Source organism: Haliotis rubra, unplaced genomic scaffold, assembly GCF_003918875.1.
Source record: "Haliotis rubra isolate DU_JTF1 unplaced genomic scaffold, ASM391887v1 Scf60, whole genome shotgun sequence".
NCBI lineage: Eukaryota > Metazoa > Mollusca > Gastropoda > Lepetellida > Haliotidae > Haliotis > Haliotis rubra.
The window spans coordinates 903,097-1,032,797 of NW_025767302.1; the positions used below are offsets into that span (position 1 = coordinate 903,097).

At 39.9% G+C, this 129,701-nt stretch overlaps 2 protein-coding genes across 5 annotated transcripts; one reads left to right on the top strand and one right to left on the bottom strand.

Moving 5' to 3' along the window:
- Window positions 1-3,916: 3,916 nt before the first annotated feature.
- On the bottom strand, window positions 3,917-18,036 carry LOC124255403 (BTB/POZ domain-containing protein 1-like). 4 transcript variants are annotated; one of them, XM_046689314.1, is made up of 5 exons: window positions 17,940-18,036; window positions 7,429-8,760; window positions 6,991-7,078; window positions 6,319-6,465; window positions 3,917-5,677 (listed from the first exon to the last, which is right to left on the bottom strand). In XM_046689314.1, the coding sequence occupies exons 1-5, from the start codon at window positions 18,002-18,004 to the stop codon at window positions 5,519-5,521; spliced, it is 1,791 nt and encodes a 596-aa protein (XP_046545270.1). In that variant the 5' UTR covers window positions 18,005-18,036; the 3' UTR covers window positions 3,917-5,518. The 4 variants fall into 4 exon arrangements, with proteins under 4 accessions (XP_046545270.1, XP_046545272.1, XP_046545271.1 ...); XM_046689316.1 differs by lacking the exon at window positions 17,940-18,036 and adding an exon at window positions 14,382-14,433; XM_046689315.1 differs by lacking the exon at window positions 17,940-18,036 and adding an exon at window positions 14,345-14,430.
- A 1,709-nt stretch (window positions 18,037-19,745) lies between these two features.
- LOC124255436 (protein mono-ADP-ribosyltransferase PARP6-like) lies at window positions 19,746-87,135 on the top strand. Its single transcript, XM_046689353.1, is given in 21 exon segments — window positions 19,746-19,835; window positions 22,465-22,676; window positions 23,902-23,996; window positions 24,210-24,270; window positions 24,686-24,776; window positions 26,623-26,692; window positions 27,335-27,463; window positions 28,474-28,629; window positions 29,132-29,423; window positions 29,870-29,965; window positions 31,485-31,610; window positions 50,253-50,378; window positions 53,948-54,081; window positions 54,571-54,619; window positions 55,605-55,717; window positions 57,521-57,593; window positions 58,606-58,728; window positions 69,836-69,890; window positions 72,635-72,719; window positions 85,054-85,159; window positions 85,685-87,135. Coding segments are annotated over 19 exon segments (2,157 nt in total). The 5' UTR covers window positions 19,746-19,835; window positions 22,465-22,490; the 3' UTR covers window positions 85,151-85,159; window positions 85,685-87,135.
- The last annotated feature ends 42,566 nt before the right edge of the window (window positions 87,136-129,701 follow it).

The following is a 129,701-nucleotide window of genomic DNA, read 5'->3' on the forward strand; positions in this document are numbered from 1 at the left end:
TTCTATAACGCTTGGATTTGCACGTAGATACATTATACTGACGGCGAGAGGGGAAAAATTCACAACATTCATGTAAAACAGGAGGGATCTGTCATAATTTTTGTAGCTAAATTTAGAGTCTTTCCTCCATGAAGTTCATGTATTCTCTTAAAGATGTGATTACTAATTTTCTGTCCTTGTTTTATAATCTTGTTTAGTTTGTTTTTATTACCGAGTGAAAGGGAGCTGCACCAACACTGAATAGAGAACAGGAGGATGGATTGTACACAAGGTTTATAGAAAAGTTCCCAAAAAGTTGAGTCAATGTGAAAAGATCGAAGTTTCCCCTAGGAAATGAAAGCGAGACTGACAGTTATTGTAAATGCGATCGGTATTTTGAGAGAAATATATTTTATTGTCAGTTAAAGTTCCAAGATACTTATAACTACCAACCAATCCATGCTAGGCGTCTAGGAACGTATATCCTCAGATGTGAGAATGAGTCAGTCACGGACGGAAGTCCAATTATTGCACCGAGCCGTGTTTGCAGTGCAGGAAGTGGCTGATATTTGTTTACAACAAACCCATAAACTCATGACCACTCACACCTCCAAACACTCATTATCACTTGAATAACGCGCGACTAGCCTACACCAGTGGAGCCATGGGTGTCCTCCTCAGGAATCTGTGTAATGTGAAATGGAAAAACGTTTTAAACTTTCTTAATTTGATCAGTTGTCTACGAGATATAGAAGTATACACAACATATTAGTGAGTGAGTGAGTGAGTGAGTTTAGTTTATTCCGCACTCAGCAATATTCCAGCTATATGGCGGCGGTCTGTAAATAATCGATTCTGGACCAGACAATCCAGTGATCAACAGCATAAGCATCGATCTGCGCAATTGGGAACCGATGACATGTGTCAACCAAGTCAGCGAGCCTGACCACCCGATACCGTTTGTCGCCTCTTACGACAAGCACGGGTTACTGAGGGCTCATTCTAACCCGGACCTTCACGGGTCACAACATATTATATATGACGGGTCCCACTTTGATGTTGCTGGAATATTGATAAAACCAAGCTCACTCACAATGGGATATTACATGATTATGATCTTGGGATGTATCGCAGCTGTGAACAGCATTTCTGTTATGTCAAGGTTGTCAGCTGTATGTTGGAGGAAAGCCAATTTTAAGAGTAAGTGAGTGAGTGAGTTTAGTTTTACGCTGCTTTTAACAATATTCCAGCAATATGACGTCGGGGGCCACCCGAAATGGGCTTCACACGTTGTACCCATGTGGGGAATCGAACCCAGATCTTCGGCGTGACGAGCGGACGCTTTAACTATCAGGTGTAAAAGAGGTTTGCCATATTGGTGATACACGAACACTAATTAAGTGCTGACAATTTAAGAATCGTAATCAGTCCGAATCTGGGATTGGACCCCACGATCATATCGACTTGTGGGGTCATAGATGACAGTGCCACCCTGACCTTAACTATACATAAGCTTCCTTATATTTCTCACATCTATGCTAAATAATATTGTGAAATTTAATTTGCAAATAACATATTTTTCTTTGTGTTTTGCTTTTCCATGAAAATATCTATAAAAGCTATGCACATGGATTAAATTTGACTGGAAAGGAGCAAAACTCCATTTATGTGTATATCAGAGAAAGTGACAGGAACTACACACAGTGAGTGAATGAGTGAGTATTGTTTTACGTTGCCTTTAGCAATAATCCAGCAATATCTCAGATATGGGCTTCACCCATTGTACCCATGTGAGGAATCGAACCCGGGTCTTCGGCTTTAACCACATAGCTACCCCACCGCCCCTCTCCACTCAGAACAGCCAGCCAATGACCACCAGTCTCACAAAGCAGCAATCATTGTGTCAGGAGTGGGTGACATAATGGGGACCCTTAAAACTTGATAAAACATCACACTGCTATGCAACTGTACATGACATGAGGTCACCTGACAATGACATAAAGTCACATGGCACCACATGGGAGTGGCTGCTTGTACTCAGTCAGACTCATAGTTGTCCTAGGGGCTGGTCAAGGAGATGCTATTGCACTGTTTTAACCCACTCAGTACACTGACTCGAGCTTGACCATTCCTTGTTGTATCCCCTAAATAACAAATGCCAGGATGGGTAACCACCTTTTAACATCTTGCTGTATGAGGCAACTGGGAATAGTGAGTGAGTGAGTTTAGTGTTGCTCCGCACTCAGCAATATTCCAGCTATATGGCGGCGGTCTGTAGATAATTGTGTCTGGACCACACAATCCAGTGATCAACAGCATGAGCATTGATCTGCGCAATTGGGAACCGATGACATGTGTCAACCAAGTCAGCGAGCCTGACCACCCGATCCCGTTAGTCGCCTCTTATGACAAGCAGGGGTTACTGAAGATCAATATTCTAACCCGGAACTTCACGGGTCCAGCTGGGAATAGAGTGAGTGAGTGCTTTTAGCAATATTCCAGCAATATCAGGGTGGGGGAGACCAGAAATGGGCTTCACACATTGTACCAATGTGGGGAATCGAACCCGGGTCTTCAGCGTGATGAGCGAACGCTTTAACCACAAGGCTACCCCACTGACCCAGCTGGGATTAGAACCCCTGACCATACTCTCTATGGGCAGACGCTCTTTCCACTGGGCCATGGTCTCTATGATATGAGATCATGTAGCTCAGTGAGCTCCTCCTGGAACTTGGTCGTGTCACATTGTAATGAAACATACCAGATCTCTGAAATAGGTGACATAAACACAAACTGGGAAATTTCCATTTTATCCTTTTTATTTATGCAAGTGGTAGCGCAACACATTAATAAATATTTGTTTCAAATATACACGTAAATTCTGTAGACAATCTGTAAAAGCATTTTTTCATTCCACTTAAAAAACTGACAGAAAAAATAGTATTGAGTCCCAATAGCTCTGTAATGTAACTACCAGTCCTTATTTTGGCATCAACTTAAAGATGGAAGCTAGAGACAGGACATACAAAAAATCCAAATTTCAGTATTTTCAATGGAACACAGGGTGCGACAATCCCGCATCACAGGAGAATCATTGTCCTCATCCCTCCTTCAACAGGATCAAAGATTTCTGCTTCTGAATTTTCTTGAGATTTTGAAGCAGCGACAATTTTCCATCGAATTTAACATTTTGGAAAATTCTTATTTGTCCTTCATACCAAACTGTTTACTGCTGCAGGTGAAATAGCCATTGAGCTGATGAGACAGCTGATCCTAGGTATGCCTTTCTTAATATTGACATACAGCACTATGTCGAAAATGAAATGGCGCCAGCACCATAATGACATGAGAGAATCGGTATTTGAACCAGAAATCCACTCATTTTTCATTGTTTTCTTTACAGATAACATGCACGGATAACTATTAACATACCACTGCCATCAGACAAAAAGGAGGAAAACAATGTTATAATCACCTACAAAATTACTGCAGCTACAGCAATACAAACCCAAAATATACTAAATATCAAAATGTAAAGTTATATCTATTGTTCAAAATTAATGTGTCATCTGTACAACTTGCACTAGCAGGACAAAAATACATACATACATGAAACAAGTTTAGTCTATGTTTAGACTGAACAAAACATTTTTCAAATGAAATAACTTGTGACTATTTGAACTGTGTGGACTTAAACCTTGACTTTGTGTTTCAGCCAGATATGGACAGGGTTCAGTGTTCATAACTCTTTGTAGGATGACTGTGCAGTCAAACTGGCATTAATAACAGTAGTCAGACTTTGTACTCGGCAAAGAATGGGGTCCAGCGATTGGATGAATCATATCATACTAGGCATAACTGTCAATCCCATCATGTAACTTGTACTACACAAAGCACCTGCAACCATCAATAAACATGCAATATACAACCTTTTTTGTTCGTTTATCTTTAATATACAGCAAAACCCAGTTCATCCCAGGAAATTATTTTATAAATGAATACAAAGAGACATCAGGGGCACTTTTTGTTAATTACAGGAAAACAAAACTGTTTGTTTTCACGGTCTTTCACTGCACCAGCCACTATACAGTCTTTTTGTATTAAGTTAAGCTCTTTTGTATCATCTCTCATAGCTATTGCTGTATATTTACCCAGCCAGGTTATATGTGAAGCTGGCTATGCCAGACAATGACTGCAACAAACTCAGGAACGTTCACCACAGTAATACTGGTACAGCAGGATTTGATGGTTTGCTTTTCCTGTTACCATAGTTACCACACTGAACAGGATGTGTTAAATGCGTAGTCGATCAAGGATGATATTGCAGAAGCTTTACCGTTGGCAAACCTTAGTATCATTGATAGCTACCACCATGACAAATGCTGTATGGGTTGACTAGAAACAGAAACAGAATATAAATGGCAGTGATAAACTAGATGCTGTGTACATAAGCTTCCATGTTGTCCAGTACCAGTTGTCTGACAGTGGGCACGCATGTCAGTCATGATCAGAACTACTTGTATGTAAGGAAGAGACCAGGGCACCGTTTCACAAAGCTCTCATAAGCCTAAGATCTCGTAACTTTTCTCATAGCATTCGTACTTCCTATACTGTACAATAGGAAGTATGAATGCTACAAGAAAAGTTATGGGATCTTAGGCTTACGAGATCTTTGTCAAATGGGGCCCTGATACTTGTATATAGTCGGACAGACACCGCACAAGCTATACAAAGGAATGAAAGTTTCAGAAAAGTGTTCAAATCTGATCAGTGTAACACAGTGTACATTCAATACATTTGCCTATGAAATGCTGTGTATCACATTAAAGCCTACAGCTTCGTAACACTGAGGAGTATTTGTACAGAAGTGATTGCAAAACTAAACAAAATCAGTGAACTTAAAAGACATTTGTACATTCTCAACATTAGGCAGCAGAGCTAAATTCTACCGAGTGTCAAATATAGAATGTTTGTGAACAGACACAGAGATCATTATTGATCCAGTGAGGACATGATTATGTGCAATCATCGCAGTGCACGATAAATATTTTGGCTTCCATCGGGAGACAGTGAAACACTGGGGCTGTAACCATCACCTCTGTGGCAATACAACAAGCACCTGGATTACGCCAGCAGTCGCCACACACACAAAAATGCAGGGCACTGATCCACAAAACGTTTGTAATGTTACAAAATATCGTAACTCTATACTTAATCACAGGCTTATGAATGTCATATTGCTACGAACGTTTTGTGGATGGGGTCCCAGGTCTGTTTTTCAAAATTAATGAAAATATTTCAAAACTTCACTAAAACATTTTTCTTAAACTGTTCTCAATTACACTAACAATGACATGGGCATGTTGAGAATGCTTTTCACAAATCACCATAAAATTGTATTTTACAAATCAATTGCATACCATGTAATATATGATCTATATATCAGGTATCAGTAGGTATTGTCCTTTCAATGAGGCCCTATAATTTGTGGCACTGAGTCTTGTGAATGGTTGCAGCCCTAGGATACATGTATGTGTGTCTATGTGTAGAAGATAATCTCGGGGATCTGTCCATCTTCAACAGACGTGCCATTGTTGTTGCCAGCCGCATACGTGAACTGGAAGGTAACTTTCCCACTGGATACAGATTCATGGGTCACCTTGCGTAATCCTTTGGACCCATAGTATGAGTCTGGACCCTAGAAAGTAGAATATTAGATTAAATTTATAACATAAAAAAATGTATTAAAAGAAAAAGAACTTAAAACAAAAAAATGTATAATGTTTACTGAAATCCTGAAAGAGAGAGAGAGAGAGAGAGAGAGAGAGAGATTTTAGATGAAAAGAACTTAAAACAAAAAAATGTAGGGATTTATATGAAATCCACAGAGAGAGAGAGAGAGAGAGAGAGAGAGAGAGAGAGTTTACTGAAAGAGAGAGAGAGAGAGAGAGAGAGAGAGAGAGAGAGAGAGAGAGAGAGAGAGAGACAGAGAGAGAGAGAGAGACAGAGAGAGATGCTTGTTGTTGAAGATGTCTTGGAGGGAGGTGACAACCTAATGCCATTCGCCAGAACCATTGTCATGGAACAACAGTGTTGTTTGTTTTTGGGTTTACACAACAATATTCCAGTTACTTGACAGTGGACTATTAATAATCTAATTTAGTCCAGACTATCCAGTTACTGACACCGATCTATGTAACTTACATAGCGTAACATCTATCAGGACAAACTGAGAGGGCATGACAACCCTATCCTGTTAATCGCCTGTTAGGACAAGCATGGATTACTGAAAACCAATTCTAATCTGAATCTTCACATGGGCCTTGAAGCACTTCCTACCTTGAGTGTAGCACAGGCTATGTAGCTTGAGTTGGGCAGGATCTCAACCGGCTCTTTGAACATCACCCTGAATGTGGATGTGGAGCCATCACACTGGAAGCTGGTGTCATTGGACCCCATCACCTTGCTCGTGTCGGTGTGGATAATCTACCACAAAAACAGTGGGGTTAAAGGAAATAACAGAAACAACATCAGCCTATCAGTCAATAAGCCTGTAGGCTGTGCTATTGTTAAAAGGAAATGGCATACATGAATAATTAAATAACAACCAAACCTTCAAAGCCTCAGGTATTTTTCTAAAACCAGCCTCCTAAAGTGCATATAATCCCACATAACCCCTTAGTACGAATATAAAACCCCAAAACCCACATAAACTAAAACACCCAACCACACTACTGCCTACTTTCGCTCCACCTACTTATGCCGACAAATTCCAAATCTATACAAAAATCAAATATGCAACTCTAATGCCAACCCCCATCAAAACTGCCCTCTCTTTCAGTCATATTCACCCCTCTTTCGATCTATTCGATCTAACAGTAATAGGTCTGGTAGGGCTGTGTGCGAAACAAGCAATCTTTTTGGAAAGCACACATCAAATTTCCAAATTATCATCATCATCATCATCATGAATAATTGCTGCTTCAACCACAAGACAAATAAGGGCATTACCTGAATGTTGACATTGTATTCTGTTGGTCCATGAATACTGCCATACAACCCGAACCCAACAACAAATATACGCCTGTTCACCATGAATCTGAAATATATCAGTGCATTTTTATGGTCAAGTAGGTCTATCTACAATCGGCTGAATAAAATGAGTGATGTTCATTCCCATAGGAGGAGCAAATATTCAGCAAGGGCCAATAATTACTTTTGAGTAGTATAAGAACAAATTATTTGCCGAAATACTGTATTAATATTAGAATGTTTGCAACATGGAGATACATGGAGTATTGATACAAACCTGTCTGATAATCATATATGATAAATGTCTTATTGACCAAGTATATTGTACAAACACATTGAATGAAGAAGGCTCATCTTGATTTCATCTAACCCACTAAGTCAAATAAGCTTTAAGATTTATGAAAAATAATCTATTACCGTATCCGGTCACTTGTTCCACTGTAGCCCCATCTTGATTCAATCTGACAGAAGCGAGACACGACTTGTTCCTTGCCAGTCAAGCAGCAGCGTGGCACATCCAGGAAGCTGATGGATGGCTTGGGATTGACTGTGAAGTAGAGGAACAGCTCCACCACTTCTCGATCTTCAAGGATCCCGCTCTGCGCAGCTCCCATTGCAAACTCCTCTACAGTCATCAGTGGGAAGCGGATCAGCCTCAAAGACCTGCTGAGGACTCTTCTCTGGTTCTGTGGACTTGGAGGCTGATTCAGTCTGGCACATTCAGCTTCTGCCCAGCGGCATACTGACGAAAACAGTTTGCATTCCCTTATCCCCAGGGTGTCTCTCTCCAGCACCACACACAGCGTGTCATGATCAATGTCGGTAAACCCATCAGCGGACAGAGCTTCTGTCGTGTTCTTGTCAATTGTTTCGAGACACAGAGCTGCAAGCTGTGGCTCATCGAAAAGCCGAGCCTGGGTGAGCAACATAAATGCATTGTCACTACTCAAGTTTCTTTTAAGAAAGTCAACACAAGCTCTTTCCAAAGCAGGTACAGCATACTTTTTGGCTGTATACAATGTTGTCATGACAGTTTCAGGGTCAATCTGAACCTCATCGGAGTACAAGAATTTCAGCAAAGCCAGGAAAGCAGCAGGTTCAACATCTGGGATTTCGATTACGCTGTCTGAAGTTGCCATTCCACCATTGAAGAGGGCATCAAATACAGCACTTCCAACTGACAAAACAAACTTATGAGCTGGAATAGTCTGGACATTTGGCGGCTTTCCCACTAGGAAGCGAATATCAGACATTACGTCCTTGTTGAATAAGAAAGCCAGCCTTTCTTTCACTGAAGGCTTGGTAGCCTGCCAGTTGTAAGGGACTGAAGATTGATTCTGAGGCTGAGGAGAAGCAATTGTTGAAGAGACAGGAAGCGGCAGAGGTGGAGGCGAAGAGTCCTGTAACACAGACTTCAAAGCATTGGCACTACGTACATTGGAAGAATCACCTATGGTGCTGGTGGTGGACAGGCTGACACCGCTATCCCTGTTTGCTATAGATGCAGAGTGGGGAGGTATCACTGCTGGCGTTGTGTTTGAGGCAGCAGAAGCAGCTGATGTCCCCGATGCCGACGGCGATGCTGGAGGTCCTCCAGGTGTGGTTTCCTGAGGCTGATGGGCAGGAGATGAGTGTGGGGCTGCAGGTGTCTGGTTGGCTGTTGCCTGGCTGCTGGATGCTCCCTGGCTCAGAGAGGGCTGGTTCTTCGCAGCCGCCTTCACCCTCTCAGCATCCATACTGTTTGAACCCCTGAAATGAAAGGAGTCCCGTCAGAAACTCTATCAGGAATTACATCAGGACACTTTGCTCCTTGGCCAAATGTAAAGACAGCATCAAAATCAGGTAAAATGATACACCCGGCCTTATCACTCATACTGCATATCTTGACCATGTTGAACACCACTGCTTGTCACCGTCCATTAGAGCAAGCAAATTTGTATATCACACTGTACCGGTGTCCAGTTGACTTTCCAATGTTATTTATGTTGTTTATTTTAAAAAAATCAACAAGAAAACGGCCAGTATAGTGGAAAAATTATCAGGGCAAGTGATTTTACATGTGCCACTGTTCCGGAGTACACTAGCAATTTTAAAGTTATTTCCCCCCCTGTATTGTTCTTTTATAACTACGATTACAATGATTTAGTTCAGTTTTCATAAAATCCTAAATGTAATAATTCTACCTCAAATACAACATAATAAGATAATTAGGTAGTTGAAAGCAGTAAAAAATGAAAATACATACAAAGCGTTTACAATTTTACATTGGAATGAAAATAGAGGGGCAGGTGGGAGATGGACAACCTTACCAAATGTTTGGTGATGAAACAGATGCCTAACTAGTTCATAAAATACCTAGATGTCCTACATCATGTTCACTGCAATTTCTCAATGAACACAAAACTTATAATAAAAGATGAGCAGATATCAACAATATTGTCGGCATATAAATATTCAATAACAGGACTGAGTAAGTTGTTTGGTTTATTTGTTGTTTAACACAGCACTCAGCAATATTCCAGCTATATGATGGCGGTCTGTAAATAATCCAGTCTGGACCAGACAACCCAGTGATCAACATCATCATCAATCCACACATTGTGATATGATGACGTGTCAACCAAGTCAGTGATCGTGACCACCCGATCCAGTTAGTCACCTCTTACAACAAGCATTGGTTCCTGAAGACCTATTCTTACATGGATCTTCACGGATCACTGATTCAGTCAGTTGCATGACACCTTAACAATATCCAGAAATATCACAGCAGGGAGAGACCAGAAATGTGCCCATGTGGAGAATCGAACCCGTGTCTTTGGCGTGACAAGCAGACGCTTTAACCACTGGGCTACCTCACGCCCCAATAATAGGACTGAAGAAATGATTTGAGTAAGTTATCTTTTTTTTGGATCATCTTGTAGTGTTCTCACCATTACTATAACACCCCCACATGAACATAAGTTTTTTGTAACCATGATTACCAACAAAAACTGACCCATCACTCAAAGCTGAACAAAGTTTGGTGGTTCAGGTTATGTATGGAAAACACGATTTTGATACTAGTGTTAAGGTTTAAGATAGGACCTTGGCTTATCTATGAAATCGGCTTATCTACATTCATATATGGTAATACAGCAAATGCTTCCATGGAATGAGATCTACAAGTAATACAGGAGAAGTGAACATAACAACTAATTGCATGCTTCATTAATTATGTCACTAAGATCCATACAATCAAAGGCAAAAACTAGTACATATGTTTCAAGTTCCTTTTACTGTGCATGAAGCTACCAAAGTAGACATGATAAAATCAGATGAGTGGAACAATCAACATTTGTTGCATTGGCAAAGGTGCTCAAATTTACATATGTCATCCTTTCTAACAATGCAACACTTCAGTAACACACATATACATTAAGAAGACTGAAGAGAGACACAGTTGCCTTTGAATAAACTTACATTAACCTCTCACTTCAACTCCAACATAGAATGTGTTTTTTAATGCCTTGCAGTTTTGTGGGCAAGAGTCATTGCAATAAGCTGGTCAATAGCCATGAACCCTATAAAACAATATATCTGTGTGTTCTTACAAGAATATTTGTAACCATCATCAATATCCTCTTGCTTATGACACTGAACACTTATCAGTCAAAAGTCTTAGTAGGAAGTTATATAAGCTGCCAAAATGTCAAAGGGTGACAATAGTCCAACTCATATACGTCTGGTAGTTACTGCTTTAATTAGTCCGTATGATTCACCAAGTGAGAATTAGTACTATGGGCCATACAAAGCACTATAAACAAATTTTGAACTTAGATTCTTGTTGCCCTCTAAATACATCAACTGACTACACCAGTGTTTGAATTTAAGGGGCTCTGAGTTCCTTGAGGTTATCTGTAATAGCATGATACTCTCAGGATCCTCCAATACTTGTCTGTCCTGGTTGGTTTGTAGCCCAGTTGTTCAAAACGCCATTATTTTTATTATTAAGTGCTCATACAATCCACCAGTACCAGTTCTAAAAGCAGTCTTTTCTATAACTTCCTCTGCAACAGCTATTTGGTTGAATCTGTGTGCGAGATCCAGACTACACAAGTACTTGGCACCTTTCAGGACAGTAAGGGCTTCATCTATACGTGGGAGGGGGTAGGCATCCTTCCTCGTCTTAGAATTCAACGCGTGATAATCACAACAAATCCTAAGTTTATTACCTTGCCTTACTAGCAAGGAGATGCGTAGGGGCTTGAGGACTCTCGGATTACTCCCTTCTCTAAGGACTTACTGATGTAGGCATGGACTTCTTGCCTTTCGCCTGGAGGGATTCTTCTGTGAGGAATTCGCACTGGTGCATCGTCGGTAGTGATAATACGATGTTTGATGGCATCACAGAACCAGATGTCATCGTCATCTTTACTGAATGTGGTGGAGTGCTTGTAAAGAAGCTCTTGAACCTTGTGTCTGCAGTCTGATGGTAAGTTGCTGTTTACATCCATTCTCTGTAAAAGGCTGTCAACAAGCTGGTAATTCAGTTTGGATGGACTTGCTTCAGTGACTAGTACTTCTTCACAGCTGACCTCCACCAAGTCAATGTTTGGTTCAATGTTGGCCTCTGGAATTTTAAGATTTTCATTCTTGACTTTCAGTTTCATTTCTTTCAGAGCATTAGATCCAAGAACTCCAGGGACTTCTGTCTCCCGTTCTCTCATGGCATCATCCACTGGATCCTTGACAACGAGAAAGCCAACTGATCCGAAATTTTGATTGTAGACTGAAACATCCAATGAGATGAGGCCCAAGTAGGGTATACTGTGGCCGCTGGATGCAGTCAACCGGATAAACTGTCCCATGTCCAGAAGACCTGCTGATTCCAAGTATTCCCTGTAGAATGATTCTGTGATAGTGGAGACTTGGGCACCAGTATCAATGAGGCTCTTTATCCTGACTCCGCCAACTACCAATCCAGCCACTGGGCATGTCCCTACTATCCTAGACAAGGGTGGACCTTCATCGACATGAATATGTTCCACTCCTACTGTGTGGTCCTCCACAGCAGGATCGACTAGTTTGACGGCTTACTTCTAGCTGGGCAGTTACGCTCTTCCTCTCCCAACTTCAACGTGGTCTGTGCCTCATCAACTCATTTATTTGTTGCTGTTGCTTCTCAATCAGCTTGATGTTTCACGATGTCATCCATGTTGATGTGATGCTCCTCTACGGAGACCTTGTCCCTGGCAGCTGTGACATTTGACCCTCTCCACTCGATCAAACGGTCATGCAGGTCGAGGAACTCGAGATCTGGTTGTTCCTTGGTGAGACGCCTTATCTCCCGTTTGATGGTGTCGTTGGTTACAGCCTCTGCGAACTGGCTCTTCAGGGCACTCTTCCTCTGACTCAAGAAGGCTGGCTCAATCTCTGTAATGTGATCGTACAGATCAATCAAGTCCAGCGAAAGGGTAATAAGATCTTGTCGCTGCTTCTGACGATGAGAAGAAAAGCGATGCTGAGCTGTGGGTAAGTTACTGCCTCCTCTAAACACTTTCTGAAGTACTTTTATGATCTCTGTTGGTGATTCCTTGACACTCGACCCTCTCGCCAAAATCTCCTGTCGTGCTCTGCCTCCAAGGTGTTGGCAGAGGAGAAGAGCATGTTCCTCATCACTCAGCTTTCTTGCCTACTACTGTGCACCTGACGTCAAGTAACCATTCTTCCAGAGGAGTGATGTCTCCTGCCTTCATTGGCTTGCCCTTGAAGATGGTCAGCTGACGTCCAGTGGCTACCACGAGTGATTTGGGTGGACGATTTGCAAACAACTGCTGTTGCTCTTTTAACTGGATCTTCATCCTGGCAAGCTCCTCCTCCATACGAGACAGATCCTGGGGGTTGATGCTGGGGACATCATCGCTGCTGTGTGGTGACTTTGGCTGGCTCATGAAACAAGGCTTTAGAAAACTACTTCAAAGAAAGTGCATATATATGATATTCGAAACATCACACAATACAACAGTGCTGTTCACTGTAGGATACAATCATACAATCTTAGCCTAGCCACATTATCAATTGTTCTTTGATGCTCAGTGAGCATACTATTATGCCACGGGAACAGTCTGTCTTGGCACTGTCATTCAGCAGAAGCAATGACATCTCAAACGTGGTAGTCCTCTCTTGGGCTGCCATCCAGCGACGCCATCCTTCACTCACTCTGGGGGGTTCCAGCATTGCCTGTGTCATCCCACTTCTGACACCAAAAAGTTGTGGGGCGGAAAATATGACACAAGGAGGTTGAGTGGTCAATGCATCTTTTAATCCTCTCAACTTGAGACAATGAAGACGAAAAAATCCAAGGTGACCTGCTCCACAGCGAGGACGAGCTCGGAGTTACATCAGTCACCACTGGCGTTCAAGTTACATTGAATTAATAGGTTGAAAGACGGATACACGTGAGCCATAGTTCTGCGACCTGCCTCGACAAAAGCGTGCTTACTTCTGCCGCATGTCATGACGATTGTCGCAAAATAGATCACAATTTAAAATATTTTAGTGAAAGAGGAATCGATTTGTAGCTGAATATTAGTAACTATAAATGATATGAGGAAAATTATGAAAACAATACTGGAATTAATTATTTGTAAGTTGCAAGCTCACGGAATTTGCCGAAGATGGGCGAAGTTAACGAGCTATTTTTGATACTTGAAACTCTCTTCACATTCAGTTAGTTCATTTATAGGATAAATAAGTATCCTTGGCAGTTTTAGGATGAAAAGTGTGGTTCTAAATGGTTCTACACCACTTTGAGCTACGTTGGGGGAGACAGGAAATCCCAAGACCTTTACACAAATTCCAGGGTCCAGCAATACTTAATTGTAAAACTGCATCTGACTTAAGATGTCTTAGCTACCGTTATACTCAACAAAACGAGTACAGGAACATTTGAGACACATACAGGTAGACGAATAAGACAGGGTCCAGCTATCCCAGTAGCTTAGAACTGAGTCAGTAGCTTCCAAGTACCCAAACCTCAACTATTGTATGCACGATATATATCTGGCACAGATTAGATATACTGCTCTTCACGACACACATTCACATATGAAATGATTTACCTTCTGTGTATCTACGAGTCTAGATTCTGTGTTTTACCCTGTCCGTCAGGAACAAACTTTATCGAGCTTGTTCAGGAAATGTTTGTTTTCGTCAAGACTCGAGACAGTGACGAACATGTGAAACGAGGAAATGTTTTTCAGGCTAATATGTAATGTACCACGTGTGCTGTCTCTCTAGTGGGTTTTAAAATATATAAGGTAGGAATATGCACACAAACAAATGCAATTATTACCACAATTTCCCCAAATTTGAACAGCTTTGTTGCTCACCCAGGATCCCTGAAGAAAGGTTCTGTCAATTTGAAAGGTCAAGGTCAATGTGTCTAACGATTTATAAATAGAATAATATATTAATTTGTCAAATTGACTACTTTATAATGTACGCAATTAAAAAATGTACTCACTATTTCATTATTTTGAAATAAATATTCAAAAAGTAGTCACTGTATCTTTTTGTATTAATAGTGCTTGTGCTAGAACTACGTTGATTTACAACTAATATCACCATTTTTACATCGCGCCGTTTATTTTAATAACTCATATTGTTTACAATGCCATAGAAGTACATATTTTATTTTCTTGATTATAATTTGTCGTCAGATCTTATAAATTGTAAAGCTTTGATACGTCCAGATCAGTTCACTGATTAATAAATGTCATTTGTTATTGGCAGCTACTATGCCTTACCCGGAAGTATTATGGACGCATGTGCAACCGAATGCGGAAGTAAACATGATCGTGTTGCTCAACAAATAGAAAGTAGTGTATGTGAAGGATTTGGACATCAGGGATCACTATGTCTACCAAAAATAGACTGGAAAAATTTAAGCAAGACTGTGTTGAAGTTATTTCTATGTGCGAAAATTATAAGTGGTCATTTTCAGGTAGGTTGTATGTAATAATTGAAGCCTATTTAGCCAAACCAGTGGCATGCAAGTGTAACGCCCATGCTGGTCCGGCTGTCATACTGACAAAGCGCATACTGTAGCACTGATATCTCTTATCAGCTAACAAACTAGCGTTTACACTGACCATATAGTTAAAACCTACTTCGTTTTATAGTCAAACAAATACAAGTAAACCCTGATAAGATCATTAATGACGTATTGGGAAAACCATATATACGACAGTAGATATTGTCTTGATATTGATAATCACATTAATGATTATTATCACGTTTTCCGGATAATCTAATTTCATTTCTGAGAAAAGCTCCGAAACGACGGCAACAGCATTGGGCTGTTTATTCTTATCACACAATTTATGAAATACTGATTGTATGCTTTTCATTATGAAACCATTAACAGACCTGCCTAGACATAATTCACTCTGGTTTCTGTGAAAAACCTGGGTAAAGCATTGAATAATGACATGAGCACAATGCACACAGAACATGATGACTAAGTCAAATTCTATGATCTAGTTCTAAGAGTCGGCCCACCCAAAGGCTATTAATACATCCAAGAATTAACAGTAAAAAACTGTTTCTGTTTCAGAGGATCATGATTTTTTTACAAAAACAGGAACTGAAGATATTATCCTGTTTTGAAATAAATTGTCATCTATCACACATTGTTTTAAAAGGTTGCTTGGACATAGCAAGGCAAATAATAAGACCCAAAATTTACACAATGTAGTGATTCTTTTAATTTACCTCCCAAGGCACCAAGGCTGGAGTTTAAGATAAATCTCTGCTTACAACGTTGCAGCTTTTTACCCCATGGTTATATTCTCTATCTGTATGCAGGACATTTTTTTGTTTCGATCGTTCAGCATTTTGTTTAAATCTAATTTAAATCTTGTAGCAATTTATATTTATCTTCATCATTTAAGAAAACTGAAAATGCATTTGGTTTAAAAAGAAAGATACATACAGTGAGTATTTATCAAATCACCAGCTGAACATTCTGAAGTTTAGTTTTTTTACAGTTATTGCAGTCCTGTCATTATGGTATTGTATCTTATGCTGTAGAAATAGTGGCTAGCTGGAGACAAAATTGAAACTTGGGGGTGGGGAAAATGTTTTTTTTATGGATTTCTTTATATATGTACTACTTTACACTGCTGAACATATATGTTTTGATATTCCCTGACAACATGTCTGATGTCTATGTTTGAAGTCCTGGACTAAGTATCAAATTATCAAGCCTAAATATGTTCATAACAAACAAGTGTTTTTTGTTTCAGTTTGGTAACTTTGCATATCATCCTACCACATCTTTATCATGTAGCAAAAGACATACATTGAAAGTGATTCTGTGGCATTTCATTGGCTGTCTTAGCAATTTCTTTTTAAACCAAATCTTTTTAGGCCATGCCACAAGCAAACTGTCCTTTTCTGATTGATGGTCTGATAATACGATGATGTTAATGACTAAATTAAGCAGCCTGACTGTGAAGTTTTCTTTGACATGTTTCTTTATTTGTTTCCAAGAACTGACTTTGCATAAATCTGCCATGTGGATTTATATAGTATGCACAACATGTTTATGTGCATACCTAAAAAAAAAATGTTGATGTAAATTCTTAAGTATTGATTGATTACACAGAAATTTGTCAAACATTTTGCTACTCCACCTTGTACAGTATAATGCAGTTATCACATATACAATAGCTTCTGGTATATACATGTAGTTGCCTTTTCTCAGAGTGAGGGTCAAACCTACAAACAAGCACCTCATAGCATCATCATTGGAATCAATAAAACATCAGCATGACCATTGCAAAATGTAAATTTAGGGAAATACCTGAATATACAACTGTAATCCTATGTTTACAAAATAGCAACAGAAATGTATGTAGATAATTGTTAAACATTTTAAAAGTCAGATAAAATGGCCAGCTTATATTTGACATCAAATGTTCAATGAATGCCATTTCTCCTCCAAACAGTAAGCATGGTATGATTAAACATAGTTAAATGCATTTATTCATTTACCTTGTACATTTACCTACCTAGCAGATACATAGTCAGTTGTAATTCTGTGATTAACATCTTCTTGACATCTGACACCTGTTGAAGTATGATGATGATGATGGTCATCATCATCATCATCATCATCATCATTACAACTGCTTACAGCTGATTTCTTTGCATATGTAATATGTTTTCAAGCCCACTATATATCAAATCGTCATATAGGGAGTTTTGCTATTATAACAACACTTTTTCACATGTTGAAGAATAATGTCGTCCATGTCCACCAATATGAAACCTAAATTAATAGTTTTAAAGTTAAGTGCTGTTATTAGTGTTAATATCTAATGACACCCTTCCATGTGAGTTACGCTGATTAAAACCTGTCATGCAGATTATGCTTCTTTATCAAGGTAATTGCATACATTCCTGTATGTGATTCATTGACTACATTGAACATGCAGTAAAGGCTGTGGGTAGTTGGAGCCAGGTTTATATAATAATAATAATAAGTCATCTTCTATAGCACACTTTTCCAAACACCAAGTGATTGCTCGCGGGGCTTAATCAGAATCTGATTCTTATTACCCCGGATAACCCAAGCTGCCTGTTAGGTGCGCTAGAAGGTTATAGTCACATGACTTTATCCCACCGGGTACCCATTTTCTGCTGGGTGAACAGAGGCAATTTGAACAAACTCACTTGCCTAAGGTGAGACCACATGTATCACATGTGCTTCGTTTTGGGGCAGGACTGAAGTCCTAGAAACTCTCAGGAGTCAAGCTGCCACACACGGTCACTGAGCATTTACTCAGTACATAGTAACATTTCTATCAGCTGATTTCAGTAAGTCATGAGATGACATTCAAAACCATTAACTAATGCGTAGACGGAGAAAGATAGCAATATACCTGAACATATTGATTGGCCCGTATATGATCTTCATGAACCTTTTAGTGCTTGCTCCTGTTGGCATAGTTAGTACTCAGCTGTTGACAGCGCGCTGACCCCAAGTTTAGGTGTATGCAAGGAAAATGAAACCGTTATTGGCTGCCAAGTTCATCCTATTTTGAAAACATTTCCTGTTCATATTTCCTCAAAGTGAAAGTTGAATGTGTGACTGTGGTTACATTGGTATTCACCATGTCATTAAAACCTGGCCCTGCATCTTGTTAGAAATGGGGTTTCTCTAAAGTGGTAAAAGTGGTAATTGTCTGAGACCTGCATCAGTTTTGGCTTTCTTCCCAAGTCCAGATGATATGTTGTGATCTATCTCACTCACTCACTCACTCACTCACTCACTCACTCACTCACTCACTCACTCACTCACTCACTCACTCACTCACTCACTCACTCACTCACTCACTCACTCACTCACTCACTCACTCACTCACTCACTCACTCACTCACTCACTCACTCACTCACTCACTCACTCACTGGTACACAAAATTGTAGTACCTTGGAAGGTATTTTAAAAATATATTTGTGTTGATAGGGACTGTAAATGAGATTTTTCAGTTATTTCTGGTTGACTAAATTTAAGAACATTTAGTATTAATTATTTTTCACATTCTACTTTTTTGAGTTGTTGAATTATTATACCAAAATTTAAAATGTCTGGGCAGAATTTATTGCATATGTCATCATGGGGACATTAGAGTTGGAGTGGTTGCCTGGTATTTGCTTCTCATACTAAGGGCCTAATGTGTCATGCCCAATTCTGGTGATCCTGATGTGAATTTGTAGAAATATACCTGAAAGCAGTTTAACATTAGACTCACTAACATGTTTTTTGTGATTAGCAAACAGATTTTTTCTGATCCTAACATGAATTGTTCATGTATTCTTTTACATGTTTGACCCGTGAAGGTCCGAGGTTAGAATATTGATCTTCAGTAACCCATGCTTGTCGTAAGACACCACTAACAGGATCGGGTGGTCAGGCTCGCCGACTTGGTTGACACATGTCATCAGTTCCCAATTGCGCAGATCAATGCTCATGCTGTTGATCACTGGATTGTCTGATCCCGACTCGATTATTTACAGATTGCTGCCATATAGCTGGAATATTGCTGAGTGCGGCGTAAAACTAAACTCACTCACCTTACATGTTCATGTTGTAGGCTACCTATATTGCTGCCTGTAACACAAGGTTTTGCTACCCAGAATGATGGAAGTATTAAGGGGGCTATATCATATTTGGGTTTTGATGATCTCATGTCTGTTGTTCCTCATTCAGGTGATGTAATGTAGCATTGATTTCTCTTCCATTTGATTAGATGTCTTTATGAACAAGACTGTCTTTGGAATTATACTACTCAAACCAAAAACAACTCTGATGGCAGTGTAGGAAAGATAGCCCGTCCCAACGTCCGAGACGGGTGAATTTTGTGGAGGACGGGTTAAAAAAATATCTAGTCCGTCCTCATGTCGGGTCAATTTTAGCAAACCAATGACATATATATAATGATTATAACCTTTTTGAATATTTACTGTCGAAGGTGTTTTATTTATATTTGGAGGACAGGCTAGATTTTCTACATCTTTCCTACACTGCTGATGGTTTTTAATTTCACAAAATTGTTCAATATTGTTATTGTTATTCAAATGGTTTGGTTGAAAAAAGCCCCAAACAATTGCACAAATTCAATTAATGAGACTGTGAGGTGCACATCCAACTGGGATTGACCGTGTATAATATTTGTGTTTTCAGAGAACACTTTACTGACACAAGTTATTGAAGGAGAAGAATCAACTAGTCTGCACAACAAGCCAATCCAGTGTATTTTAGTGAAACTCAGGGATGGTAAGTAGTTAATGGTGTGATTTATTCATAAATATCTACAAGGTTCATTAATGCTCAACAATATAGAAAATATATATTTCTTTGTAAATGTTGTATATGAATGGCAGTGTTTTTGTGTGAATTTTTCATATTTTACCTTAGCTTATACTTCATTTCATGTATTTAGCATGAGCATTAATAATATGATGAGACTTGGAAATTAGGGGAGTAACTTGTCTCAGTAGGGTGTATTGGTGGTCCAGGGGAGTAATGTGTTTCAGTAGGTGTATTGATGGTCCAGGGGAGTAATGTGTTTCAGTAGGTGTATTGATGGTCCAGGGGAGTAGTGTGTCTCAGTAGGTGTATTGGTGGTCCAGGGGAGTAATGTGTCTCTGGTGTATTGATGGTCCAGGGGAGTAATGTGTCTTAGTAGGGTGTATCGGTGGTCCAGGATATAATGTGTCTAAGGTGTATTGGTGGTCCAGGGGAGTAATGTGTCTCAGGTGTATTGGTGGTCCAGGGGAGTAATGTGTCTCAGGTGTATTAGTGGTCCAGGGGAGTAATGTGTCTCAGGTGTATTGGCTGACTGACTGAGTTGGGTTTTACGACGCTTTTAGCAATATTCCAGCAATATCACGGCGGGGGACACCAGAAATGGGCTTCACTCATTGTGCCCATGTGGGGATTCGAACCTGGGTCTTCGGCGTGATGAGCCAACGCTTTAACCACTAGACTACCCCACCGCCCCTCAGGTGTATTGGTGTCCAGGTGTATTGGTGTCCAGGGGAGTAATGTGTCTCAGGTGTATTGGTGGTCCAGGGGTGTAATGTGTCTCAGGTGTATTGGTGGTCCAGGGGTGTAATGTGTCTCAGGTGTATTGGTGGTCCAGGGGTGTAATGTGTCTCAGGTGTATTGGTGGTCAAGGTGTGTAATGTGTCTCAGGTGTATTAGTGGTCCAGGGGTGTAATGTGTCTCAGGTGTATTGATGGTCCAGGGGTGTAATGTATCTCAGGTGTATTGGTGGTCCAGGGGTGTAATGTGTCTCAGGTGTATTGGTGGTCCAGGGGTGTAATGTGTCTCAGGTGTATTGGTGTCCAGGGGTGTAATGTGTCTCAGGTGTATTGGTGGTCCAGGGGTGTAATGTGTCTCAGGTGTATTGGTGGTCCAGGGGTGTAATGTGTCTCAGGTGTATTGGTGGTCCAGGGGTGTAATGTGTCTCAGGTGTATTGGTGGTCCAGGGGTGTAATGTGTCTCAGGTGTATTGGTGTCCAGGGGTGTAATGTGTCTCAGGTGTATTGGTGGTCCAGGGGTGTAATGTGTCTCAGGTGTATTGGTGTCCAGGGGTGTAATGTGTCTCAGGTGTATTGGTGGTCCAGGGGTGTAATGTGTCTCAGGTGTATTGGTGTCCAGGGGATTAACTTGTCTCAGGTGTATTGGTGGTCCAGGGATGTAATGTGTCTCAGGTGTATTGGTGGTCCAGGCGAGTAATGTGTCTCAGGTGTATTGTATCACCACGGGAGTAATGTGTCTTAGGTGTATTGGATCACCAGGGGAGTTATGTGTCTCAGGATGTATTGGTGGTCCAGGGGAGTAATGTGTCTCACTAGGGTGTATTGGTGGTCCAGGGAAGTAATGTGTCTCAGTTGGGTGTATTGGTGGTCCAGGGGAGTAACTTGTCTCAGTAGGGTGTATTGGTGGTCCAGGCTAGTAATGTGTTTCAGGTGTGTTGGTGGTCCAGGCGAGTAATGTGTCTCAGGTGTATTGGTGTCCAGGGGTGTAATGTGTCTCAGGTGTGTTGGTGGTCAAGGTGTGTAATGTGTCTCAGGTGTATTGGTGTCCAGGGGTGTAATGTATCTCAGGTGTGTTGGTGGTCAAGGATTGTAATGTGTCTCAGGTGTATTGGTGGTCCAGGGGTGTAATGTGTCTTAGGTGTATTGGTGTCCAGGTGTGTAATGTGTCTTAGGTGTATTGGTGTCCAGGGGTGTAATGTGTCTCAGGTGTATTGGTGTCCAGGGGTGTAATGTGTCTCAGGTGTATTGGTGTCCAGGTGTGTAATGTGTCTCAGGTGTATTGGTGTCCAGGGGTGTAATGTATCTCAGGTGTGTTGGTGGTCAAGGAGTGTAATGTGTCTCAGGTGTATTGGTGGTCCAGGGGTGTAATGTGTCTCAGGTGTATTGGTGGTCCAGGGGTGTAATGTGTCTCGGGTGTATTGGTGGTCCAGGGGTTTAATGTGTCTCAGGTGTATTGGTGTCCAGGGGTGTAATGTGTCTCAGGTGTATTGGTGTCCAGGGGTGTAATGTAGTAAAGATAGAAATACATATTGAAATGCTATATATTGTGTTACTGATTGTAAACCTTTAAAAACAGTCGGCAAATGAACCAGCCAATGAAAAGCTTTGTGACAAATAAAGTTCACACCCACCCGCTCTGACTGGGTTCGGTATCCTGGGTGCTTAGTTCGAGGGAAGTAACCCAAGTACAAAATATTGCACTTTGATATGCGATTGTACGCTTATAATTTTGTTTATTTGTTTATTCATAATCAGCAATGTATATTATATGTCATGAATAAATGATAATTGTGATTTGATTATGTTTAGTTTGTTGATTGCATCTAATCTTTAATGATTGTCTTCATACACACTGGCAGACTTAGTCCGACAATTCAAGTCTACTATGGATGACATCAAGAAGGCCAAGCTTGACTCCCAGCCAGGTGAGGGCACCTCTTACAATAGACTGGAGAGTGTTGAGTCAACAGGAAGTTCGGTGTACGGCGACTGTATGTCTGGGGGCTCGGAAGAGGATGATGACATGGAAGGGTATTACAACGACTATTACCACCAGCAGCAGCAGGAGGAGGTAGGCACATTCAGGAAAGCGTTTGTAGCTCTATGCCATTGATTAAGTATAGAGTTATAATAGGTCGCAAAGTTACGAATGCTTTGTGGATCGGGACCCAGATTTGTATTTAGAATTTACTGTTTCTATAATGAAGCAAATCCTTTGACATATGTGCAGATAAATTGTCTGTCAAAGGAATGAATTAGAAGATAAAGCTACTCTGTTTTCTATTTTGAGGTCCTTTATCTCGTTGATTTAAGACCACTATATGTAATTTAAAAACCGAAAGCGTTAACGTGAGGTTTTAAATTAAACATTAAGCGGTCTTAAATCAATGATGAAGGAGTTGAATATACTCCAAAACATCGTGTTCATCAAAATAAAGGAGTTGGCATCCATATATTCAGATCTACATGTACTTGATGTGGGTTTTGTCCCTTTATAAGTCCGGCTAATAACCAACTGGAATTAGCAGACAGCGTTTGAAGGAATAAATTAGCGAGGATGTACAGCACCATCATCATGATCACTGGGCTCAGCTTTGTAGCATTATATTAGAAAATAGTTGATTTTTAGTAAAAATTTAAATCCTGCAGAAATTTGAAACATAAAAAGAATGAAAAAGCCTTTTTTCGACAAAGCATCCATCCTCGATAATCTCCAGGGTATACTTTCCGATAAATCTCTACTATACCCTGGATGCATCTACAGCTCGGCATGATGATTTTATTACCTCCCGCGGCGGGCTTTTTATCCAATCAGGTGTCTACGCTGGGAAGTTGAGCGGACCAATCACAACTCACTTTCACTTCCTAAATCATCTAACTGATTAAACTTGGTAACACAATTGATGCAGAGGTTCTCTGAAAGAGGAAGAAGGAGTTCTTGCATATATTTTTTAAGGTTTCAGACCTGCCAATTTGCCTGTGTGATTTCCGCTAAAATCTGAGTCGCACTGCGAACAAACCTTAGTGGCTGCGACTGCTATCTTTGTTGACACTGGCAAGGTCGGTTGTAACGGCGGCTTATCTGATTGGCTACTGTGAGAATGCAGAGCCAGCAAAGGGAGGTAATAAAATTATTGGGCCGGCCATATTTGCATCCAGGGCATAGTGGAGATTTATCGTAACGTATACCTTGGAGATTATCGAGGATGCAAATCATCATGTTCAAGCTGAATTTGGAAATATCAGGGGGATCATGTCCTGTATGTTTTAGATAAAGTGTCATGTTTTTGTTACAGATGGAGAATGAAAACTCAGAAAAGATGAATGACTTGCTGGTAAATGATATGGAACATGTTAAATTACTGTACGGAGAGAAGTCACTATCATATAGGTGAGTTATACTTATTCCTTACCCATAAAAAGTTTACAAATTGGAAAGTAAAATTTGTATTAACTGTGAAATCAATGATTTTGAATGAAAAAACTCAATGTTTCCATGATCGCTTCAATTCTGAAACTGGTTAGCCTAAGCTACTGTATTATTATTGTTGAATATTGTGGAAGATTCCTGTAGGAACCCTGATTGGAGATTTCTTTGTTTCAGGTTATTAGGAAGCATCTATGAAGTTGATGTTGAACTAAGCATTCCATTGTCATTTCTAAATGTAAGTTTCTGTACATTTATGTGAAGTCAGTTCACATAATCATGATACGTGATCCCCTCTTCATCATATCTGTTGAGTTTCTGTTATTCCAAATTATTTCTTCAGTTGTCTTTTCTTACATTTTGATTGTAAACTGGTTTGTTAAGTCTAGTCCAGTCACCACAATCATTTAACTCAGTAGTTATGAAACACAACAGTGGACATATTATGTATTATGTACATTCTAATAGCTTTGAAAATTGAATTGAAATATGAAATGTTAACAAAGAAGTCTGCTTCTTGTTAATGGGTAGCCTTTTGTTCTGAAAACATTTAATACTTTTTAAAGGATTGCCTGTTGTCATCCTTATGATTGGAAATTTCAGTTATATCCTACTTCATGATTGAAACTTTGATATTTGTTTGACATTTCCAGGAAGAAGTAGCTGAAGCTTGGAAGCTCAATAGGAAGGAGCCTCTTATTGTCCGTATTCACCTGTCGTCTCTCCATTATCTTGATGTTAAAGGTAGGCTAGCTCATTAGTAGACCCCTCATGATTTGTATTCACCTGTCGTCTCTCCATTATCTCGATGTTAAAGGTAGGCTAGCTCATTAGTAGACCCCTCATGATTTGTATTCACCTGTCGTCTCTCCATTATCTCGATGTTAAAGGTAGGCTAGCTCATTAGTAGACCCCTCATGATTTGTATTCACCTGTCGTCTCTCCATTATCTCGATGTTAAAGGTAGGCTAGCTCATTAGTAGACCCCTCATGATTTGTATTCACCTGTCGCTCTCTCCATTATCTCATGATTTGTTAAAGGTAAAGGTAGGCTAGCTCATTAGTATTTGACTCCCTCATGATTTGTATTCACCTGTCGTATTCACCTCTCCATTATCTCGATGTTAAAGGTAGGCTAGCCTCGTTAGTAGACCCCTCATGATTTGTATTCACCTGTCGTCGCCTCTCCATTATCTCGATGTTAAAGGTAGGCTAGCTCTCATTAGTAGACCCCTCATGATTTGTATTCACCTGTCGTCTCTCCATTATCTCGATGTTAAAGGTAGGCTAGCTCATTAGTAGACCCTCATGATTTGTATTCACCTGTCGTCTCTCCATTATCTCGATGTTAAAGGTAGGCTAGCTCATTAGTAGACCCCTCATGATTTGTATTCACCTGTCGCTCTCCATTATCTCGATGTTAAAGGTAGGCTAGCTCATTAGTAGACCCCTCATGATTTGTATTCACCTTGTCGCTCTCCATTATCTCGATGTTAAAGGTAGGCTAGCTCATTAGTAGACCCTCATGATTTGTATTCACCTGTCATCTCTCCATTATCTCGATGTTAAAGGTAGGCTAGCTCATTAGTAGACCCCTCATGATTTGTATTCACCTGTCGCCTCTCCATTATCTCGATGTTAAAGGTAGGCTAGCTCATTAGTAGACCCCTCATGATTTGTATTCACCTGTCGCTCTCCATTATCTCGATGTTAAAGGTAGGCTAGCTCATTAGTAGACCCCTCATGATTTGTATTCACCTGTCGTCTCTCTCTCCATTAGTAGACCCCTCATGATTTGTCTCGATGTTAAAGGTAGGCTAGCTCATTAGTAGACCCCTCATGATTTGTATTCACCTGTCGTCTCTCCATTATCTCGATGTTAAAGGTAGGCTAGCTCATTAGTAGACCCCTCATGATTTGTATTCACCTGTCGTCTCTCCATTATCTCGATGTTAAAGGTAGGCTAGCTCATTAGTAGACCCCTCATGATTTGTATTCACCTGTCGTCTCTCCATTATCTCGATGTTAAAGGTAGGCTAGCTCGTTAGTAGACCCCTCATGATTTGTATTCACCTATTCTCTTTCAATTTTCTTTTGTTTGGCTACTTTAGTTGTCATAGTTGTGATGGTTTTCAATGGATTGTCTGATCCATATGGCTGGAATATCACTGAGTGCAGCCTTAAACAGCAAACAAAAGGAAATTCTCCAAGATACTTACATCCCTTGTGGCATTCTCTTCACATCAAGTTGACACACCATGATAAACCTGAAATATTGTGTAACGTACGGTTAAAATAAATATCACTGTCTATTGTTGGTTGTCATAATGCATATATTACTTACAGAGACTTATGCAAAACTTTTTTTTATTCTGGCATACCAATTCTGTTGAGATGATTGATTGCTTACATAGTGCTGTGTATATTGGCACCTATTCAAGCTTGGTCCCGCCCCCAAGTTTCTAACAATAGGGACAAATTGTCTGTCTCACGTTGTAGGCCACTCGTTATCTTGTTATGGACCATCAGCTAAACCCTGGTGCCATTTTTATTCATTTTTTATTAAATCTCTTTTTAATTTCTTTCACAGATCCACCCAAAGTTGAAGTATTCCAGCCTTCCAAGAAGGACAAGTTTGGTGTTGGTAGTCAGTTGAGAAAGTAAGTTTTCAGAGATTGATCGTGTTAGCTTCACACTGTATATGATTATTGATAAAGAATAATTTGGTTGTGTTACTGATTAGGAACAGTGCTTAGTTAGAGGCTGTTGTTTTACAGGTCAGACTTATCCAATCCCTAGTTACATTAATTATCACTCTTTTGGATCCTGGTTTCAGTTTTATCCACAATATCTTATACTTGTAAGGAATGAGTAAAATTAGTGACTACTGACTGCCTGGGCCTTTTATTTTTTCACCTGTTGTTCAGGTTAGTTTAGTTGTTATTGTTGTGATGGTTTTCACTGGATTGTCTGGTCCAGACTCGATTATTTACAGACCAGGCCATATGGCTGGACTAGTGCTGAGTAACATTAGTAGATCGAGCTCTATGACATGACTGTCTTCATTGTCAAATTGTTATATATTTTTCCTTATTACAGTTGTTTTTTGTCAATTGGTCTTGTTGACCAGCTAAAAATATTTAACGTCCCTGTGTATGTTTATGCCCAAATGGCAAGGGGTGTTTGTGATGCTATCAACCACTTGCTTGTCGTTTTAAGTGCTTGACTTTTTTGTGACTTGGCTTGATAGGGCTGAGTGGTTAAAACAAAAAACAAAACTGACATTAATTTTCTGTTTGTAGAATATTGGAGGTATTCCTATCGGACCAATGGAAGATTCTTAGCAATGCCTCCCTGAAGACGGCAACAGCCCCAAAGTCATTCAGTGTTCCATCATCTTTATCATCCATGACATTACTGGCAGAATCAAGGTAGGATAATCAAACACTCATGTTGCAAATATACAATGTATGGTGTCTTTTCCAGTTAAGGTGACTTAAGTGATTTGGGACATAATGTCCTTGTAAATACGAAAAGCTATGCCTGAATTTGGCCGACCCATGAAGATCTGGGTTAGAATATATCTTCAGGAACCCCTGTCATTAGAGGCGACTAACGGGATTGGGTGGTCAGGCTCGTGACTTGGTTTATGCCATCCTATCCCAATTGTGCAGTTCGATGCTGTTGATCACTGGATTGTTTGGTCCAGACTCGATTATTTACAGACCACCAGCAAAGAGCTGGAATATTGCTGAGTGCAGTGTAAAACTAAACTCACTCACTCATTCACCTGAATTTGCCACTTTAGCATGTTTAGTGAATGGCTAAGGTCTTCACTCATCAAAGATTATATAGATTTGAATCTGTGACTCAAACTAGTCATCAGTGAATCCTGATATGACAAAGTGAAGTAACTGCAGTGGTTTCTACAACTATTTAGAGTGTGTTAGATATGCAGAAAATTGGAACAAAATGGCATTGTTCTCATAGTCTTGCCCAAAGACCAGTGAGAGATTCTCCATGTGTGTGCCATGTGTGAAGCCTGTGTTGGTTTCCCTTACTGTGATATTGCTTGTATTGTACTGAAAGTAACGTAAAACCATACAAACTCATTTGAGGAATGGATGGAACTATTGCCTCTATCAATAACTTGTCAACATCACATCAATAACTTGTCATTGTCACATTAGTCTTATCAATATCAAATCAATAACTTATCAATATTACATCAATAACTTGTCAACATCACATCAATAACTTGTCAACATCACATCAATAACTTGTCATTGTCACATCAGTCTTATCAATATCAAATCAATAACTTGTCAATATCACATCAATAACTTGAGGAATAGATGGAGCTATTGCTTCTATCAGCTGAGATCAGCATGGTCCAGCCTGTTTTTTAATCTTTAATAAGCAATTTATTTGAATGTTCCAGAGATGACAAGGACCCTGACCCTTTCAAGGTGGAGGACAATGCTGTAGCACAGGTAGTAGAGATGGGCTTCTCCCCTGAGGTTGCCAGGAACGCCTTGATCATCACACGAGGCAATGTGCAAGAGGCCCTCAACTTACTACTTACGAACCCAGAGAGGTTAGTTGTCATTTTCACTGATATCAATAACTAAATAATGTCTCATCAGTTCCTCAGTATTATTCACATCAGTGACGTGTCATTGTCACATCAGTCTTATCAATATCAAATCAGTAACTTGTCAATAACACATCAATAACTTGTCAATAGCACATCAATAACTTGTCCCTATCACATCATTCTTATGAACATCATGTTGATAAGTTGTCAATATCACATAAATGTTTAGAAATTTGGTACATATTTTCCTGACTAAGATGATGACAGACACAAGTGCGGAACATTGTTTCTTACACACCGTAAAATTGTGTCAAGTTAGCATCAGACCAGTGCATATTTTGTCTATACACAGTCTGATCACAGTGGTTTCAGACAGCTTTGTCACAAACAGATGTGTAAGAAATCATCTAACCATGTTAGCAGCTACGTTTTTCAGCCGAAAACTTCACCACATGTTATTCAAATTTCGTGTTGGTTATCCTGTTTTGTTTGATTTGCACAGTTGTACAGATTTTGATATCTTGTCTCAAAACCTGGAGAAGAAGGTGAACAAGCCTCTCATACCTAAAGTACATCCGAACCGACAGTATTCTCACCCACCCGTGCCTTGTTATATGAAGAAACATGCGAAACGAAAATCAGGTTGCAGTCGACAGAGAAGCATTGCATCATCGTCTACATCACCAAATCTGTGTATGCCACCCATGGAGGATCTGTCTCTCCTGCCGTCCTCAACACTAAGTGGGAAAAATGCTAAACAAGTGCCATGTCTACAAGATGGCTTCCTTGTTCAGGTTGGTTTTGGTCGAGGATTAAGACAATATCTGCATCAGTACAATGTTGTCATTGCTGATTGGTTGGTTATTATTTTCATGGGCTAGTGGTTTGCTTCAACCAACTCAGAAACAATATGTATTGGTTTATACTTGTTTGTTTGTTGTTTAATGCCACACTCAGCAATATTCTAGCTATATGGTGGTGGTCTGTAAATAATCGAGGCTAGACCAAACATTACTGTGATCAAGAGCATGAGCATTGATAATGTGATTGGGATTGGGATATGACCAAGTCAGCGAGCCTGACCACCCGATCCCGTTAGTCACCCACGACTATCATGGGTTGCTTAAGACCGATTTTAACCCATATCTTCACAGGTGTGTACTGGTTTATAAATCGCACAGAATCCCTTCATTGAATGATATGTAAATCTGCATCAGATGTGATGATGTTCTTGTTGCAGGTGTTCCGGTATGTCCGACAGAGAATCCCAACCCTCAATGAGTACTGTGTAGTCTGTGATGAACCTCATGTCTTTCAAAATGGAGCCATGCTTAAGGTGATTGATTCTCTGTGTTTCAATGCTATAGACTTCTGTGACTCATGATGAATCATTGTCAGTATATTCATGAATCTTTCAGTATGACATGAGAGACATAAAGGATAACAGAACTTGTGTGCAAAATTCTATTGGACGTACTGAAGTTTGTTATATACAGAGAATGTTTTACTATTTGATTATGGAGGAAATAATTAATGCTGATTGGACTCTTTGTAAGTATGATAATTACTGTCTATTACCAATTTTACATTTACTGTAAACGTATTATGTATCGCGCAGGTTTTATTTTCACGCTTTTTGAGCAGAATATTTTACCGTGAAAATTTATACACAGCGAATAAACCCACGCTCGCCTCTGAGTTGTTACCATATCACATCAAGTTTGAAGACAGAAATGTACGGGAATCTTAACATGCAGACTGATAGTAGCATAAAGAATCATACTTAACTGTCGCTGTAATGGATTTCCCAAATCATGTCCCGACACGTTCTATTTTGACCAATCATAGTGACAGATGGTTTGATACAAACGAATTACCATGAAACGACTCGGAAAGAAATAATAGAGCAGTATTTTATTTATTCATTAAGATTTTATTTATATTTATTCCTGCATATCACGAAATGAAATCACAAGAAGCTTCATATACGGTAGAAGTTCATTTCCTTGATAGTCAATTTTGCAATGCCATCGTCAGATCGTCAGAATTCGGAACATAAGACCGATGTGTTTTTCATCTCTTTATATTTGCATCGCAATATCTCACTTCTCCTAAGTACTTAATACTTCCGTGAGTAAACGTATTACTGTATATATCGCGCAGGTAGGGATTTCCTGCTAGTAAGCAATACACGCCGCCTAACAGGTGGAGCCACTCTCGTTGATTTCATTGCTATTAGTGGTGGCCTAAGAGACAGCTGGCAGTTCCGGCAATTACTGATTGCGCGAATAATTGACCGCGACGATGTAGTCTAAACGGTCAAATCCGCGAAATTTGCACCAAGCGAAAAAAAGTATGTTTACAGTACTTGTGGAACTTGATACCTTAAAGCTTCAAATAGCATACTGTACACATTGCATGAGAGTGTATTCATGCAATACTGTGTAGAATATGAACCATTATATAATTTATAGTGCAAACTGCTCACTTTCCGCTCAAATGTGAATATTGTCACTTTAAGGTTGGGGTGGTGGGGTAGCCTAATGGTTCAAGCATCCGCTCATCATGCTGAAGACATGGCTTAGATTCCCCACAAGGGTACAATGTGTGAAGTCTATTCCTGGTGGGCCCCGCTGGGATATTGCTGGAATATTGCTAAAACGCGCGTAAAAACCATACTCACTCACTCACTCACTCTTTAAGCAGCATTTTAGAAGTTTTAGTATGAATTCTTTCATTGCAATATTCTGTACAGATGCCAGTACTTGATTGTTATAGTTACTTCTGAAGTGAAGAAGCTAAAGTCTGTAAGTCATAAGTTGCCCCATGACTGAGTATGAGGTGTTTATTTCCAGCCTGCTGTTTGTTCAACAGGAGGAGGTAAGTGTGTATTTGCCTTGAAATGTTCTCAAGCACTGGGTGTCATGAGGTAAGGGGAGATAACTGATGATGCTGCTGATGACATAGCAACAGGAGCTGAGGTAAAGGGAGATAACCTATAATTCCACCTTGAAATGTTCTCAAGCAATGCCCCCATCATAGGAGTGACAGGAGCTGAGGTAAAAATTCCAGATAACTACAATACCCCAATCATAAATGACAGGAGTTAAGGTAAGGGAGAAATGTTCCACCTTGAAATGTTACTTACAATACCCCAATCATAAATGACAGCAGTTAAGGTAAGGGAGATAACTGACAATTCCACCTTGAAATGTTCCCTGAAAATTACAATGTTCTTATCATAAATGACAGCAGTTAAGGTAAGGGAGATAACTGACAATTCCACCTTGAAATGTTCCCTTACAATACCCCAATCATAAATGACAGCAGTTAAGGTAAGGGAGATAACTGACAATTCCACCTTGAAATGTTCTCTTACAATACCCCTATCATAAATGACAGGAGTTAAGGTAAGGGAGATAACTGAAAATTCCACCTTGAAATGTTCTCTTACAATACCCCAATCATAAATGACAGCAGTTAAGGTAAGGGAGATAACTGACAATTCCACCTTGAAATGTAAGGGAGATAACCCTTACAATACCCCAATCATAAATGACAGCAGTTAAGGTAAGGGAGATAACTGAAAATTCCACCTTGAAATGCTCTTCCACCAATGTTCTCTTACCTTACAATACCCCAATAATAAATGACAGCAGTTAAGGTAAGGGAGATAACTGACAATTCCACCTTGAAATGTTCTCTTACAATACCCCAATCATAAATGACAGGAGTTAAGGTAAGGGAGATAACTGAAAATTCCACCTTGAAATGTTCTCTTACAATACCCCAATCATAAATGACAGCAGTTAAGGTAAGGGAGATAACTGAAAATTCCACCTTGAAATGTTCTCTTACAATACCCCAATCATAATGACAGGAGTTAAGGTAAGGGAGATAACTGAAAATTCCACCTTGAAAAGTCCCTTACAATACCCCAATCGTAATGACAGCAGTTATTTGATCATCAATAGATCCGTATCCTGCACTATTTAAGGGGATAATATTTCAGGAATAAAAGATAAAATTCTTAGGTTGACAGACTTCACAAAGTATTTGTGCTTTAAATTATGTTTCTTCCTTAGAGGAAATAATATCACTGGGATGCATAGTTGTGGTTGGATACCGCTGAGAACACTTGTGTAGCCAAGGCTATTCCTGTAACACTGTCAGCCAGTATATGTCACAGACTGATGTAGATATTGAGTAAATGATGGGGGTATGTGTATAGGCCCTGGTCAGAGGTGGGCAGTATGTTTCTACATATTAGAGATTGATAGTTTCTTAGCATGTGAACATATATCTGCATTGTGTCGTCAGATTGACAGCACTTTCTACTTCATGAACATTTTGTTTTCAAATTTTAAACCTGAAATATTCAAATGCACTTCTTTACTTTGAAAAATATTAGAGATTTAGTCAGTGTTTTGGTGCCATTCCTCATACTGATCGTAATGCTGCGATTGCCGTAAGTCAATTTTAAAGTGTTGGAGGTAATATCGTCTTTGCGCTAAGAATGCCTTGAGGAATGGGACCCAGGAAAATGTCAAGGTGATTGCTTTGATGCTGATCATTAAGCAAACGTGTAAACTTTCATGGAGAGATTCTGCATATTTGGTTCCTGTGACTGAGTGACCCAGTATATATATATATATATATTGCACTCACTGATGTTCCCATATTGCTGCCTCATACATATTATGAAATCCCCCCATGGCGCATGGTCCTGTGCTCAAAGCTCAGGTCACAAATCGGTGAAGTTAAGCAGCGTTGAGCTCGGAGAGTCTTTGGATGGGTGACCATGTATGGCAGCTTGACTCCTGAGAGTTTCTAGGACTTCAGTCCTGCCCCAAAACGAAGCACATGTGACACATGTGGTCTCACCTTAGGCAAGTGAGTTTGTTCAAAATTGTCTCTGTTCACCCAGCAGGGAAATGGGTACCCGGTGGATAAAGGCATATGACTATAACCTTCTAGTGCCTAACAGGCAGCTTGGGTTATCCGGGGTAATAATGTGCTGTGCCTTGATTGTTAGCGCTATGAACATTCCTAGTGTGGAGTTTGGCGCTATATAAATGGACACATTATTAGGTCTTCAGACGAAAGTCTGGAAGACCTACTGTTTTTACCCGAATTCTTCTTCTTCTTCTTCTTATTATTATTTGTACGTTTTTTGTACCAGCTTTCCTGACCTAACCGCTGGGTCGATTTTCATGAAACTTTCAGGGATGATAGCCTGTATGCTGAAATTGATACAGAGTCGAGAAAATCCTGATTTCCGGCTTCCGGTAAGGGCAGAGAACCCAAAATGTCGAAATCTTTACACCTGAATAACTCAAAAACTATAAGAGATAAATGTACCAAATTTTCACTCAATGTAGACAACATCATTCCCCGTCGATTCAGCACCTACAGAAAATTGGCCGGTAGGTAAAGTTTTCCGCAATTTTGAAAAAACTGAATTTTTTGCCGATTCACACGTTTTGACGGTGCCTGTCTTTCAAAATCTTCTTCTCCAGAACGGCATATAGTACAGTCGTGTTCGATACGCCGTTGGAAAGCCGATACTCTGAACTACTTAGTTTGCTCAAGGCATGTCGATATCTTGAATGGTTTTGGAGTTATCGCCCTTGGAAGTCGGTGAATTTTCTAAGATTCATTTTCATAGGGTTAAAGAAAAGGTCACAACTCTGCAAAAAATCAATGGATTTCATTTTCCAAAGTACCAACCTCTAGGTAATTGAATGGGTCACATTTTTGCTTCACATCATGGTTATGTAAAAATCAATAATTACGTCACCATTACGACACAAATACAACCTTCGCGATTTTGCACATTTCTGCAACTTTTTGATGGTGCCTATGTTTAACAATCTTCTTCTCCTGAACAGCAAATAGTATAATAGTGTTCTATATATCGTTTTAAAGCCCATACTCCGGACTACTTACTTTGTTCAACGCATGTCGATATCTTGAATGGTGTCGGAGTTATTGCCCTTGGAAGTTGGTCAATTTTTGGCAAAATGCATTTTTATAGGGGTTCACGGCTCTTTTGAAGGTACCAAACTGTAGATAATGAAATGTGGAACATTTTAGCTTCACATTATTATTATGTAAAAGTCAATAGTTACGCCACATTTACGACACAAACAGGGAGGGACATTAGGATTTTCACATTTTGTCAGTTTTGAGATAACTAACTGAAGGAAGCGACAGTAAAATCTAGCAACAATCGCCGTTTTGCATTTTGTCAGTGGTGAGAGAACTAACTGAAGGAAGCTCCAGTAAAATATAGCAACATTCACCGCTTCCTGGCTTTCCAATGCCCATAGAAACAGTTCCCTTTTTAACAGGCAGTAGCTCCGTTCTTCTTAGGTCTACAGTCAAAAGAGTTAGTGTTCTGGAATTGGAAGGATCTAATCTCTCCAGCAGCCTGTCCTTTGCTGTGCTTGGCTGTGCGTTCCTGTTTGTTTTTCTGCAGTTTGTGTCAGCTGCATTGAATCAGCGCCAGTAGTATATACAATGATAGTCCGAGACCAAGTCCAACAAAAGCCTCTGTAAAGCTTTGTTTCATAAATAAAGCTTTTGTTAGGTCCTTAGATCTCGCCGCCATTGTATATACTACTTTTGAATCCCCAGTTAACTTCCTGGTCACTATGACCGCGAACCAGCACTTTCCTGATCACGTGGCACTATTGTGCCTGCCCTATGTCGTGTTGACCTCAATGAAACAGTTTAATGTGAATCGCCTATGATCTCTTTGGTGTTCGTAATGAAGGCTTGCTGGGCTTTTCGTACCCCCTGTTCTATGTACTTTTTTTTTCCGTCTTCGCTGATAGCAGACTTACGAGACTTGGACCGGATTTCTTGTTTCATCTTACGGTACTTGTCGAGTTCAGAGAGGATTGAACGAAATTCCTCCTCTGAGATCTTACTGTCAGTGAGTGCCGTGGAAATACGCTCACTTACCGTGTTCAGCTTTGCTTCGGCCAGAACCCTGATCTCGTCGTGTTTCAACGCTTTACGATGCAGTCTGCGGGATGCAAACTTAAACACCAACCCTGCCACCCCTACCACCCCAGCTGTTATTTTAATGCCTAGCACTATAGGTGCGGCCACGATGGTGGCTAACAACCCAACACCTGCCGCCCCTAGTCCCATGCTGGTTGTCGTAAGGACAGTATCAGCCCCGTCTCCAATATTGAAAGCTCTATGGTACTTCTTACATAGTGCTTTCCGCGTGTCACGGTCTTTTTACATCATATAACTGTCTCAAGCGGAATCCGTCTACGGATTCCAGTGTCTTCGCGACTTCCTCTACGACTTGGTACAGTACCATCCTGTGTATAATATCTACTGCAAGATATTTTTTAATTCGTCGATTTTAAAATGAGTATCAATGTATTTGGGGCTTATAAGGGCTAGGTTCTCATTCAGTATAAGTCGGGTAAGTTATGTTCTTTGGGAAACTCTTATATTATCAGAATTTGGTATGAAAGACGTGAGCCAGACGCCGTTGTTCCTAATTTCGGAGACAAACCCATTTTTGTTTATGGAGATGTAAGGTGCTGTGAGGGTTAAGTTGATAAACCATTCGGGTTCTTTATATAATCTTAGGTCCGCCCACCTATACACGTTGTCTTTCAAGCGCATGGCGTACAAGGAGTTGTCATCACCCAAATCGAACCCCTCCACGTTTTCTAGATCCCCGAGTGTGATGTTGGGTCGATGATCGGTTATTGCCGCCCGCCTTATACACGTTGTCTTTCAAGTGTAGGACGTACAAGGCGTCTTACTCGCCGGGCTGATCGAATCCCTCTGTGTCCCCTAGGTCGTTAAGCGTGGCGTTGGGCCGATGATGATTGGACATTGCTATAATACTATTACGAGATAGTTTCCAACTGTTTTTCTGATAATTTCTCAGGGGTACACTTCACCCCCATGAAGTGTATGTTGGCGGGTAAGGGATATCGTGTCTTCCACGGTCACGGTGACCCCCTGCAGACTGGTGTTGGAGTTGACACCCACCCGCACGTAAACAGTGCAAACGTCATACTGGTGTTGTTTCCCCCACCGGAGTTTGATCCTCTTTACGACTTCGACTTCGCTGTGGTTCACCTAGGTAGACTTGGATGACCAGCGTGGAGTTCGCCGGTAGACTCTCCAGGATGTTGACCACACCTTCGAATTCAGACACCACCTGCAATGCCACGTTTTGCATCCCGGGCTTGCTCGACAGCATGTGGGCTGCCATACTCGAGAGTGGGCTGATGATTACACTACGTCTCTGCGCCGGGATGTAAGCCACGAGCAGGGTTCAGTTGTTCGCGACTTTGTTTAGGTAGTTGTCTTTGTTCTCCGTGAACACGTAGGGGGAGCCGAGACTAATGTTGAGAAACCAATCCACTCGAGAGATCAACAACACCCACTTGTCGTCGTCGGTGAAGACGAGCGTATATGGCTTGTTTCGGGCGACGGTCGTGCTCTAAACATCTTCTAAGTCGAACAGTTTGCCTCCGAACGATTGGGATACCGCCCATCTATCATCACCGATGCGGACTAGGTCGAACCGAGTGTTGAGGGCCGCTCCTGAGGTATCTACTATGTCACCTAGTGTGGAGGGGACTTCAACTCGTTTGTAAATGTTGTTTTTCAGTTGCAAGGCGTACAATTTACCATCTACTCTGGGGTCGTCGAATCCGCGTGTCTCCCCGAGGTCGGAGATCCCCACATTGACGCATTTTTTCAACTTCATTCCAGGACTTTGTGCGCTAGTCATTTTATGTGCAGCGTTATGCTGAGATATCCTATATTCACAGGTTTATGCTTTATATCTAAACCGATATTACCAACTCAGGGATGTTGCCCCGAGTTAACCTCTTATACTGCCGCGGTGAAAACGACTCGGTTCTACCGTCGTTGTATTTCTCCGTTTTCACCGGTACGGCTCTCAATATCGTGGAAGGGTGACCACCTTGAATGTTGTCCGTTGTGCTCAACTGACTGAAATGAATGCACAGCTCTCGGTATGGTACTAGGTCGGGTAACTTCGTGCCTGTGACGGTAGTTGTGGGTTTTATCTCGTCAGCCGGCATACCGAGAGTCCTCGCCAATGGTCGGCCGAGCCTCAAGGGGTTTATTCCGTTGTTGGTTAACACCACTGTGCCGTTTGAGTCGTTCATCTTGAGTTCGGCTCCCAAGGGTTTGAAGACCTCATCACTTAGCGAGCACACGCTGTAGTAGCCGTTAGTTATCTGGTTGCGGGCGCCACTGACGAACAGCTTGTTGTTGTTGGCGTTGATGTTAGTTCATCGCGGTAGGTAGGTGATATCGCAGAGTGCGACTTCGAGTTGGCCCGACATGTTATTGATCGCGTGCATCAGCTGAACGGACTCGCCGCTCGTTATTCCTGGAAGTGTTACGTACATGTTAGAGTATATATACCCATTATATAATACTTTAAATATGTACAAACCGGGAGTGTTTTACCCTAAGATGGACATAGACTTCACGAATATGAAGATCGTGGTCGACGTGGCTGGGTTGTACTTCGGAGCCCAGTTCATTGATGTGTTCGAACGGTATAGGCTTTCGGTGACGAACGTCAAGGCAGTCCACACTTGGTTCAACAACCCGATGCAGTTCTGGCAGAATCAACTCAACTTCGCCGTGTGGTGTGGCTTGACATTGACCGACACTCGGCGTGATGTGCTGAGTAGGTCTGTGTTCATGTTTCACGTGTACTACCAGGTCAGGCGTATCCTCAAAGAGATCAGCGCCCCGCTTCCACAGGACAAGGCGTGGGATGCATCAAACAATCTGCGACGATCGGGCGCTTGCTTTAACGGATTTGTGGTGAATTCGGAATCGATCCGAAAACAGATTGGCGTATACCAGGAGGAGTGAACCACGGGTTGGGTATTCCGTACAGTGATGGACTCTCATCGTAAAAGCATTACGAAAAGATACAGTGGTAAACTTTATGAAGCACAATATGTTTAGTTCGGGTAATTTCTTCCATGCATTCTCCAACCTCGTTCCTAAACCCATACACAGTGGGCCAAACCCTGTGAAAGAAACCAGCGATGATCTACTGAAACGAGGTTTACTTCGGCCAGAATTTGCTCTGTCCAGTAACGAATGGTGAGATGATCGTATGGACTTTACAGGCGACGTTGGTTTCACCATCCAAAAGGTCGAGCAACCCCCCTACGTTGATGACAATTGGAAAGTATATATGCTGGACACGTCGAAAGGGTTTACTCATGCAGGCACCGAACGCTTGAACGACTCGATTCGAACGTACGTGTGGGCGCTGTTGGGTGGGCAGACGCAAACACGTTCCAACATCCTCGGTAAGGGGACTGCTTACGACGCTCAGAAACAGTTCGTTGCTAATGTCGAGGATGCCATAGCCTCCCCGGTCGATCTACCGGGTGCCATCCGACGATACCAAGTCGTGTTGGAATATGCCCGGTCGAAAGTCGACTACGTGTTCGATGTGGGACTGTACATGGCTCCGAGCGACATGCGACTGAGAATCAACAAAGTAGTGGGCTACAACAACAAAATAACCATAGCCACGGCCGACCAGAAGCCGGGTATCAACCCGATGTCAACGTCCCCCATGTACCACCTCCCACGACCGGTGAAACGGGTATAGTCGTATACCACCCCAGAGCCTAGGGTTCAACCCACACACCCACAACCCCAACCCCCACACGTGCAGGCCCAATCAGCAGCATATCGACCGTAAAACAGCGCAGGTGGTTGGCTGGATCGCGGTCGGCTTGGGGATCATTTGGTTAAAAATTCCTTAGCCGCTACGTACACCAGACCCGCCGCGGCGACGACGGCTGCCCATAGGTTTTGACCGAGCCACGTGACTGTTTTCGACAGCGTGCTGAGTAACCACGAGACGATGCTACCCAGGATGCCGGGCAGGGCTTCGGCCGGCCTTACAAGCGAGTTTAGCCAGGGCTTCACCGAGTGATTTCAGATGTTTTTTTACCCAGTCTCTGAGGTCACCACCACCAGTGGTTGTACCCCCACTTGGTGGGGTGGGTGTTGGTGTACCCCCACTCAGCGACACCACCAGGGTTGATATGATGAAGCCCAATGCCGTCAGAATGCTGGCGATGGTGATCCCTTGCTCTCAGAAGAGGATTCGGATCCTGTCAGCTAGCGTGGTGTCCTGGTAGAGGACTCAATCAATGGTTTTCCCGCACACGGCTGATCTGGGATCGAAGCTGTTCTCGGAAGGAGGACGCCGTTTTCCAGCCGGGTCCTCCTTTCCTCTTCCAAATTACGTATTCGTTCCTCGATGGTGGCTTTCAGAGACTCGTCCTCCGTTTCGCTGAGTTTGGCCTTTTCACGGGCGATGTGGATGTCTATCGCGTCCAGTTTGGCTGTGTTGTCCACGAGTGACCCACGAATTGTTTGCATGGCCTTGTCCAGTCCCCGCAGTTCCCGAACGGTAAATTTGAACCCGGGTAAGGGTTTGTTATGGTAGGTGGCCAACAATTCATCGATGGCACGTTGGAGCTCATCGTTGAGTTCGGCCCTGGCTGCTTGCAGATCTTGGACGGCCTTCGGGGGAAGCTTGGGTCGATAATCTATGAGGTTTAGTGCATCGCGGATCTGTTGCCCACCATGGCGATTGATGAGTGTTGATAAGGCAAGCGGTTCTCTGGTGCGTTTGTTTACCAGATTGATATCCCTGTGAGCCTTCAATTGCAGTATTCGTCGGTGGCCTGCTTCACGAGTTCGTTGACTTGCGTGAACGAGGTTTCCTCCTCCTCGAACGTCTGGGCACTATCATCCCACAAGTCATCCATCTGGATGTCATCGTAACCACCTTCAGCCATATTTAATTATGTTAAACTTATATATTTCATGTATATAACAATGTCATATGGTAGGAAACTAGATCCTTTCCGAAGATCAAGAGAGCCTCTAGGCGTCAGAGCCGTGCGCCAGTCGGTGACCATCACCAACAATCCCAGCAAGATAGACCAGAACCAAACGCTGCTGGTTAGATTTCCCAACCTGGGTGAGAATGACCTCATCGTACCAGGTACGGTTCGACTGACGTTCAACCTCACGTTGACCTCCGACAACGACAAACGCGAGCTAGTGCAGAACGTAGGTCGGGCCATCATCAAGAAAACCACCATCAAGATCAGCGGTAACGAGGTGCTGAGCATCGACGACAGCCACGTCTTTCACTGCTATGGGGACCTCTGGAAAAGCGAGGGAGAACGCGGTCAATGACGGTACCAAGGCATCAGCAAATCGACTCGGCTGCGCGTGGGGTACGGCTTCACGCGAAGACCAGCTAGACAAGATCTCAGAGGGTGAAAAGGCCATCGCCAAAGCCGCATCGAACAGGTTCTGGCGCGCCGCCGACTTCGAAGTTGCTCACGGGACACATACCGCTTTACCAGGCTGCATTGGGGATAGACTTGAATATGAGCTCACGCTTTAATCCACTACAGCAAAGTCGCATGCGATTTAAACGGTGATGAGGCCAGTTATGCCATCGACAACATCTCTCTGGAGTTCGACATGGTCACTAGCCCGGAGCTGGCAAGGCAGGTTCGAAACCAGTACTCGGGGAAGGTGGCCATCCTGTACGACCGCATAGAGCGATCATACATGATAAGAGCGACACACTGTGGAACATCAACCTAAACGTGCCGGCGCGATCGATGAAAGGTATCCTGATTGTCCCCGTGGAGGATTACGAGCCGTCCCGAAGGGACAGCGAGAAGTTTTTCAACCCCGCAATTGAAAAGGTGGAACCAGCTGTTCAGCGCCTGTATGAGGGCACACCAGCAGTGGGACGAGATAACGAAACTACCGACCCGGCACCAACACGTCATCAAGGACCTGGACCTATCCTCCGTGCAGATTGGGGAATACCTGACCACCAAGTACGCGCTATGGTTGGACATGCGATCCACGGACGATGATCAATTGCACGGCAGCGGTCGCCGCATCGACAACGGCAGCGAGGGGATAACCGTCCAGATTACCAAGAAGGCTCAAACCCTTGGGGCAAGTTGAAATTATATCTGTACGTGATTATGGACGCGCAACTTAATATAGAGAATGGGAGATTTCGCGCGAGCCATCTATTAATCTACCCTCTGCACCATAGTGTGCTGTGGGACCGCGACTGCACCATAGTGTGCTGTGGGAAGGCCGCTGGGTTGCGTGGACCGCTGGATATGCTGGAGGGGCACTACCGTGTTTGATAACATCGCTATCATGTGCCCTACTTTGCACATGAATAGAATGTACACGCCACTGTGGTCGCCAGTTTAGTCGATGACGTAGGGTCAACCCCGCCAGAAGCTGATTTGGGTAAACTTACAGTCAAATTCCTTCATTGGTTGACCAAAACGGTGGCTTAAACAACCGACTATCAAGCTAGATTTCAACCTGCAGGATATGGGCATGCTCATAATGAACCTGGGTATGGCGATGGCCACCAAGGACATTCTCGTGAAAACAAGGGATCATACCGGAAAATATTTTGAAGTAAATGTAACTATATATAGGATGGCTAACGATCGCCATGATGATCGGCGGGGTGCTAGTAAGCGCGCCCTGGATGGAGGGTAGGATGGAGGGGTACTGCTGTTTTTTCATAGGAGGTGTTTCATAAACTACATGTGTTCCAAGCGTGCGGTATTGGAGTGAAATGTCACTACTGTTTATGTAAAGCCCACGGGGCAAACGTAGTCAGGCACCAGCTTATCTACGAGAAGAAAAAGGACTACATAAACGAATGTAGGCGCCTCCTTAGTATGGAGGTGCAATTTTTTTAATGGTTGGAGGACCCTTACCCAATTAGAAACTGTGTACACCTAGGTATAATAATGCCTGCGTTCATACGAATTCCACCCCCGGCTTTTGGCCTGAGAAGCTGGTTGATGTTTCCGGGTAAATGTAGTATTGATAACATCAGACCTGTGGTCGTTAGCAAACTTGAAGAGGAAATAAACGAATTGGGACACATCAACTTTCAAATGATTGTTACTACAAAGCTGGATGTCTTCAGAGAACAAGTATTGACTGAATCAGCTAATATATATAATGTATCCCCTAACGCTCTGGAAATAATAAAGCGGAAAGCTATCCTGAACCCAGAATCGATACGGTCATTCTAAATATAGCGCTGGTTGATTAAGGTTGGAGGAGTTACCTCCCTTGTTGACAGCCAATTAGAGATTGTAACACATGGGTATAACAATGCCTACTGTCCGAGAGCTCAAGCAGATTGAGAGAGAAGCGAGGTGTGTAGTTACTCCTGAATGAGTGGGAAACCAGAGTCGTCGAGATTACTCGATATACAACCCCCTCCCACGGTAAAACAACTAAAACTCTGAGCGAAAGAGCTGGGGCTGACGGGTTATTCCCGCCTGGGGAAAGCCGGGCTAGTCGCACTATTGCACGACCCCGTAGTAAAGACCCACACTGTGAAACAACTCAAACAGAGAGCTGGGGTTAGTACCGTATATGACCGCCTATAAGACGACCCCATGGATAAGACGACCCCCAAACTTGACCCTTAAAATCAGTGTCAAAATGGTATGTTTCGTGCATAAGTCGATCCCCCGCGATGGGGTCCTGATGGGGTCCTAATCGCGGCAAACACAGACCACAGACAACTGGCAGTTACCAATAATTATAACTTTGGTCCACATTATTCAAAGAATTCACTGTCATATATATTGTGTCTACTCACGGATCGAAACGAAGTGTAGTTGACAGAAAATGCATAATATATTTTGCTTCTCTAAATATCATATTTATTGTAGCAACAAACTGGCTTTGCCTATTTTACCCCATTCAACAATCATGAACTGATTTACGCCTCGCTTTCCATTGACTGCTAGTTTACAGTAACATCGGTAAAAATGTGTGAATTTAAATGGCGCCCGTGATTTTACCCCATTCCATGTGCTTACCACGCTCATGAGGGTCCGTATAACCTTAGTGTTGATTATATATATTTTACATAAAAACTGTAAATAAAATTACACAATGCTAGGATATATTTCTTTGGGTTAAATACTGGTATTCTGTATTATATTTTACTGATGACTGCGTCAGAATTCGTCCCGTTATATTATTGTGCATGTTTGAACTTGTTCGCCGGGAAACGTGTGCACAGCTGATTGCTATTTCCGGCTTTGTGTACGAGACAAATACGCACGGTAATCTTAATCCCTGCAAATAATACAATGCCCAGCAAAAACAACTTATACTAGTAACTTAAAAGGTAAATAATCTTGTCTAGTGATGTTTAATTGCAAATTTGACGTCTCTACTGACAAAGTCGTCTTCTGTTGTTTGTTCACATGAAGTGATACGATGTTGTTTTCTTACCCCTGGAAAAAAGTTTGACGAAAAGCGTAACCCATGGATAAGACGACCCCCTTCTACAGACTGCTTTTTTTGGTCCTCAAAATTCGGCTTATAGACGGTCATATATGGTAGGTTATTCCCGTATGAGGAAGCCTGAACTAGTCGAACTATTGCATCATCATAGAGCTGTTGATCTACAGTTCGTGCGCACTGAGCCCGCTGTAGGTAACTATCTGAGAGGCTGGCGCATGCTTGTTGATAAGAACATAGAGATCGCCGACATCAAGCCTCTAATCGCTGATAAAGTTAATGAGGAACTAAACGATTTGGGAAGTATAAAGTTTCAAATCACAGTCAAAATGTCACTCGATAAACAGCAGAATGGGGCCATTGAGTACGTTCAGCCTTACTTCCCGGGTAAACAAGAAGTCGTGACTCATACCGAGACTATAGACGAGTCAATCGATATCAGTTTTCAGCAGATACGAGAATACCTGGAACGCTACAGGCACATGGGTTCCGGGTGGGTCGTGGATAAAATCGATAAGGTCTATCTAAACACAGCTAACTACATACCGTTCAGAGGCTGGTCGTACCTAGACTTACCCCCCTACTAACAGGCCATAGTCAACATCAAGAATAGAGGAGACGATTGCATGAGGTTAGCGATCAGGTCAGCCTTGTTTCCGGCCGACGTACATTCTGACAGACCTTCTAGCTATCCCCAAAATGATTGGCTCAACTGGGATGGTATAGATGAACCCACCCCCATCCCCAAAACTTACAACATAGATAAAGTGGACATCAAAGCTGACGAGTCGAACTTGTACTACTTGAGAGATGGGCCAGGGAGAGGTTTCGTTAGAGAGAAATTATTAGTCATACCGTACGGCACAATGTTACCCCCCAAGCAAAATATTTAACACTTACCTTGTCGGGTAATCTTAATGGTATCCTGTCAACACGACATAGAGCCATCACATGATCAGGAAAGTGCTGGTTCGCGGTCATAGTGACCAGGAAGTTAACTGGGGATTTAAAAGTAGTATATACAATGGCGGCGGAGATCTAAGGACCTAACAAAAGCTTTATTTATGAAATAAAGCTTTACAGAGGCTTTTGTTGGACTTGGTCTCGGACTATCATTGTATATACTACTGCGCCAAATTAGGGCGTCAACATTTCACATTAACTAACATTTACTGGCTTGGTAATTCTATCTCCGAAACACTGTAATGGGTGATCCAACTGGCGTCCAAAGAAACAGGATAAGTAAAGGTAGCCACGGGGTGTATATGGGGAAGTCTGAAGACCGCCAGTATTACCCAGGAGGCAATCCTAGTTATTAGGTCTTCAGACGAAAGTCTTGAAGACCTACTGTTTTTATCAGAATATTCTTCTTCTTATTATTATTATTTGTACAATTTTTGTGACAGCTCTCCTGAACTAACTACTGACTCGATTTGCATGAAACTTTCAGGGGTGATAGCCTGTGTGCTGAAATTGATACATAGTCGAAAAAATCCCGACTTCCGGCTTCCGGTAAGGGCAGAGAACCCAAAATGTCGAAATCTTTGCACCTGAATAACTCAAAAACTATAAGAGATAAATGTACCAAATTTTCACTCAATGTAGACAACATCATTCCCCATCGATTCATCGATTCGATTCAACGAAGTTGGCTGTCATAATAGATTTTCCGCCATTTTGAAAAAAATGAAATTTTTGCCAATTTCCACGTTTTGCCGGTGCCTGTGTTTGAAAATCTTCTTCTCCAGAACGGCATATAGTACAATCATGTTCGATAGGCCGTTGGAAAGCCGATACTCTGGACTACGTAGTTTGCTCAAGGCATGTCGATATCTTGAATGGTTTTGGAATTATCGCCCTTGAAAGTCTGCGAAAACACAATGGATTCCATTTCCCAAAGTACCAAACTGTAGATAATTGAATGGGAAACATTTTTGCTTCACATTATGGTTATGTAAAAATCAATACTTACGTCACCATTACGACACAAGCACAAACTGGGCGAGTTTGCACATTTCCGCACCTTTTGACGGTGCCTGTGTTTAACAATCTTCTTCTCCTGAACGGCAAATAGTATAATAGTGTTTTATATATCATTTTAAAGCCCACCCTCCGGACTACTTAGTTTGCTCAACCCATGTCGATATCTTGAATAGTGTCGGAGTTATTACCCTTGGAAGTTGGTCAATTTTGTCAAACACATTTTTATAGTGTTCATAAAAATGTCACAGCTCTGACCTAACCTCTTGGACGATTTTCATGAAACTTTCAGGGATGATAGCCTGTATGCTGAAATTGACACAATGTTGAAAACAATCCCGACTTCCAGCTTCGGTAAGGGCAGATAACCAAAAATGTCAAAATATTTCAAAATCTTTCAACCTCAATATCTCCAAAACTATCAGAGATAAATTGACCAAGTTTTCACTCAATGTAGACAACGTCATTCTCCATCGTTCAACGCATAAAATAAGTTTAGCAGCAGAAGAATTTTTCCGCAATTTTGGAAAAACTGATTTTTTTCGATTTTTCCGTTTGAACGATGCCTGTGTTTAAAATTCTCCTCCTGCTATACGGCATATAGTACAATCGCGTTTGATATATCGTTGTAAAGCCCACACTCCGGACTACTTAGGTTGCTCAAGGCATGTCGATATCTTGAATAGTTGTGGAGTTATCACCCTTGGAAGTTGGTCAATTTCTCCAAGACACATTTTCATAGGGTTCATAAAAATGTCACAGCCCTGCGAAAACACAATGAATTTCGTTTTCCAAGTTACCAAACTGTAGATAATTGAATGGGGAACATTTTTGCTTCACATTATTGTCATGTAAAAGTTAATAATTACGTCACAATTACGACACAAAGACGAGCATTTGGATTGTTCGCATTTGGTTAGTGGTGAGATTGCTGGTGAGATAGGTGAAGGAAGTGCCAGTAAAATATAGCAACATTCACCGCTTCCTGGCTTTCCAATGCCCATAGAAACAGTTCCCTCTTTAACAGGCCGTAGCTCCGTTCTTCTTAGGTCTACAGTCAAAAGAGTTAGTGTTCTGGAATTGGAAGGATCTAATCTCTCCAGCAGTTTGTTTGCAAGCCTGATTTGAGTTGAGTTACTATGACAGGATCATACTTGATATTTTCATAACAACAAAATCGGCAACATTTACCAGTTATTTCTCTTTTAGTATATGTCTGTATTTATTGCTCATTTCATTGCTGTGCTTGGCTGTGCGTTCCTGTTTGTTGTTCTGCAGTTTGTGTCAGCTGCATTGAATCAGCGTTAGAATGAAATTAGTGGTAGTGCTCTTTTCCGGAGCAGAACTCTAAAACCGTTCACTATTTCTTCACCAAACTTGGCACATAGATAGATCTGGTGGTGTACTGGTGCCTTTTGGTAGTTTTGGAATTCTGAATAAAATATATTTGGCATTTCCGTGACACCAAGTTTTGACTTAGCCTGAAATTAGTGGTAGTACTCTTTTCTGGAGCTGAACTCTAAAACCATTCACTATTCCTTTACCAAACTTGGCACATAGATCTGGTGGTGTACTGGTTCCTTTTTGGTAGTTTTGGATTTCTGAATAAAATATTTTTGGCATTTCCATGGCAACAAGCTTGACATAGACTGAAATTAATGATAGTGCTCCTTTCTGGAGCAGAACTTTAAAAACCTTTCAATACTCTCCTTCTACTTTTCTATATACACACCTAAATATTTGACATAATCATAACTCGGAGACATAATACTGAAGAGTATTTTGCCATTGCGTGGGGATATTGATGACTTTGTCTTCTTGTTATTATTATTTGTACCGATTTTGTACCCGCTCCCCTGACCTAACCGCTGGGTCGATTTTCATGAAACTTTCAGGGATGATAGCCTGTATGCTGAAATTGATACAATGTTGAAAAAATCCCGACTTCCGGCTTCCTGTAAGAGAACCCAAAATGTCGAAATCTTTACACCTGAATAACTCAAAAACTATAAGAGATAAATTGACCAAATTTTCACTCAATGTAGACAACATCATTCTCCATCGATTTAACGCATAGCAGAAAGTGGGGGCCATGATAGATTTTCCGCAATTTTGGAAAAACTGAAGTTTTTGTCAATTCTGCATTTTTACGGTGCCTGTCTTTCAAAATCTTCTTCTCCAGAACGGCATATAGCACAATCGCGTTCGATACACCGTTGGAAAGCCTATACTCAGGATACCTTAATTTGTTCAAGGCATGTCGATATCTTAAACTGTTTTGGAGTTATAGCCCTTTGAAGTCGGTGAATTTTTCTAAGACGATTTTCATAGGGTTGAAAAAAAAGGTCACAACTCAGCGAAAAATCAATGGATTCCATTTTCCAAAGTACCAACCTCTAGGTAATTGAATGGGTCACATGTTTGCTTCACATTATGGTTATGTTAAAATCAATAATTACATCACCATTACGACACAAAGACAACCTTCGCGATTTGTCACATTTCCGCACCTTTTCGACGGTGCCTGTGTTTAACAATCTTTTTCTCCTGAACGGCAAATAGCACAATAGTGTTCTATATACGTTTTAAAGCCCACACTCCGGACTACTTAGTTTGGTCAAGGCATGTCGATATCTTGAATAATGTTGGAGTAATTGCCCTTGGAACATTTTTATAGGGTTCACGGCTCTGCGAAAACACAATGGATTTCCTTTTTGAAGGTACCAAACTGTAGATAATAAAATATGGAACATTTTTGCTTCACATTATTATCATGTAAAAGTCAATAGTTACGCCACAATTACGCCACAAACAGAACGGAGCTACCACCTGGTAAAGAGGGAACTATTTCCTCGGGCATTGGAAAACCAGGAAATGGTGATTGTTGCACGATTTTACAGACGCTTCGAAAATGTTTTCGCATTTTGTCAGTGGTGAGATAGCAGAAGGAAGCGCCTGTAAAATCTAGCAGCATTCACCATTTCCTGGTTTTCCAATCCCCAAGGAAATACATGTAGTTCCCTCTTTAACAGGCCGTAGCTCCGTTGTTCTGAGGTCTACAGTCAAAACAATTAGTGTTCTGGAATTGCCAGGATATAATCCCTCCAGCAGTTTGTTTACCAGCCTGACTGTGACAGGATCATGCTTGACGTTTTGACCACAGCAAAATCTACAACATTTACCAATAATCTGTTTGAGTACATGTCTGTATATATTGCTCAATTCCTTTGCTTTGCTTGACTGTGCGTTCCTGTTTGTTTTTCTGCAGTTTGTGAATTTTCCGTTTGTGTCAGCAGCATTGAATCAATGCCAAATTGATCTAAAAAACACTGTAATGGACGCTACAGCTGACGTCCAAAGAAACAGTACAAGTAAAGATAGCCACGGGGAGTGTATGGGGAAGTCTGAAGACCGTCAGTATTGCCCAAGAGGCAATCCTAGTTATTATTATTATTATACCGCCATGAGCAGTGATCATTGGTTCATGATGGCACATGGTCATGTCACACATTGTAACTTGCTTCCTTCAAAGTCATATAAAATATAAAGTAACTGCCTACCTGATGTCTTTGGGCTGACATGTTGATGTGAATTGTGCGATACAATATTGTCCAACTTATGTGAAGATGTTTCTACAGTATGCTTAGTTGATTTATAGTTAACACATGTCAGTGTACTTTGATTAAATATTACTGTATGATTGATGTTCCCCCCTGCTTAGGTCTCCAGCTGCTAGATCACTGGGGGCAGTGGTTAGGGTGATATTATCTCTATTTCCACTCAGTGAGTTAGCTGTTAGGCGAACTGTATCTCTGTTACTTCCTCCCATACATGCTGGGAAATGTCCAGGGATGATAGCTTGATTGTGCTTAATCTCTGCCATATATGATTCTTTGTGTATGAAAAAAACACATCAGCTGGTTAACTCCCACTGAGTGTGCAATGTGTGTGCTTGTTTTAAAGGAATTGGTATGGATGCACTTTATAATGTGAAATATTAATATCATAGCATCAAGTTACTGTCATGAATGTGGTCACTTCTCACAATGCACAGTTCCTGATTCTGTTACTATGGCAACTAATTGATGTTGAAATGACAATGGACGAGAAGATCTGTCTGACCTGTTATGTTCAATGTTGTTTTTCCAGGAATGCATGTTTAAACATTTCGAGTTTTCTTTTTGTGATTGTAATTGTTTTGGCATAGTTTTGACAAGATTTTCCTTTCGCCCCAGGTGGTTGTATTGCTGATAGCTATGACGAGAGCAGCCTGTAATTCTGCCAGAAAAGCTACAATCTTTGAACCGTTCCCCACAGTAGTAGACCCAGCCAACCCCCAAGAACTTGTGCTGTCACCAAAGGTAACCATAAACATCAAGTGTTTCTCTTGTCTGCATCACCTATTACTTCATAACCTATTGTTACACTACCTTTTGTTGCATTACGTATTGTTACATTACCTATTGCTACATCACCTATTGCTGCATCACCTATTGTTACACTACCTTTCGTTGCATTACGTATTGTTACATTACCTATTGCTACATCACCTATTGCTACATCACCTATTTCTACATCACCTATTGTTACATCACCTATTGCTGCATCACCTATTGTTACATTACCTATTGTTACATCTCTTATTGCTACATCACCTATTGCTACATCACCTATTGTTACATCACCTATTGCTTCATCACCTATTGCTACATCACCTATTGCTACATCACCTATTGTTACATTACCTATTGCTACATCACCTATTGCTACATCACCTATTGTTACACTACCTTTCTTTGCATTACGTATTGTTACATTACCTATTGTTACATCACTGTTTCGAACATTACCTATTGCTACATCTCCTATTGTTACATTATCTATTGCTACATCACCTATTGCTGCATCACCCTAACATTTGTTACCTATTTACACCTATTGTTACATACCATTGCTACATCACCTATTGTTACAACCATTGCTACATCACCTATTGCTACATCACCTATTGTTACATTACCTATTGCTACATCACCATACATCACCTATTGTTACATACCATACATCTTTATTGCTACATTACCTATTGGTACATCACCTATTGTGCTACATCACCTATTGTTACATTACCTATTACTACATCACCTATTGCTACATCACCTATTGTTACATTACCTATTGCTACATCACCTATGGTTACATTACCTATTGCTACATCACCTATTGTTACATTACCTATTGCTACATCACCTATTGCTACATTACCTATTGCTACATCACCTTTTGTTACATCTCCTATTTCTACATTATCTATTGCTACATCACCTTTTGTTACATCTCCTATTTCTACATCACCTCTTGCTACATCACCTATTAATACATCACTTATTGCTACATCACCTTTTCGAACATTACCTATTCTTACATCACCTATTTCCATACCATATACTACTAAATCACTGGTTGCTACATCTCCTATTTCTACATCACATTTCTACGCCATATATTACTAGGTCACCTTTTCCAGCATAACCTATTGCTACATCACATATTGTGACATTATGTATTGTGACATTATATATTATTACATCAATTATTGTGACATTACATATTGTTACATCACCTATTGTGACATTACATATTGTAACATCACCTATTGTGACATTACATATTGAAACATCTCCTATTGTGACATTACATATTGTTACATCACCTATTGTGACATTACATAATGTTACATCTCTTATTGTGACATTACATATTGTAACATCACCTATGGTGACATTACATTTTGTAACATCACCTATGGTGACATCACATATTGTAACATCACCTATTGTGACATCACATATTGTTACATATTGAGACATTACATATTGTTACATCACCTATTGTGACATTACATATTGTAACATCACCTATTGTGACATCACAGATTGTAACATCACCTGTGGTGACATTACATATTGTAACATCACCTATTGTGACATCACATCTTGTTACATGTATTGAGACATTACATATTGTTACATCACCTATTGTGACATTACGTATTGTAACATCACCAATTGTGACATCACATATTGTAACATCTCCTATTTTGACATTACATATTGTTACATCACATATTGTGACATTACATATTGTAACATCATCTATTGTGGCATCACATATTGTTACATCACATATTGTGACATTACATATTGTTACATCACCTATTGTGACATTACAGATTGTAACATCCCCAGTTGTGACATCATCTATTGTGTCATCACATATTGTTACATCACCTATTGTGACATTACATATTGTAACATCATCTATTGTGGCATCACATATTGTTACATCACCTATTGTGACATTACATATTGTTACATCACCTATTGTGACATTAGATACTGTAACATCATCTATTGTGGCATCACGTATTGTTACATCTCCTATTGTGACATTACATATTGTAACATCACCAGTTGTGACATCATCTATTGTGACATCACATATTGTTACATCAGCTATTGTGACATTACATATTGTAACATCATCTATTGTGACATCACCTATTGTGACATTACATATTGTAACATCATCTATTGTGGAATCACCTATTGTGACATCACATATTGTTACATCACCTATTGTGACATTACATATTGTAACATCATCTATTGTGGAATCACCTATTGTGACATCACATATTGTTACATCACCTATTGTGACATCACATATTGTTACATCACCTATTGTAACATTACATATTGTAACATCACCTACTATGACACTACATATTGTAACATCACCTATTGCGAGATCACATATTGTTACCTCACCTATTGTGACATTACATATTGTAACATCACCTATTGTGACATCACAGATTGTAACATCACCTGTGGTGACATTACATATTGTAACATCACCTATTGTGACATCACATCTTGTTACATGTATTGAGACATTACATATTGTTACATCACCTATTGTGACATTACGTATTGTAACATCACCAATTGTGACATCACATATTGTAACATCTCCTATTTTGACATTACATATTGTTACATCACATATTGTGACATTACATATTGTAACATCATCTATTGTGGCATCACATATTGTTACATCACATATTGTGACATTACATATTGTTACATCACCTATTGTGACATTACAGATTGTAACATCACCAGTTGTGACATCATCTATTGTGTCATCACATATTGTTACATCACCTATTGTGACATTACATATTGTAACATCATCTATTGTGGCATCACATATTGTTACATCACCTATTGTGACATTACATATTGTTACATCACCTATTGTGACATTAGATACTGTAACATCATCTATTGTGGCATCACGTATTGTTACATCTCCTATTGTGACATTACATATTGTAACATCACCAGTTGTGACATCATCTATTGTGACATCACATATTGTTACATCAGCTATTGTGACATTACATATTGTAACATCATCTATTGTGACATCACCTATTGTGACATTACATATTGTAACATCATCTATTGTGGCATCACATATTGTTACATCACCTATTGTGACATCACATATTGTTACATCACCTATTGTGACATCTATTGTGACATCACATATTGTTACATCACCTATTGTAACATTACATATTGTAACATCACCTACTATGACACTACATATTGTAACATCACCTATTGTGAGATCACATATTGTAACATCACCTACTGTGACATCACATATTGTTACATCAGCTATTGTGACATTACATATTGTAACATCACCTATTGCGAGATCACCTAGTGTTACACAATCTGTTTGTATGTTATCCGTCACCACATCACCCTTTCTTTAATACCTATTTACCATGAACTTCGATCACTTGCCCAGACTGACCGATATTGATGACTTATTGATCTTGTGCTTCCAGAACAAGGATTATGCAAAGGTGATAAACATCATCAAGTCTTTCCTCACTATCCAGGAGATGATGAGGCTTGGCAGCTCGACTCTCAAGAAGGAAATGGATGTCCGGAATGCTAATGCATATCCGCTGCTTCAGTGGTAGGTAGTGTTGTCTTCATTTCCAGGTGTATCAGTGTATCTCCTGTTTGTGACTGGGTAATTGAGGCTCTGATTGTATGTAATCATGGGATAGATTTGTACTGCTGCAATATGTCATATATTGTATGAAGTCTGAGCCTGTATGTTTAACTTGTAGACAATGACGGATGCTAGCCACCCAACTTTTCACCTCTTTGACCTCCATGATGTTGCCCTGTTTCAGCATGAACTCTGTCACTTTCACAGAGTTAGGGGTGGTTGGGGGAACTAAGTGTTTTTTGTGCCAAAGGCCTAGGTTTAGTTCACTACATGGGTACAATATGTGAAACCGATTATGTTATTTCATTTATTACACCATGTAGGTCACTCACTCACCCACTCTAAAAAAACATCACCCATAACTGTCTCTCTCATATTGATTCTCATTTGAAGAAAATGTTTGGCATTGTGTCCTGCAAACAATATGTTTAATGTTGGTATTTGTTGCAGGATTATTGCAAGCAACCGTTCCCACATAGTGAAGCTCCCACCAGACAGAGTAAGTAGATGCTCTTAACAAGAGTGACCTCCCTTCAATTGTGTCTGTCTGTTTTTGTCATTGGTGAAAATTGGTTGAGACAGTCATAAATTTTCTTCCAGTATCTACTAAAGTATTTCAAAGGTTTATTGAATTTATACTACTACTCGGTGGAAGTGAAAGTCACAATTATGATAAACCAATTCAATTTACTCAAAGCAATATTTATAGATCATTTAGGTTAGTTCTTTGTTTTAAAAATTTGACTTAAATTATTTTTACATTGGTGTGTTTTGCAATTTGAAAGCATTGAAGGTGTTTTTCTTATGTTATGGGACTTTTCACATCACTTCTCTAATAAACAGGCCTATGGTGTGATTGATGCCTGCTATTGTGTCAGACTTCCAATCATATTTTTAACATTTGGAACATATCTTTTCTTTACAATGCCCCAGTGAAGACCTTTGTTATAACTGGTCTTCTGCAACCCATGCTTGTGGTCAAAAGTGATGAATGGGATCGAGTGTTGAGGCTTGCTGACATACAGATTCCTGTAATACAGCAAGAATATTGCTGATTGGTTGTGTTAAAACGATACGTATTGCGATACGCTGATCGAAAACCGGTATTTTGACTTGCATTCAGAAAACTTTGTAACATTCTGAAGTGTTCGGATATTTCCTTGTTTCATTTGTGCCAAATATTATTTACATTTTTATTTTGTCATGATTAAAAGTTTTTATTAAAGCTTAATCAAGCATAGTGATTTTGTTGTGTTAATGCTTTATAAAGCAAGCATTAACTCGATTATAAGTAGTTTTTGTTTAAAAATACTTTTTGCAATATATTGCAATACATATCGCAATACATGCTTTCGCCTCGCAATATATCGCAATATAAAAATACTCTGCAATACCCACCCCTAGTGTTTATGTGTATCCTTGTTGTGTAGCCTCTGTATCCTTGTATCTACTCTGACTGTAACCTTGTAACCTTCCTGTTGCAGCAACTGAGCTTCATGCACACACCTCATCAGTTCCTGTTGATGAGCAGTCCTCCAGCCAAGGAAGCCAAGTTCAGAGAGGAGAAAGTCAAATATGGCAGCACTTTTGCATTCCAGTGAGTTTGTCGTTCCTACTTTGAAGAGTTAGAACTGCTGATATAGGTCCTACTCCATAGAAAGGAGCATGTTTCGTGCCATATATAGTATCCTTCCATTAATGTTCCATTTGTCTGTGCCTTTTGTAGTATTATCCATCTTGTTTTATAGGGCTGCAACGATTCGGTTCGAGGGGGCGGTGGGGTAGCCAAGTGGGTAAAGCTTGGCTCGTCACGCTGAAGACCCGGGTTCGATTTCCCACATGGGTACAATGTGTGAAGCCCATTTCTGGTGTCCCCCACCGTGATGTTGCTGGAATATTGCTAGAAGCGGCGTAAAACCAAACTCGCTCAAAAATCGAATCTGACACCTTAGTTTTGATTTTCGATAACCATTATCACTATTTCGATTCAATATTTGAATACCTATTTAAATTATTTCCACACAGCCAGAATTAAATTTTGACTCCCAACTCGAGCTGTTTCAAGCGCTGAAATTATGCAAAACGTGACTCGACTCCGGGCTAATTATCCAATGAGAATTGTTGTTAGTAGACATCGCCAAATTGACAGTGGATTTCAAGCTAAAAAAGCCGACTCTGGGAGTTGAATGAAATCTGATGTTTTTACTTGTATGAAGAGTCAAATTGAAAATGATTGAATCGAAGGTCCAATATCGAAAATCGAATCGAATTCAGGCCTGGGTGAATCGTTGCAGCCCTGTGACAGTGCGTCACTGGTTCAAGGGTGGGAGTGGATTCTGAGTTTGGAGGAGAACTGCTGAAGTCGTACTCGATATCAAGGAACATGTTTCATGTCATACATAGTTTCCTGTTGGTAATTGATAACAGCTGTTTTCTCCAAATGTACCCTTTGTATGAGTGAAGAAATGGAGACAGTTCAGTATTGAGTCGCCACAGAATAGATACCACTTCTCCAATAGATACCATGCCAACTGCTAGTGCGTTGATAGATGCATGGGTATCTAACAGAGAAATTATGTTATAAACTGTATTATTACCTTCGAGGTGAAATTTTATGGGTTCATACTTTTCATACGATGCCCTAGGGCAAAATATACTTTGTCATGGTGACGTGACGTCATGAACAATGCTATGATGTCACATTTCTTCTGTGATGTTGCGTTCTACATGTGACATGTAGCCAGCCTATGTTTGAAAGTAGATTTGGGTTTATTTTCCTCAATTTGACGACCTCGGTAATAAATACGATATTATATGGGTGCCGATATCATACTATGTTTATGACACTCATGCCTATATTTCGGTATATCCCTCACTCTCGCTCGGGAAATACCAACAATTTGGCACTTGTGTTGTAAACATAGTATGACATAGGCACTCATATAATATCCTCTATATATTTACCAAAGTCATCCGTATGAAATTGTAGTGCTGTGTTATCTGACTTTTAGATGTAACAACCCTTCACAGCATTTGTAGCCCTAAACATTACATTACCTTAATGTTGTTAGAATTTCTCCAGAAAGCATGTTTATACTGGAGAGCTCATCTTGCCCATGTCATAAATAGACATTTTCAATAATGTAGCTGCCAATGAATCCATAACTGTAGGAAAGATTCTTCTGAGCCACAGCAAATGGGTTTCTTGTTAATGCATCGTTACGGGGAGGTGTTCTTGAATTTCCTATCTTGCAGAATTATTGCTGTAGATAGTTATTTCAATCGAATGGGAATTGTCGGCCTACATGTGTGTGGTTTCTATGGATGAATGAAGAAGTTACTATGGAGATATGTAGCTGGAATGGCGGCACATCAACCTGTTGACCTTGTTGTATTTCAGTGGGTCGAGTATAGAGAACTGGCACTCCATCATCAGGGAAGGACTAATTGTAGCATCGGGGACTACCAAGCAGGTAAAATGTCAACCATTGTGACTCTTGTACATCGGAATAACAACCTTTAGAAATAATTCATAGTTTGCGATACACCATTATCAGTCTTAGCACTACCACTGCCTACCTTCACTGCCTACTTCTATCACATAGAGGGGTGGTGGGTGGGGTAGCCTAATGGTTAAAGCGTTCGCTCGTCACGCTGAAGACCCCGGGCTTGATTACCCACATGGGTACAATGTGTGAAACCATTTCTGGTGTCCCTCACCGTGATATTGCTAGAATATTGCTAAAACCAAACTCACTCACTCTAGTGGTCCGATTAATTGAAATAATCGAAGATTGGCCGCAGTGACTAAACGACCAAGCAATCGATCATGTTTTCTCATAACCGAACACAAACAATTCTGGAACACTTGTTTTCATTAACAGTATTTTTCACAAGGTTTGTTTTGTCTGTTACATTTCATAAGCACAGCAAGCTCATTCAAAGTCATGATTGAATTTATCTTAAAGACTCCAAGCAATTTATACTAGTCATCCTTTTAAGATGTGAAATTTTGAATTCGTGTTGCTTTGACTTGTTTGACCCAGAATATCTGCCCGTCCAAAGCCAATGTCGAATGAACCGTAAGCCCACGCACCCACTATGACGTCACTTGACAACAGAACTGATAGTGGCCCGTCGTTAAGGTTGAGCGGTCCAATATCATTTGCAGTGGCCAACAAATTTCTGATAATGGGAGGTCCGTTTCATGATAATTCCATGTATTTTAGCTATAATGTTCTATATATCCACATATAAAGGTTGTTAATTTGATACTGCAGACTAATTGTAACATAATTTAGACCATGGTGGTATCAGTGTTGTGACGTGTTGCCAAAGGTCTCATTCCGATGATGTTATTCCTATGGTTATTGCAAGTCTGAGTGAAGGAGTGACAGACACAGAAATAATGTATGGAACAAGGCCTGTGTGTGTGGAACAAGGCTGGTAATGTAAATCCGACTGGACATGTCCTTCATGTTTCAGATGAACGGGGCAGCCTACGGCAAGGGCATCTACCTCAGCCCCTCCTCCAGTGTGTCGTTTGGCTACTCCCGGATGGGATACGGATACTATAACTCCAAAGGCAAACCTGCAGAACAAGAACAGGTATGTAGTTATTACATGCAAATTGTCATTTGATAGGTATTGATGATGATGACAGCCCCATAGAGATTGAGGGTTAGACCAGGCGTTTGGAACATCTTGTCTTTTCATCTGTTTGTTCAATTTGTGACAGAAATACAGCTACGCATAACCATGATGATCATAACTTCTTTGAGAGGCATTTTAGAAGTTGGATAGATGAAGCAAAACCAGGTTCTATGGATAGTCAACTTCTTTATTGCAATGGGTGCGAAGTTTCGGTGTAGGTACTAACACCGTTATCATCACTTGCTTGATAACGGTGTTAGTACCTACACCGAAATGTGGTACCCATTGCAATAAAGTTGTCTATCCATAGAACTTGGTTTTCCTTCATGATGATCACGAAAATAATATTACCTAAAAAGACATATAAGGACAAACTTTATGGATGAGACCCATATAAGGACAAACTTTATGGATGAGACCCATATAAGGACAAACTCTATGGATGAGACCCATATAAGGACAAACTTTATGGATGAGACCCATATGAGGACAAACTTTATGGATGATAAGGACAACTTCAGTCCATATATAATCAGACAAACTCTTAAAAATATGGATGACCCATCCATAAGGTATGGATGAGACCCATATCAAACTCTATGGATGAGACCCATATAAGGACAAACTCTATGGATGAGACCCCTAATATAAGGACAAACTCTATGGATGAGACCCATGATAAGGAACTTCTAAAAATGACACTGAAAGAAGATATAGACCCATGTTGTTATATATAGCTTAGCACACTTATGTGGTTTGCACTGCTTGCAGCATCAATAATATGGTGTGCTTTACATGACAATGCAGAACTATCAACCAAGGCTTGCTCCATTCTCACCCAAATCGGTGTCCGACCTTTACTTGTTGAACATGTGGCGTCATTACGATGTAGAATATCCTTCTGAAACAATGAACACGATGCACCCTGGTGATATAAAGTATGAAAATACCTCTAAACCTAACCATCATCTTGTACACAAAAGATAAAGTTTCTTGAGATTCTGAGTTAGAACTGGCCCAACTCAAAGTATGGTTCGTGCATGAGGTCACCTAACGATGAATACAGGTTAACTGTGTGTCAACTGAAAACATTGTGCACCTTTTCAGAAACAAGGACACTATTAACACTAATTCCCACTCACAACCGCATCATCATAATGTCCTCTGTATGTTTTCAAAACAAAATTTCAACCACACCAGCTTCACAGTGAAAGCTATGAATAAGAGATCCAATATAGCCTGCAGTTACTTCCCTTTGTTTGTGCACTACTGCAAATCTTTTCAGCTTCTTTTGCTGTTAGTCAGTTTCCTCAATGAAAATATGAAATTTGCAATCTACTGAACATGATCGTTTGTATTGGTATATGCGTACAGAATGACAATGTTTTCCATGTAGAGAGTAACATTATGTTTGCTTCTGCCTCATAAATTAGACCAATATTCAGAGATGCCAACTCATACGATTTCATTGTATTCGTTACGAAAAAACAACACAACACAACGATAGTAGTAAAAGTATACGGTTTTAAAAAAAATACATTAAATTATCAATAGCATATGTACCATACTCAATAAATTGCAACCACATTTTATTCAGTATCAAGCAATATGTGGATACTTACTACTGATTTAGGTGAGTACAATGTTAATAACAAGTTCTTAGAATATCTATATTTTCTGTATTAAATATGATATTTTTCCTTATCCTGACTCATGTATTATTGCTTGTCTCCTTCCTTTCCCGAACGTTAGTGGAACACTTGTATCTCCTTTTTGAAGCTCCCTTTAAAAAAAGCAGATGTAAAATCACTACTCACCACGAGTTGTGTCCCTCTGGTTTTTGGCGGGAAAATGGCGCCACCCATCTTCCCATGCTTCACTCTCTCCTTCTTCGCCCTAGTGGACGGTTGGGAGAGCACCTGTGTCTCCAATACGGCACTATATCCTTTGATAACTTAGTTATTTCCCTATAAGTTACCTTTATAAGGTTTCAGGGAGTATCCTTCTACAATATGGTTTGAAATTTATTCATAATTTGACTGTTTATTCACGGTTTTACGTGATTGTTCAGTTTATTTACATTTCATGAAAACCTTTTTTCGTTGTAGGTTTAGGTTCTCTGCTGCAGACTCGCATTATTGTGCCCTAGTTGCACAACAATATGTACTTCCAGCTCTCGCTGTAACTTATGTCAGCAAATAACACAAATTCAATTTAATAATTATTATTTCTCTGTACTTAGGCGTGCTAAGGATAAATCCAGACGACTTTTGCAAGTCATGGGTAAACCGGCTGAGTCCCTCAAGAGCTGTCTATCGTTGTCAGACGACATACTTCCATCCAGTGCCTAAGACTTCAAGCAGCTCTACGGGGTTTTCTTCGCAGATTACGAGGACCTTTTCGGCCGAAATCGTCCCGATGGAAGAGAGAGGTCTTTATGATGAGCCGCTGTTGATCATCCCAGAGATGCAGCATAAGGAAAGGAAGCAGGCCTCAGCAACGGTAACGTCAGCAGCCCTATCTACGCAGTCTGAGTTACCTTCTATACTGACAGCAGAGATCCATGAGGCACAGCGATCCCTGGACCATATCGCTACCATCGCAGATACAACATCTCTACAATCGTCGCAGACATTCAACCCCGGGGCCTTTATGCAGCAATTCTCTCAACAAGATGATGGAGATGATGGAGAAGCGCTTCGCGCAGGAAAGAGCCTCACATGATGGACAGCCAGGCGGCTCTCATGCTCAAGTCATCAACCTCAGAGAGGATCCAGACCTGCACGAACGACCCCACACTGATGATACATCTGAGAGGCCCACCAGAGAATCTAGCTTTAGGACTAAGAGCAGATCTATGCTACATGACGTCAGCAAACCTGCACGCAGGACGGCACGCTCTTCAGAACCAATGAGATCGTCATCAGATGATGAGGCTAATGATGAACCTTCACGCAGGCTACCCACTTCACAGAGAAAGAAACCTACACCACCTAGAAGGTCGAGAGAGACGTCTTGGGACTCAGACCCTCAACAAATCTCTCACCTGCGCGAAGGTCATCTGAATTATCTTCAACAGCGTCAACAACAAGATCGTCACGGGAGTCACCACTTAGGAATACATTGCCAAGTGACCTGCCGGAGGCATCTTCAGAAGTGGGGGCGTGGGATGAGGTCCGCCATTACATCGAAGAAAAGATCTTCTACGTCGGACAACTCCTCAACCCATACGAAGAAGAAGAGGCCATCTTCGTTGCAGAAGAAGCCTTACACCCCTAAGGCTTCAACGAGATCTACTGGAAGCTCTTCAAAGACTACAAGGACCTTCTCTGCCGAGATCGTCCCGATGGAAGAAATAGGCTTGTAGGTAGAACCGCCTATCCTCATCCCAGAGATACTGCATAAGAAGAAGACGCAGGCCTTATCTACGCAGTCTGAGTTACCTTCTACACTGGCAGCAGGGACCCATGAGGTACAGCGATCACTGGACCATATCGCTACCCTCTCAGATGCGTCATCTCTACAGTCATTTCAGATATTCAACCCCGGGACCTTCATGCAGCAATTCTCCAACAGATGATGGACCTGATGGAGAAGCGCTACGCGCAGGACCTTGCATGATGGTCAGGCAGCCGCCTCTCATGCTCAGCCAATGCTGCACGAAGGACCCCGCACCGGTGGTGCATCTGAGATATCTACAAGAGGTTCTAGCTCTAGGACTAAGAGCAGACCTACCCTGCACGACGTCAACGAACCTGCGCGAAGGAAGGGACATTCATCCGACCAAAATAGATCGTCATTTGATGATGAAGCTAATGAAGAGCCTTCGGCCGCAGGCTACCTACATCACAGAGAGGCTTACACCTCCAAGAAGATACAGAGAGACGTCTCAGGACTGAGACCCTCAACAAAATCTCTCACCTGAGCCGAAGGTCGTCAGATAGATCATCAAGAATGTCACCACATAGGAATATATTGCCTTCGCGAAGGCAACCCCGGACACATAGACGCCACCTCCACGCAGGTCGCCATACAGATCTCCTCTTAGAACTACACATAGTTCTACGTGCACTCATCTCCACGCAGATTGTCACGCAGATCTCCATGCAGGAGGATACTCAACGATCATATCCAACTGGACATGATACAGAGGACGATGGCAGAATCAAAGAGAATGAAGCATTCACGTACCTAATGAAGGACGATGATGTAGACACAATCACCTTACCTCCAATTGACCCGGTCTCGACGTACCTGAGGACTTTGACGCAGCCTTCAGGAAGGCAACAAAGTTCCAGTCTCCAAATATCCCACAGTTCAACGCAAAAAGCCGCAACACTCTCAGATGCGTCACTACATCTGCAGTCGTTGCAGACCTTCAACATGGGTATTTTTTTATGCAGCAAATGATGGACCTAATGGACGGTTCGCGCAAGCCTAAAGGACAAAGCTGCGGGAGGTAATCGGCATGAAGAAATGTATGAAGGATCACGCACTTGACAGTCATGCTCTGCAGTTTCGACGATTAATATAGAAATCCTTGGCCATCCCACTTCACCCTCAGACCTTTATCTTCGTTGTGAGCCTATACGAAGGAACTCTTCAGCATGGAGGAAGAAATCTTCGCCTGCGCAAAGACAGAGGGACACGTGTTGAAGTTCAAGAGGGGTACTCTTGTCCGAATTCATCACCTGCGCAGATCTTCAGACTGAATCCAGGACGGGATTCACATCGTTGAGAATTTTTAGATAGATATATCTACATCAGAACATAATAACGGGACTAACTGCACTCCTTGGTGCTAACAACCTACACCTTCTCAAAGGTTAGAGATGTATCTGAAGAATCCAGGAGGGACTCATGTCCATATAGAGATCTTCACTTGCGTACAGATCTTCAGGTATTCACATTGGCGTGGTTCAGCACAGCCTTGCTAAGGCTATGAAGTTACAAAGTCAACATATTCCCAACGTCCAAGCTTGGGAATTCCCCGCTACTTTACATGGGACCCTGCTTAAAGGCTCCAGAGATTGATGTAAACTACAAAATCATCAACGACTCCCTTTGTAGAACTTACAACAAAAGTTGAGCATCAACTCTACAAGGACCTGTGTGTTTCAACACAAAGACGGTATTTTACGACGCTTCATTGAGATCGATGAATGCAGTCTACAGGTGGCAGCGCTGAGGAGGTGTGGACTTCAGCTGATCATCTGTATAAAAGGACGACTGCATTATCTTCAGGACTGAAGTAACAGTCACAGCAGCCAGGAAAACAGCCTACCTACATCGGTATTACGCGGCGAAATCTTTCGCGCGTTTACCATTCAACCCTCTATACACGTGGTCACTCGTGTAACTCCGGAAGGCTATGGACAAGACCGAGTGTTGATAACATATCAACGACTGCACAAGATTCTACAAGGACCTTTTTTCTGCTACACCGGTGACGTCACATCGCGGGAAGCTAAAGGAATCAAAATGCTTCATTTTGATTGGTCCATGAGAGACAACGCCCTGCGCTGAAGTCGGACATAGTTCAGATGTCAGGGATTTGTTTACAAGTGACAACAACCCTTCAACGAGGGAGGAAGGCCTCAATTACAGTCCAATTAGACGGGAACTACGTGATTCGACTGTCTTCACGGGGTTAGAGACCTTCCCTGTCAGCATTGAAGACGGTTCATCAGGCGAATTGCAGCAACATACGTTTGACGGACTTTTGGTTACGGCAGCCAGTCTACCTTACATAGACTTCACAACGATGGCAGTCACAGAGTCGGACTTTGCTTCGTTGCCCTTACGGACATGGCAAGGGTTTCACGATTGTTGGATCGAGATACAAGTCATTGTATCTCAAGCACTACTCTCTCCGTTATTACTACGAAGTTGGCAGAGCCTACGCAGTCCTCAAGTCGGACAGATCCTCGAACATGGGCAACAGATGCTCTAAGCATCTCTTGGGAAGGACTAAACGCTTACACGTTCCAGCCACCAGCTCTAATACCGAAAGTGTTGCAGAAAATCATGCAGACGAGGAACCTGCAACTGATTTTGATTGCGCCTTACTGGCCAGCGAGAATGTGGTTCCCCATTCTCATACAAGAACTAGGACCGCCTCAACTGCAACTACCAGAGTGGACGAACTTGTTAGTACATCCACACACAAAGCAAGCACACGGCAACCCAGAGGTGTTCCGGCTACACGCGTGGAGCGTATCAAGGCGTGCTTGAATAAGAGAGGATATTCCGCCAGAGCAGCGAAAGCAGTTTCGCTAGCTTTACGCAAGTCAACATGCAACTTGTACGACGACAAATGGCGAAGCTTCGAGACCTACGCTTTGAAAACAGGCTTCACAGCCATAAAAGCGACACACCCTCAAGTGGCGGACTATCTTTGTCACCTAAGACAAACGAAGCGGTTAAAAGGGTCAACATACCTAGCGGCATTGAGCTCAGTTATCACTATGAGGACGAGTGTAAAACTGACTAAGGTACCAGAGTTACTGGCCTTACTACGCTCTTTTAAACTGGAGGACCAACAACAGAGATTTATATCTCCGGCGTGGGACCTCAACATAGTTCTACGGCATCTCACCAGTGACGCTTATGAACCATTAGATAGGACATCTTTTGAGTTCTTGACGCAGAAAACTCTATTCCTGATCGCCTTAGCAACAGCAGCAAGGATGTCGGAAATACATTCTCTAGACTTTGAGAGGACACGATTTGACGGAAATCGAAACATCGTGCATATGGGACTGAGATGGGACTTTATAGCAAAGAATCAACTGCCAGGTCAACCGGACAGACAATTCCACATCCCAGGACTATCATCAGTCCTTGGGCCACAGGATACACAGGACCTATCCTTATGCCCAGTAAGAGTATTAAAAGTCTACCTACAAAGGTCTAGGACCAGGAGACGAAAATTCAAGCGTCTTTTCATCCCTATATCGACAGCGACACAGACGGAGATCTCTCGCACTACGATATCAATATGGATGAGAACTGTCATACTACGGGCCTACAAAGCAGCAGGACTTGATCCTCCAAGAGACTCCAATCCACATGAAATAAGAGCTCTGGCATCAACACTCGCTCTACATGGAAATTGCTCTATCACGACGATAATGGAGGGCTGCTTGTGGAAATCGGACATGGTGTTTGCCAACCACTACCTGAGAGACATCGCCACCGAGGACGTCTCTGGCATTCACCATTTCGGCCCACTTGTTGTAGCACAACAATTGACAGTTCCACAAAGGCGCTGAGACGGAGTCTCGCCCTTTTATCACATGACTTGCAAAAGCCTACTCTCAGGAGAGTTAGAGCTTTAGAGTCCATATGCACGTCTAAGACAGACTAGCATAAGTGATAAGACCCAGTACTTGTAAGGACGTACTCGTACATAAAAAGGGTCGCTTCTCCACTTGATGCTTGCATCAAGAGATGGAGTTGCAAAATCCACATAAAAATGTTAACACAAGCAAGGACCAAAAGTTAACAATTGTGGTCCCCCCATCAGAGAAAGCTGGAAGTAAAGGGTTACAGCAGCAGCAGAGCCTAGCAGTAAATTGAAGTGCTACCAGGAAGTTCCCATAGGGGGGTATGCAAGACGTAAATCACTAATTGGAATCCAGAAGTGGCTTGTCCCACCACCAGATCCGACGGATTCTACAAGCAATAATACATGATTCAGGATAAGGAAAAATATGTAATTTTCTGAGTAAAATTGATATTTTATACTTATCCTGACTCATGAGGTAAGCCCTCCCAACCTCCCCGCTAGGCACTTTGGATTTCCCTGTAAATCGAGGTGTCGGGCTAGCTATTCGGAGAGAGTGAAGCATGGGAAGACGGGTGGTGCCGTTTTCCCGCCAAAACCAGAGGGACACAACTCGTGGTGAGTAGTGATTTTACGTCTGCTTTTTTGAAAGGGAGCTTCAAAAAAGAGATACAAGTGTTCCTCTAACGTTCGGGAAAGGAAGGAGACAAGCAATAATACATGAGTCAGGATAAGTATAAAATATCAATTTTACTCAGAAAATTACATAATTCTTTTGAAAGGTTAATACTAATTTTTGCCCCCAAAATACTAGTTTTTGCATCAGTTTTTGGCCAAAATACTAATTGGGCTAAATTAGGGTTGGCATCTCTGCAATATTGCAAACAGTGTTCAGATATTTTCTCTCTGATATGTGGATGTATAAGATTTAAAAATACGTTTCATGGCCAGAATCATAATTAAAACAAAGGGAAAACAAAATTAAAATACAGTGGGAGGAAGACTTTGTGTCACTGACGAATAATATTCGTGATTAGGTGATGTGATTTGCTGATAATTTCATAAAAAATGCTAAAAAGAATGTTGAATGAAATCTTGAATACTACATATAACAGTAGTATAATGCATAACGAATGTAAGCCCAACGGTACCAAATAAATACTAACTAGATATTAAAACAAAACTGCAAAGGAGAATATAAAAACGTGCATCTTCTATGATGCGGCCCTTTTGACTTTTTGATGTGGCCCTTTTGACTAGGGGTTTGTGGCCCTTTTGACTTTCTTGCGGCCCTTTTGACTTTTCTGTTTTGCGGCCCTTTTGTCATGCGGCCCTTTTGACCTGTTCCCAGAAAATTAGGCACATTCCAAAACAGACTGGCATTGAATACACATTGCTGTTTAGAAAGTGGTCAAATCTAATATGTGTTATATTGGGGATTATGCTGGCAATTAGGTGCCTGACTCTGAGGGTGTGGGTTCGAATCCTGGATGGAACTCAACCCAACAAAAGTACTAGAATCTGTACTTTGCTATGAAAGTGTAATCCCATATGTAACTTATGTTACTTTTCACCACTTTCTAAATGGCATTGTGTATTCATAGCTTTTGGCAATTTACACTTATCATAGGTGTACACAAAGTCCGAAGTCTAGACTACCGGTTGTCCAACTTCCATTTTGTGGAAGCCGCCATGGCTAAGTGGGTTAGGCGGCTGACTTTGTGTGCTGGCGATTAGGTGCCTGATTCTAAGGGTATGGGTTCGAATCCTGGATGGAACTCAACCCAACAAAAGTACTAGAATCTGTACTTTGCTATGAAAGTGTAATCCCATATGTAACTTATGTTACATTTCACCACTTTCTAAATGGCATTGTGTATTCATAGCTTTTGGCAATTTACACTTATCATAGGGGTACACAATGTCCGCAGTCTAGACTACCGGTTGTCCGACTTCCATTTTGTGGAAGCCGCCATGGCTAAGTGGGTTAGGCGGCTGACTTTGTGTGCTGGCGATTAGGTGCCTGATTCTAAGGGTATGGGTTCGAATCCTGGATGGGACTCAACCCAACAAAAGTAATCGAATTTGTACTTTACTAAGAAAGTGTAATCCCAAATATAACATATTTTACAGATTGGCTTTGGTCTTCATCAGTTTCGTGGTATAAGCACTTTTCTTGTTTTGGAGGAATTGTTCATATCCATCTCTTCAGGAAATAAAGAGTTTCGACAGCTCAGACTGATTGTTTGCATGTTTTGTCTTTCTTTGGCATAATCCTGATTAAATTCCTTGCTTTTGTCGGGAACAAATGTTCTTTCAATGTAAATGTATGTATTTGGATTTTTTTAGCTTATTCATATACATCTGTCACCATGGTAACAGATTAATGTATAAAACATTTTGACAGATATGGTAGAACTGTAACTTCCACTCACTGAGATAAAAGCGTGACACATTGCAGTATTCTTTGCATCAGGCATGTATATCTCTCTTGCTTCAGGAATTTATATGTTTCTGATTGAACTGTCTGACAGTTGTTTGTTTAAAACCATGAAAATGAACCCAACTGGGACAAAATTAAATTTCAATTGCATAAGTTGTTCTGTGGACCTGTGCCAGTGATGAGACAAAATGAGATATTGCAAACATTTGGATTTCATATTGTATTGAGCGTTCAGAATAGTATCTTGGGATTCTTTTAGGTTGGGTTGTAGTATTTCAATCTGGGGACCATCTAGACCTGTTTACGTTGTACTCATGATATCATGATAAGGACCCTTTGAGTTTATTTGGTACACTGAAACTGTAATGAAGATTATTTCATTAGTCGATGGTAACTCATTGGACATGTAATATGCTCATAACATTGAGGAGTGTTATCTTAGTGTTATCTATCTAGTGTTATCTAGTTATCTAGTGGATAGAGTGTCTGTCTGGAGGGCAGACGTTTGACTGAATGATCCCTGGATGTGTTGCACCAAGATGGTACTTGTTTTTACCCTGACTCTCACCGGGTTCAGTATACTGTATATGCATTGGGTATTCTGTTAAACTGATTCCTGGTATCTCCTTGGGCCAGCACAACATAACTGATATAAACCCAAACACCTGTGGAGATCAGGGTTAGAATTGATCTTCAGCAACCCATGCTTGTCGTAAGAGGCAACTCAATGTGATCGGGTGGTCAGGCTGGCTGACTTGGTTGACACATGTCATCATATCCCAATTGCATAAATCGATGCTCATGTTGTTGATCACTGGATTGTCTGCTCCAAACTCGATTATTTACAGACTGACGCTATATAGCTGGAATATTGCTGAGTGCGGCGTAAAACTAAACTCACTCACTCACTATAAAGCCAGACTTGATAAATGTGAAAAACCCTATGCAGAGACATACATACATACAGACAGACAGACAGACAGACATACAGACAGACAGACAGACAGACAGACAGACAGACAGGAAGTACAGTAAATCATGTATGCGACACTAAAACCTTTTCATGATCTAATTCCAATGTTGTACAAGTGCTTCCTGTTGACCTAGTTCTTTTGCCTTATTAATCAGTAATGGAATTAACTCCCATACGCTGAGGTTAAACTGGTCATAGCCAAATGGCTTTGGTATGCAAGGGATCATTAGAATAAAACATTTGGTGATGAACTCGGTGGCAGGGTCATGACACTCAAGCCTTCGTGAGAGGCGTCAGTGGGTCACCACATTGGCACTATGCAGGAACTTGTCATGAAAACCAATCATTTCTGTTCCAGTCCAAGACCCGTTTCCTGATGAGTGACAACATTACGTGTGTGGCGCTGTGTGAAGGTTAGTATTAATATCGGGTACTCCTGCTACTTTGGGGGCAAATGAGTCAAGTAACTTAAAAATGCATAAGGTTAACTAATAGGCCTTGGCATTATGTCCTCCTGTCTGTTCAGGTTGCCTGGGATTGATAGAAGGGATAAACTGTATATCTTCAAGAGGTTATCCTAGGAATTTTTCAGGCTATTATTTTTCTTCTTTGAAACCACAACAACTTATACACTCGTCATGATGCAACATTATGGGCTTCTTCATGTAATTAAAGAACAGGTTTTCTTGTGTATAGAATTACACAAAATTTAGGCTTGAGTGAGTGAGTGAGTGAGTGAGTATGGTTTTACGCCGCTTTTAGCAATATTCCAGCAATATCACAGCGGGGGACAACAGAAATGGGCATCACACATTGTACCCATGTGGGGAATCGAACCTGGGTCTTCGGCGTGATGAGCGAACGCTTTACCCACTAGGCTACCCCGACGCCACTAGGCTTTGAGAAGCAATGGCAAAGCTTTATGAATATGTGTTTTCAACAGTGGTCATAATTCTGTTATTGAGATATTTTATAGCATGTAAACAACAAAAAAAAAGAATATATCTTTATGTATCAGAAATAATATTAGTCGTATTGTGTAAAATGTTAAAGCACCATCTTCTCTGCAATGAAGTCTGTTTAACTTTGCAACTGAGTACTCTGGGAATCTCAGTTAACCAGCATCTATTTCTGGTTATGGCCAAAATTATTAAAACATTTTACTCTTAGTACTCTTGTATCTATTTGTTCTTGATACTGGCACTGACTATTGGTACTAATCCCCAATTTACTCTGTGTACTGCATTGTTTTCTGACCCGCCGAGGGCGGTGGGGTAGCCTAGTGGTTAAAGCGTTGGCTCGTCACACCGAAGACCCGGGTTCGAATCCCCACATGGGCACATTGTGTGAAGCCCATTTCCGGTGTCCCCTGCCGTGATATTGCTGGAATATTGCTAAAAACGCCGTAAAACCATACTCACTCACTCACTCTGACCCGTGAAGGAAAACCCTTCAGTAACTCATGCTTGTTGTAAGAGGCGACTAACGGGATGGGGTGCTTGGTTGACACATGCCATCGGTTCCCAAATGCGCAGATCGATGCTCATGCTGTTGATCACTGGATTGTCTGGTCCAGACTTAATTATTTACAGACTGCCGCCATATAGCTGGAATAGAGCTGAGTGCAGCGTAAAACTAAAGTCACTCACTCACTCATTGTTTTGTGATAAGATGATTGATGGCTTGATTGCTGATTTCCGTAACAATAGATGCTGGGAAACATCTGAACATAGGCATGAGTTAACATCCACTCCATGTTTGTCTGTATGTAGTTAATTCATACTGTTAATCAGGACAACAAGGTAACTGGTGACCCATCATTGGGAAAGTTGAGAAGCCTATGTATCCGCCCTTCCTGATACAGAATTAGCTTTTTTAGCCTTCCAGAAACTCAAAACCAACATCCAGAATGTTTTTTAGCAAAAATAACACAGAGCTACAGACAAGAAATAAACAGTTGAATGATATGAATTGAACTCCACAAAAAATGTGATGCAAGAACTTATTGGCTTTTATGTTTTTTCTTGTGTTTTTTTCTTTTGATGATTTCTTTTTTCAAATTTACCAGCTCTCACTGTCTTAGGTTGCATTGTTCGCTGGTTTCATTGGATGTAGATTTAGGTAGTCCACTGTACTTGTGTCTATTTACAGCATTCAGTTGATATTTTATCCATTTTGCACTTAGTCTAGCCCAATGAGCTTGTGTCATGTTGTAACCAGTTGTCTCTGGTCCAGCTTTAACCCATTCAACAGCGCAGGCCGAATAATCGGCCACAACGTTATGAGTCCCCAGACACCGGAGGCCGATTAATCGCCCAGGCAGTAGTCATGTCAAAATGAGACATAATTTTAGGAATGCACAAAGTCAGGACATATGCCCGGAAGAAAACAAATCTCAGGCTACAGACCCGCATCGAATAGCAGAGCGAGTCTCTGATTTGATAGCGTCTTCTATTATTCCCACCTCTTTTAACGTGCAACTATATTATCCAATCAGAGAGCTCTGCTATTCGGTCTTGGTCTGTAGCCTGAGATTTGTTTACTTCGGGCATATGTCCTGACTTCGTTGCATGAATGGACGGCAAAATTATTGAAAGCTTTAAATGAGAATAAATTCACCAAGTTAGTGATGCATAAAGGTACTTTACAGAGGTCAACTGAGCATAAATTGTGCAGTTTATTCAACGGTCAAAGCTGTTTGTCAGACCCGAAACCCACCCGAGGCGAGCCGGACGCCATTTTGTTTCGATTTTACTGACACACCTTTCTTATATCTTATACATATAGGTTTAATGATGAGCCTGAAACTTTATTTTCCGTTGTTATGTCATGTTACCGAGCGGAAAGCCACAGGGATTTCTGTCATTTTCGATAATGGCACTCAGATAAATATAAAATCTGAATTTGCATTTTCATTCAAAAATAATTTTATTTAAGGAGTTGATGCCCATGGAATCTTTTAAATGGTGTCTGGGATGTATAACAAACTTCATAAACATGAGGTCTAAAGCTCTGAGTGAATGATATGATGTAAAACACAATAGCATGCAGTGTTTTAATGCCAAAGGGTATGGGGTGGGGGATCTTGATTGTATGTTGTTGATTAAGAATTTATATATATTCTCAAATGATGATTACATTTTTTTTATTATTGCAGTGTTGACTTCGTCCAACCTGAAAAAGAACAACGACATATGGGTGTGTCCTAGCATGGACCATTGCTGTACAAGATTCTTCTTTGTGTGAGTACAGCAGCTCTCCTTGAGTGAGTGAGTGAGTGGGTGGGTGGGTATGTGGATGTGTGAGTGAGTGAGTATGTGGGTGTTTGGGTGAGTGAGTGAGTGGGTATGTGGGTGTTTGAGTGAGAAGGTTTTACCATGTTTGGCAATATTTAGGAAACATCAGTGCCACCCTTTGTTATCCAATATGTTTTGTTTCCATTGCATCATGTGTAGATCGATGCTCATGCTGTTGATCACTGGATTGTCTGGTCCAGACTCGATTATTTACAGACTGCCGCCATATAGCTGGAATAATGCTGAGTGCAGCGTAAAACTACACTCACTCACTCACTCACCATTCCATCATGATATATTCCTAGGAAACAACCACTACAGTGCTACTCTAAGAGAATTTCTTCCACATTCTAGTATGATATATTTCAATGCTCTGTGTCTCGGTTGAGAGGTAGAAAAATCAAACTTAGTTTGTGGTTGCACTTTCATCATAAGTATTGATGCATTGTCAGTTAACTTGATTTTCTGGTACATTACTAGCTTTTGCTGAATAAGCAGTTTTTCATTCATGTTTTTTTCAGCCAATATACTTAGTTTGTGTGTATACAATTTTCATGTGATGTGTTCTGGAGGTAATGAAGGGTTTGGAAATTGAGTTTCTTGATCATAATTGTGCATAATGTTTGTAGCTCTCTTATGGTAATGAAACATCTCTCCATCTTACATCGCCTGCCATTCTTTGATGTACAGCCTGATAATGGTATAATAGAAAAGAGCAATACATCACACACAATGGTTCACCTCATCCATTACACCCACAGGATATAATAAAGGCTTTCATGACTCTGTTACTTACCCTTGACATCTTCGTAGGAATCGTTATTGACACATGACGTTGTGCTGTCCTGCCTGCTGTCTTGCAGCAAGTAGCCACATCTCCCTGCAGACCTGTCCGGCCAGGTTAGAAGAATGCTGGATCACATAAAGGAAACGCTTTGGGGACTTGCACATTGGTGCCTTCACGGCTGGAAATGGGCATCTTGATTTAAAGAAATGCTCTTTTGATGGTTTTGTGTTCAGAATGGATGGAAATTATCCATTCTTGTAGACAGTGTATAGAATATGTGCAGACACTCACACTGGACAAATGACATCAGAAGATTAGCTTATTACTGATTACACATATGAGGATGTTTCCATTTGGAAATTAGTGTTGCTGTGAGCAAGTCAGAATGAAAGTGGAAATGTAAGCTTTAATTTGTAGAGATATAAGAATGAAATAAAGGTTGGTACAGTGAATGGCAATTAGACATGTTTCGTTTTGGATGTTTTCAACAACTACACATTGTGGTAGGTGTATTCCAGTAAAACACATGTAATCTAGTACAACACCTAGGTGTACTTCAGTACAACAGTAGGTGGACTCCAGTACAACAGTCATGGTACTCCAGTACAGTGGTACATGTATTCGAGTACATCACCTTGGTGGATCCCTATTCAACAGTGATGGTACTACAGTACAATACTCCTGTACTGTGGCAGGTGTATTCATGTACAACACCTAGGTGTACTCCAGTACAATAGCAGGTGGACTCCAGTACAACAGTGATGGTACTCCTGTACAATGGTACATGTATTCGACTACAACACCGAGGTGGATTCCTATTCAACAGTGATGGTACTACAATACAATACTCCTGTACTGTGGCAGGTGTATTCATGTACAACACCTAGGTGTACTCCAGTACAATAGCAGGCAGACTCCAGTACAATGGTACATGTATTCGAGTACATCACCTTGGTGGATCCCTATTCAGCAGTGATGGTACTCCCAATACAATACTCCTGTACAGTGGCAGGTGTATTCATGTACAACACCTAGGTGTACTCGAGTACAATAGCAGGTGGAATCCAGTACAACAGTGATGGTACTCCTGTACAATGGTACATGTATTCGACTACAACACCGAGGTGGATTCCTATTCAACAGTGATGGTACTACAATACAATACTCCTGTACAGTGGCAGGTGTATTCATGTACAACACCTAGGTGTACTCCAGTACAATAGCAGGCAGACTCCAGTGCAATGGTACATGTATTCGAGTACATCACCTTGGTGGATCCCTATTCAGCAGTGATGGTACTACAATACAATACTCCTGTACTGTGGCAGGTGTATTCATGTACAACACCTAGGTGTACTCGAGTACAATAGCAGGCGGACTCCAGTACAATGGTACATGTATTCGAGTACATCACCTTGGTGGATCCCTATTCAGCAGTGATGGTACTCCCAATACAATACTCCTGTACAGTGGCAGGTGTATTCATGTACAACACCTAGGTGTACTCCAGTACAATAGCAGGCGGACTCCAGTACAATGGTACATGTATTCGAGTACAACACCTAGGTGGATCCCTATTCAGCAGTGATGGTACTCCAATACAATAGTAGGGCTTCTGTCCCAGACTGTTACCTAGTAACAGAGGTTGTACTGTGGTGAGCTGGTGTACGCCTACATCATCTATAGATTAGCACTCCAAACATGAACATTAATCCATGTACAGTCAAAACAGACTTCTTTCACATCAAAACACAAAAACATTCTCTAACCTTTTTGTACTAGTGAGAAACCTCTACAGAATTGTGGGCTAAGTTACTGAGAGGCTAATGACACATGGCAGGTGTCCCCAAGGATAACACATGCTTTTGAAGGGGAAGACCTGGTTTGTGTAGCCTTGTTTGAAGGAGGCCATGATGTGTTGTTGAACACTTACAAGTGTTCTCTGTTTGTGTGTAAGTTAAGTTCTCTGACTGAAGTTTTTCTCCCAACCTTTTGTAATTCCAATGATCTGCTGAAGCAATTTGATAAAAATTTAAGCTCATCTTGATATGGTACTTTAGAATATGTTCCTTTTCCCATGCACATGGCCTCCAAAATGAGTAAATAATTATTACCATATAAGTGAGTTTTAAGTTTCATTGTCATCATTATTTGATGTTTGTGTTTGCTAAATGTGCTAGAATTCATCACACTTATTTGTCACTGTAATGGAGATTGAAGAGTAATGGGTCATGCAAAATATATGTTGAACAAGATTCTGGAGAAGCAAATCACATTTAACAAGAATTTGAAACGCAGAAAAGCTTTGACACTTGAAACTTTGTAATTTTGACTCAACAATTGCAATCCATTGATAGTTAAATGCATCGTTACAGCCCTAATAATACCTCACCAGCACTCTTTATATACATTTTGATATAAGATGAAAGGTATCTAAAGGACAGTAGTGTAGTAATGTCTATATACCATTCCTTCTATTGTTAAGGATTATTGCACAATCGCTCCTTCTTAATTAGGACATTCAAGGTCCCAGTTTAGTGAGGGGACCCCATTCAAACTTAAAGCCAGGCAGCTGTGTTGCTAGCAATTTAATTTGTTGAATATTTAACATGGTTGTAACACCCAAGGACTGTGTTCGAATCCCCACATGTGTACAATGTGTGAAGCCAATTTCTGGTATCCCCTGCCATAATATTGCTAAAAGCAGCATAAACCCAACTCACTAACTCTAACAGAAACCAAGGCAGCTGTGTTTCTAGCAGTTTATATTTTGTTGAATATTTAACAAGGTTGTATTGCCGTTCGATTACCCACATGGGAACAATGTGTGAAGCCCATTTCTGGTTTTCCATTGTCAGGTTATTGCTAAAAACAGAGTAAATCCCAAGTCACTCACTCTAACAGAAACCAAGGCAGCTGTGTATCCATCAATTTAGTCTGTTGCATATTTAATAGCGGTGTTCCGATTAATTGAAATAATCGAAGATTGGTCACTTGGAAAACATATTTCATCACTTTAAAGTAGTAAGTTGCATCATGTTATATGTATCTGGAATAACAACCTGGATAGGAAAATCTGAAAAATGACGCTAACCAATTTTTTGATTGTTTGTTGGTAATGAAGCAATCATCAATTGTGAGATTTCAACCAATTCCCAACACTAATATTTAACTAGGTTGTATCACGAAAGACCCTGGTTCGATTTCCCCACATAGGAACAATGTGTGAAGCCTATTGGAAAAACATATTCGCAGTACAGCTTTTGAAGATGAGGTCCCATGTTTGTGGCAGAGAAAGGTCTGAGTCTGTAATTACCCTGTCAAAGAAGACGTCATAAGCACTTCCTTGTCACACTGAAGACTGGGGCTCCATTCCCCAAATGGGTACAGTCTGTGAAGACCATTTCTGGTGTCACTGGCTGTGATGTTGCTGGTATGTTGCTAAAAGTGGCATAAAACCTCACCCACTGAATCCCACTCACCTTCTCACCCATCCACTCACCCACCCACCTTCTCACCCACTCACCCATTGTTTGACTGACTGATTCACTCACTTGTCAGCTGTGGCCCTAAGATAAATCACTGCATTGTTCAGCTGAAGGCTTCAGCTTTACAGACAGGGAGAAGGAAGATTTAGTTTGTTTTTGGTTAGCAGAAGCTCGTGGGAAGGAACTGACATTGTATAACATCTGAGTAAATTTATACGACTGTCAGATATTTCTGACGCCCTTTTTGACAAAAGACTGAAATAGCCTCTTATTGAAACTTAAGGGCAATAAATGCCAGCCAGTTGTCATCACAGGATGAAGGCTAAAGAATGCAATTTTTACATTTGACAGTTAATTTCAGGTTATTCATAGGTTTCCAGGTTGTTGTCCCCAAGGGGACTGTGTGGGCACTGTTGTTGATGCTGGGTATGCTGCAGCGCTTCCTTATCACTTCGGCTCTGTGGGGAAGTTCTTTTGTCTTTAGTAAATGGAATGATGAACATTAATGCTTATGATGGAATGATTATTGATTTTTCATGTCAGATCTAAGTGGGATCTTGAGAGAGAAGGAATGTTTTTTGCGATTCTTTTGGTCATTAAGGCCAGACCAATTTTATTTCTTGTTTTACGGATTTTTGTCCTCAGACAACCTATAGGCAGGAGGGATAAAATAAAAATAAAATCAGCCAGTCAAAGTAATATTCCTTTTAAATACTAATTTTGTCAATTTATGAAGTGTATATGGGGCAAAAAAGAACCTAAAACATTTTTCTTGTAAGTTTACATTTTGGGCCAATAAAACATTAGGATTTTATTTTTTGAGTGGGGAAAATTAATTTATATTTTTTTTCTTATTCGCGAAAAAATATGAACGGGGTATCCGTAAAACAAGAAATAAAATTGTTCTGGCCTAATCTATTTTTTATAAGAAACGGTTGATGCACCATAACTTCTGACAGTTGACAACCAACATTGTGTTTATTGCAAGAAAAATATGCTTATTTAGAATAAATTTTCACATGAATAATAAATTCCTGTCTTAACACCCAAAATGTCACTGTTTAATAGATTTCATAAGAATAAAAATGATGATGATGGTGGTTTGATATAATCTGTAAGTACTAACAACTTTTTGTCCTGTTTTATCCTAGTTTTAATCATGCAAACACATTCAAGCTTCAGAGAAAATAAAAGATCTGCTGACCCATTACAAAGACAGTTGGATGATGCCAGATTTATGTGCAAAAGGATGAACATATGCATGGTTGTGTAAGAAACTTTGAGCACTGGAATAAGGTCAGGTGTATTGAGGCACATGTTCAGTCTAGTTCCATAAACCCTGATTGCTTGTGTTTGTTATACTGGCCTAGCATTCCCTATCCAGGGTTAGAAATAGAAATGAAAATTATCTCAGTGTTTATTAGCTTTAGGAAATAGATAAAACTCACATATAAGGTACACTGTGATTATTCTTGAAGGAATAACTAAGATGTGAAAAAAGTTCACTAGTCTCAGAGGGGAAACAATTTTCCAAGCTCTCCTGATTAATGCTTCAGCAAATACCGAAATGTGTGTCAAACCTTATTTGTTGCCTTAATTTAATCAGTAGTGATCAGTTACTTGACCTTATCATCAAACTGTCTGTGTCCCTGCAAAACCAGTGTTTAACACTGCTGCATCAGTGGATCCAATGATACCCTGTGGTGAGGGTCACTGGTATCTATTTATGGCCACTTCATAAAGTTCTTCATTAGTGGGGGACTAGTGGCTTTGGTAGACAGCTCAGCTAGCCAGCAGCAGTAACCCACAATGATCCCGTGTTAATCAAACATGACTGGTCGGGTATATCTGCTGAGCTGGTTTTTCCTGACATGTTGGCAAACAAAAGGTCGCATACTGCTGTTTTGGTAGAGTCTTCTTGTACTGCATAGACTGTCGGACTCTCACTGGTGATCACTGTCTCATTAACTTCAATACAAACTTGTTACACAGACAGCAGTCCTTTCCTTCTGTCCTTCACTGAGATTACCAAGCTTCAATTGGTTGATCTCAAACATAGAGTTTTGTGGAACACGCACACATAACGGCTGATTTCATTAAAGTTTTTTTCGCAACTATTACTTGTCAAAGTTTAAATTCACTTTGTTTTTTGATGGTGCTCATTATTCTGTTGCTGATGAAATTTATGCTGTAGTTTCTTTCAAAGTATTGATGATAAATGGTGATGAATTAGATTTCTTTCACTGTTAGCATGGAGTCTTTGATCTGTTGAATGTGAATGTAGCCCCGTAGCGTTTGGTCGATATTGGAATATTATCTCAAGTAGGGTTCTTCTGTGGGAAGTGTTATACAATAGTTTGCTGAGCAGTTGTGTACATTTCACCTTCACCCAGATAAAAACATGATTACGGAAATGAAAATTTCATAATTTTGATGTGGAATACAAAAAAGGTTGCAATGTAACATGTCATGATCTTAGAGTAGAGTCCAGAAGGCTGACAACTTAACCTGAAGGCTGCATAATAAATACAATCCAAAAAGTTGCATTCCATCTTAATTATTCTTTTTCAAGCAGCACACAATTTGATGAATGTTTTATGACAATCTTATTAAACTCGGATCCTAGCCGTCACTACCGTGACACAAGGACCTGGGGTCATCCCTTTTTGGGCCATGTCAGAATTTTTTACTGACCAATGAAATGAGGAAGTAATCTGTGTTAGCCAATCAGACAGCAGCTCTCTCCAGCTTTATCGCACTAGTTTCAAATTCAGACTACTTCAGAATACTTTGAAAACTATTTTGATAATGTTGTGGAATGTGTAATAGATTGCAAGGAAAAGTATATGGTAGTACTTCCAATGGGCTATTTAAAGTCTCTTACATTTGAGATGTTTATCTTATTGAAGTGGAAACAGACAATGATTTTGAAAGAATCAGTGTAATACACTGTACCTGACTGTTTGGAATACAAATGGTAATGTCTGTGCTTGCATGATCAGAAAACACTTTCTGACTCTCACTTTCACGGTCTGGTGAGTGATGATCTGATTGGTCAGATGAAAGGTTGTAGTAGTGCTGGTATTGGCATACAACAAGCCATACGATACATCATGATACTGAAATTTTAGTCACGATGATATATTGCCAAAGTATTGTGCACTTAAACTGCGATACAATGCAAATCCCAATACAAGGGTGGCGATACGATACATATGACGATACTAAAATCTTTATTTCTAACACCAACTTTAAAACAGATCAAAACGAAACCAATTTTGATGTATTTCGTCAAATTCCCCCATCGTTGTTCAATGTTCATTCAGAAACAAGATAATTAAGTTAATACATGGACTTTGTGAATGTTAATAACATGTGAGCGTTATGTCTGACACAGTTCTTGATGCAAGAATTTACAAGAAAACTTTTACTTTTGAAGAGAAAATAAGTATTAAAGCATATGTTTTAATCATCAAACAAAAGTAAGTCTTCTTTCTTGACAGATATCGCGATTGGGCAATATTCAAAGTTAAACGTCTATGTATCGTGGCATATTTGAAGTATCGTATCGGTATATACAACAATGTACAACTTTGTATCGATTCACTGTATCGGCGGCCCATGAATCGATGCATCGTTACATATCGATAAATCGTCACACCACTAGGTTGTAGTTACATGACCCATAAGGGGATCACCTCAGATCTTTATTAAGTGGTCACGATGACTTGGATCTGTTCATAGTGAGATTGTGTTTATGGTTGAGGTTTACATACGTAATGTTTGTTAAGCGAAGGAAGTGTTTCATGCAGTAGTCACCAATATACAATGTGTATCATGGCAGCATGAAAGTGAAGACCCTGTTTGAAACTATACCATGTCATGCTGCAGGATTGATACGACTATAATTCTACTACTGGACTCATGGCAACGCATATAGTCACTCCAGCTGCGTGAAATGTGTGTATATAAAATTTATGGTGATGGGAAGGACTGCTCTACTTTGCTTCCCAGTCTCATTGTGCCTACATCGGATAACCTTCCTGGCAGAACACTGGTCGTTTGTTCGGCTTAGTGTCTTACACCATCATCCTGCATCAGAACTGGGAAGTCCTTTTCAAGACTGTTATTACTGGAAGTGTGACAGGAACATCCTCATATGGATTGTCTTTATCCGGATTGTAATAACACCCTATCTTCCCCCCACTTCCAGACTCGCATCACAGCATAAGGGCAGCTGTTATTAACACCCCTCACTGTGGAATTAATCAGGAGTGCTGAGAATTAACAGAGCTGTGTGCTAGTTTCTCCACTGTGTTAATGTAAGTCGGTCAGATCATCGGTTTCATTGAGGCGCCATCTCTCCATAACCTAGTGTCATGGGTAGATGTAGATTGGGTTAAGTAGATCAAAATTTTCTCTGAACCTGAAGTAAATCGTATATAGTTTTGGCAATTTTTGTGATCTGATGTGTAGGTTCAAGAAAAACTTTCAGTCATGAATATAGTTCAGGAATCTTCACAGAAGTCTGTGAGACTAGTTTTGTGGAATGTATTACTGGGTAATAGTTTTCAGTTTCATGTTGAGTAGGCATAAGCTGCTGAAGTTTATATTGATAATATGTTTCTTTTAGGCACTGTTATCTTCATAACATTGGGACCTACCTTGATGATTTGGCCAACATAAAATGTATTCCATTGAATGTAATGTATGAACACTTAACACGGATGTTTGTGATCATATATAAGAATAAGAAAAAATATGAATGTATGAATATCAAATGAGATCATTAGATAATTTGTAAATGGTATCTGACAAACATTTGAGAAGTAATCTGTTTCTTACATACACAATAAAATCACACAATCAACACTGTTACACTGTAGCACATAAAACAATGGTCATTTGTGATGTCATCTTACTTTCTGTTTACTACTCACACCTTGTGTGAACCTACAGACAAATGGACCGCCTCCGTGGTGTAGTAGTTAGAGCGTCCGCCCGGAGAGCGGAAGGTCGCGGGTTCGATCCCCGACCGCTGTCATACCAAAAGACGTTAAAATATGGTACTTGTTGGTCCCTGCCTGGCGCTCGGCATTAATGGGTACAACAAGGACTGGTCGGCTCGGAGTCAGTATAATGTGTCTGAGTGGTGTATTCCTGCTTCACTGCGGCATGGTATCTCAGTGGGCTAGCACTATAAAACCAGCTTAAGTCTGGGCTAGTACAAGCAGCCGCACATACACATACACACGCATGCACGTCGTCATCTGAGCGAAATATTCTCAAGCACGACGTTAAACTCAATTTCACCTCACCTCCAGACAAATGTTTTCGTGGATTATTGTGGAAGGTGACAATGAAAACTAGATAAGATGAAAGAAGTTCATTTATGAACACTTTGAATCCATTAAGCTTTGACACAGACAAAAGTGGATTTGACCAAAGCATGACTAACTTGTCAATATATTACAATCTGTAAAGTAGTCTGTCATAATCTGACCTTGAGCTTTCACATGGACTAGCTATGCACAAACCTGTGAAGATCCAGGGTAGAATTCAGCAACCCATGTTTGTCGTAAGAGGCGAGTAATGAGATCTGGGGTCAGGCTCGCTGACTTGTCTGACACATGTCATCGGTTCCCAATTGTGTAGCTCGATGTTCATGATGTTGATCTCTGGATTGTCTGGTTCAGACTGGATTATTTACAGACCGCCGCCATATAGCTTAATATTGCTGAGTGTGGCATTAAACAACAACCCAACAAACCAACCAACCAACCAAGCTAATCACAGACCCGAAATTTAAACTTATGTGTTTGATCCCAGTTATCACATAATTGGTTTCACACGTTCAGGTGTTTAAGAAATTTCATCCCCTTAAAGCAAACTGAACAAATTACCCAAATTACTCTGATTACACTGAACACCGATTCTTCTATTACTTGACAGCAAACACTTGGTGTCATCAGTTAGTTTCAGGCATCCATTCATTTCATTTTGACCTCTATAATGGAGAATCAAGATTGTGTATTCTGTGGGGTAAATTGTGTATGTTTACATGGTGACTAATATATTTGACTTGGCGAGCAACAGTACCATTGACATTTTGTTTTATGATATCAGACAGCAGTGAAATATGATTTAAAACAAATAAGACAAAGCTGGAAATGAAAGAAACTTGTGAACAGGTTTTAGAGACATAAATTGATTGGTGGGGTAGCCTATTGGTTAAAGCATTTGCTTGTCATGCTAACACCCAGGTTCACTTCTCCACATGGGTACAATATGTGGAGCCCATTAATGGTGTCACCCACTGTGATATTGCTGAAATATTGCCTATAGTGGCGTAAAACCATATTCATGCATTTAGAGACAAAAGAGATTTCCTTGAATAATGTATTGCCCTGGGGTTAATATTACATTCATCACCTGAGGGGAAGAAGGGAATGTGAGTATCAAAATGGTCATTAGTGGACATGGAACATGAGTCTGTAGCTCTCGCATCCCATGTCAGTTGTGTCAGTATTTGTAGGTGACTGATATAATGAGTGAATTAAATAAATGTCAACTTTCAGTTTGGGATCCTAATAGCACATTGCCACCTGGACACTAGATAATTGAGATCATCTTACTGATAAATAGATGCTATCTCAGATTTCTTCAGGCACCTTCAGGCACCAAACACACTTTTCAGAAAATAAATGGACTAATAAGGAAAAATAACGAAGTACGTGTGATGGGCATTATTCCTGTGCAGGTTCATCACTACGTATACAGTAATTTATCATATAACAGTGATAACAATGTAGTAAGCCACTCTGACAAATATCTGATAAATATGGAAATGAAGTCATTTATCAGGAACTATATTTAATTCCCAAATATTGATTCAAAGTCTGCTGGCAGAATGTTTATTGACAAAAGTTCCCAATAAGTTTAGATAGGGTTTTCCCGGGGTATGGATGATAATTTAGACAAACATTCCTACAAATTATTTGGCACTATATAATAAATGGGGCAGTAATTCACTCAAACACTGTATTCATTTGCAGTTTGTATAGTACATTGACAGAATTTATTACTTATCTATTGATTTTTTTGTAAAATGACATAATATGATAAAGATATTTACTTTGTGTTTTTCCATGTCATAATATCAGATTTTTAAAGAATAAGATGTTTTTAAAGGTCTATCACAGTTTGATTAATATTCCTTATAGATGATGTTCATGGTTTGGAAACACACCTAATAATCTATATGTTTTTAATAACATTAAAGTGTTTGACATGTAATTAAGTCATTCTGACCTATTGGTCTTAGCAAAATTGACAGGTTTTTATCTGATGTATTTTTAATACTTGAGATAAATGTGATTGAAGTCGGACCTGTCATATTTCTGATAATCATATAAGAGGAGACTTTCTATGTATTGTGTATGTATACTCAGCAAAGAATGAAATGCAAAAGTAGAGAAATTGGAAATATCTGAAATAATAGTTTTTGTTGATATTCATACAAAATAAATACCCAAATTTAATTTCTCATGTCTGCATGCTTTGATATTGATTTGTCTGTGTACAAAAATATATGTCCAAGAAATACAGGAATGTAAATGAAATGCCAAAATGCAACCATATGGTATTGTTGGGCTATGAAATAATGGGTTTTCATTGGTCTGTCATTGTACAGCAAGTGAAAAGTTAAAACATTCCATAACTGACAGATGTTAGACTAGCACCTCGGCAAGATATGGAGAACAGATGACCTTCACCTTGACATTCGATTGTTTCACTTGTGCCATGATGCATGTTGGTCAGTGACAGTGATTTGTGTCAGATTTGAACAATCTATTATGATCTGTTGATTATTTATAATACATAAAGTATACATCTGAAAACCGCTCTTGCATGTCTTTTTTTTCACAGTGTATTACAGTTATTAAGTCATGTTTATGTTAGTTGCCTAAGAGCAGACATTGTATGTGTTGTGTGTACATTACAGGTATGAAGATGGTCAAGTTGGAGACAACACTATCAACACACAGAAGGAAAAATATAAACAGGAGATTATGCGAGCTGTTGCATACAGGAACATCTAGTGCCAGCAGGTGAATAAATCTCTTTACAGTTTCACTTAATACGCAATAACAAAGTCGAGGCATGGCTTTTCAGAGTTGTGTCCCTTAGGCGTAGCAGACACCACAGCTTATGGGTGTTTGATCTTTTATGAAATAACAACAGCAATGTGTTGAAAATGGTCTTTGTTTGTTATTTACTCAACATAAGTAATTTCAATGTATGTGTATAGAAGATTCATTTAAATTCATACTTGATGTAAGATTAACATCAGAAGTGAAATTCCTATTAAACTTTCAACACATTCACACAAAATGGTTAAAAAGCTGATGCTCACAAGTAATATGACATCCGTTTATTTCTCAGTCAAATTTGCAGATCAAAACACAGGAATTTTATGTTTTATGTGGATCAATTCTTGTAAAGGAACTGAGAGCCATGCAAACACTTCACCACTTTTCATTGTTGTACTTTTATAATTATTCTTGCAGACTGTTTATACACTATGGATCCTTGGAGGCTGGGTGACTAAAACTTTGATTGTTTTTCTGTAACAGGACAAGTTTCCATGCGACTGAAAGTGGCAGTTCCGGATCTTTCCAGAGTGTGGAACATTGAAGACAGGACATGACAACCATCATGACTAATGGACATAATCATTAACACTTGGCATCATGGTGTTTGTTCAGCAAGATGCCTGCATAATATTGGAAGAAGCTGCTCTGAAAGAATACATGTTACTGTCTCAACCAAATCCAGTTACCATACAATGGCAGTGATGAAGAAATGTGATAAATATTGATTACTTAGCTGTACTGTTTGTCAACCAAGAAAAGACAACCATTTCAGGAATGCCACTTTTATTTGACTGATTTGATCATCAGCTTGCTGGTTTCAGTGATCTGCTTGAATCACCACCCTACATGTAGGACAGACTGTTCAGGTGAAATATTGTTCTTAAACTGTCAGCTGTTCCTGCATCAGGGAAATTGATAAGTGTTTGATATATTTTATGACTTGGAACATAGGGAGTTACTTAAGATATGCACCCTCCATGTACATATAGGAGACTATTGATCATCCCCAGTATAGCAACCCATCAACAGTGATGAAGTCTTCACCACAGTTCTCTGCTCAGAGCTCAGTGCTGCATTTTTGTTGTTGACAATTTATTACTTTGCTCCAAGATATGAGAATTAGAATGATCTTACAATCAGTGATCGACATTTAACAATGCTTGCCCACAATGATATATGACTCATTGTGTGGAGGATTGAATTGGTGTAATCCTGATCTTAACCAGTATCGTCTCACTTGCACAACCTGTTTACCTATATGATGAAAGAATTGATGTTTTATGACTATGATTGCTTTGTGCATGTGGGATGACCTGAGATTTATTGTCTGCTGGATTCCAGAGATACATGAGTCCTTAATGGCAATCAAGAGTTGGCTCATGGATTTCAACTTCTTTGTTGCTTTTTTCAATGCAATGTTTTGATACAGATGCTACACACACTTCATAAAAGGACCAGCATCAGTACCAAAACATTATCCCTTATGCCCTCTGTCTCCGTCTCCAGAGCCCTGTCAGTAGATCTGATAAGGCAGTTATAGTACTGGATTTACCCCGGTACCTGATTTGGTATCCCAGCCATTCCCTTGTAATGATGACTAGGCTGTAGGACAGTATGTTACTACTATCACTGAGCAATTATGGCTCTCTGTGATGAGATCAAAGTGAAGTATAATGGTCCCGTTTAACACCATGCATATGTAGAATGGATTGAGAACTCTCATACTGCAATGAAAAGTACTTAACAGTCTAGCATCAACAGTGCTGGGCTCAGCCAAATAGAGGTTACAGGGTTCAGTATGGTGTACAGCTGTAGATCGTATAGGGTAGTGTAACTACATCACCACGTTAACAAAACCATGCCCACAGACAAAGTATATGAGGCTTCATTTGCTTGCTGTTTGTACCTTTTCCTGCTTTATAAAACCAAAATATAAGTGTCAAAGACAGGTAAACTTAACTTTTTCAGTGAAGTTTGCTATGTGGCTGAACGAAGGAAAACCAAGTTCTATGGATAGTCAACTTCTTTACTGAAATGGGTGCACCTGTTGCAAAATGAAGTTGACTATCCATAGAACCTGGTTTTCCTTCATCTATACAACTTCTAAAATGCCTCTCAAAGAAGATATGTGGCTGGACATTTTAACTGACTCTCTAGTGATATATTCATTAATTAGATGTGCAAATGAAGAATTTCTGTGTTTTTGTATATTAACTTGTTTAATAAGAGATGACAAAACTTTATGGATGATCAACTTCTTGTTTCCACAATAGCGACGTTTCGGTATAGCTTCTTATACCGTTTTCAAGCATGAAAATAAGCATTCATCTATAATAAGTCATACCCTCTGATCATGCAGGTTTTCAGCAATTGTTGTGAAGTGGTATATATTTTTATTTTTAATGCATAATGCTACACATGTGTTATTTTCCTGAAGAGATAAAACAATTTGTCACCATGGTCAACTGGTAACTAGTACATGTATTTAGATTGGCTATCTACTTACATCTTCAGATGTATTATATTCACCTTAATATGTTTAAATTTACAAAATGTTATATATTGAGGCACAGACATGATATTTGACTATGTCATGGTTGGATAATCGTATTGTCTGCTATGATAAGACTGGAAGAAGCCTTGAATCTGTTTCTAGGTTTGTCAAAATCATTCCCATATTCATGGTTTCACCAAAGTGCATCATTTTTTGAGTTCCACAATAGTGAGTGAGTATGGTTTTATGCTGCTTTTAGCAATATTCTGAGGTGCACACTGTAACCATGTTTCTAGGGGAATCAAACCCAGGTTTTCGATGTGATGAGTATGGCTTTTAGCAAATGCTTAAACCACTAGGCTACCACTAGGATACCACCCTTGGGCTCCACAATAAGCTGACCCACCATGATATAAATGGAACACTGTGAAAAGCAGTTTCAAACCATATTCTGGTTGTTTTAGTTTGTACTTTACAAATACATGATACACCATTTGACCTATGTTGTTGCTTTTTAAATATTTAATCATGCCTTATTCATATTATACAGCAATTATTTGTCAGGTTGAAGATTAGCAATAGAAAGGACTATTAAGGTGAATATTTAGGGTAACTTTTATAATGGCATTTAAATGAGAGCATCAAAAATAGTAAGATGCGTGCAAAATGTGTTTATTATGCTGAAGTATGGTCCCCATCTGTTCATAATGTGTATAAAATGAATATGTTCTAGAATTGGATGTTTATATTTGTGACATGTACATTCCAAGCAGTGCTCCAGTGTATGTACTGTAAATTGTCAGTTCAAATGCTGTCATGTTACTGTCCCAGATGCAAATATTCTTGATTAATGATTTCCACTTTTGCCATGTTCGTGATGTATGTAAATATTCTGTATATATTTCACTGAAAGAATATGTCTCCCTGGCTTGAAATAGTAATGGTTTAATTTGTCTTGTGTGAATGTGACATTTATGAGAACATATTTTATCATTCAGTTGTGAAGGGACATTTTTGTACATTTTGATATTCTTTGATCTGTTTCATGTAGCAAAACAAAAAGATGAATGAAGAAAGCCATCATGTTTGATGATATGGTATTGCCGACAGTCTCATGACATCAGCTGTTGAGAGTCAGGCTAAATGTTGTGAAACAGTCAGGGTTTTAATTGTTTGCCTCCCACACAGTGTCACCAGGTTAGACTGGTCCCAAGCAACCTACACCCGTGAAGATCCGGGTTAGAATTGATCTTCAGTAACCCTTGCTTGTTGTAAGAGGCGACTAACAGGACCAGGTGGTCCGGCTCGCTAACCTGGTTGACACATCATATTGTATCGCAATTGTGTAGTTCTATGCTCATGCTGTTGATCACTGGATTGTCTGGCTCAGATTTGATTATTTACAGACTGCTGCCATAGAGCTGGAATATTGCTGAGTCGGCGTAAAACTAAACTCACTCACTCACTCACCCAAGCAACCTACTTTTGTATTAGGAAACTGAATATATTATTGTTTTGACTTGGTGAGTTGACTGATTGTGTGTTAATGTGCCCTGGCATCATGGCTCGTTACTAGCAATATCAGTTACAGAATTGTCTGGTCTGGACACAGTAAGTGACAGGCTGCTGTTCATATAATTAGAATAATCCTGAGCATGGCATCAAACAAAAGAAAATAGGTAGATATTCAAATACAGTTACATAAATCAGTTTCAAACTGTAATCTTCTGCAGACAGTGGCCAACCATTTTTATTGCCTGCATGACCAACCAACCTCCTAGGAAGTATGTCTATGTTTTAATACCTTATTATTTATACATTTTCTTTAAAAGATGACATACCTTAAATTTGCTCCAAGTCCATTTATATTTTCTCCGCTTGGTTAAAGGTTGGACCAAAGGTAGAGTAAGAAGTTAGTATCTAAACAAATACTGCTTGTCTTTCTGTGTGGCATCCTGCTATAAATAGTTACTTATTTAGACAAATTGTGTGTATGGCAGGTACTACTGGTAGTGCAAGACTTACTTACTGTCTTTACAAACAAGTGTTGTCATCACTTACTTTCCATTCATAAAAATTTCACAGCTTTTTCTCTTTGCACCAAAAGAAATATGTTCCTTAGGATTGTCAAGATAGGATATTCTTTTGCACTGACATTATATTTGTAGAATTCAGTCTCAGTAAAAACAATTTTTTAAAAAGACGATAAAGTTGATTTATTAATTACTGTCTCATTTTTGGATCTTTCATTTTGATGCCCTAACTGTATGGTTCCACCCACTAATCTAGTGATACCAAAATGCTAATAGCTATCAGACACACATCAGACATGGTCAGACACACTTTGTCAACCATGAAAGTCGACTATGATTTCTCAGTCAACAAATCAACCAAGATGTACAGTATCTGCAAAACATATTCAACTCTGCCTCAGAGGGATTATGTTGCATTCAAGGCTACACTTATTGTCTGTATTGTTGGTTATAGATCCTGATCTCTTCAGCTGGAACCGTCTCAGGTATTGCTAGCTCTGTGGTTTTGTTGCTATAGTTCCTTCTTGTATAATTCTGTGTACATACATGTCCATGATGTGAAACAGAACCATATGTTTTCCTCTTCACACCAACTGTTCAGATTACTAGGTTTGCTGAGTTCATCAACCCTCTTGCATAACCCTTGCCACAGAGGACAAAACCAAACCATAAAGAGGATAAAAGGAATTTTTTACAACTTTCTTATAACTTTCATGTTTCCCATAGTAATTCAGTTTCTTAAATGTGAATTGAAATATATGCATTATCCTGAGGTAATTCGGCTCATGCACTAAAGATTTCACATTTTACCATTATTATGGTCTAATTCTCACATAGAGGGTCAGTCAGTGTTATGGTGAACTGGACAAGGACTGGTTTTTGAACTGTAAGAAACTTTTCCATTTGTAAAAAAAATATGAATCAAAGTTATGATAGAAGAAATGCTTGGACACTGTGATAAATGTACATAAATTATATAATTAAATCAGTGCTCTTCAGTAAAGGAGTTGCTTCTTTTTGTGTCTTTTTTGTGTTTTTACTAGTGTTTTATAACCACATCTATGGCATAATGCTGTATCAGAATTATAATGATATATACATATGCATATCATGATATACATCCATGATATAATGATATTCATCCCTGCAATAATGATTTACTTAGTGTTAGATTGATATGCATTTTAACTGGAAACGATGCATTCAGCTGTGGTATAAAATGTGTATGGTATAATTATATCAGCCATTGGTATAATGGTATTCATAAGTTATTTGATCATATACATCTGCGGTATAATTCTATTCACTAAAAGACCAAAGGACGTCGCTTTATTATATGATAATATACACTCATATTTGACGGAGGTTTGATCTTGTTCAAATTAATATGTCCCTGCTGACTGCCACTGCAGCCACATGTCTTGAAGTTGTCCCTGAAATGATCTCTCTGAAGACCAGCGGTACATCTGATGGCATGCTGCAGTTGTGCTCTGCCTCTGTAACCACACGAGGCCAACTTTACCGTCGATTGCCGTCCGAGTTTCGTGAAGTCAACTCTTTCGTAAATTCTCGACTAACCTGGTGCTGGCGTTTGTGGTTTCACCACACAAACACGCCGATTCACAATATAACCTGGGTGCCGTTGTACAAAGTAAAATTAGCGCTACGCCAGTCGTAAGTCTATGTTAAGGTATGGGAGTTACGATCACCTTAGCGCTACGATCCTTTTGGACGCAGAACCTCTTGTTTTCATGTATTTGTGAAATCATTGAAAATTTCATTTTACGGCACTGTTTGATACAGATTTGATTTTAAATCTTAAAAACCTTACAACTATGAAAAGCAATTAAGTTTCAATGTAAGTTTCGAATTTCACCCCTACCACGTTCACGTGCACATCATGATAAATGCTTGCACGAAACTGGCGTGTTTGCGCGAAATTCATAACACGTTGTGAATGGAATAATCATTTTTTGAATCCGTATGCATATATACAACTTGGATCCCAAATTATATCATCCGAAAATGGGATATCCCCTACACTGTTTGAATGGTATATTTCGATAAGCAATGTTCCGTTTTGTAGTATTAGAAACAGTTTACAGACTCTGTTTTGTTTAGTTCTTACTATCTCAGAAGAAGAGTAGAAGAACCTCATCTACAAACATTTGTTTCTATGATAACAATCTTCGAGACAGACGACCGGTACATTATGGAGTCTGCACCAGGCAGTTTAAATATTGACATCATAATTGGGATACGATGGCATGCACCAACCAAGCCAGCTACACCGAGAGTGCAGAAAACACTGTCTATTTGAAATGGACACTCATCAGATGTAGGATTAATGTCTCATTATTTAGACCTGGAATTGGAATATGTAAGATAAATTATTTTCTCTGACATTGTCTGACGGGAACTGGAACTGAGCTTCTTCTAATCAAAGTAACAAGCGCCGGTACGAAATCCCTAAACACCACGGTTAAACCCTTCCGACGATCCCGTGGGCCCCAGCAGACGACTGTTTCCAAAGCTAAAGTCTATGACTGTCTTCGAAGAAAACCGGCGTCAGAACGGATTTACCATTGCCGTGGTAACACCGGACAAGATTAAAGCAATTAGAAAACATGTTTATTGTGGTCGTGTCTTCAGTTAGTATGGTGATACACAAATAACCACTCCGGCCACACAACTAAGTATTCTGATGGTATTAGTTACCTAATATGTAAGGTTGATCTTGTTAGGTCCATGATTCCTGGCAGACACATTTCAAGATAGCTGTTAACGAAGTGGTGGACTCCACAGCTTGGGTGCTCAATTTCAAATGTCCAAACATGCAATGTCCTTTGTCAGATGACCGAATTCCTGCAGTCATCATACTCAAACTGAACATACTCCATACCTTATTGTATTGTACCAAACTTTCACGACTTGATCCAAACTGTAACCTCTGTTCAATCGTCAGGAGTAATGTCCCTTTGTAGACGGTATGTTCCCAAGGCAACCAGAAGGCAGATTTTACGGAATAAAGCGGTTTCACAGTTCCTGACCTTTAATGAAAGAATCAGCGAGAGACAACAAACTTGTAACTGGACCAAAGTGAAATCATGTTACTTGGGATTGATAGGCGTTTACAACAAAAGGTTTCACAGTATGTGAAGTTTAGCGAGTCAGTAGGGTTTACGGCGGCTTTTAACACTATTCTGTCATATCAAGGTCAGCTGAGGTTAATGCTCGAAGTCACGCAGGTTACAGACGCATAGATCTTTCCTAAATGTTTTTTGAACATATGGTCCTGAAAAACAAAGAAACATTATTAGGGCGAACCAGCATTCGAACCCAGATTTCGCGCACAAGGAACGCAACTCTGCATAGTAGACTACGGAGATACCTGTGCCCCCATAGAACGTTTGAAAAAGAGCAGTTGAGATGCAAGAATACTACCAAACGCGAGGATGATTTGATCACAGTCAAGTCATGGCCCCTGGCATAAAGCTCAAGGTCAAGTTGTACTACTGATGCTTCAGTTATTAGGTGGGAGATTTGGCAGGTGTCGTTTTCATATTAGTATAATCCTCACTGTCCCATACAATCAGTAATGACCTATTGTCTGCAGGTATAGGTGTGTGGATGGTGTGGGCCACCATCTGATGCATATAGCCAAAGGCAGTCCTGTGTATGATATGTATTATACACGTATCCATCTTCTTCTACGAAATCGCTGAACTACCAGGTTAATGAAATGACCCAAGCTATTGATTTTGTATACTGTACTAAAAACAAGAACATTTGACTAAAATTGTTGTTTGAAGATTGCACTTCGAATATATATAGATCACTGAATGTAGAATATTGTCAGGTATTGTTTGTACATAGTGTATCTTTTGTGTTTATGAACTGTATAAATAGATTTGTAGTGTATATATGTTTAGCTACACTTGCGTGTAACGCGTACCCAAACGGTCTCCGTGGTGTAGTGGATAGAGTGTCTGTCAGAAGAGTCTTCTGTTGTTCGAAACCCGCTGCCTCACACGAAAATAGATTAGATGACACCAAGTGTTATTACCTTGCCAGGCGTTCAGCCATAAGAGTGGTATCCAGGTTAAAAAGGGGCAGGATATTTCAGTGGGATAGCAATAAAGTATCGACAGCGGACAAAACTATGACACACACGCACGCACGCACTCACACAAACACACACGCACATATCGCAAGTGCAAAGAGGAATAACCTCAAACACGAGCAACTTATCGCTTTTGGTGAAGCATTAAGAAAATGAAAAAGAGAAAACAACAAGTTTGCAACCTGTTCTTTTTCTCGAAATAATACAAGTTGAAATGATACACTTGTATTAATACCATGTTACCACACTTTGTTTGATAGAATTTATAAAGCGATGTGTCAATAATTCATGAACGTATGAATTTCTCTTCTGACGGCTTTTAATGTTATGTATGTTCGTGATGTGTCACAGTGCAGTCACATGACGTTTCCATGAGATCATCTGCTGTATGAAGGTCAATAGGTCTCGTAATGAAATGACCATAATTTCATAGAGACAATGTTTCATATCCCCCGGCAAACCACAGCAGCCTGACAATCACAGACAGGAGATGTGACAGAAAGGTGAGGAATGTTTCACGATAACGCACACAAACTTTATGAAACTGGTTAATCTGTGCCACGCACCATATTTCCGCATTTAAAACTGACAGTTAACACATTACTCTTTCATAATCGCAAATATGGTACCAGAGACCCAACAAATTTGAAAAGCTAAAACGTGTCTTGACATTCAAATTACATCAAATTACATGGCTGTCAAATTCGGAACAAAAGGTTCATCGGAAGTGATGGAAAAACTTCACAAGTAACTAAATTCTACATCCGTTTTGGTTTGAACTGAACATATTACCATACAGTCCTTATTCGGCTGTCTAGTAAAGACATATGTATTCTTCCTTTCAATATGCTTGTGATCTATCGTGGTTTTAGTTACACTGAAATCACTTTTTGTCACACAAATCACTTATCCTACACGTTTTTACATAACGTTACGTACACGACTCACGAACGCCCAGAGGCTGCACGTACGCGATTATGTAGTGAAGATGGTATCACGAGCACCTATTATCATCGCAATACACCCTGATTATTATTAAACCAAAACCCCAAACCAAACAAAAATAAGCAAAAAGCTTATGGATGTTAACATTTTCTTTGTGGTTGTGGTAGTTTTGTAAAGTTGAAGCAACTGCTAAAATATAACCCTCACATAGCATTCGAAGATATACAGTTTCAACGCCAGGGTTGTTCAAAGAGAAAGATGCAAATGTGGTTTCTATTAAGTTACCTGTTACATATCTTAAGTAGTATTTCCCATCTCAAGATATATGTACGCACACGTCGGAAGACAGTTTGTGTTTTCCTCAAGCAGAATTGTTATCTCATTGCTATAGCTCCGTCCTTTTACCTTTCAAATTTTAAATAATTTAAATGACAAACGATCCTACAGTACTTATGTGAAATATAGTGGACTATGGAGAATATTATGCAAGATATAAACACGAAACAGCAGTTTCTGACCAACTGGAGATATTCTTGTCACTTGATGGTAACATGTATGTGATTACCTTGTGATATAAGAACCAAGTATATATAAGAGAAACCCACAAAACGAAGAGACCCGTGAAGATCCGGGTTAGAATTGGTCTTCAGCAAGGTTTTCATCTCAAGGTTTTAATTATTTGACTCCCACGGTGTCGCCAGGTTAGACTGGTGCCAAGGAACCTAGACCCGTGAAAATCCGGGTTAGAATTGATCTCCAGTAACCAATGCTTGTCGTAAGAGGTGACTCATGGGACCGGGTGATCAGGCTCGCTGACTTGGTTGATGCATGTCATTTACACCGTCGTCATATGGCTGGAATGATGGCTGTTACTGAGAGCGGCATCAAAACAGACAGAAGATGAGCAGGAAAAGATTTATATAAGCATCATTTTTAATTACCATCGGTATAACAACTATGTGTACTAATCATTCTAATCCAGAAGTGACATTGTGAGTTTTGTACATGAACATTCCAAGTTTTAGATCACTTGCTTGATAACGGTGTTAGTACCTACACACCGAAACGTCGCACTTGGTTTTCCTTCACCTATACAACTTCTAAAAATGCCTTTCAAAGAAGAAGTTTTGTGGAACATCTTTGTGTTGCAGCAATCACTGACTTGGGTGAAAGGGTCAATTTGGCCTCAGGATTCAGTCTAAAGTGTAGATCTTGTTGGGGCTATCTAATGAGGCCTCTCTATCGTTGTAATCAGTGTTGATCCAGTAGGGCTTAGCGTAACGTCTTGCTTGAAGTGTAGTATCGACTTGCCCTTAGGTGTATTGGTCATTTGGGGAAAGGTGTTCATCTGTAATATGCTTACTTCAGTGGAACAAATACTGTAATATTTAATAGTTATTGTTGTGTGAGTTTTCATATTATGGTGAGTGAAAACAACGTTGGTACGTGGTATCACATCGGGCGGTGAACATATTGGACATTATCATTATTGTGATTTACCTCTTAGTGAGGCATGTATCACCTCTCCCCGACATACCATAAACAAACACAGAGCTAGCTTCTATCATTTCCATATGTTTACATGTTATGAGGGAAAGATTACTTCATTAGTGTTATCAGACAGTTTAAAAATTCCATTTATAATGTAAATATTAAACGTACTTAGCATTATGCGATGACAGAAATGTTATGATTCCCGCTTGACTTCATTGTAACGCACAGAGGCAAGGTTTCTGCCTAAAGCTCCTTAAACTCATGCTGGACGTCTTATAGCGAGGGAAGGGGTCACATATGGAAAACGTTATTGGAAGTGCTATACAGTTTTCATATATGGGAATGGCACTACGCTAATTACTATGCTTTGTTTTCCGTTAATGAAGGCATGGGCCCTTAATTGCATAAGGTTAATCACTTGTGACCTCACCTTGTTGACCTGTGACGTCATGCATCTATTTGCATATTAATGAGTTATTCTGCATTTTTAATCATGCTCATAATGATGACGTCAGAGAGCCTCTCGATGAATTTGGGTTGATGACGTCATAGAGCCACATGAGTGGCCCTGAAGATCTTAAAAATATACTACTCAGCGCGTCATGGAAAATGATGCCTTCAAACTGAATCATATACAGCCTGGAATAGATCTTGCCCATATAGCCAAGCCTCAGATTGGCAAGATTCAGGAAAAGCATACTAAAGAATTCCAGCCACACAAACCTGATCTTGTCCGATTACAATAGGTCTTCTGCCTAGAGGCAAGGAGCCCTAATTTTGATAAAGCCAATGAATTCCATGAACCTATATGATATCATTAGATTGGAAAATCTTCCAACACCCCTCATTAGTAATATCAACTTTTGTCATTTCGAAGACACATGAAACTAAATGTCTTATGAAGTTTAATAAGAGTACATGAAACGCTAGACTTCCTCACACATGAACAGATGGGCATAGGACATTTAGGAAACACACATGATGGTTAAAGTTCCCATGTCACCAATTCAGTTAAAGAATCCGTTTCTCCGTTTGGCAAAAGAAAAATGAAAAAACGACACATGGGGTAGAGCATATCCTCAGCGTAAAACCTGAGTTTGTGCATGTGCTTATGATGCATGCCTCTGCAGGGGCAGGATGAATTTTTAGAAGAGTGATGGCGTCACGTGTATCAGCACAATGTCCTTGCTCGCCGGCTCCGCTGAGGTGTTTAACATCTAAACCGCAGGCGTTTCCCGTCAGATCTAAACTGACTGACTGACTGAGTTTGGTTTTACGCTGCTTTTAGCAATATTCCAGCAACATCACGGCGGGCCAGATCTAAACAAGCATGTGAGTAAGATAGTGTTCAAAGCGGGTCATATCACTCAATTGTATCCGTTCATAGACACACTGCAGGTACCAAATACTTCAACTCGTTTAACTCGCGTTCATATTTGTTACAACTTGCTTTTATTAAAAACTCTATAAAACACATAAAACCCCAACAAAACTCACTCAGCCAAATGAAGAAGTCTCTTCAATAAAATTGCAACGCTCGCCTCCGAGAATGCAGTAATGCAATCTGAGATTAGTTATGACGCATTTATTGGGCTTCAAACGTTTGGCGATGTTCTGTATCAGCACAATTGCCTCTTTTAATTCTGTTTATAAAGCCGCAAAAGAATGCCGTAGGTTTTACTGGGCGATGAAATCACTGTTAACATCCCACGGTGCGACAACACGGTAAGAAAGACGACCAATATATTAACCAATATATTAACACAATGCAATCAATCTTGTCAGCAGGTTTATATCCGATTCAGCTGATGAACGGATTAGAAAAACAAAGATTTAAAACAAATTCATGTGTCCGTATGTACTCCCTTCAATTCATTACAAAAATATCGAAGCGTTTGTATGGAATCCTAGAATGAACATTGTCGCACTTTGGGTAATTTCTGCCACCTTTTGCTTGTTTTTGTAAGGGCGACAACGTGACAATGTCCCTTCTAGGATTCCATAGGTTTGAGTAAAAGTACTATAGTTGCGAACATTCTGTTAAATGAAGAGTTCTATTCTGCAAACCCGATCCATGTGAATCCAATCAAGCTGCAGAGGCTACTTGATGTGGTGTTATTGGAGCCATACACCATGGCTGTATTGGTCTCTGTGATGTGGACCTAAAACAATTTAGTTACGCGTGAAGGTGAATGACATTATTAATGTGTACTCTGCTTTAAGGACCTGTCTCTATAGAAGACAGCTCAGCTAGCCAATCGTCCGCAGTGTATGGGACATCCACCCTATCACCACTGATGAATGGCTCAATGTAGATCATGTACTAACCACAATCTCTTACAGCTGCATGTCAACCTCTGTATGGTATTTGACTGAGTCGCTGAGTAATTGAGTCGCTGTATTATATCATAGCCTTATCGGTGTTTATTTTCTTCTGTCGTCTGCAGATTGGAACCTATGACGGAATCTGCATCATTAAACTTTTTCAGTCGAGTTTGACATAAAACATCGTTTCGAATTGGAGCTGAATGACGATGTGCAATCATCGCCGTACTGGATCCAGATGAGACAGTTAATTTGAGAGTTGTTAAATCGATTTTATCGATCTAAAGACACCAAGAGACCTTAGATTTTGGTCTCAGTGTTCAGATTCGCTTTTCTTGATATCGTTATCTGAACCCACAAGGATATTGCAAAGTGTTTTTGTTATTGAGGCACAGTTGCTCAAATACCGCATCCGTGGTGTAGTGGTTAGAGCGTCCACCCGGAGAGCGGAAGGTCGCGGGTTCGATCCCCGCTCGCGTCATACCAAAAGACGTTAAAATGTAGTACTTGTTGGTCACTGCCTGGCGCTCGGCATTTATGGGTACAACAAGGACTGGTCGGTTCGGAGTCAGTATGCTGTGTCTGAGTGGGGTATTCATGCTTAACTGCGGCATGGTATCTCAGTGAGTTAGCACTTTAAAACCAGCTTAAGTCTGGACTAGTACAAACAGCCACACATACACACGCATGCACGTCGTCATATGAGCGAAATATTCTTAAGTACGACGTTAAACCCCATTTCACCTCACAGTTTCTCAATGTTCTTCAATTCTCGTGCCGACAGATCAGCAGACCCTGGCACGAGGTAAGGGACAACATGCGGGTTCGAATCTGCCGTGAGTAGAGTGAGAGAAGCATACATCTGCCATGATATTGCTGAAATATCAGGAAAGGGCGACAAAATCTTACTTACTTAATAATTAAACTACTGCTATTATTAAAGGTCACATGCAACCAAAAATTCAAACGTAATTAAAACACAATTATCACTTATTCATGACTTATAATATACATTGTTGATTATGAAAAAAACATATAAACAAAATTATAAGCGTACAATCGCAAATCAAAAGTGTAATATTTTGTACTTGGGTTTACTTCCCTCGAAACGAAGCACCCGGGATACTGAACCCAGTCAGAGCGGGTGGGTGTGCACTCAAGTGTATGACATTCATTGGCTGGTTCATTTGTCGATGCCCTCACGGCTCATTGTCTGTGTGTATATAGAGAAGTTGGGTTTTGTAAATACATGCTCATTTTTTGTGTATAACATTTATCACAGCTGCCTGTCTGAGTAATTACATAATGTGACAGAGACCGAACTCGGGTGCACGAGCCATAAATCAATGCGTTTTGTTTATGGTGTATAGCCTGATAGGTGTTAAGTTCAAATTGCATGTGGTCAGTGATAGAAGTTGTGTATTGTATATTGTCATTAGCAGACAGGCAAGCAGACACATAGGTGTCAATAAAACAGATATTGAGTTTTGTCTGTGACAGACTGCTTATCGCAATCAACATATTTTTCTATGTTTCCATAGACATGTATTAAAACATTTCAGTTTCAAAGCTGAGCAATTTTTTTAACAAAGAAATATGTATATCTAATGGTACACTTTCTTGAAAACTTGGTTTGCAAATCTGCCAACCCCCCAAAAGCAAGATGTGAAAACATATAAGAAACAGTATGGGACCAGTGTATTTTTATTACTGCAGACCAAAGATGCTTGCAATCACAAGAAACATCTTTTGTTCTCCAACTTCGACCACAGCGATAACCCTTGCACGCATCACTTGCTGTGTTTTTACGAGCCGCCTTCCCGGTTCAAGCCGCGCGAACCTAATCACTGAGCATGCGCTATGGGCGCAGCGCAGCACAGCTGTTGAAACCACTTTTCACCCCAGCGCTGGGGTGAAATTGGTGAATCGTTTGAACTCCGATTTCGCGGGGTTTTTTCATCGCGTTATTTTTCAACTTTATAAGTTGAATTTGCATTTTTGATGATTTGTATCTGTAAGTCCATATCGAAAGGTATCAGAATCTGCAAAGTTGTGTTTTACGTAGCATGTGACCTTTAAGGAAGGATGACTATATAAGGATGAACAGCTTCTTTATTAAAGTTCATCCATAATTGTCATCCTTCCTCAATACCCCAACTTTTAAATGTCTCTCAAAGAATATACTACTTATATTATTAACACTATTTATAAAAAAACACTATTAACTCGCTAAACACTTACAGTTTTAGCCTTTGGCCATACAAACGAACAAAAACCCTCCCTTACAAACATTTCCCACCTTGTGATTAAAGTGTTAATTGCAGGAAATAATAATATAAAAACAACAACTGCCCAGTGATTAAGAACACAACGCACTGTCAATGCAGTGAGAGAGAAGGCAAACGCTCAGGGAAGGAAGCATCCAAGGACACAATTCTGGAATCAATACTTAAAGATGGCGCCTGGCTTCCTGTTTTCTACATTACATCCTCAGATCGAATAACAGGTTACAGTAATCGTTAAAAGCTGTACGTGATATAGGTTGAAATAGCCTGATTAAAACGGACAGAAAAAGAAATTTGTCACCTTAAGAGGAAGGTAAATTGACAGTTTCACCCTGTTAAGAGGTGAGTGATGACCCCCAATTTAAGAGAGATGGTTCTCTGGGAGCTCAACTGAGGCCAGTATTCAAAAGACTATCTTGGATGCAAATGAAGCGAATTTGTACCTATTCGTATAAATGGTTTGTTAACAGTTGGTAGCATCGAAAAGCCAAAATGGCATCTTTTTCCAGTGGAGAAAAATAGGTTCGGTTGTTAAGAAATACAACTTTATAATTTGCGCACTATTGATGTTGTTTCAGATTCTGGAAGGTGTGACAAATATGGTAACAAGAAGGAATGAAAGTAACTTGGTAATACCACTACAAATATAATCTGTTTCGAGGTCGCACGTATACATTCGTCAAACATGTCAACAGATAATACATCTATGAACTTTTAAGTTATGTATATTTAGGGTTCCCAATGAAACTGGGCTTGCTTTTCTCCTATTATTAAAGGATAACTGTGCAGTCTATTATGGGCAATATGGTTTGTTAACAGTTGGTAACATTGAAAAGCCAAAATAGCATGTTTTTCCCGTGGAGAAATATAGGTTCGGATGATCAGAATTTGCACACGATTCTGGAAGATATGACAAATGTGGTAACAAGAAGGTAAATTGAAAGTAGATTGCTTGACAACGACATTCGAATCTATGTCGAAACGTCGCCTATACGGAATATAGAAGTTGTATATACAAAAAAATGTCCTCATTACGAAATTGGTAATGCCACTACAAATACAACATCTGTTTCGAGATCGCACGTTTGATTTTTTTTATATTCGTCAAATATGTCAACAGATTATAAAACTATGAACTTTTAACTTATATATATGTATGGTTCACAATGAAGCTGGGCGTTTTTTTCTCCTTTTATTGAAAGATACTTGTTATCTACACATGCAAAGCACATTTTGTCGGACAAAAGGAGACTGTAACACCAGGTGGCCCCTTAATCACGTTACATGATAGGGGGCTATCAACAGAGACGTCAATGTCTTTCATCAACCTAACACTGAGTGTAATAGGCCGACGGAAAACTATTATCGTAATATTAATACCAAAGCAAAAAACACTTTGAAAAGAAAATACTATAATGATGTTCGTGACTTCCTTTTGCACAAGAGTAATGATCTTATGATTTCAGTGACTAAACTTTTGAAATCCTATCGTTTTCTTTGAACTTCAACAACGAACCATTAATCTGAAATGAAACCAAACACGTCTACGTAACATGTATTGTGTTGAACAAGAGAAGCAGCTGTTGGGGCTATTAATCATTACACTAGCATGCCATTCAGTTGGTTTTTATGCCTTAAAAGGTAATTTATTAATGAGCACCAATTGAATTACTTGGTGCGGCGCCTTTTTATATACCCGCTAATTTACATGCCGTTTTTACTGTTTGACATGAATGTAATTCAATAAATACATCGAAACTAGTAATCAAATTTAAAAGCCCGTTTCTTGAGTTTTATGGTGACATTTGCAAGAATATATCAACAGGGACATTGGATCATTTCATCATCAAATTCAAGATGGACCAATCCAAAAACTTTTAACCTTAAGAAATGCCATCACTACTGGCACCGTCTCAGTGCAGGGTTATTTCCGAAGTGAACCTGACGTACGGCTGTACTGAAGTGAAGGCCTGTTACCAAGAGTTCCTGCCTACGTTTTGTCATCTGATGGCTAGGAGTACGCAGGTTATCGATTTTAGAATTACATAAGGAAGTCTTGTTTTGTAAGTCCTCCAGAAATGAAAAGGGGCAGAGAGTCAATCAATAAAACCATCCATTCATTAATACAACTATAACTCCTAACTCCATGGCCTCTTCCTGCCTATGGTTTTATTTGATCTCCGGGCAAGAGTAACGATTTATGATTATGTGGCATCATCCCCATTTCTGAAACAGTAAAAGTCGTCTTTCCTCGGGAAAAGAAGATATCGTGTTACAAGGTTGAGGAATCAGGACCCACTTAATCAAAAACATAAGGTTTCTTTAATAGGAGTATCTTGTTAATTGCCATACAGATTAAAGACTAAGTACAGTAATGTCAGTTTAGGTACTTTCCGATAGAAGTCAGCATGCAACCTGGTGACCTAGAATTATACAGTGTTTTACACCGTAGATTGACACGATAAAAATAAACTATTCAATTTGATTCTCGCACCATCGGAAACTGATGGCGTGAAACCCGAGAAAATGAACTTCTTGAAAGAACCCAAATTGCCTGAGACAAGATGGACAAGGGTGGTGATGGCAGATGTAGAAACTGTGTGGCAGAACAAAAAATCACTTAAGGATGTTCACCTCTCTTGATGTACACAGCGAAGCAATCTGTACTCGTCTGAGTCAGTGCTCGATTTGGATCATAGGTGAAGTGGGAATATTTGGATGTTAAATGAAAACTTCTTTGTTGAGTATTTTAGATAATTTTGATATGACAAATCGAATCGAATCTCGACCCGATAATCTAGTGATTGACATCATAGGTATTCAGCTACACCATTGGGATACGACGTAAAGCATCAACTAAGCCAGCCATCTTGTTAGTCGAGAACATGGGTCGATGAAGCTGAAAACCAATTCTAAACGTCTTCATGTGTCTCATAATATAGCATGGTATTTACGTGAACCCTATACTATATTAATTCATAGTTTTGAAAGAGGGTTTTAGCGTTTCCAGTTGGTTAAAATAGACTGTGTTTAGTAAATAAGAGAGGTATGGTTTCCATAATAGAAAGTGAATGATGTAGGTGTTTCCAACGTCACACAGAAGGCTTCACAGTATCTAAAGTTTAGCGTTGGGTTTACCGCTGTTTTTGACAATATTCTGTTGTATCACGGAGAGTCAGCCCAGGTTAATGCAGGAGGAATGCCCGAAGTCATGCAGGTTTCAGACGTTTAGGTCTTTCCTGAAACTTAAGACATATGGTCCTGAAAAACCTACACACATAATTAGGGCGAACAAGCATTCGAACCAGATTTGACTGGCACGCTCAAGGGACGCAACTCTGCAAAGTGGATCACAGCACTGTAGACGACGGAACCACCTGTGCCCCCATAGGACGTTTGAAAAAGAGCAGTTGAGATGCAAGAATACTGCCAAACGCGAGGATAATTTGATCACAGTCAAGTCATGGCCCCTGGCATAGAGCTCAACGTCAAGTAGCACCACTGATGCTTCAGTTATTAGGTGGGAGATTTGGCAGCTGTCGTTTTCATATTAGTATAATCCCCACTGTCCGATACAATCAGTATATGACCTATTGTCTGCATGTGTAGGTGTGTGGATGGTGTGGGCCACCATCTGATGCATATAGCCAAAGGCAGTCCTGTGTATGATACGCATTATACACGTATCCTGTCTTATTATACGAACTGGCTGATATAGGCGAGTGTCGTACTAATGAACTGACCCAAGGTATTGATTTAGATACGTTATAAAAACAGGAATATTTGACTATATTTTGAGTTCGGAAAGTTAATGAACTGTATCAATAGATTTGTAACGTAGATATGTTTAGCTACACCTGCGTGCAAGGCGTACCCAACCGTCTCCATGGTGGAGTGGATAGAGCGCCTGTCACAAGAGCGTTCTGTTGTTCGAGTCCCGGCCGCGTCATACTAAAATAAACTAGATGATTGCAAATGTTGTTACCTCTTCAGGTACTAGTATTCAGAATTAAGATCGGTATCTGTTAAAATGGAATAGGATATGTTAGCGTAATAGCAAAAAACTATCGACAGGAGACCAAACTGTCAAACACACGCACGCACGCACACACACATGCACACATGCACGCACATCGCAAGTGCACAGAGCAATAACCTCGACCACTTATAGCTGTTGGTGTAGCATTTAGAAAATGAAAACGAAAAGAGAACCTACATCCTTGCAACCTGTTCTTTTTCTCGAAATAATACAAGTTGTATTAATACCATGTTACCACACTTTGTTTGATAGAATTTATTAAGCGATGTGTCTATTATTCATGACCGTATAAATTGCCCTTCTGACGGCCTTTAACGTTATGTATGTTAGTGATGCTAGGTTTGGGTCACAGTGCAGTCACATGACGTTTCCATCAAATCATCTGCTGTATCAAAGTCAGTAGGTCTTGTATTCAATTACCATAATTTCATAGCGACAATGTTTCATATTCCCTGGCGGCCCTACTGACAACGTCTCATCTTCACTTGACGGCAAACCACAGCAGCCTGGCAATCACAGACAGGAGATATGACAGAAAGGTGGGTACTGTTTCACGATAACGCACACAAGTTTCATTAAACTGGCCAATCTGTGCCACGCACCGTATATCATTTAAAACTGACAGTTAACACATTACTCTTTCATAATCACAAATATGGTACCAAAGACCCAACATGTTTGAAAAGCTAAAATGTTTCAAAGTCGTATCACAAACATATCTTGACGTTCAGATTACATAAAATACATTGCTGTCAAATTCGGAAGAAAAGGTTCATCGGAAGCATTTCATCAAGTTGAGGAAGAACATCTTTGTGTTGCAGCAATCACTGATTTGGGTGAAAGGGTCAATTTGGCCTGAGGATTCAGTTCAAAGTGTAGATCTTGTTGGGACTGTCTAATGAGGCCTCTCTATTGTTGTAATCAGTGTTGATCCAGTAGGGCTTAGCGTAATGTCTGGCATGAAGTGTAGTATCGACTTGCCCTCAAGGTGTATTGGCCATTTAGCGAAGTTTGTTCATCTGTAATATGTTTACGTCATTGGAAGAAATCCTGTAATATTTAATAGTTATTGTTGTGTGAGTTTCATATCATGTTGAGAGACAACACATCACATCAGGCGGTGAACATATCGGACAAATATGTATGGTTTAATTCTTTCAATCATTCTTTAGGTAGATAAGAAAGTTGTTTCATGTTGCAATTGAATGAATAATTCAAGCAACTTGGGACTGCTGACAATCATAATAAACTGAATATGACCCAGCAATAACTGTAAGGGCTGCGTCCAATAGGCAATTCCACGAACAATATATGATCCTTCAGAATCTCATTAGATTGGCAAATCTTCCAACACCCCTCATTAGTCATATCAACTTTTTGGCATCAAACCCAAAACTCTAAGACATGAAAGTAAATGTTTTATGAAGTTAAATAAGAAAACAATATATGAATCGTTTGACTTCCTAAAATATGAACATGTATTTTGGGCATAGGACATCTAAGAAAGAAATATGCATCCCCCATGGGTACCAATTGAGTTCATAAAAAAACTAACTCCGTTTGGAAAAAAAACAGAGAAAAAAAAAAAAGCAAAAGAAAAGAAAAGAAAACAACAACAATAAACAGCAACAACAGAACCCTTCAAAAAGACACATGGACGTATCCTCTGCTTGAACCAGGGGCAGATACTTTTTCAGAATAGTGATGGCGTCACATGTCTCAGCACAATATCCTCACTCGCCGGCTCCTATGAGGTGTTTAACGTCTACGACTCAGGCGTTACCCCATACAAGCATAATGTGTACAATAGTGTTTTAAGCGGGTCAATACCACCTCACTCAATTGTATCCGTTCATAGACACACTGCAAGTACCAAATACTTCAACTCGTTTTCATCTCGTGTTCATATTTGTTACAACTTGCTTTGATAAAAAACACGCTATAAAACACATAAACCCCTCGAACAAAACTCACTTAGCCAAATGATGACGTCGCTTCTATAAAATTGTAACACTCGCCTCCGAAGAATGCAGTAATGCAATCTGAGATTAGTTATGACGCATTTATTGGGCTTCATACGTTTGGTATAATCTTGTATGTTCTGTATCAGCACAATTGCCGCTTTCATGAAATAATCCTCTGTCTAGACATGAGACGCTGAGACTGAGCCTCCCGCCGCAAAGTCTTCTTCCTGGCAGAATCCCGTAGGTGACGGCTTCAGAAGTCAACGTGGGCGATGTCAGGGCGAAGCATCTTCACTGTCAACACCCTTAGGTGCTTTAGACTATACGGCTGCTTCTGGCACTGTGAATGCAGTTGTTAATTCTATTACTTTGATAAAGCACAGAAGGTTGCTTTTTACCTGATGAAATCCGGACGACCGATTGTAAGAAAGACGGCCGGTATATTACCAAATTACAATCAATCTTGTGAATATCTTGGTTTTTATTCAATTTGGGGATTATAAAAACAGAGATTTAAAAAAAATCCATGTGACAGGATTTACCGCCTTCAGTTCATTACAAAATTATAGAAGCGTTTGTATTGACAACACGAAAACAAGACAACGCGACAATGTCCCTTCTAGGTTTTCACACGTTTGGGTAAACGTACTATACTTTGAAAACATTCAGTTAAATGAATAGTTCTATTCTGCAAACCCGATCCATGTGAATCCAATCAAGCTCCAGAGGCTACTTGATGTGGTGTTATTGGAGCCATACATCATGGCTGTATTGGTCTCTGTGATGTGGACCTAAAACAATTTAGTTACGCGTGAAGGTGAATGACATTACTGATGTGTACGGTGCTTTAAGGACCTGTCTCTATAGTTTAAGGCTTAGCTAGTCAATATTCCACAGTGTACGGGACATCCACGCTATCACCACTGATGAATGGCTCAATGTAGATCATGTACTAACTAGAATCTCCTAACAGCTGCATGTCAACCTCTGTATGGTATTTAATTGAGTCGCTGTATTATATCATAGCCATTATCGGCGTTTATTTTCTTCTGTCGTCGGCAGATTGGAACCTATGACGGATTTTGCATCACTAAACTTTTTCAGTCGTGTTTGACATAAAACATCGTTTCGAATTGGAGCTGAATGACGATGTGCAATCATCGCCGTACTGGATCCAGATGAAACAGTTAACTTGAGAGTTGTTAAATTATTTTCTAATCACAAATAACGTCTCAGTGTTCAAATTCAACTTTCTTGATATCGTTTATCTGAATCCTCACGAACATTTCAAAGTGTATTTGTTATTGAGGCACAGTTCCTCAATGTTCAATGTGGGATTTGTATGTAGGTAGCATGGGGTAGCCGAGGTGTTAAAGAGTTTGCTCTTCACGCCGAAAATTCGGGTTCGAATCTGCCGTGAGTAGAGTTAGAGAAGCATACATCTGCCATCATATTGCTGGAATATTAAACAACCGTGCCAAAATCTTACTGACTTAATAATATTAAGTACTAATATTAGGGAAAGATGACTATATAAGGATGAACAACTTCTTTATTACAGTTCATCCACAAGTGTCATCTTCCTCACTGCTCCAAGTTCTAAAGGTTTCCTAAGGAATTTGCTGCTAATATTATTGACACTATGTATGAAGAAACATGATTAACTCCTTAAACACTTACAGTTTTAACCATCGGCCATATAAAACATTGAAACCACCAAAGATTTACAAACACTTCCCACCTTGTGATTAAAGTGTTAATTGCAGGAAATAACAATATAAAAACAACAACTGCCCAGTGATTAAAAGCACAACGCTCTGTCAATGCAGTGAGGAAAAGAATCATCCAAGGACCAAACTCTAGAATCAATACTTAAAGATGGCGCCTGGCTTCCTGTTTTCTACATTTCCAAGAATCACCAATTCAGTGCCATTACATCCTCAGATCGAATAACAGGTTACAGTAATCTTAAAAAGCTGTACGTGATATAGGTTGAAATAGCCTGATTAAAACGGAAAGAAAAAGAAAATTGTCACCTTAAGAGGAAGGTAAATTGACAGTTTCACCCTGTTAAGAGGTGAGTGATGACCCCCAATTTAAGAGAGATGGTTCTCTGGGAGCTCAACTGAGGGCAGTACTCAAAAGACTATCTTGGATGCAAATGAAGCAAATGTGTACCTATTCGTACGAATGGTTTGTTAACAGTTGGTAACATCGAAAAGTCAAAATGCCGTCTTTTTCCCGTGGAGGAAAATAGGTGCGGCTGGTGAGAAACACAACTTAACAATTTGCACGCTACTCATGTTGTTTCAGATTCTGGAAGGTATGACAAATATGGTAACAAGAAGGAATGAAATTAAATCGGTAATGTTACCAAAAATGTTACATCATTTTCGAGGTCGCACGTTTTCTGTTTTTATACGTACATCAAGCATGTCAACAAATTATAAATCTATGAACTGTTAACTCATTGGAATGTAGGGTTCTCAATGAAAGTGGGCTTGTAACGCTGTAACGCCAAGCACAAGGTGATGAGTTCGAATCCCAGATTCTCTTTGATTATGTTTTTGGGTTTGTATGCACTATACGCATGCTCATGAGTTTCACCAAAGTAGTAAACGTATAAGACCTTTATGACTTCAATCCACCTTTAACTGACATGCTGTGATATAACGATAGCCTAAACCCTCCTTACCCTTTATCTGCAGTCCTAGAGAACAAACCGTAATTCACAACGGAGAAATATGGAGAAGGGGGATCGTGGGTAATAGATGAGGTGAAAAGGGGTTTCATATCGCGTCTAAGATGATTTTTATATAGTGACGTACATGTACATGTACGTGAAGGTGCGGGTTATGCCGGTATGGATACCCAATATATTTATAGATGTCGATATGTCATAAACAAAAAAAACTGGTCGTACGTGTTTTAAATTTCTTTTCAAAGCCTGTTTTGCTTTGGTATAATTAATACGATGATGTTTTACCGCTAGCCTATTACACTCAGTGTTAGGTTGATGAAAGACTTCGGCGTCTCTGTTGTTAGCCCCATATCGTGTAACGTAATGAAGGGGCAGTGGCCATCTTGGTAATTTGACATTGTACAGAAGTTACAAGGTGTTCTGTTAGGATAAATGAAAAAGAAACATTTTCTCACATATCATTCCTTCTTGACTTCCTTTTGCACCAGATTAACGATCTGATGATTTTAGTGACTAAACTTTTGAAATCTTATCGTTTTCTTCGAACTTTAACAACGAGCCATTAACCTGAATTGAAACGAATCACTTCTGCGTAACATGAATTGTGTTCAACAAGAGATGCAGGTGTTGGGGCTATTAATCGTTACAATAGCATGTCATTCAGTTGTTTTCATATGCCTTAAAAGGTAATTTATTAATGAGCACTAATTGAATTATTTGGCGTAGTGCCATTTTACATGCCCGCCAAATTACATGCCGTTTTTTTAATGTTTTCCAGGAATTTAATTCAATAAATACATCGAAACTAGTAATCAAATTTAAACAGAAACCAACAGAAACCTTGGATCATTTCATTTCAGAAACCTTGGATCATTTCATCATCAAATTCAAGATCGACCAATCGAAAAACTCCCAACCTTAAGAAATCCCATCACTATTGGCGTCTCAGTGCAGGGTTATTTCCGAAGTGAATCTGACGTACGGCTGTACTGAAGTGAAGGCCTGTTTCCAAGAGTTCCTGCCTACGTTTTGTCATCTGATGGCTAGGAGTACGCAGGTTATCGATTTTAGAATTACATAAGGAAGTCTTGTTTTGTAAGTCCTCCAGAAATGAAAAGGGGCAGAGAGTCATTCAATATCGACTCCATGGCCTCTTCCTGCCTATGTTTTTATTTGATGTCAGTGCAAGAGGAACGATTTATGATTACGTGGCCTCATCCCTATTTCTGAAACAGTAAAAGTCGTCTTTCCTCGGGAAAAGAAGATATCATGTTACAAGGTTGAGGAATCTGGACCCACTTAATCTAAAACATAAGGTTTCTTTAAAAGGAGTATCTTGTTAATTGCCATACAGATTAAAGACTAAGTACAGTAATGACAGCTTAGGTACTTTCCGATAGAAGTCAGCATGCAACCTGGTGACCTAGAATGATACAAAGCTCAGTGTTTTACACCGTAGATTGACACGATAAAATAAACTACTCAATTTGATTCTCGCACCATCGGAAACTGATGGAAACCCGAGAAAATGAACGTCTTGAAAGAACCCAAATTGCCTGAGACAAGATTTACAAGGCTGGTGATGGCAGATGTAGAAACTGTGTGGCAGAACAAAAAAATCACTTAAGGATGTTCACATCTCTCTTGGTGTACACAGCGAAGCAATCTGTACTCGTCTGAGTCAGTGCTCGATTTGGATCATAGGTGAAGTGGGAATATTTGGATGTTAAATGAAAACGTCTTTGTTGAGTATTTGAGATAATGTTGATATGACGAAATGATCCTTAAAAGAAAGGCTGGTGATGGCAGAAGGACCAGAATAATCATCCAATCAGTTAAAACGTATATTTTCACAATGTGAAATAACGACTGAACCAGCCATCGTTGCATTGATGATCAAAGTGTTCTTCTCTTCTACTCAAGTCCATGTCGGTTAAGACAGCACATGAAGTGAAAACATAAAGGAAAGATAAATGATTACATGATGAATTCATCAAAGAAGATTTAATCAGGCTTAAACTATAGTCTTCACATGTTTCTTTCGATGATGGTACAGTAGTCCTTGCCAAAAGATGAATACATATCATCTAGAGAGGAAATTCAGTGTGTGTGTGATGGGATGCACATATTACAGCTCTTTGAGAGCGCTCTGTAAGAAATCAACAGCACAGGAACAGAAAACATTAACGCGAAGATAATCGATTGTATAATGACTTCCCCGAAAGATCTTAAAAGAATCCTCAGTCGCAGTCTGAATATATGTTTCTTCATAAGACTATCATGACCCGATAGTGATAGCAGTATCTTTGGAGGTATTGAGATTATACTTTCATAATGTAAAGTCTCTGTTCTTTGTTTACTGCCAAATAACCAATATTCCAGCTCTATGACAGAGGTCTGTAAGTAATCGAATCTCGACCCGATAATCTGGTGATTGACATCATAGGTATTAAGCTACACCATTGGGATACGACGTAAAGCATCAACTAAGCCAGCCATCTTGTTAGTCGAGAACATGGGTCGATGAAGCTGAAAACCAATTCTAAACGTTATCTTCATGTGTCTCATAATATAGCATGGTATTTAAGTGAACCCTATCGTTTCCAGTTGGTTAAATTAGATTGTGTTTAGTAAATAAGAGAAGTATGGTTTCCAAAATAAAAGTGAATAATGAATGTACTTATATTGCGCTGACATCCACACACAAAGTTTTACCAAATAATGCGGAATCACAATTCGTGACCTTCATAAAAATCTGCGAGACGCAACAACAGGTCCAAACTTGTAACTGGGGCACAGCGAAAACATGACCTTTTGTATTAACAGGTGTTTCCAACGTCAAGCAGAAGGCTTCACAGTATCTGAAGTTTAGCGTTGAGTTTACCGCTGTTTTTGACAATATTCTGTTGTATCACGGAGAGTCAGCCCAGGTTAATGCAGGAGGAATGCCCGAAGTCATGCAGGTTCCAGACGATTAGGCCTTTCCTGAAACTTAAGAACATATGGTCCTGAAAAACCTACAAACATAATTAGGGCGAACAAGCATTCGAACCAGATTTGACTGGCACGCTCAAGGGACGCAACTCTGCAAAGTGGATCACAGCACTGTAGACGACAGAGCCACCTGTGCCCTAGACTAAGGCTTAGTCTCTGAATATATATAATTTTGATAGTAACAAACAAGCCCATTTAAATTGAAAAGGAGTCCTAGGGAGATCAGAGATTCAGAACCTGGGGCAATCTAGACTTGCTTCGTTTAGGGCTTTAGCACTACAGGGAAGGCTAGGCTGTAGGTAAAATAATGTGATTCAGGGACTGTGAGACAGACTACCCGTGCCCCTATAGGACGTTTGAAAAAGAGCAGTTGAGATGCAAGAATACTACCAAACGCGAGGATAATTTGAACACAGTCAAGTCATGGTCCCTGGCATATAGCTCAACGTCAAGTTGTACTACTGATGCTTCAGTTATTAGGTGGGAGATTTGGCAGCTGTCTTTATCATATTAGTATAATCCCCACTGTCCGATACAATCAGCATAAGACCTATTGTCTGCATGTGTAGGTGTGTGGATGGCGTGGGCCACCATCTGATGCATATAGCCAAAGGCAGTCCTGTGTATGATATGTATTATACGCGTATCCATCTTATTATACGAAATGGCTGATATAGGCGAGTGTCGTACTAGTGAGGTGAGGTGAGGTGAAATTGGGTTTAACGTCGTGCTTGAGAATATTTCGCTCATATGACGACGTACATGCGTGTGTATGTGTATGTGCGGCTGCTTGTAAGCCCAGACTTAAGCTGGTTTTATAGTGCTAGCCCACTGAGATACCATGCCGCAGTGAAGCAGGAATACCCCACTCAGACACATTATACTGACTCCGAGCCGACCAGTCCTTGTTGTACCCATTAATGCCGAGCACCAGGCAGGGACCAACAAGTACCATATTTTAACGTCTTTTGTATGACGCGGTCGGGGATCGAACCCGCGACCTTCCGCTCTCCGGGCGGACGCTCTAACCACTACACCACGGAGGCGGTCTGTCGAACTAATGAACTGACCCAAGGTATTGATTTAGATACTGTACAAAACACAAGAACATTTGACTAAAACTGATGTTTGAAGATTACACTAAGCCTTTGAATTTTGTTCATTGTAGATATTGCCCGCTATTTTTTGTCAATGGTGTTTCTTTTGAGTTCGGAAAGTTAATGAACTGTATCAATAGATTTGTAACGTAGATATGTTTAGCTACACTTGCATGTAAGGCATACCCAACCGTCTCCGTGGTGGAGTGGATAGAGCGCCTGTCACAACAGCATAATACTAAAATAAACATAAAGTTGATGATGGCAAATGTTGTTACATCGTCAGGAGTTAAGAACGGTATCTGTTAAAATGGAACAGGATATGTCAGCGTTATAGCAACAGACTATCGACAGGAAACAAACAAACAAAAAATGAACAAAAGGTTCATCGGAAGCATTTAATCAAGTGGAGGAAGAACATCTTTGTGTTGCAGCAATCACTGATTTGGGTGAAATGGTCAATTTGGCCTGAGGATTCAGTTCAAAGTGTAGATCTTGTTGGGACTGTCTAATGAGGCCTGAGGATTCAGTTCAAAGTGTAGTATCGATCTTGTTGGGACTGTCTAATGTATTCAGGCCTCTCTATCGTTGTAATCTAATAGTGTTGTGTGAGTTCTCCAGTAGGGACAACGAAATAGCGTAATGTCTGGCATGATCAGTGTAAGTATCGACTAATTGCCCTCAAAGGTGTATTGAATCATTCAACCAAATTTGACTGCTGGCAAGGTATTCATCTGTATTATAGCACATGCACATAATTTACTTCGTCCATTAGCGGAAGAAATCGTTGTAATATCTAATAGTTATTGTTTGTGTGAAAGTTCTCACATCGTGGTGAGTGACAACGAAATAGGCGCGTGATATCACATCAGGCTTTGAACATATCGGACAAATAAAGATCAATACAATTTAATTGTTTGCATCGTTGTTTAATTACATCAGCAAATGGTTTCATGTTTGTGTGAATGAATGAATAATGAGTTTCTCAGCCATATCGTGACGAAAATATTACTTTGAAAGTTTTTGGGACTTACGTACCCTCTCAGGAGGACAATAATTTTATGCTACTTCAACCCTCTTTGAGGATACAGCCACTAACAATCTAAGTTGATAATCTAAACTACCAATTATAAAACGTTATCTATATACAAAACATATATCAAAATTCATTTAACAAATCTATCTCTTTTAAAAAATCAATGATTAAATGATAATTAATATCATGAAAAAGATCCTTTACTGTTTTGATGTTGAAATATTTATCCCTTATGATGGAAAATTCAACACTGTCAAGCAGGACATGCTTGACCGTGGTTCTCTCATCACAAGGGATACAAAACGAGAGGATCCTCACCTATCAATAGGTATGCATGAGTATATCTTGTGTGGCCAATACGACATCGTCGTATGATGACCTCTTCAAATCTGGACTGACAACCCAAGTAAGTGTAACCGATATAGGGTTTTATTTCATGTAATTTATTGATACCTACTTGGGTGTCCCACTTCTTTTGCATCAGATCACGGATGCTAGCCTTGTAATCAGAGTATGGAATAAGAAGTGGTGTCACAGATATATTGAGTGCTGCCTTGGCAGCAAGATCGGCCATTGTATTCCCAGAAATGCCAACGAGGCTCGGTAACCAACAAAAGACGATGTCGCATTGGCCAGTTTCAAGCTCATTATACAATTCAATAATTTCTAATAAAAGTGGATGTTTACAAGAAAGATTTTTAATAGCCTGAAGACACGAAAGAGAATCGGAAAAGATTATGTATTGTGTATATTTACGGTGTTTATTAATATATTTAAGAGCTGTTAATATGGCGTTAGCTTCTGCTGTGAAAATAGAGCTGTTATTTGGTAGTCGAGAAGATATTGTTCGGGATCCAATGACAGTGGCACATGCCACCGCGCCACCATCCCTGGACCCATCTGTAAATAAGGATTTGTATGTATTATATTTATTTTTTAATTGATTATATTCTTGTTTATATTGTAATTCATTAGTTTCAGATTTCTTAAACTTTGTCAGAACTAGGTCAACTTCAGGTCTGACCAGTTGCCAAGGAGGAGAAGAGAGAAGACGGGAAGGAGATATATTTTCCAGCTCAATGCCTGCAGCAGAAATGAATGGTTTAATTCTTAAACCAAGAGGCGGAACAAGAGAAGGCTTTCTGTTGTACAAATCCTCATAAAGAGGAGTAAAGACACAGTTAAATGCAGGGTTAGACTCGTTAGAATAAAGTTTTGTTATATACTGCAAGGACAATTTTATGCGGCGTTGTGTAAGAGATGGCTCATCAGCCTCGACGTAGAGACTGTCAACAGGAGAGGTTCTAAAGGACCCAAGACAAAGTCTTAGACCTTGGTGGTGGACAGAATCAAGTAATTTTAGGTTGCTTTTGCAGGCTCCACCATATACGATGGAACCATAATCAAGTTTAGATCGCACCAATGATCTATATAAGTGAAGGAGGGTAATTTGATCCCCTCCCCACTTTGAATTAGGAACAATCTTTAACAAATCAAGTGCCTTCAGACATTTAGCTTTAAGTGATTTGATATGTGGCAAGAAGGTTAAATGAGAATCGAAAATTAAACCCAAGAATTTGGCCTCCTTTACAACTTTGATGGGAGTGCCATTTAAAATTAGTTCTGGGTCCTTATGCGGCTTTTATTTTCTACAAAAGTGTAGACAATTAGTTTTTGATTTAGAAAATTTAAATCCGTTTTCAAGACACCATTTATTTATTTTATTTAAACATAACTGCAATTGCCGTTCAATAGTATGCATATTTTTACCACGACAAGCAATATTAAAATCATCCACAAAAAGTGATCCATCTATTGAATCATTTAAAACCTTGGATAAACTGTTGATCTTGATACTAAATAACGTGACAGATAAAATACTGCCTTGTGGGACACCCTGGTCCTGATTATAATGGTCAGACAGGGTTGAACCCACTCGGACTTGAAATTGCCTGTCTCTTAAAACTGTGATATAAAAAGAGGTAAACGACCCCTCAAACCAAAATCATGTAAATCCATTAAAATGCCATGCTTCCAGGTTGTATCGTATGCTTTCTCGAGATCAAAGAATATTGATACAGCATGCTGCTTATTTACTAAAGCATTTTTAACAAAGGATTCCAATCGTACCAAATGATCAATGGTACTACGAGTTTTCCTGAAACCACATTGAATATTGGTTATAAGGTTATTGGTTTCAAGACACCATGTTAATCTATTGTTTACCATTCGTTCCATGGTTTTACAGACTCAACTCGTTAAAGAGATTGGTCTGTAATTAGACGGATCAGTATGATCCTGGCCAGGTTTTGGAATAGGGACTACAATGGCGTTACGCCAGGAAGTTGGGAAATTCCCTGAAGTCCGTATTGAATCAAAAATATTTAGAAGTGTTTACAAACATGATTCAGGTAAATGCTTCAAGAGCTGATAGTGTATGTTATCAGCTCCTGTTGCTGTATCATGCGCTTGATCAAGGGCAGTGTGGAGCTCATGTAATGAAAATAATTCATTATAGTCTTCACCATTGTCTGAGTTAAAATTTATTTTCTTCTTCTCCTGTTGTTTCTGATAATGTTGAAATTCTGGGACGTAATTTGACGAAGAAGAATGTTTGGCGAGAGTTTCACCAAGCTTATTGGCAATGTGAGACTTATCAGTTAATAAATTGTCACCATCCTTCAGATGGTGAACAGTAGATTTTGAACCTTTGCCCTTCATTCTTTGAATCATGTTCCACACCTTTGAAATAGGTGTGCGTCAATTTATCTTGGAAACGTAGTTTCTCCAAGACTGACGCTTATTCTGTTTAAAAGCGCGTCGAGCCTTTGCATTTAAAATTTTTGATCAGCTATGGCAGTGAGCTGATCTGAAAATAGCTTAATTTGATCATCGGTATTTTTAAAACGGTCAGGTGTTAGGTTTGAAGTACACAATATCTCATACAATTGCCAATTTGCGTTTTTAAAATTCCACCTAGATGATGATGAATTAGCAATTGGGTTGATGGTGTTCAGACTGGTGGGAAAGTGATCGCTGCCACAGAGGTCATCATGGACCGACCATTCAAATTCATTTAATAAGTTGGCATCCGTAAGAGAAAGGTCAAGCGCTGAATACATTCCAGTAGTAGGATGTAAATAAGTGTTAGATTCATCGTTATATATGCATAAATTATTGTCGTTAATGAATTCCTCAAGTATCTTCCCTTTACTGTTTGTATTTACGCTTCCCCATATAGGATTGTGGCCATTCAGGTACCCCATGATAATGCATGGTTTAGGGAGCTGATCGTATAGCTGTTGAAGATCAGATTGTCGTAGTGAAGTAGAGGGAGGGATATACAATGAGCACAGAGTAAATACAATGTGCATAGTTAGCCGGACGGCAACATCTCGAAGATTTGTATTAAGAGGAACGGGGCTGTTAATGACTCCCTGCCGTATAAAAATAGAAGCTCCTCCAGAAGCCCTATCTCCTGGTGGAGAAAAGAAATGATGACAATTGTATTGTCTTAAGTCAAATGTGTCAGTAGGTTTAAGATACGTCTCTTGGAGACACAGTGCTGACGGTTTATAATCTTTATTATTATAATCTGTATTCATAATAATAATTTTTCTTTCTTTGTTTTTTGAATGTCTGATTTGTCAACATTGTGCTCAGTAAGAAACCACAATCTGATTAGTTTGTGTTTCTGAAGATACATTTTTTGGTTGAGTGTTTGTACTGAAAGGCTGATCTGAATTTATCCAAGTTAACTCAGTCTGACACATGATAGATGAGGTTGATACAGACCGGGTAACTACAGCAGAGTAGGATAAAGTGGTAGGATGTTGTGTGGCTTGCGTACAGTTTCTTGGCTTCAAAAAAAGAAATGTTATTTTTGTATTTGATTTTGACTATTTCAGACTGTTTTTGCCACTCAGGACATGACTTTGAAGAGGCAACATGACTGCCTCCACAGTTTGCGCGTTTAATGTCTTGTAGACAATCTGAAACATCATGACAACATGACTGTGACAAGATTTTGAGCCATGGCCAAATTTCTGACAGGTGTAGCATCGGAGTGGAGTGGGGATATACACCTCCACTCCGATATTCAAATAACCAGCCTAATGGATCGTGGAACTGATGCACAGGCAAAAGTCACAAGATAAGTGTTTGTGTTTTTAACAGTGCCATCAATATTTTGTGTGAAACGTATAATGGATGTTACACCTTGATCTTTTAGTTCAGATTGAATTTCTTGTTCAGACATGTCGGACAGGCACCGATCTCTGTCTCGAATAATGCCCCGACATGAGTTAAGCGTTCTATGAGGGGATACTACCACCTCAATATTGGCAAACTGAGTGACCGAAAGAAGATTGAGAGATTGTTGCTTTCTCTCACATTCCACTAGCCATTTCGAAGACGAGTTACATTTTTCACATCTCCGCCAATTACAGAAACAGCTTTGGACACAGCAAATGGATTTAATTTGATAGGTTCATGATCAGAAGCCTCAATCACCAAGAATCGAGACCAGGATTCTACACTTTTTGAAATAGTTTCGTTGGAACCATCACGTTCCAAACGTCTCTTTATTTCATATCGAGCGGAACCAGGGTAGTTTTGTGACATGGTGAAGGATATTAATTCAACATCCCTGCTCCCCACCCGCCACCGAGTGTCAACAAAGACAGTGTTACATTGCACCGGACATCCAGGATGCAAACACCGAGGATACAGGGATGTTCTACTCCAGCAAGTATGACACGAAAAGCTGAATTGGTTTATCAAATTAAATGTCTAGCTGGTTCGGCCCATAACAAGTAATCAGAAACCTACAGATTTCGGAGGTCAACATCACCGGATTGGCCCATGAGCCACCGCCTTCTGGAATGGTACTCTAGGCAAATAAATATAAGTAAATTTCAAATAATAACATTCATATTCATAAATGCAAAACAATGCACAGCATTCAACATGAATATTTTCCATGCACAGGGCATGGCATGACCAGCCGATTGATAGAACCGGGCCAGTTCTACCACCCGTCTTGGTGAAGTCAGGGGCGAAGTGGTGTGTTGGGCAAAAGAACACTGTTCCTGGAACCAGTGCCTTCAACCACCGGACTCCCTTCCTCCACCGACACAGGGGCGCAACCCATGGCAAACGGGTTGGTGGACCAAATATAACCCCGGGTCCACGACGGGGGGTTGAAGAGCGCTTAGCGTTACCCAGCACCCACCACGAGGAGGTGGCTCTTCACGGGTGCCCGTTTAGGACAGACTAATGCATCCCCATGGGCACCAGTTGTGCTCCCATACTTGCTGATCTGTTTGTTAAAGAATCGGAATTTTGGTAAAAAAGATACATGGGTTAGCTGGTATCCTCTGCGTGAACCTAGAGTTTGGGCATGTGTTTGTGACACAAGTCTCCGATGGGGCAGGATACGTTTGCCTTTTCTAGAAGAGTGTGTCAGCACAATACCTCTGCTCGTCGGCTCTGCTGAGTTGTTTAACGTTTAAGCCGTAGGCGTTTCCCCGTCAGCCCTACACATGCATATAAGGAAAATCGTGTTCAAAGTGGGTCAAGTGAATGAGTGAGTGAGTGAGTTAATATTTAACATCACATCGGCAATATTTCAGCCATATCGTGACGAGAACATATTTGACATTGACATGGAATATGCGTATATTATATAAACCTGTCATCAAAGGACAGTAAAACAACTAGAATATCACAATTACAATTAAAATTAGTGTAGAAAGTTAAAACTTATAGACTATATGGGACAATACAAGATAAAAACAATCTATAGATCGCTAACAACTGAAGGTAGATCACCATACTAGGGTCCAAGGTCAGAGTGGATCAGCACCATCTCACTTACCTTTATCACACTGCAAATACCAAAAACTGCAACTCGTTTGATACAACTTGCTTTGATAAAAAAAAATCACGATATAAAACAGAAAAAGACCCCAAACAAAACTCACTTAGCCAAAGTCAATTCAATAAAAATGCAACTTTCGCCTCCGATGGATAAAATAATGCAATCTGACATTAGTTATGACGCATTTATTGAGCTCAAACGTTTGGTATAATCTTGAATGTTCTGTATCAGCACAATTGCCTCTTTCATGAAATAATCCTCTGTCTAGACGTGAGACACTGAGGCTGAGCCCCCGCTGCGTACTGTTCTTCGCTGAATCCCGTAGGTGGCGGCTTCAGACGTCAACGTGGGCGATGTCAGGCCAAGCATCTTCACTGTTTACATCCCATGGTGCCTTAGACAATATGGAAGCCTCTGGCACTGCGAATGCAGTTGTTAATTCTATTGCTTTAATAAACCAAGAAGGTTTTTATTTATCTAATGAAATCTGGACGACCGATTGTAAGAATTACGGCAAATATATTAACAAATTACAGTGAGTCAATCTCGTCAGCAGGTTTATATCCGATTCAGTTAATGAACCGATTAGAAAAACACAGTTTTATAACAAATTCATGTGTCCCTTCAGTTCATTACAATATTATCGAAGTGTTTGTATAGTATCCTATAAGGGACACTGTCACCCTTTGTCACTTTTTGCTTGTTTTTGTAAGGGCGACAACGCAACAATGACTTCCATGCGTTTGTGTACATGTACTAAACTTGCGAACATTCCATTAAATGAAGAGTTCTATTCTACAACCAAATCCACGTGAATCCAATCAAGCTCCAGAGGCTACTTGATGTGGTGTTATTGGAGCCATACACTATGACTGTATTGGTCTCTGGACCTAAAACAATTTAGTTACGCGTGTAGGCGAATGGCATTATTAATGTGTACACTGCTTTAAGGACCTGTCTCTATAGAATACAGCTTAGGTAGTCAATCTTCCACAGTGTACGGGACATCCACGCTGATGAATAGCTCAATGTACATCATGCACTTACCACAATCTCCTAATAGCTGCATGTCAACCTCTGTACGGTATTTTATTGAGTCTCTGTATTATATCATAGCCATTATCGGTGTTTATTTTCTTCTGTTGTCGGCAGATTGGAACCTATGACCGAATCTGCATTATTAAACTTTTTCAGTCGTGTTTGACATAAAACATCATTTTGAAAATTGAGCTGAATGACGATGTGCAATCGTCGCCGTACTGGATCCAGACGAAACAGTTAATTTGAGAGTTGGTAAATTGTTTTCTGCTAATCACAAATAACGCCTCAGTGTTCAAATTCACCTTTCTTGAGTTCATTTGAGAGTTGTTAAATCGATTTTATCGATCTAAAGACACTAAGAGACCTTAGGTTTTCTGCTAACCACAAATAACGTCTCAGTGTCCAAATTCTGTTTTCTTGATAATATAATATCATCGTTTATCCGTACGAGATCTCTAATTCTCTTATGCCAAGGGATTTCCACGCAGGTAGCAAGGGGTAGCGGAGGTATTAAAGCGTTTGCTCTTCACGCCGACAAATCTGGTCGGAATCTTCCATGGATAGAGTGAGAGAAGCATACATCTACCATGATATTGCTGGAATATTATAAAAAACCGTGCCAAAATCTTACTTACTAAATAATTAAACTACTGTTAATATCAAGGAAGGATAACTATATTAGGATGAACAACTTCCTTTTTACAGTTCATCCATGTATTGTTATCCTACATCACTGCCCCAACTTCTAAATCCTTCCTAAAGAGTAAAGAAAATAAGATTAACACTATTTATATAGAAACACTGACCTCGCTAAACACATACAGTTTTAACCATCGGCCATACAAACACGCTAAAACCCATTTACAAACATTTCACACATTGTGATTAAAGTGTTAATTGCAGGAAATAATAACACAAAAACAACAGCTGCCAAGTGATTGAAAACACAACGCTATGTCAATGCAGTATGAGTAAACGCAAACTCCAGAATCAATACTTAAAGATGGCGCCTGGCTTCCTGTTTTCTACATTTCCTAGATTCACCAATTCAGTTCCATTACATCCTCAGATCGAATAACAGGTTACAGTAATCTTAATAAGCTGTACGTGATATAGGTTGAAATAGCCTGAATAAAACGGACAGAAAGTAGAAATTTGTCACTTTACGAGGAAGGTAAATTGACAGTTTCACCCTGTTAAGAGGTGAGTGATGACCCCCAATTTAAGATAGATGGTTCTCTGGGAGCTCGACTGAGGGCAGTATTCAAAAGACTATCTTGGATGCAAATGAAGCAAATTTGTATCTATTCGTATGAATGGTTTGTTAACAGTTGGTAACATCGAAAAGCCAAAATGGCGTCTTTTTCCCGTGGTTGGTAAGAAACACAAGTTTACAATTTGCGCACTACTCATGTTGTTTCAGATTCTGGACGGTATAACAAATATGATAACAAGAAAGAATGAAAGTTAATTGGTAATGTTACTGCAAATATAACATCTTTTTCGAGGTCGCGCGTGTTCTGTTTTTTACACACGTCAAGCATGTCAACAGATGGACTATAAACTTTTAAGTTATGTACATTTATGATTCAAAATGAAACTGGGCTTGTTTTTTCTCCTTTTATTGAAGGTCAATAGTGAAGTCTGTTATGGAAAATATCTACACATACAAACCACATTTTGTCAGACAAAAGGAGACCGTAGCGCCAAATACAAGGTGGTGAGTTCGAATCCCAGATTCTCCTTGATTATATTTCTGGGTTTGTCTACACCACACGCATGTCCAAGAGTTTCACCAAAGCAGTACAAGTGTAAGACCTGTATGACTTCCTCCCACCTTTAACTGGCATGCCATATCGATAACCTAAACCCTTCGTACACCCTATCTGCAGGCCTAAGAACAAACCTTAATTCACAATTGGAGAATTATTGAGACGAGGAATCGAGGGTAATAGATGAGGCGAAAATGGGTTTCATATAGCGTCTAAGATGAATGTGTTTATATAGTCACGTACATGCACAAGTATGAAGGTGTGGTAATGCCGGTATCCATACCCAATATATTTATACATGTTGATATGTCAAAGACAAAAGAACTGGTCGTACGATTATAGTATTTTCTTTTCAAAGGTTGTTTTGCTTTGGTATTAATAATACGATAATATTTTACCGCTGGCCTATTACACTCAGTGTTAGGTTGATGAAAGACTTCGGTGTCACTGTTAGACGTAAGTAATGGGCAGTGGCCATCTTGTAATTCGACATTATACAGAAGTTACAAGGTGTTCTGTTAGGATAGGGAAAAAGAAACATTTTCTCATATATCACTTCTTCTTGACTTCCTTTTTGCACCAGAGAAATGATCTGATGATTTCAGTGACTAAACTTTTGAATTCCTATCGTTTTCTTCGAACTTTAACAACGAGCTTGAAACAATACACATCTGTGCAACATGAATTGTGTCTCAATAAGAGAAGCAACTGTGAGGGCTGTTAACCGTTACAACAGCATGACATTCAGTTGGTTTTTATGCCATAAATGGTAAAATATGAATGAGCACTAATTGAATTATTTGGCGTAGCGCCTTTTTATATGCCGGCCAATTTACATGCCCATATTAATGTTTGGCATGAATTTAATTCAATAACTACATCGATACTAGTAATCAAATTTCTTGAGTTTTATGATGACATTTGCAAGAATATATCAACAGGAACTTTTGATCATTTTATCATCAAATTCAAGATGGACAAATCCCAAAATGTAACCTAAAGAAATGTCATGTCCATTTTCACCGTCTCAGTGCCGGGTTATTTCATAAGTGAACCCGACGTACGGCTGTACTGAAGTGAAGGCCTGTTTCCAAGAGTTCCTGCCTACGTTTTGTCATCTGATGGCTAGGAGTACGCAGCTTATCGATTTTAGAATTACATAAGGAAGTCTTGTTTTGTAAGTCTTCCAGAAATGAAAAGGGGCAGAGAGTCAATCAATAAAACCATCCATTCATTAATACAACTATAACTCCTAACTCCATGGCCTCTTCCTGCCTATGTTTTTCAGATCTCCGGGCAAGAGCAACGATTTATGATCATGTGGCCTCATCCCTATTTCTGATACAGTAAAAGTCGTCTTTCCTCGGGAAAAGAAGATATCATGTTACAAGGTTGAGGAATCAGGACCCACTTAATCTAAAACATAAGGTTTCTTTAATCGGAACTGAAAAAGTATCTTGTTAATTGCCATACAGATTAAAGACTAAGTACAGTAATGTCAGTTTAGGTACTTTCCGATAGAAGTCAGCATACAACCTTGTGACCTAGAATTATACAAGGCTAAGTGTTTTACACCGCAGATTGAACAGATAAAAATAAACTGTTTAATTTGATTTTCGCACCAACGGAAACTGATGGAATGAAACCCGTGAAAATGAACTTCTTGAAAGAACCCCAATTGCTTGAGAGGGACAAGGCTGGTGATAGCAGATGTAGAAACTGTGTGGCAGAACCAAAAATCATTTAAGGATGCTCACCTCTCTCTCGGTGTACACCACGAAGCAATCCGCACTCGTCTGAGTCAGTGCTCGATTTGGATCACAGATAAAGTGGGAATATTTGGATGTTAAATGAAAAGAGGACAAGCAAGTTCTGACAAAGTATAATATAAGAACATTCTTAAGAATTTGAGTGGAAATAGGTTTGACCTCCCAAGATGCATTGATAGCTGCATTTTAAGCATTGTTCAATAAGAAAATATCTTGGACAACTCCAAGAGCTTTACTACTGTGCCGGTTCACATGTATCTTCACCACCGATTTAGGTAAATTAAACTCTTAGCTAAATAGCTTAAATGTACACTCAAATTCTTTGTTGAGCATTTGAGAAAACATAGACATGACGAAATGATCATTTAAAGAAGATGGACAAGGCTAGTGATGGCAGTATGACAAGAATAATCCCCCAAACAGTTAAAATGTAATATGTATTTACAATGTGGGCACAAATATACTTCTACAAATATCCACTTAACCAGCCATCGTTGGATAGGTGATAGAAGTGTTCTTTTCTTCTGATGGCGTCAGTACTCAAGTCCATGTTGTTTAAGATAGCACATGAAGTGAAACTATAAAGGAAAGATACACGATTACTTGGTGAATTCATCATAGAAGATGAAGTCAGACTTACGCTATAGTCTTCACTTTTCTTTCGACGATGATACAGTACTGTAGTCAAAAGATGAATACATATCATCTGCAGAGGAATTTCATTTTTGTGTGTGTGTTTCAGTAACACTACTAACAGACATTGGATGCACATATTACAGGTCTTTGAGAGCGCTCTGTAAGCTATCAACAACACAGTAACCGAAAACATAAGTGATGATATGATGAAGTTCTCAGAAGATCTTAAGTGAGTGAGTGAGTTTAGTTTTACGCCACACTCAGCAATATTCCAGCTATATGGTGGCGGTCTGTAAATAATCGAGTCTGGACCAGACAATCCAGTGATCAACAACATCGATCTGCGCAATTGGGAACCGATGACATGTCAACCAAGTCAGCGAGCTTGACCACCCGATCCCGTTAGTCGCCACTTACGACAAGCATGGGTTACTGAAGATCAATATTATAACAGACGATCTTAAGAGAATCCCCAGCAATAGATGTTGCTTCAGGAGACTACCTTTCGACGACGTAGTTGTAGTGAAAATATGAAAACGTATCAGTTAGAAACGAGTCCATTTTGTCCGTGTTCTTCACAAACAGACATGGGACCCACGCAACAGGTTATCATAATCCTATAGTGATTGCAGTATATTCGGAGGCATATGCCTGTATGGCATTCTTAGGTAATATATCTGTTCTTTGCATCTTAAACAATTTTGATGATCGACCCATTACTGATCTCATTCAACTTTCAAATGCTACTACTGCACCAAGGCATTTTGTATAGAACATGAATGTCATAATACTGAACAAACACTTACAAACACGTCCATTGTTTAGATGTCAAGTGTATTATCACACTCTTACATCAATCTCCCTAAGGTGTGGAAGTGCAGAACATACCGATTACTGTTGTACGGAAGAATAATAACAGTAGTTGATGACATGGTCATCTCCCACTGATCCATTCATTGTAACTAAGCAGGTTATTACCATAGTCAGCCTGTCGTCAGTACAAGTTGATGTTCACACCTACAGGAACTGAAATATGCGTGGTCCGGCTTTTGTTTCAAATTCGTTTGAGCTGGAATGTTAAAATTCTCAGATTCGGCGGGAAATGGCAGTAGAATGATAAGGGATGATAAGTTTGAGGTGTCTAATATAGGGATCAATTCCACAAGGCGTCTCAGTGCCCGTGTTAACGAATGAGAGTTACGATCATTTGAGCACTCGCTTGGAGGAACGAGACCCTGAAGTGGATGAAATACTTACTGTTCGTACCAGAAGACCATGTTCAGCCAATACGTCCCACTGTCGGCACAAGCTACTGCCAGAATAATGGAATTTCTCGGTCTCATCAGCAGATCCCTCAAGTTCAGTATCGCATCAGATTTGAATACAGAATAGACAACATGACCCGATTTAGAATTATTAAGAATAAAATATTACAATGATATAGAATTTGAAATTTAGAAAATCGCAGTACATATAGCACTGTGAAACAGGACTTTGATTCTTATTCTTAGAATTATGGACAATTACCTAGAAAAGGAGACAGAAACATTTGCTCGATACACAGTCTTCATGAAAATGCCTGTAACAAAACCACTAATATTATGAAAATAGAGGCGATGCAGACCAGGTCTTGTTATTACCGTCTAGCTGTACGTTCTGTTTTACTACTTGAGATTTTCTGTAATCATAAATAGATGAAGATTTATTTGACAATATCTTTGGAAATTGATGTTGGCGCCAGGACTACAATCATTGCAAAAGTCGGTGCAGGTTTGCGTTCTGTGTGAAGTGGTCCTTTAACTAAATTACTGGGCATAAAGAACATAACGTGGTGGCATAAAATACCGTTTGGATGGAATACCAGTAATGAACTTCCTTTAATGATATATTAATGTAATTTACGCACTAGTATGCGACGCAAGAATGAGAGCTCAATATACCACTAGAGGCGGTATCAAGGATTGAATGAAATTGTCAGAACATGCATGCATACATGTTGCTTAGCTAGAGATTAAACAGCCATGCCATATTTCCAAGAGCTGTTCCTTTATGATATCAAGCAGGCGATGATGTTGTAAGGTGCAAAACTCTTGCGCAATGTAACTTCATGAAACGCAGCAAATTCCCAGCATTTTGAAGATAGGTCACGGTAAGTGACGATAAGATTTCTGTCACTTAACTTGCAAATCGTATGCATTCAAACACTTCTACTTTCATGTGATATACATTCCAATCTGTGATGGATCTGTCTATAGGAAAAACGTATGTACATTGTATACGTCTTTGGCAAAATGTGTTAAACAGGGTGCTGAAGGAGTTTAACGTCACACTCGCACATTGGAACCATAGGTGTATTGCCCATATGGAAGAGTAAACCTTTTCTCAATTTCTCGCTTCTCGTATTCACAAGTGTATTCCTTAATTGCTTCAAACATGCAGCTAAATATGCTCCATTTATTGTCGGTTCATTTCTAAGATTGTCCATCACGAAGACATCTTCAATATTTCTAAAAACGGAGGCCATAACATTCTAGCTGGCGATGGCAAATGCGTTCACTGTTGATTGTTGTTGGACATAAACTGAATGTTATAACCCAGGGTTCATCCATAGTCACAAATCTTTGCAAGAATCTTTCCGGATCAACTTCAAACAAAGCTAGCTTATCCCGATACATGGAACATTTTTTATCAGATGTCAGAAGCTGGAACCCAGTGCTGATACTTTCTTCATCGCCAACGTATGTTTGAATATAGTCTTCATTTCCTCTTGGGACATGCCGTCAGTACCTTTTACACAGCGGCAATATCATGGACTGTCAGGATTATTTGTGGTGACGCTGCCTTTACAATCCTCCGAGGAACCGCTTCAACTACCATGATACTTTCTGCAGTTGACCTTTTTTCTCTGACATTGGAAGGGAATCCATCCTGGTGTTGTACTAATAACTTCATGGCTTTTGGTATCGAGTTGTCTATCGGCAAGTACTCAAGTTGGTCCACTGTCCCCATGCCACTGACACCTGGTTACATATGCACGACTGACCCAAGTTTTGTGGGTATACTTCTACGACAGTGTACTATTCTCAGCAAACGATTCCTTCTCACAGTTCTTAATATGATGTAGGAATACACCACGTGTATACACAGAACAAGCATATTACGTTCTATGTATGAAAATGCTTCAGGAACAACTGTACAATCAGCTTATTGCAGAGGCACCTTTTGTTTAGATGCTTGAAATATTACGAAGATATATAAAATCCTGTTTCATTCTAAGAGAGAAACTTAAAAACTAGTGTGCACTTAATGACAGTTCATGTAAATCTGTCTCTGCAATGGCAAGCTTATAATTCGATGAAGATGAACTTCACATTTTTGTAACCAGGGACACATGCATTTTATCAAATGAATCATGTATGAAAAATGGAAGAAAATCATGTTTACAGTGTGAAGCTAATTGTATCTAAAGGCACGGGAAATCGTTGAAGTACGCTCATTAGATATTATTGATTTGTGGAAAAGTGATTAATCCCACAGGTTTTACTATTTCTGAAGAAATGTTGGGGTTATGAAACTTTTATCACAAGCTCAAGGGATGTGTTTATTTCTACTGATAAATATTGAGATACAGTTATGAGCTGCTGGATATTATCTACTAATTAACAACAGGTTTTGAAAGTATGATAATAGAACAAAGTATGTGCGTATGTATGTACGGGGAAATTAAAGCAGTCACCGAGGGACCATCTTTATCTTATTAAGATTTGATTCAAAACTCAATCGTTACCAAGAGATATTTCAATTTTATCGATCGTGAACATCCTCTTGTGGTTGATCAAAATACTATCTGCTCAGCTCTTCATTATTA

Coding starts and splice junctions, on each gene's coding strand:
- LOC124255403 (XM_046689314.1), bottom strand. CDS start 18,004: ATGCCAACAGGAGCAAGCACTAAAAGGTTCATGAAGATCATATACGGG. Junction 8,761..17,939: donor GGGCCAATCAATATGTTCAG/GTATATTGCTAT, acceptor CTTTCATTTCAG/GGGTTCAAACAGTATGGATG. Junction 6,466..6,990: donor AATACAATGTCAACATTCAG/GTAATGCCCTTA, acceptor TTTTTGTGGTAG/ATTATCCACACCGACACGAG.